Source organism: Arachis hypogaea, chromosome 5 (genome assembly GCF_003086295.3).
Source record: "Arachis hypogaea cultivar Tifrunner chromosome 5, arahy.Tifrunner.gnm2.J5K5, whole genome shotgun sequence".
NCBI classification, from domain to species: Eukaryota; Viridiplantae; Streptophyta; class Magnoliopsida; order Fabales; family Fabaceae; genus Arachis; species Arachis hypogaea.
In genome coordinates, this window is record NC_092040.1 from 108,103,603 (window position 1) to 108,247,781 (window position 144,179).

Consider the following 144,179-nt stretch of genomic DNA (forward strand, 5'->3'; position numbering starts at 1 on the left):
TCTTAGCAGTCTTGATTCCAAAATGTGTAAAAAGATTACAAACAAATAAAATTTTTGGATTTGATTTGATATCTCTAGATCTTGTTACAGGGCTGGCGAGTTATTAAGCTCTGTAATTTGTCTATTTTTTTTTTGAAAATTGATGTAATTTAGTTTATATGACAAGTTAAATATGCTTTAGGTTTTGCTAACATTGAAGAAAACATTAGGGTATTTTGTTTTATCTAGGGTTGGCAACGGGTAGGGTAGAGTAGGATTTAGATTCTACTTTAATCCTACTCACGGGTTGAAAGCTTTCTTAAAATTTTACTCTACCTTACTCGTGGGTTGAGAATCTCTCAACTCTAACCATACCCGCACCCTAAAGTTCTAAATCCTATCCTACCTACAGAAATAAAAAAAATTCAAATAAATGTAAAATTTAACCATTCCAAATTTCATATTGTTAGTCGAAATAATTACTTTCAAAAGATTAAACTTATTCGAAATGCTGGTGAAGGTTCAGGAAGGAAGTAGAGGCCGAAAAGACCCACGTGCAAACGTTAAGTGGAAATTATTTGACACGGACTCGATTTCAATACCTTGACAAATCGAGCAATTACTCGAATGAAGATTCGAATAGTTTTTCGAATGGAGAATCGAGCAGTTACACAAATAAGGAAGTCGAAGACTTTTTCTGAGTTAGGAATTTGTTGGTAACGCTCATGGGTAAAAGAGCGAGAACAGTTACATAGGAATTTGCATACAAGGCAGCGTCATGCAATTAATAGTTGATTATGGAATTGAGTTATAAATATTAGTAAGTTTTAAGAAATAGGTGTTGGAACTTTGCTTCAAAAAAACACTCAAAAACACTCACATCCCAGCGAATTATTGAGTCTGCGATCGAGTTTCTTTTTTATAGGGTTCCTTCCATGTTTTTATCTTTTCAATTTACCTTTTCTGCAAAATTTACTTTTCAAGCAAATTTATCTTTCAAGCATTGTTTAATTTCCATGTCGAATTTACATTTCAGCACCTTTAATTTCCGTGTCCAAAGTCCTTTGATTCAATCAAAGGCATCTTAATCGCTTTCTTTAAAATTCAATGCAAACCATTTCGATTTCAGTCAGTTTTACTTTTTGAATCCTTTATTTTTCACTTCTTTTAGTCTTTTGCACCTTTTGAACTTATTTCCTATCTTAATGCTCGTCTAATTCGAGGGCCTTTGATGCACTTATAGAAAACTGGTACCTGCAAAAGAGGAGTAGGTTTCGCTTCCAGACCATCAGAATCGAACCACCATCGATTTGCTAAAAATCGACAAAACAAATTGGCACGCCCAGTGGGACAGGTTTAGACTGAAGTGTGTCAAAAGATTTTTTATGTCATTTGGTGTATGCAATTGAGAAGTGGAATGGTTATTCACATGGCTGATGAAGTGTTAAATGTGAATGGTGGTTCGTCCACCAATGACAGCATACCAGTAACTGTGAAATCTTCGAACGTTACTTCACGTTCGGAAGGTTTGGTTGTAAGTGAAAGTACGGTGGTTACTAGCGTACAAACTGAAAATATTGGACGTAATATTCATCCACGTGGTAACTACCACCAGTCCAACCTCCAGTAACCACTGGTTGGCCTCCTTATGGCCTTCCTCCCGGTTATACTTCACCAGTGAGTGGTTTTATTCCTCCTATTTGTTTTGAGAGTGTAAATGGAGTAAATAATTCTCAAAACCCACAACAACATTTTGACTTCTCTCTTGATTATAATGTGGGCTTTACATCGAATACTTCTAATTCCATAGCGGTATTTCGACAACATGTAGAGGAAAGTCATCATGATTTATTCAACTTATTGACTCAACAAATGACTACAATTCTAAATCCTATGATGGCTGATCACGAATTGAAATTCGAATGGCTTGCAAGGCAAGTTGAATGAATTGCTCGAATTGTTGATTATGATGAAGGTGAAAGGCATGACGTTAGGGGGAATAATGAAGGATTCGAAAATATATTTCAAAATAAAAATAATATTTTAAACAGAGAGAATCCTCAGATAATTCCCCGTGGTAAAAAATGCAGATGATGTTCTAGCCCGATTATGTGCTAATCATGGTGGTGAACGTTATCAAGTCACAAGAATTGTGGAAGAGGTACTCAATCTAGTTGGTTTGAATGTTGGTTTTATGAACCAACCCCATTTTGTGTCTGCTTTCCCTCAAGTTGTTCAGATGGCTGAAGTGTCAAGAGGTGTAAAAAATCCAAAAATAATTACAAAATTTGTAGGGGAAGTTGGAGAGTCAACTACTGAACACGTCGCTCGATATTTGGTCGAGATTGGGAACTTAGCCAAATGATGAGAATTTAAAAATGAAGTTTTTTCCTTCTTCGTTAACGAAGAATGCATTTACTTGGTTTTTGAATCTTAGACCAAATTCGATAACAACGTGGAATCAGTTAGAAACTGCTTTTCATGCTCAATTTTACCGAGGGGAGTTGAATGTAGCAGTTACTGATCTAGTTGCTTTGAAAAGAGAAGATGGTGAAACCATTGATAATTATATGATACTTTTCAAAAATGCTAGAAGTAGATGTTATGTATCATTACCTGAGAGTGAAGTGGTGAAAATAGTAGTTATGGGGTTAAGATTTTATATGCGTCGAAAACTGCTTAATGTGCATATACCTAACTTAACCCATTTGGCTGAAAGGGTTCGTCAGGTCGAACTTATGAGAAAGGAAAAGGAGAAATACAAGAATGAACAAAGGTTAAAAAGTAAACATTTTACTCAAAAGGAGAAGGTTGCTTATGTGACCATGGAGTCCTCGAAAGAGGAGTTCGATCTCGAAGCAGAGGTTGATTTGGCTGAACTTAAGAAGGGTCCTCCATATGTTTGCTCCTTACTTAAAAAGCTCCCTAGTAGTGAAAAGTCGAATGATTCAAAACTAAAGAGTGGAAAGAAGTATAGTTTTGATATCTCAAAATCTTATCAGATTTTCGATGTGTTGCTTAAAGATAAACAGTAGATTCTACCCGAGGGTAGAACTTTACTTTCGGTAAAAGATTTAAAAGGGAAACCTTATTGTAAATTTCACCAAGCAACTAGTCATTCGACTAACAGTTGTGTTCATTTTAGGGACTTGATTCAAGAGGCCATTATGGAAGGACGTTTGAAGTTTGATGATGGGAAGAAAGAGTTGAAAGTTGATGCTGATCCTTTCGATGTTGAAGCTGATTTTGTTGAACCACATTTTGGAGTAAACATGGTTGGAATGTCTTATGATTTTGATGTGGCTCTAGGTGATTTTGAGTCACAAGTCCGATCAGTATATCCTCAAGCAGGGGATGGTTTGTTAGATTTCTTGGTGCAGCAAAAGATCAAAGATTGAGACGTATCTCTGTGTCCTCGATGTAATGCTATATTTGACGTTGAGGTTGCGGCAATTTTTGAAAAAAAAAAGATGAAGAAAGAATTGGCTCATAGAGAGGAGCAGGCTCGTCAGAGGCAACCAATTTGGCGAGTAAAGGGACAAAGTTCCAAGGCTCCTTAGCAGAATGCTGTCACACTGATGAGCCGTTCTCAGGCTATAGGTGTCCAGTGGATTCGAAATTGTCAAGAATTCCAGAATCGAGATGCTCAATATCGGTGGAACCCACAGTGGGGACATCGAGGGCTTCCTCAAAACCAATATCCCTATCAATGTGGTCGGGCCAGAGGGTACCCGAGGGGTAGAGGAAGAAGAAGTTTACCTCAGAATAAGAAGCCTCAGTCTGACAAAGGCAAGGGGGCAATGCCTTCGGTGCACTCCTGAATAGTTTTTTCCTCTGATGGGGAAACATGCCCAAAGGGTATTCCTTCCCCTGCAAAGTTGGATAAAGGCAAGGCATAGCTCATACTCTAGGGGCTGACAAAGACAAGGATGTTGACTTGGATGAAGAGTATTTCGAGGAAGGAGATGATGAAATGGTTGGAACTATTTCAATTATTCTAACTGAATACTTGGGTGAGTATGAAGGCGACCCTGAAGAAGATTACGACATGGATGCTGAAGAAGCTTTTTCTTTCATCCGATATGAGGATGAACCAGGGTATTTTCTGAGGCCTTCTGAAAAACAAAAATCTCATCTTCGCCCACTTCATATCACTACTACTTTAAGTGGAATTAAAGTAAATAAAGTTTTAATTGATGGTAGGGCAGCAATAAGTCTCTTACCAGAGAGGATGCTAATGAAAGTTGGTAAGCATCCTGATGATTTGATTCCCACCAACATTGCTGTGACAGACTTTAGTGGTGCTTCTACTCCTGCGAAAGGTCTGGTTACTTTGGGGTGAAAGTGGGATCTTCTGAGCAAAATACTATTTTTGTGATGGTGCCTTCGAGGGCAAGTTATAATGCTTTACTGGGCTGAGACTGGATTCACGGAGTTGGAGCTGTCCCATCTACTGTGCATTAAAGTGTCCTCCTTTGGACAAAGGATGGAAAGCCTGAAATTGTTAAGGCTTATTCAATTTGTATGTCGAGCAGCTGCATGTCGATTTTAGGGTATATAGTCCGAAATTGAAGCCTTTAAATGTTGACAGGGTGTTAAATTCTTATAACTGTGAGGGCTGCTATTTGTCTTCAGAAGGCCTGACGGTGAAACTGCGCCATCCACATCTTACTGTTTCCCCAACTGGTTGGGATTGTTCATCTTAGAATGGATCTGAGGCGTTATTCGATGGAACATGCTCAAGATGTTTTGGATTACCTGGTAATTTTAAATAATTATATAAGTAATTTTCCTTCAGTAGAGAATAAAATTGGTTCTTCTGATTAAGTTGAATCATTTAGAAATGTAATTTCTTCTTTTAGTAGCAAGAGTTCGATGTCTTCAATCGAATTTAGTCATGGTTTAACTTTTTCTTCATTATGTAGTTCAAATGATATTATTAGTTATACTGCTGATAAAATAGCAAAAGTTCATTGTATTGAAAATGAAGCTGTTGTTAACCCAGCAAATGATCGAGTTCATTCTGTTTATAATGAATTTGATGATTTCTCTTTCGATTGCATCTATGATTTAGAACCTTTGGGTTTTGAAAAATATTCAGTAAAAGATGAGGATCATTTAACAGGGTTTGAATCTCAAGATCTTTTAGAAGAAATTAATTTGGGATCTATTGATGATGTTCGAATCACTTATATCTGTAAGAATCTTGCGGATCTTTTTCGAACTCAACTTTTCTATCTTTTACATGAATTTAATGACTGTTTTTCTTGGGATTATCATGAGATACCTGGTCTCAATTGTTCTCTTGTAGAGCATCGATTAGCATTGAAACTAAATGCTCAACCTGTGAAGCAAACTCCCCGACGTTTTGCTCCAGAAATCAATCAAAAGATTAAAGAAGAAATAGAATGGTTGATTAAAGCCAAATTTATTCAAACCGCACGTTATATTGAATGGATTTCGAATATTGTTCCCGTAATAAAGAAAAATGAAAAATTAAGGGTGTGCATTGATTTTAGAGATCTGAATAATGCTACCCGAAGGATGAGTAGTTCATGCCAATTGCAGATATGTTAATCGATTCTGCAGTGGAAAATGAAATTTTAAGTTTTATGGACGGTTATTCAGGATATAACTAAATCTTCATTGCAGAAGTTGATGTGTCCAAAACTGCTTTCTGTTGTCTCGGGGCATTAGGCACTTATGAGTGGGTGGTTATACCTTTTGGTTTGAAAAACGCTGGTGCAACTTACCAGCGAGCAATGAATGCCATATTCCATGAGTATATTGGGAGATTTATGGAAGTGTATATCGATGATATTATGGTCAAATCGATTTCAGTGGATCAACACATTGATCACTTAAGGAAAGTGGTTGTTACTATGCGAAAAAAAGGATTAAAAATGAATCTTTTGAAATGTGCCTTCGGTGTGTCGGTCGGGAACTTCCTAGGTTTCGTTGTTCATAAAAAAAGGATTGTAATCGATAAGAGCAAGGCTGTTCCAATACTAGTATTGTCTTCGCCTAAATCGAAAAAATAAGTGTAATCGTTCCTGGGAAAAGTAAATTATCTTCGAAGGTTTATTTTGAATCTTTTTGATCAAACTCGAGTGTTTGCGCCTTTAGTAAAACTAAAGAATGATTCATAGTTCGAATGGACACATGAGCATCAACAGTCATTTGAGTCGATAAAGGCATATTTATCTAAGGCTCCAATAATGGCGAGTGTTCATCCACATGAGCCTTTGAAACTGTACATTGCAGCATGTACAAACACAATTGGGTGTATGCTAGCCCAAGATGATGAGAATGGGCATGAACGGGTAATTTATTACCTTAGTCGCGTTTTGACTGATATTGAAGCCAGGTATTCCCCAATAGAAAGATTGTGTTTATCCCTATACTATGCATGCATGAAATTAAAGTGTTACATGGTAGCTAAATCAGTAAAAGTTGTAGCACAAACTGATCTTTTCAAATATATGTTGAGTTTTCTAATGTTATGAGGTCGTTTAGGAAAATAGATGCTAGCTTTGACAGAATTTGATTTGCAATATGTCCCAACAAAAGCTGTGAAACGTCAGGTCATTGCAGAGTTTTGAATTGATAATTCGAATAATCTGAAATACCAGGGGGCAAATGTACTCGACATTAAAGTCGATTATTGGAAGTTATATTATGATAGGTCGAAGCACAAGGATGGTGCAGGGGTAGAAATTCTCATTATCTCGCCAGAAGGGATTCCATCAGAATTCCTGTTCGATCTAAAATATCCTTGCTCGAATAATATGACAGAGTATGAAGCTTTAATTTTGGGCCTTGAAACCTTGATCGGAAAAGGGGCTTTGGAAGTCCAAATCCTAGGGGATTCTCAGTTAGTCCTGAAACAGTTATCGAAGGAGTTCAAATGTAATAATGAGAAGTTACAAAATTATTTGGCAACGGCTTAGGAGTTGTTAACTTCTTTTTCCCTGGTTCATATCCCAAGGATCAAGAATGAGATCGACAATGAGTTAGCCCAAATTGCTTCAAGATATAGAATCGGCCCAAAAATATTAAGAAAATTGGCCAGTATCCATCAAATTTTGGTGCCTGCGGATGAAAGGGAAGCTTTGTGTGTAGGCAAATGGGAAGATGATGATTGGAGGAAGCCCATTACTGAGTATTTAAAAAATCCTAGCATTCCAGTCGATAGAAAGATAAAATTGTGAGCAATGAATTTTGTCTTGATGGTTGATGAGTTGTATAAGAAAGGAATCGACTAGAGTCTTTCGAGATGTCTAAGTCAAGATGATAAAGACATTGCTCTAGGAGAAGTCCATAAAGGCATATGTGGTGCTCATCAGGCTGGGATGAAAATGAAATGGGTACTATATCGAAATCATGTCTATTGGCCCTCCATGATCAAAGATTGTATCGAATACGCAAAGGCGTGTCAACAATGTCAAAGGCATGGGTCGATTCAACAGATCCCAGTGTCTGAGTTGCATTCGATTATTAAGCGATGGCCATTTAGAGGTTGGGCTCTGGATCTTATTGGATTGATTCACCCCTTCATCGAAATAGCATAAATTTATTTTGGTAGTAATAGATTATTTTACAAATGGGTCGAAGCAGTTCCTTTGGTGGAGGCTGGGCAAAATGAGATAATAGATTTTATTGAAGAACATATTATTCATCAATTTGGGATTCCTCAAACACTGAGTACTGGACAAGGAACTATGTTTACTGGTCAGCGAATAAAAGGTTTTGCTGCTTCAAGAAACATTAATATGGTTACTTTGACCCCTTATTATGCACAGGCCAATGGGCAAGTTGAGGCAGCGAATAAAATTTTGATAGGATTGGTCAAAAAACAAATCAGAAGTAGACCTCGAACTTGGCTTGAAACGTTAAGTCAAGTACTGTGGGCTTATCGAAATTCACCAAGAGGGTCGACAGGTTCGTCACCTTATAAATTAGTATATGGCCATGATACAGTGCTACCATTGGAAATCAATTTTAATACTTTGAGGGTGTCAAAGAAAGATGATTTGCCAGTCGATGATTATTGGATTGCAATGTTTGATGAGTTGAATGAATTAGACTCAAAGCGAATATTGGCATTTGAAAACATAATTCGGCAAAAAGAAAGTGTTGCTCGAAATTACAATCATCAAATAAAAGAAAAATACTTCAGTATAGGTGAGTTGGTTTTGAAAGTTATTTTGCCAATTGAAAAGAAATTGAGAGTTTTTGGCAAATGGTCCCATACTTGGGAAAGCCCTTTCCAAGTGATTGTATTATATTTTGGAAATGCATATCAAATCTAGAAATATAATCAATTCAATAAATGGAAAGTATTTGAAGCAATATAATTGTTTGCTAAATTAGGATTGAAATGCATAAGTCTAAAGGTAAAAAGAGAAAGTCATTACAAGTACTGAATCATCACAAATATTGAATTTTAAGGTGAAGAAATGTAAGGTGCCATAAGCTCTGCTAAGTTTGCGTGTAATTTAACCCTTTTACGGTCCAGAGCTGAAAGTGTTTCGACTTGCTTATATTCTTCATGTTGGGCCTTATCAATTTGCTTCTCAGATTCTTCTTGTTTGGCCTCAATAGAACAGATTTCTTGCACAAGTTTTTCTTGTTCATGCTAGACAGCGGCTAGAGGTATAGCTATATCAGCTTTCCTCTTTCAGATTTTGGCAAGTCTCTCATTAACTTTGGCCAATTCTACTTCAAGTTCTCTTTCTTCTTTATCATAATGAGCTTGAGCGGAAAAGGCCTGAGAGATTCCTAAGTCTAATTCCTCACGGGAAGCTTTAATTGGCTGGAGAGCTACAGTATAGCTTTCTGATTCATATCTGATCTTAGCTACTTTGTCTTTGATCTCTTGTAGCTTTCCTTGGGTAGTTGCACTTCTGTTGGCAACTTTTATGAAGTGGTTGACTATAGCAGAGTATTGGGATGGAACCTGAAGTTCAAAAGATGAACTTAAGACATCAGACAGAAGTGAGTTCAGGGCTACATCATTCGTCCATTCAATGGGTAGATGGTCCAGGAGCTTGAGAAGTGACAAAAGTTGTTCTCACGCATTAACATTTAGTTCGGATGGGAGGTTGGATGTAGAAGGACCTATAAGTACAGGAATAGAAATGAGCACTTTATCCTCCTAAACAGCTTGATTCAGGATGGTGACCAATGTAACTAGGTCAGCATTTGTAGATTCAGTAAACATACCCAGATCTTCAGATCCCAAACCCGGAGAAGTTTGAAGTTCAGCATGATTGGATGGAGTGGAAGTTCTCTGTGGTAAAGGAATGGTTTCTGAAATTTGAGATGGAGAATCCGAATCAGGGACAATAGTTTCAGGGACTGAGTCAGAATCAGGGGCCACCTGAAATCCAGTAGAGGTTTCAGCTTGGTTTGGTGGAAAAGCATGTCCAATATTTAAAGTTTGTGTTGGAGAATGATGGGCATGCTCCTCTGTTAAATCAACTACTTATGTCCTAGTTGAAATTGGAGGAGCTACCTAGAGAGGTTCAGCAGATACAATGGTATGAATTAATGAATGAGATGCTGCTTGTCCTAAACCTTGTTGATGTTGTTGAGGTGGTTGCTTAGGTGCAAGAGATGAAGTGATTGATTGAGCAGCAGTAAGAGGCTGAAATACAACATACATGAGTCGAGATTTATTTTGATTGAATCGAGATATATTTGAAAACAATATAATGTTATCGGAACGGGTATTTTTCTTCGAATCAGTTGAGAGCCCGAATCCAAATCAATTGTATCGTCTGAATATGAGCATGTAGCAAAGAGATTTTGGATGGATGGCTCATTGTCATCATAAGAGCTCTCACTTGATGGTTGCAACTGTAACTGATGAAAGATCGAAAATCAAGAGGATTGCAAGCTGATGTGGGTTTTGAAGAATTTCAGTTTAAATATATATGTATAAGTAAAGAGTAATTACCCTTCTGGAAGTCCTTGAAGGAGTTCGTCGACTCTTCTTTGGCGGTTGTCGTGAAGAAGCTATAGGTTCGACTTTCCTTTTCGGAGGCCTCTTGGGAGAGCCTTCAGCAGCAGGGACCACTTGGACAATAGAACACTTGATCTCTTCTAAAGTACGACTATACTTAGAATAGTAGGTGGTCCACCAATCGAAGCAAGATTTTGTAATGTATGAGCATCGATCGTAAACAAGATGATTATAACCCTCTCTTTGTTGTTGATTCTTCGAGAGGCAAATGTCAAGCTCTTTTTTCAAAGCCAAAGCAATGTGGCAAAAAGGTTTGCTGTTTCTAGGAAGTGGAGTCGGGATAGCTTGTGAGAAGCTTAGTTGTCTGGCTGCGTAGTGAGGGGCATTCAGAGTGGCTTTAAAGCGTTCATTTTTGTGTTGGGGTAGCTCTGTGGGAATCACTTGCACAGCTAGTAGATTTGCCCAACTCCTATTGGCAAGTTCACTCCCTTCGGTGTCATTGGGGAAGAGGAGACGTTCGAGCCAGGCAGGGCCACAATTTCTGTACAAAAAAAGGTGAAATTGAGGTCCTCATTGTGAAAATTTTTACAGGAATGAAAAAGGGAAAAAACAGCCCAAAATCGGTCTTCATCCGATTGAGCTTCTGGAAAATTTGGCTTGAAATTAGCCAATCGAAAGCCTTCAATGTGCTGTTTGTTCGAACCGCCACTTCCAGGCTTTGTCATGTACTTCTCAAAAATGGCATTGAGCCAAAGCTGGAGAAGCCAGAGAGGGCCCCCCGTACTGATCAAATAATTGTTTCGAAGACAATTAACGAACTGGCCAAGTTCTTCGAAATATGCCCTAGAAGTAGCTTGGCCAAGTTGAGGTTGTTTCCTTCATGAAGTAGGGCGGCAAGAGGAAGGAAAAGCTTTTGCATTTGAACACTTCGAGAGCAGAAGATAATTGTGTTTATCCAATAGAACAGAAAGGCCACATGTTCATCATCTGTAACAGGGCTACCCTCTGCGCCATATGATGAGCAATGAAATCACTGTAGGAAGTCGTGGGGGCAATGTTGTATTATTGCTTAGGTTGCATATCGAAGGTGAAATCTGGAGGACTAAACCATAATATTGCAGATCCAGAGAGTGTAAAAAGAAATGCTTTTCCCCATATTGCATCCTCCACCCCTTCTAGATTCATCTGGACTTCAAAGGCTGTCAAATGTTCTTGCGGCTTAGTGATCCTCTCAAACTTAATATCAGTGAACTTGTCAAAATTCTTTGGTAATTAAACATGTAAAACCCTCGTTGCAAAAGGAGTCTTCCCAACAACCACGGGATCATGATTACCTCGTTGTCTCTTCGGCCCCTACTACTAAAGGATTCCGATCTCTCCCTCCTATGTAGAGAAGAACTGAAGATTGTTTTTGGTCATCTAGTAGCTTCTCGAACTCGTGCTCCATCCTCCCTAAGAGGTGTTTGGCCCCTTTTATCAGTAGCATGCTTAAAAGCCAGGTTCTCACGCATCCTTGACTCTACATCTTGAATTCTTGCTCTTTGGGTTCGTTGAGCACGAGACCTCTGAGCATCCTGTACTTGTCTTTCTAAATTTTGAATCTTCGAAGCCATTTCTTGCATTATTTTGGCATTTATCTTAGTCTGGGTTTCAGATGGTCTCCTTCCAATGTTTACCCCTCCTGGGTTGACTAGAGGTGAATTCCCATCATTTATGACATTCCGACTATTGTAGTTTCTAGGGGGATGTCGGCCCTAACCTCTAAAATCATGATTCTATCTAGAATCATTATACTCAGGATCAGCTTGTGCTACTATATGCAAAATTGGAGTCTGTGGAGGCACTTGTAGGTGGTCTGCATTCCCCACATGTTCCTTGTTTGCATCTGCAACAACCCGTGATACTGAAGCACTGAGGTCCCCACAGACGGCGCCAAATATTCGTACGTTTAGTGAACTTACCAACGGAGTAACTCGGGACCTAGATTTCTCCAAATGATCAAGCTGGGGTTAGTACCTGCAAAGACACTCCGATGTTTCAATGAGTAAGTGCTATTTATTAATAGGGTAAACTACCAAAAATGCACTAGAATAATTTTGTCGTTGATAAAAATGCACCCAAATGTTGTTATCGACAAAAATGCCTGCAAACAATTAAAAATGCTACCAAAAAGCCAAAAAGAATTTTTTTTTGGTAAGTGGCAAACGACTTTTGTATTTGATAAATCACTTATGCATTTATCCAACATTTTATAAGAATATTAGATAATTATTTAAAAAATACATTAAGAAAACCGAATAAAAGTAAATTTTAAAAGTATTATTGGTTGTTGACAAAAAATATATACTTAGCAAAAAATCACTAAATTTTAAAGATAAAAATATCTCAATTTTCTAATCGTGCTTGCAAAAAATTGTATCAAAATTCAATCTCTAAAATATTTTTTTAGAATACATCTTTAATATTGGGCTTTTTTTTCAAGTTTTTAAATTATTTGAGGGTATTTTTTGTCGATAATAAAATTCAGATGTATTTTTGTCAGCGACAAAATTATTCGAATGCATTTTTGGTGGTTTACCCTTCATAATAATAATGAGTAAAAAAGTTGTGTATACCCCCTTCTCTTTATTGGTGAACATACATGTATAGGTTAATGAGATAGTTGTTAAGATAGTAGATTAAAGAAAATCAAGATTGTTGTTCAAGAATTAGTTGTGTAATCTTGTACTGTAAAGGCTTCTCTTGTTGACTAAGTCTTCAAGTCTTCTATAGTATAAAAGAGAGTTCAGAATCAGTCTCAGAGAGAGAGAGACCAATACACAAGTTTGGTAATAATTCAATTTCTTACCATTTTATATTTTTCTAATACATCAAGATATCTCTCTTTTTTTCTCTTATGATTCATCCTCTGTAGAATTCACAATTCTACACTACTTTCTACATAGTATCTAGAGCTACAAGGTTATGATCCATGGTATTAATGGTATCTTCTTCCTCAAACAGCAATAAATCTCTTTTCAATCCTATTCCAGACAAGCTTGATGAAACAAGTTTTGTTACATGGCAACAATTGGCACTTTTCACTATCAATGGACAGAAGTTTGAAGATTATATCATTGAAGGCAAAGAATCTCCTCAGTATGCCTCAGATGCAGAGCATACTACTGGTACTATTTCATCTAAATATGAAAAATGGATCTAACAAGATTGTAATCTCAATTCTTGGTTTCTTGCTTTTATTAATTAGTCTTACAAAAATAGAATGCTTCACTGTACTTCTACTCTTCAAATTTGGAAGAAATTGCATCAACTTTTCACTGAGTCAATAAAATTAAAGGTTAAGCAACTTCAAATCCAATTAAAGAATTGTAAGAAACAATCTCTTTCCATTACTTAATATCTTTCACACATCAAGAAGATAATCAACTTTCTGAATGCTCTTGGTTATGAAGTTAGCCATGAATCTCATATTGAAGCAATTTGTGATGGCCTTTCGAAAGATTTCTCTAGCTGCATTTCATTGGTTCAAGTAAAATTAGAATTATTCACAATAGGAGAAGTAGAAACACTACTTGTATCACATGAAGAAACACTAGAAAAATTCAAACAATTATCTCTTGGTCTTGCTTAAGCACAAGTTGCTCAATCTGCTTTCTCTAACCCAAGATTTCCTAGAAGAAACTTCAATGGAAGAAGAGGTGGCCGTGATTGTCATTTTGGTCGAGGTGGTAGGTTTTCTTAGCAAGCAACGAATCGTTTGACCTGCCAAGTTTGTGACAGGCCTGGTCACTCAGCTCGCCACTATTTCTATAGATATGATCATGCTTATTCTGGCAATTCCACCTCTTTTTAATCTGTTTATTCTAGTCAACCACTACCTCCACCTCCTCCTTCCTTCCATCAACTTCAATCATACCTCACCTCTACATCTTCTACTGATGACACGGCTTGGTACCCTGATACAGGGGCAAGTCATCACCTCACACATAATTACAACAACCTAATCAATGATGCAGACTACACTAGCCCTGATCACCTTTACTTGGCAAATGATTCTGGTATTCCTATACATCATTATAGACATATACTGCTTTAAAATCTTTAAATATGAATAGAGTTTTTGTGTATAAAAATATTTTACATTTACCTAAAGTTGCTAGGAACTTGATTAATGTTCTAAAATTTTGTTTGGATAACAATGTATTTTTTGAATTTCACCTCTTTCATTGTTTTGTTAAATCTTAGGTCAACAAGCAAAATCTACTTCAGGGAATACTTACACATGGTTTATATGCATTTGACAACTTATTAGTTTCTTTATCTTTGGTTGACAAATCTATCGCTCATGCTTTTATTGCAAAATGTAAAATGAATCCTATCTTATGGCATAGAAAACTAGGACACCCTTCTTCTTCCATAATTTAAACTATTCTTAAACATTGTAATGTTCCCTTTGATAATAATACAAGTTCTAATACTGATTATAACTCCTTTATTTGTGATCACTGCTGCATGGCAAAAATGCATGCTCTTCCATTTCCCTTATCTCAAACTAAATATGATTCTCCATTACAACTTATTTTTATTGACATATAACGTCCTACCCCCACGGTGTCAAGGTAAAGTTTCAAATTTATTTGAGTTTGGTTGATGTTCATACTACATATACCTATTTATATCTAATGCAATCTAAATTACAAATTTTTTCTATTTTTCAGCAATACAAAAATCTTATGGAGAAACAACTGAGGATTTCTATTAAAGACAGTCCAAACTGATAATGGGAAGGAATTCCTTTCTTTGAATTTTAAGAATTACTTATAAGAACATGGAGTTGTTCATCATTTGTCTTACCCTTACACTCATCAACAACAAGGCATTGTTGAGCGTAAGCATAGACATTTAACTGAGTTGGGCTTATCCTTACTTGACACTACGAAATTGCCTGAGTTATTGGGAGGATACTTTTCTAACTTCTGCTTTTTTGATAAATAGGCTACTCACAAAGGCTTTGAATTTTAAATCCCCATATGATATTCTTTATCACATCAAACCAAATTACGACTTGTTAAGAGTTTTTGGATTTGCTTGTTACCCTTATACTCATCCTTATAATACTCACAAATTTGATTACAAATCTCAGAAGTGTGTTTTTCTTGGATATGCCCCACAATTCAAGGGCTTGAAATGCCTTACTACTCAAGACAAAGTATTAATTGTAAGAAATGATGTTATTGATGAACAACTTTTTTTCTACTCTACTTTTTTCATATTGGAGATATGAGCAACATTTAGTAAAACTGTTAGTTAGCTATAACTGATTTAGTTAGAGGTTGTTAGCTTTCTAGAGATAAGGTCCTCAAACAAACTCTGCTGTATAAATAGAAGGTTATGATTCTGTTGTAAAGAACTGAAAAATAGCATAATAGTTATTCTATTTCAATTTTCAATTCAAATCTCTTGTCAATCTCTCTCTTCTTTGTATTCTTCCATTTCAATCATGGTATCATGAGCTCAGGTCTAAGATCCATGGCAGCAATTATCCCACACTCTTCTTCTTCTCCTTCTTCTACAAATTCAACTACTTTTTCTGCGCCTATGATAGATAAGCTCAATGAAAACTCTTTCAAGACCTGGCAGCACTTGGCTATTCATGTCATCAATGCTAATGAATTTGTGGATCGTCTTAATCCAGAGAAAATTCCAATCAGATTTGATAACCAAGCAGCTCGCATTGCAGGAACAGAATCAGAATCCTACAAGAAATGGAAGACTAAAGATCATTACCTCACGACCTGGCTTCTTTCATCAATTGACGATAGTTTCAAGAACAGATCGAGCATTCTACATCGTCATGTGGTGGCAAACTTTTCGTTGAGTTTCAAGGGTCAAGATGCAAAAAAGCTACTTGTGAATGCTTCATATGCGAAGACTGAGGTGGAGTTTGGTTACTGGTTTGATATTATACCGACTGAGAATCTGGTTATGTGTGATTGGGTCAACCGAATGAAATATGATAAGTGGACCCAACATCAGGATAGTGGGAGATGCTTTTGCCACATGACCACCAACACTATGAATGCATTAATTTTGTCTTAAAGGATACAAGAAACCTCCCAGTCACATCGTTGGTGAAGTCTATGTACGGAAGGCTTGCAGAGTTGTTTATTATGTGAGGACAAACAACATAGGCGCAATTGAGGACTAGACAGGCTTTGGTGAAAGTAATAGACCGCAACTTGAGAGATTCGAGATGCTTCACCATCACTTTGTTCGACAGGCATCATTTTGGGTATACTATGGCTGAGACGACTCCTACTGGTAACTTCTTGCTTGGCATATATCGAGTTTCACTTAGAGATCATACATGTGATTGTGGGTATTTTCAGGCTTTGCATTACGCATATTGTCATGTCATCGCATGCTGCACTCACTCGCAGTTGAACTAGGCGACATATGTTCATGATGTATACAGTATGAGTAGTGTTCAATGTATATAAGATGGGGTTCACATTGCCCATTCCAGAAGGGCTTTGGCTGCAATATGATGGTCCCACTGTCATTCCATATCCTAATATGAGATGTACAAGAGAAGGGCAACCAAGATCTACCAACTTGTCTTTGCCGCTCAACACGCCTGTTATTAGGCATGTCCAGAACTTGCACCCTGGCACGTGTCGCAGTTGTCCCTCAGCGATGAGCTTCTGCCGAGATTTCAATCGGCCTAGGATCATCAAATGTGGCATCTGGGAAAAGAACCCTATGCGCCACCCAATACCACCAGTTAAGGTACTCTGCGGATGGACCTGGATCAACAACTCTCTAAATTCTAAGAATGGAATCAACCCTATTATTCCAATGTAGAAGCCACGTCTGATAATAAATGGAAAACCATCGATCTCCACCTTTACCATCCTTCGCATGGAGCCAGTCTATGTTCAGAGCTGGCTAAGGTATATGATGTATGTCACCAAGCTGCAATGCCACTCTATCAACTAGATGCCACTCAATCATGGCAAAATAGATCAAGCTCGTGACCACCCGCCGTAACATACAGTGCTCCTTGGCAAGTATCTTTGGATGAACCACAGCTACTACCTCAGCAGTAGAATAAGGCTCCCACAAAAATTGTTAAGGACAATATAAGATTAGAAAACACCATAAAAAGAACCTTGTAAACTGTGTATGCTACAAATGTCAAACCTAAATAACTTACGTGTCGATCACGCAATCTGTCCAAAGCAAGACGCATTTGAATAATTCTTTGCTCCTTGGCATCAGAGGTTGGTAGATACGTTGCCCACCTACAATTCACTCGTTATTAGCAGTGCATAAAGAAGGATACTACATTGAAATAAACATGTATGACGTGCAAAACATTAAAATTACCTGGATGCCAGTGGAAAACTAAATATGTCAAATCCGTTCGGCCTCAACATGGGGAACTGCCAGAAAATCCAATACTGCAGTAGATGAAGTGGTCTGGCTAAATTAGTAACATTTCTATTGGCGACCCGACACATGGATCTATACAACCAGGCCAGTGTAGTTGAGCCCCAGCCATGATTGCCCAACTCATCAAGCCTCACTACAAACGACAACCACCAAAGGTGAACCCGATGACATGACAATATGAGTAATGCAAAGCCTGAAAATACCCACAATCACATGTATGATCTCTAAGTGAAACTCGATATATGCCAAGCAAGAAGTTACCAGTAGGAGTCGTCTCAGCCATAGTATACCCAAAATGATGCTTGTCGAACAAAGTGATGGTGAAGTATCTCGAATCTCTCAAGTTGCGGTCTATTGCTTTCACCAAAGCCTGTCCAATCCTCAATTGCGCCTCTGTTGTGTCCTCACATAATAAACAATTCTGCAAGCCTTCCGTACATAGACTTCACCAACGATGTGACTGGGAGGTTCCTTGTATCCTTTAAGACAAAATTAATGCATTCAAAGATGTTGGTGGTCATGTGGCAAAAACATCTCCCACTATCCTGATGCTAGGTCCACTTATCATATTTCATTCACTTGACCCAATCACACATAACCAGATTCTCAGTCGGTATAATATCAAACCAGTAACCAAACTCCACCTCAGTCTTTGCATATGAAGCATTCACAAGTAGCTTTTTTGCATCTTGACCCTTGAAACTCAACGAAAAGTTTGCCACCACATGACGATGTAGAATGCTCGATAAGCACGTGGAGCTAGCCAACCTCTATCAGGGGCCTCCAGCTAGCCTTGATGCCATTATGCCTGTCGGAGATAACTAGAATACCCTCTTGTAGCGTCACATGCTGTCGTAGGTTGGACAAGAAAAAAGACTACGACTCCGCATTTTCTTCCTTCACAAGTGCAAATACAACCAGTAAGATGTTCGAGTTTCCATCTTGCGTTATAGCCAGAAGCAAGGTACCCCATATTTGCCATACAAGTGAGTACTATCGATACTCCCTAGTGACTTGCAATGTCGAAAGGCTTCAATGCAAGGAGGAAATGTCCAGAAAATACGTTGAAAATACACTGTAGATTCATCAACCTGATCTTCAACTCTAATTGGAGAAGTCTTCAACATAGCAATTGTGTCGACCATAGTGGATTGGACTCCAAGCATCCAACGTGGCAACTCATCGTAGAACTCTTCCCAATCACTATAAATCTGTGCTATTACCTTCTACTTTTCCAGCCGAACCTTCCTGCAAGTAGGCTTGAACCCATAAGTTGCTTTTGTTGCTTCACCTTTATCGTAACCACAGCATCCACTCTAACTAATGGAAAGGTCCTCACACAAATGACGTCGTAATCAAGCTGTCAGTGATTGCTTGAATCGATGTAGCTAAGCAAGTGTGCGGTCCATTATACCTTCCAACCTCCCAGGTACCTTTTCGTGCATGAAGTGAGATGTGAATCAACTACGTGCAACCTTTGCCAAATTCCTTGCATTTTTCATGGTACTTAAGATGATCAGACTCTAACATCTTGTATTCAACCCCACGACAGATGCTCTAATCCTTCACAATAGGGGTGTTCAAATCCAAATCGATCCAAATTAAACCGCTCATCCAATTCGATCCAATCCGAAAACCGATTAAAACCGCACTAATTCGGATTTGATTGGATTCTATTTTTTGCAAACCGCTGGATTAGATCGGATTTCGGATCTACTTTTCATAACCGATCCAATCCAATCCAAACCGTACAATGTGCTATAATATTATTATTTTATTATTATATTTACAATTATACTTATAACATGTTCAATTTGTTATACATTTTTCTATTATTCATGTATTATTATTATTTAATAAATATTTTATGTTCAAAATGTTATTTATTTATTTATTTTAACTAACCTATAATTTTATTTCTATTGTTATGTTATCGTTAGCTTTTTAAGATATTGTTAAGACTTGTTATGTCATTGTTGATTATTTAAAATTTGATATTGAGACTTGTTATATGTATTTAATTTTTTTTATTTAAAAAACCGCAAATCCAAACCGATCCAAACCGCTTGTAATCGGATCAGATCAGATCGAATTTCCAAAAAAAATTTCATCCAATCCAAACCGCACTGCACATAAATTAAGCATTCGGATCGAATGACTTTTTCCCTTAAAATCGAACCAAACCGCACCGCGAACACCCCTACTTCACAATCAACAGAACTTCTTTTCTCAATTTGAACTTCTGTAGGAGCGGTTCTATGATACAATCCTTGACCCCCAAAGACAGCATCTACGTCTGGCTTTTACCCCATAACCTCCAAGTTTAGGGTTGAAAAGTGCGGAGGATATTGTTGTGCCGGAACTTGATAGGCCCTACTGTGTACGTGGATTGCTCATTGTATCCTCATCACTGCCCCCAACTATATCGACAGGCTCTTCATCTGAATTATCCTCTCACATTGTATTCTCAACTCTATTAGGTTCACTATCGCCTACACAATCAGAAATCATGACAGAGAATTAGTCATCTCAATTGCCAGCCGGCGGAACGAACGGTTCTCCAATACTCCACAACCATCTTCATCCGCGTGGTTCAAATCAATCGCAAAGGATGGAAATGCAACAAACAAACAAGATGGTGCAACCACAGGAATCGAACTAGAAGCACCCCCAAGGTAGTCGACTAAGGATTCAGAGCTGATACCCCCTAAGTGTCGACACCATCCTCTAACTTTGCATACAACTCGTGTGTTCTGACCTCTGAAAGACTTCTCTGACAATGAAACAGAACCTACAGATCTTCATCAGACCCTATCACAAATGTATCATACTTTAAACCGGTTGAGACAACTGCAATAGGGATCTTATAAAATAACTTCTTTGCTCACTTAGTCCCAAACACCCTAAACTTCTGCAATATACTGGTTTTTAGATCTAACAAGGTATTCGATGAACGGATAAATACACTCAAGGGATCCTTGTCGGTGAACTTCACACCCTCTCTTTGAGTTTTATGGATTTTTCCAGAGCAATAAACTAATGCTAAGAAACTATCCCCACTAGACATTGTGGAAATGACACTCTCCTTAACAATTACCTTCAGTTGGTATATATAGATGCTTGAACTATTCATAATCTGCTACTGGTCCCAATGGATTGTCACTCCACATAAACCGCTACAAGGTTGTCGCGGTTTATGGCCAATTTTTAGTCTTCATAAACCGTTACAGAGATGGCGCAGTTTATGCACAAATTGTAAAAACATGGTAGCCACTAGCGATTTATATAGAGTAGAACTAAGACATGGATGTAATAAGTTCTAGATTGTTATATTTGTGTAAATATGAATCCCAATTATTTTATTCATGTCATTTGTCCTTAATTTTTGTGGATTTTTTTAAATAAATAAAATAAATATTTTTATTAATCAAAATAAATAATTTGTAGCATTTTTACCAAAATACATCGTATCTCTTATCTCATTTAGAGTGCACGTAGGCACGAAACAACATGGCTGTATATATATATATATATATTGTCTACAATGCCTGTTGAGTCCTTATTACATCCGTTTCTTCAACTTTTCTTCCACTTCTACCCTTTTATAATCAAATTTTTGAATTACTACGAGACTATGGTGCGCGCCAATACACATAATGCGGACATCAACTGAGTAAACGCGACATGACACCTTGTTGGGGCAGCCAACTTTGAGGTTGGTGTTATTTTTTATTTTATGTTTATGTTAAAGCATCCACGTGTGGCCATACTTAGAGTATTTTTATAGAAATAGTATGTAGTATATGTTAGGCGAATGAATATATTGTTAGTTATGGTTTAAATGATAGGTTATGATTTTAGGCATACTTTAAAACGGATTTGTTATTTAAATATTTATTTAGGTTTGTTATTCTTTAAACTAAGTTATTAAGCATATGTTTATTAATTTAGCTATTGATTATTTAACTAAATATTTCTTAGTTAACTTAATTAAGTAACAAGATGTTTACATTTCTAGTTATTAAATATTTAAGTAAATGGTTTTATTTAAATTTGTTATTAAATTAAGTTATTAAGTTGATGGTTTACTTGTTGTAAGTTATTTAAGTAAATATTTTTAGTTAATGTAAGTTGTGAGGGAGATGTTTTATTAATGTTGTTATTAATTATTTAATTAAATATTTTTATTTAAATTAAATGATATGGATGTTTATTAATTTAGTTATTAATTATTTAAGTAAATAGTTTTATTTAAATTAATTTGTAAGGTAAATATTTGTAGTTATTTGTTAAACTAGTTGACTTATAATTTAAATTCATTTGTTGTGTAAACATTTTTTGGGAGAATTTTTTATTGTGAAATTTTTATAGCTTTATAGGGTTACACATTTTTTATTCGGATTTTTTTTTGTTTACTAGAGGCCTCACCTACTTCTTCCCAAGAAAGAGAGTCACACACGTCTACCACCGGCCGCCATTGTCCCCTACTTGAGGTAAGCTGGCTTTGGCGACGCAGTGCTACTTAGGAATTTTGCATTTGACAATGCCCTGATTATGACATTAGTGGAGTGTTGGCGGCCTGAGACCCACACCTTTCACCTGTCGTGGGGTGAGTGCACCATCACCCTACAGAACGTTGCATACCACCTCTGGCTACGCGCGCATGAAGAGCCAGTGGGTGGGTGCTTCCATGATTTCCACACATGGTACCGGACCGAGGCTTGGGAGTTGGTGGAGCAGCTACTTGGTGCCAAGCCTCTTGCAGTCCGGCAGCAGGGTGCGCAGGTAAAGGAGTCTTTCTCCCTCAAGCTGGCATGGCTTCGGGAGCAACTCCGACAGATGTCTGATATTGATGATCCAGCCACCCTTCGATAGTACGTGAGGTGTTACATACTGTTAATGATTAGGGGTTACTTGATGACTGATAAGTCAAATAATTAAGTCCATCTCCGGTGGCTCCCACTACTAGATGGCTTTCAGAGGTGCCGTTCTCTGTCTTACAGTGCTAGCATGGACGTACTGTTTTCTATGCTCTGCAGCACACCGCTCCATCACAGACATCGTACGATGCACTCCTCTATTAGAATCTTGACTATATCAGAGATTTCTCCAGTGGTGTCCACCTGAGCGACATGTTTACATGTAACCATGGTGCGAGGTAATTGTTCACTACGATTTTATTATTCTTCATTTATATAATTCAATATAATGTGCAATTAATTGAATCGTGGTTATTCTCGAAAATATCCACAAGTTGATAGGTATGACACAGTAGAGCAGGGACCAACACGAACTGAGAGTCCTACGATGGCGTCGGACGTTAGATCAGTTACAGTTGGATGAGGTAAGTGAGTTACCCTTTTATTCGGTTACATATGCATAAATTACTTATACTTTTTTAGTATATGTCACTGATTATTATTTTACAACGTACATTGTAGTTCCTGCGGACTCCCTACGATGACCCTGCACTGCAGGACATCTGCCCACTATGGCTGAAGGAAGAGGCAAAGTGAAGGACATGAATGTCTGTTATTCCACTCGTCTACTTCAACATAGTTGAATTATACCATGTCGACCAGGTGAAGTGCTAGTTTGATGGTGAGTATCCAGTACTAGGGGACGCAGTCAACGTTGATAGGTTTTTAACTACCATAGGACGAGGCAAGGACGTTTGGTGGCCTACTAAGCTTCAGGAGTGGTACGATCGGTGCAGGGCTCGATTTGGGGGAGGGATACTGGATATCCATTTAACTGTGCACAGACTATCGACTAATGCGGGAATATGTGGATTGGTATCATCAAGCTTGCCATGTTAGACACTTGTCAGGGCAAAATGTGCATGATGACCCTAGGCCGTTGGACTTACCGAGAGACGTGTAGCCTTTTGCCAGCTAGTCGAGGGACGTCCTACACCTTCCTCGGAACATGCCTGACCGTCGTTGACTGGCCAAGGAGGTTCAGCTGGACACCTAGAGGCCTACCAAGAAAGAGAGCGCAGAGGAGTTGCAGGACCTCGGAGGGACAGGGTTAGGCTTTGCAGGAAGCACTTGGACGTTGAGTCCGAGTAGGAGGCTGAGTATCATCGATAGGAGAAGCACAGGGATATGCCAGGCAAGTTCGATGACTCACCCCCACCACCACCACCTTCTCCACCATCACCACCACCACATTAGCCACCTGGTTCACATTCACAGGGATCTTGGGACGATTGGGATACTGGCCCACCGGGATGCCATGACGTCGGGGCGTCCAGCAGTCATCACGAGGCATTGAACGTAGATGAGATCCAGTTCGAGGAGGCATTCCATATTCACACCACCGACCAGGACACGATGCAGCGCATCACGGAGCAGTTCTGCACGGGTAGAGAGCAGAGCATGGGGCATGTCCATCAACAGTCATCTACTCCTATGTCTACCTCAGTCTGGGCACCGTACATTTCACCGGGACCTAGCTCCTCCTATGGTACACATGGTTGAATAGTGCACAGTATGCGACACTGCCATCGTTGGACTATGGGCTTCTCATGACAACATCCTAACCGAGGTCGACACCACTTTGTCCTTCACCTGGTCAACAGTAGTATCAGCCCCATCCAAATGTACAGGTGCCTTACCTAAACAATTACTATGGCCCTACTCATCCACTTCCATTACAGCGACCACCTTAGTCACAGATCCATCTGTAGGTCACCCACAGCTTCCTCCAGACCCACGCACTAGCAAACCTCACTGATAGGCACGGCCTCCGCCCTATGGCACCGGGCACCACCTGCATTACCATGGTGATCAGCACCGGACAACCTCTCAGGATATGCCCAATTTGTTTGCATAAACCACACCTTTTCTCTCGATGCTCACCCTCGTCCATCTTATTACGAAACCTGGTAAAAACATGTCTGCTAGTAGCCTTCCTACTCATGGCTGGATTAGGACGCAACCGTGTCCCGAACCACTTCGGCCAAAACTTATCGTTTTAGTATCAGTGAAAACTCCGTCTCATACACCTTGAACACAATGGATTGCAAGTACACCAGATTCACGTATGGACCCTATCCGACACTAGCAGCGGCACAAGCGGCAAGCGCATGATAACATGGAAAATGAAGTGATTGAAAAATGTCACAGTCACACGTACCTGCCGTCAAGAAAACATAGAACGAGCCTTGTGACCAACCTTCAAAAGGTTCTAACTTCTCAACCATAAACACTGAAGCCCGTCCGTCATAGTGAGTAATGCACATCTTTGAGATTCCTTCTCTGTTTTTTTAGTAGCAACTATCAGCCATTGAAAAAATTGATTCCCTGCCACCATTTGTGTCTGTGCTTTCCTGCTCTTCCTGACGAACAACTATTGTAGTCTATTGTAAGTGCATCAAACGATGGCCGAAATGGGCAAATAACGGGTACCCATAAGTGCCGCATTCATGCACTTGGACAGGTTCATTGTCATGTGCCCAAACTGGCGACCACCATCGTAGTGTTGTAGCCAGATCTCTTTGTTGAACCTACCAGCCCAGTCTGCCATCTCTCGCGACAAACCCCTCAAGGCATCCATTACCAATCATACCCAGCTTTGCTTGGACTATAAGCAGCGTTTATTAAATATCGTTTGTCCTTAGCAGACTTGAAACGAGACATAAAGGTTGCGACCATGTGCCAGACACAATAAGTATGAAATGCTCTAGGAGGCTGCCAGCCACTGTTGTCGGCTGTCAATGCAGCATTGATCGCCTGGATCTGTCGAAAATAATCAACAGGCCATCTGATGGGGTGACATGTCGTCTCAAATTTGTAAGGAAGAAAGACCAGAACTCGATGCTCTCAGACTCAACAACTACAAAAGCAACAGGAAGAATGTTGTTGTTGCCATCTTGTATCACTGTAATAAGCAAAACACTACCATATTTGCCATACAGGTGCGTGCCATTGACAGAGACGAATAGCTTGCAATGCTTGAATGCCTCCACACAGGCAGGGAAGGCCTAGAATATCTTAACAAACATGCTACAGTCGTGCACCATAAGGTGTCCATCATAGTACGGTACGACCTTGAACTCACATATTGTTCCAGGACAACAACTCTGCAGTGCTTGCAGCAACCTAGGCACCTTATTGTATGACTCCTCCCAATCACCATATATCTGTGCAATTGCCTTTTGCTTCGCCATCCAGACCTTTCTATACAAGGGTTTAAAGTGATAGTTTTGCCTAACTGCACCTTGTGGTACAGGGATGTTGACACCGATAGGTTGGACTGTATCAATGGCAGGATGACACGACAGATGAGACTGCTGTCCAACTGTCTGAGACATGGTTGGTGCTAAACATGCGTCCACTATTACGATCACACATTCACCACCACTAGACATTTTGGCTTATTTTTCTGAAGAAAAACAGAAGAGAGGAAGAAGTGAGATGTTTGTGAAGAATACAAAAGGTTGTACATCCTTTTATAGCTGCTGAAAATTTGTTATAATGTATCTCGTTTACACTGTAAATGTCATAATTATTCACATATCCCGTTTACAGTATAAACCAAATAAAAGTGCACATATTTCGTTTACACTGTAAATAAAATAAACGCGTCTAGTGTTTCATGCCTTATCCATAGTTGTAAAAACTGGACCGAACCGGCCGGTTCGACCAAAAAACCGGTGAACCAGTCATCTGGCCGGTCCGGTTGATCATTCTGATCGGATAAGGAAAAAACCGAAGAAAACCGGTTTGAACCGTCCGGTTTTGACAAAAACTGGTGAACCGGCGGTTTTGTGTAACCGGCCGGTTCGGAAAATTTTTCCCCTTTTCCAAACGCGACGTCGTTTTGGATTTAAAAAAAAAAAAAAAGAAAACACTCGAACTAACCCCCTTCCCCTTAACCTTAATCCCCTAAATGGGCAAATGGCAGTAACCCTCCTTCAAGTCTTTCTCACCTCATCTGCTCATCACACCGTAGTTGAAGAAAACCTCACCTCACATCAACTCACCGCTGGCCTGTCGTCTTATTCATCTCGCCGGAGATGGTGCGCCTCCAATGACATCTCAACCTCACCTCACCGTCGCGTTTTGGGTCACAAGTCGTCCCCTTCGTCGCGGCTCCTTGTTCCGCGGCTCCACGTCGTCGTTGTCGCCGTCATCGTGTCCTCTCCATCCTCTGCGTCCTCTCTCGGACTATCGGACAGGTTGGTGGTCTCCTCATTGCTCATTCTTCACTTCTCTGCGTTCTGCATTATCTCTGATTTTTTAATTATTCTGTTTATGATATATTTGTTAATTCTTGATCATGAAATTCTGTTTATTGGTGTTATATTTATGTTATATTTTTAGTTACTTTATTGTCTTGTTTCCCTGATATTTGTTTATGGTAATATTTTAAGTATTTCTGAATCTTCTGCCATTGCAGTTTGTGCTTGTTTCGTTGGCTGGGTGGGGCGCATTCATCTATGGGAATTACAAGTTCTTCACTAGAGGCAAGGGCAACAAAGAAGTGGTACATAATTTTACCTTCATTGGAAGTCCGAATTCAATTTTGTGGCTACTTCTTACACTCTGAATTTGCGTGGCAATTTATCTTCTTCTCATGATTTTACTTGATAAAGTTTCTATGGTTGCTTGTTACATTTAATTCTACAAAAACTTAATGAGAAATTATTTATCCTTCTAATTTATAAACAAAGAAACTAACGAGTGCTTTTTATGTTCTCATTATTTAGAAATCAGGAGAATATTTAGGAAGATGTTCAGGAAGATATATCATTACTGAATTGTAATTGGCATCGTTTCTAAGTTTGGGTTCTCTTTCTTCAATTCATGAAATTACCAACCTAGTTTATGAGGTTTCGAATTTCAGTTAGATATGCTAAATGTGACTGGCATGATTAGGCTAAATGCATATTCTAGCATTCATATATCATTCACAAATTTTATTTTCGGATTTTCTGTGCATCATATCAACTTGCTTAGGACTCATCTTGTCATGTCTTGCTGCAGAAAGTTGAAGAAGCACCAAACAAGGCTTGAGGTTGTTACTCCATAGAAGCGATATACCAGTTGCTTAATAAGTTGCCCTACTTAGATTTAGTTATAGATATTGTGTTATTTACCGTTATGGTATTTCTATTACCATGCAAATTGTCATCAAAGCTTTTAGCATTTTGTAGATTAGAAGCTTGGCTGCTGGGTTTGAATTTTAACTTTAATTAAACTCTTTCATAACATGATATTCGTCAATCATATTGTATACCCTTTGGTACATACTGGTACATATGAGACGAATTCTTGTAAGTTGAAATTGATCTACCTTTGATATTATTTGTGATACACAACTAAACATATGCATTAACACTAGAATATGTTTAAATAAACATTTTATTATAATGAAAAAAGGGAAGTTATTTTTATATTTTTTTATTTATATAGAATCGATTTTATCGGTTCAACCAGTGATTTATCAGTTTAACCGATAAACCAATAAACCAATAACATGACTGATTTGATTACCGGTTCGGTTCTTATAACTATGCATCACGGCCTACAATTCCTTGATTGCTAGTCAATGATGAACTCCAACATTTAATAATGAATGTAACGGCATCCAAAATAATGAAATATCCAGCAGCAGCATCACCAAAAATGTGATCATACTACAAACACAATATACTATCCACCCTCTTACTCATCGAATGACTTTGGCATTCTCATCAACAACTTTGATGAGAATAACACCAAAGTCACCATTATCAAATCATCTTACAACTGAGTATCAAGTATCAACAAAACATACGCCAACAATCTTCCTTGGGATTTAGCACCATTGATTAATGCCAGAGTTCCTATTTTCACTCCATCATTGATTAGTCAAACTGCACGCATTAATATATAGCAATATACAAGTGCATAAGGTAATAGTTGACAATGAATGCAGACTGGGAACAGAACTAATGGCAGTGAAATGAATACTAACCGCTAAAGTAAATAATTAATGTTCCATTTTTTGGGTTTACATGACACAATGATGAATGAATAAAACAATAGAGTCTACGTGAGGGGAAAAAATGGCAGTGAACTTTAAGTTTCAGTGTTTCACTGCTTTTTAAAAATAAATAAATAAATAACTAAATTAAATTAATTTAAATAATTCCTCCAATAAAAATACAGACTAGTGAAGTGAAGTCAAGTCAAGTCAATGAGTGCGCATTATCCACGCAACTAGGAATAGCGGAAGAAGCGCACGATAGCCTCCACGGAACTCCGGTGCGCCGTTCACGATCCTCGGTGGCTCGTTGCCAAGCCTCACCGGTTTCGGATACACCTTCACACCCCCATTGTTAATTTCCACATTTGCCCCTCCCCACATACCGTGTCGCTTCGTGTACCAAAACAAGATCTTGTACTTCACCGCGGTCGCAAAATCCACCCGGAAATACACCTTCCCGTCCATCCCCGCCGCCGGCGTAAGGTTTCCGACGAAGGAGGCAGAGCTAGGCTTATGCGCCTTCTTCTGGCGGCCCTGGTAGAAAGGAGCGACGGCGGTGGAGTTGGAGAGTAGGCGCGTGGTATTTTGGGAGAGGAAGACGGAGATGTTGACCCGAACGGCGTCGTATTTGATCCCTTTGTCTTTGTTAGGGTTCGTGAACTTTATTTTGAATAAAACGGTGTCGTTTTTTGTTGTTGACGGAAGGGATCTGTTGAGGGCAGGAACGTAAATTGACTCGAGATAGAATTTTGGTTGGTCAACACGGAGGGAGAGCCAGAAGAAGAGGGCGGTGAGGCCCATGGTTATTATGAAGCTGAAGCAGCATGAGCAGCAGCTGTGTTGCTCCACCATCTGCCGTGGTGGGGGTGGTGGTGATACCGCCGGGAGTCGAGAGAGAGAAAGAGAGGGAAGGAAAAAATGTAGAGATAGAGTTTTGACTGTTGAGTGTTGAGTGCGTCCCGGTTTCTTTATTTGCTGCAGCTTTTTATTTTTATTTTTGTTAAGGGCTTCCTTAAAGAGAATATATACGGACCGAGAATCAAATTTAAAAGAAATTGCGAAATTTTATTTTATTTTTAATTTTTTATTCAAAGTTTATAATTTCTGACCAACTTTGTTTGCTTTCTTTTTGTTCATTGTGTTTAAATATTCTATGTCTTATTTAACACTCCCTACTTAACTAATATTTACGAAAATAAATTGTAGTTTAAATGGCTCCTAGATTCCCCCTTTTTCCCCTTATGTAACCGGGAAAAAGCTATATTACTTACCATACTAAAATTAATAACATCTTATTAATATGAAAAATAATTGAGGTGATAAACATAAAGTGGCCTTTTTTTACATATATATAAATATGCATCTCAATATCTCATCCATTCTCTAGTTTTAATATGCTTATATGTGTAATCTGTATTGATTTGCTTTTATTTCTTTCATTTTGCTTATTTTACAGTTGTCATTTAGTTATATGATTAGAATACATAGTTCCGATAAGTTTTATTGAAAAATAAAAAGAATGGTTCATAAAAAGCAATTATACTTTTAGCTATACTCTCAAGGTTGTGGATGTTATGTTGCTTTTATTGGCATTACCATCTAATAATTCATACATGTTTTTCTTTTTTCTTTCTCAGAAACTAGAATGGGAATCTTTGTCTATTGATCTTTTGCCTCATCCTGACATGTTCGCGGATGCTGCATTAGGCTTCTCTGAAGAGGGATCAAACCTGAGAGATGATGATGGTGCAAAGCGAGTATTCTTTGGAGGAGAGCGTTTTATTGAAGGAATATCAGGAGAAGCATATGTAAATATAGTTCCTACAACTAATCTTATAAACATCTGTTTTATGTTTGAATGTTTGAGTCATGAAATATAGCTGGAATTTATAACTGCCAGATAACAGTTCAGAGAACTGACTTGAACAGTCCACTTGGGCTTGAGGTTCAGTTGCACATCAATGAAGCTGTTTGCCCTGCACTAAGTGAACCTGGTAAGTAAAAGGGCACATGTAATGTTTCTTGTATCCACATTGAATTGATACACATGGCATCATTGTGACATCACTGACATGAGTTACTACAACATGTATGAGCAGGGCTACGCGCACTTCTCCGCATTATGACAGGATTATATGTCTGTCTAAACAGGGGTGATGTTGATTTAAAGACTCAGCAGGTTTCACACTGTTTTTTAACTTTTCAGTTTTTCAGAATACCCATCCTCAGTAGTTTCCTTTGAATAAAAATATTGTTTCATTTTGACATCCTTCGAGTGTTTCTGTAATTGAATCATAGCAGCGATCAACTGAAGCTGCTGGGCGTTCTCTGGTCTCGATTGTTGTAGATCATATATTTCTTTGCATTAAAGATACTGGTTTGTTGCTAGCCACATAGCTTTCTTTTTAGATAAATTTAAACCTCTTTCAATTATATAGTCAAATTCATAGAGTTAATAAATGATCCAACCAATGACAATAACTTGCAGAATTCCGGCTTGAGCTTTTGCTGCAGTCCCTCTTTTTCTCTCGGGTAATGCTTTATTTTCATATTCATTTTATTTTTCTTTACATAATCTTACTATTCTTTCCCCCATTATTCTTTCTTTGGTACTTGTCCCATATTACTTATGAGTGTTGGTGATAAACTGACAACTCCTTAGCCTTGTCTAGAGGGAAGGATAGAATTGGTTATATCAAAAGCAAATATAAAAACATAGGACATAATATTTCCCTTCGATATTATTTTTTAATTTATATCTGTGCTTTTTTTTCCTTTTTTTTTGTGTGTTTTTTTTTTTTTTTTTGGTGGGGAAGGGGGTCTTTGGAGGCTCCATTAGTAACAAGATATGCACTATGCAGAAACAAACAAGTAAACAAAAGGAATACAAAATTGTAGCTGCTATATTTGTTTTGCCAATGTGATTTTAGTGTGATAAGTTTATTTCTTATAACTAAGCTAATCAATCTTGGAGAAAGGTAAGAAAAGAAAGCTCCTTATATTATCTGGATGATTCATGCTATGGTTGAATGTATGGTGCAAAGGTTAAGATGTCACATGCTTTTAGCAAATGTGCTTTTAAGATGTCATATTGCCATGTTATTCCCCCTTATTGTGCAATGTTATCAGGCTATCAGTGAGTTATACTGTTTCATGTACTTTTGCAGGCCAGTCTTTCTGAAGGAGAGAATGACAATAACTTGACCAAGATTACAATTGGTGGAATAATTTTAAGGTTTGTGCCTTTGTGCTCTGTCCATAAAACCACTTTCATGGTTAGATCCTGCATTAAATCCTGAGCAGTTAATGCAAATTGACAAGAGGAGAGAAAAAAAAAGGGTTTCTCATATGCTCTAGTTGATCAATCATTTTGGTGGCTTTTGATAGTTTTAATGGCACAATAATCTGTTTTCCTTCCTAAGTTGACTGTACTAATCACTATATCGTAACAACGTAACTAGGTTGCTTGTTATCATTGGAATGCAGGGACATCTATTCATCTCCGCAGTGTACACTAGTGCAACCATCGATGCAAGCTGTCACAAAAGATGCTTTCCATGTGCCTGAATTTGGTATTAAGTTATGAACACGTTTCTTGAAAATAATATATCACTTTACCAATGCTTAACAACTGGTTTTTAAATCCTTTCTTTTGGCAGCTAGAAGCTTTTGCCCTCCAATATACCCTCTAGGAGAACAGCAGTGGCAAGTGATTGAGGGAATCCCTCTAATATGCCTCCATGCACTTCAAGTCATGCCTTCACCACTTCCGCCATCCTTTGCTTCTCAGACAGTTATTGATTGTCAGCCTCTTATGGTATGTGCATCATCTTTCAATAAATATCTTGTTACAGACGTATAGTGCATCTTTTTTGTCTTTTTTTTTTTTTTTGTCAATTATATGTTTGATGATCTTTGTATATTTGTGCAGGTTCATCTTCAGGAGGAAACATGCCTGAGGATATCCTCATTCTTAGCTGATGGTATTGTTCTCAGTCCTGGTGACATTCTACCGGACTTCTCAATAAAATCTTTTATTTTCAGTCTCAAGGGGCTTGACCTTACAGTTCCACTAGACAACATTGAAACTGATATTTCTAAAATCTATATGGATAATAATACAGTTCAGACCTCCTTCACTGGAGCAACACTCCAAATTGAAAACCTTTTCTTTTCTGATTCACCCTCATTGAAACTAAGAATGCTGAACCTGGAAAAGGATCCTGCTTGTTTTAGTCTTTGGGAAGGTCAACCGATCGATGCTAGCCAGAAGAAGTGGACTGCCAGAGCATCGCAGCTTACTTTGTCCCTGGAGGCATGTAATGACAAAATCAAACTTCAAAATTACCTTGGACAAACTGGAGGACTGTTGAGATGTGTTGATCTCAAAGATTCTTGCATTGAAGTAGCTATGGCAACTGCTGATGGCAGTCCACTGTTACATATTCCTCCTTCAGGGGGTATTGTCAGGGTTGGAGTTGCTTGTGGACAGTATCTATCCAACACTTCTGTTGAACAATTATTTTTTGTCCTGGACGTCTATGGTTATTTTGGGCGAGTTAGTGAGAAAATAGCTATGGTCGGGAAAAGGAAACAACTAGAGGACATTAGAGATAAGTCTTTTAGTGGAAAGCTGATGGACAAGGTTCCCAGTGATACTGCTGTGAGTTTAACAGTAAAGGACCTCCAACTTAGATTTCTAGAGTCTTCAGTGAATGTTGAGGGAATGCCTTTAGTACAGTTTATCGGAGATGATCTATTCATTAATGCCGCCCATAAAACCCTTGGAGGGGCTATTGTTGTTTCATCTACTTTACGGTGGGAGAGTGTCCAGATAGATTGTGTGGATGCTGAGGGGCACTTACCATGTGAAAATGGATCATTCTTGAGTCCTAGCGAAAATGTTCCCTCACCAAGTGATAATGGATATCCTCATCTTAGAGCTGTTTTTTGGGTAGATAAGAATAAGAAACATCCAATGAATGGAAATGCTCATTCAATCCCTTTTCTAGACATCAGTATGGTTCATGTCATTCCACTAAACGAGCAAGATATGGAGTCTCATAGTTTAAATGTGTCAGCTTCTGTTTCTGGTGTTCGACTTGGTGGAGGAATGAACTATGCTGAAGCCCTCCTGCATAGATTTGGAATACTTGGACCTGATGGAGGCCCTGGAACAGGCCTTTCAAAAGGGTTGGAAAACTTACAAAAAGGACCCTTATCAAAACTTTTTAAGACAACACCTCTCATGGTTGATAATTCAGAAGATGGTATGAAGCAATTTCACCTGATTTTTTCTAGTTGCTATATTTGCTTATTACATAAAATAGATTTGTTTTGTGTTGCATAGACTTATTTTGCTAAGTATACGTTTCTTACTTGCTGAACTTTTTGCTAGCTGAAAGTATGAGACAAGGGGAGGAAACCAGTTTTCCACACCTGAAGAAGCCAGATGACGTGGATGTAACTATAGAATTGAGAGACTGGTTATTTGCTCTTGAAGGTGCAGATCAGATGGCTGAACAGTGGTGGTTCTCCAGTCTTGAGGTTGTAGACAGAGAAGAGAGGTGTTGGCACACAACTTTCCGTGGGTTACGAGTAAATGCAAAAAGTAGCCCAAAGAAGGTTCTGGATGGCAAAGCACAATTGCATCGGATAAAACAAAATCCAATAGAGCTTGTTACGGTAGAAAAAGCTTCCTTCTGAGTTTCAAAGATTTAATGCAATCTGTTTGTGTAAATTTTTCTCCAAATTACTGCAGAATTAAGAATTTTCTTTCTCCTTTGAGAATGATAAAATTCAATATCCTTACTGATTGGTTTTCTAGGTGTATCTCTTTTCTGTTTCTTGTCTATCATCCAGATATGTCTTACCCCTTTCATACACCTTACCTTATTGAGCTTGCACTTACAGGTAGGAATTGAAGGGCTACGAATATTAAAGCCTCATATCCAAAAGGGCAATCCTCCATCGATGTTAATTGCAAACGGGGATAAAGAAAATAGTAACACAACTGAGGGAGTTGGTCTTGAAGTTCGCTTGATATTATGTGAGGACAACACTGATGACATAGTGAATTGGGAAGTGGAAGACATAAAGTTCACTGTTAAACAACCGGCAATGGGAATTTCATAGTTAGATATAGGTCATTGTCTCATGAATGTTGCGTTTGATGATGATTGTACCTTGCAGATTGAAGCAGCAGTAACCAATGATGAGCTTCAGCACCTCACTTTGCTGTGCAAATCTGAAATTGATTCAATTGGCCGAATCACTGCTGGAGTTTTGCGGCTGCTTAAGCTGGAAGGTTCTGTTGGTCTGGCTGTAATAGATCAACTTGGTAACCTAGGTATGCTTTCCAGTTTCTAATGTTTCTGAATTAATTTTCATCGGACATATCTTGTTCTTTTAATTTCTATTTATTATTGTTATGTTATAGCCTTCAGTAAACTAAATATATAGGTAATGGATAGTGATTTGAAGCAAGGTTTAATGAATCCAAGTGGTTGGTTCATTGATGACAACTAGTGATCATGTCATGTATGATACTTAGAATGCTCGGCAAATCAATGGAAAACTATGATGCAACGCTATCACTCTCTAGGCCTTCTAGCTTTGGTTGATTGTATAGCTTATTGATCCTTTGGCTATACATTTGTGCTTACTTTTCCTACTCCCTTTGTTTCTAACTAAATAACTGTATACTTGGACAAATTATAACCAATAATGTTATGATGATTTGCAGGTAGTTTCTACTGTTTCTAGTAATGGTACCAACAATGGTATAGTTATTTGTAGTAGTTTTCTAATATTCTAAACATGGTACGGTGACTTGCAGTAAGCGAGGGCATTGACAAGATTTTCTCTTCTGAAAAGGTTACCAGAGATGGTAGTGTTGTTGGTAATCGAGGACATTCTCCCTTACCAAGCGGGGTTAATGAAGGACCACACAAAACCATGGAAGAGACATTAACTCAGCTTGAGGAACTAATCACTCATGTTGGTACTTCGGACTCTTCTTCCACTCAGCACCGTACCATTGTCAAACTAAGTCAAAAGATTGAGACCATGCAGGGCCTATTGATGCAGTTGAGGAATCAACTTTAAAGGCCCTATACCTTTTGTTGATGTACAATTTTAAGTTACGAGATTTAATTTACATAGGATATGATTCTTGTGTATATAGTATACAAAATTGCAAACTCTTGTTGGAAGTTGTATCAGTGAGGCAGAAATTAAGCTTCGTCTCGTTGGTATAACAAAGTTTTGTCTCATTGGTATAAAAATTTTGTCCCCCTTGAAAATGTAGCAAAAAATTCAACGTAAAAAAGGTAGTTCTCAAAGGCCTTGGCAGTTTAATGAGGCAGGAGAAAATTCCAGATTTGAACGTTATATACACAATTTTTTAACGATGTTCAATGCTAATAGATACCACAGTTACAAACTTACAACAACCAGGTGTGTAGTGCACAGCAAAGAAGAATAATAAGAGGAGTTATTAAAGGACAATTCATAATAAAATACTTAATATCATTTGATTCATATGGTCAACCTAATATTTGAAACATTTCTTGCATTTTTTGAAACAGCATTCAATACTTACCAAACTATTTCAATAATAAAATAAATAGAATACAAATAATAACAATGTTCCTAAAATAATTATTTTCCAACGACTGGCCAAACCAGTCATGGAGGCTAAGCTAAGCTGGTGGCACGTTTGTAACATCGTCCCAGCGCCATATCGTGCCGTCCTCACAGCAACTCAAAATAATACTGCAGCATAACAGAAGGAACTGCTTGAGAAAAGAAACATAGGGAAGAAGATAATACCTTCCATCAAAAGAGCAACATAAGAATATGGCATTTACCTTCCATCAAAAGACACGGCAGTTTGCCGGATTGGAGATTTCGATTGAGGATGCGACAACCTGGAAAAGGTGATGAATTGAGCATAAAAAAAACTTTCTAAGATAAAAACATGTCTCATCATTATAACATGATAAACAAACCTTGCGATAAGAACCGGCGGACTTGACTGCAATTCCCAAACAAAAATCTTCCCTTCCCTGTTACCTGGCAAAGCCAAAAGGAAATGAAAATTGTAAATAAAATGTAGCAGATGTTGTATCAAAAGACGAAGTGGCAGCAAACCACAATGAACAAATTGTGTAATACACAGTTACAAGAAGAAAACAAAATACGACTTAAGAAGAAATTGCAGTTAGTTATTACCTATTGCAGCTTGATTGTAATGGAAATCACAAGAAAACTTGATGAACCAGATATCACACTCAGGAACAGGGTATTTCTGCAGAATGTCAACTACACCCTAAACAACAAACACAAATGCTTTCAACTTAAAAAATTGAAACTGTATCTGCAAATAATTACTGAAATTAAAAAAAGAAAAGTCTAAATTAAAATGAAATAAAACAAGATAATAATTCTAACAAACCTCTCCTGGAGTTTGGTCCTTCACTTTAGGCTCCCACAAGACAATTTCATTGTCAACACTCTGGAAATGCAATATAATCCATTAATTTCAGAATCGGCAGATAAATTTATGTAATATAAAGGGAATAATATTAGTTAATATGAAATGTAGTTGAGTTCGAAGAATATTATAAGACTCTTGAGCAGTGTGGTTCAGTTGAACAAGTTTTCTAGGATTTGGTAAGGAGTTTCAGAAATACCGTTGAACATTTTCTTTTACTAGTATTTGGTTTCACAAAGATCATTTTATAACATGTGAAGGAAGCCAAAATGCAACCATTGGTTGCCACAGGGAAGTAGAATAACTCTGGAAAGTGTGTCACCTTTGAAAGGATAAAATCACCCAGCCACCTATTACAGTCGACATAATTTGAATGAACTGAAGCGTTGAATACCTGAAAAGAATTACTATTAGAAAAGATCTCATATATGTATGTACTTCTACAAATAAAATTTTACTTACAGGAAACTGCACATATTTTGTGGGAAACTTAGATGGAAGATCTGTCCATGTGAATGACTTTTCCACGTAGGTCCAGAACTCTGCACCAGAATAAAAGCCGGGATCACTTAAATGAGAAAGACAATAATATTTAATTACAATTGGTACACACCATTCTGTTTTGCTGACAAGAATAGATGAGAGATTGTTTTACACAGATCGTATATATCCAGGTTTAATAAAATAATGGCATGAAAATATATTCTTACCCTTCATCGACCATATCTTTACAGTATTATCCATGCCACAGCTAGCAATTTTGTATATATCTGATGGATGAAAGTCCTATAAAAAGCAAAAAGATAAAGAACTACAATAAAGAATTAAGATAGAGAACTACTAATTAAGCAAGAAAGTATAGAGAAATACATTGCATAGATATGAATGCACTTACAACACTCAAAACTTCATTACGATGCCCTCCAGCCCCGGCAAATATCAGAATGCATATTCCAGTATGAACATTCCATAACCGGACAGATTCATCCTAATCAAATTTAGATGTTAATGGTTGAAAGGAAACCATTACTCTTACCATCAAAATTTCATACAAAAGAAAGCTACTCACTTTGCTTGCAGAGATCACAAGCGATGACTTCAATGCTTGGGTCCTGATTTCGTTTATGGAGTCTCCATGCCCAACAAAGCTCTAATGAAAAAACAGCACTGCGTCAAGAATCATATGAATAAAAGAAATCATTTTCAAGACATTCAGCATCCCGATGCTTCCTACATAACTGTGAACTAACAACTAACACTAAATATAAAATCAAACAACCATCATTATTTTGGTCTATTGTATGTAAAAAAGAATAAACCAACCCCTGAAAGGTGTGGTATACCTTGTATATCCTCTCAGAACCAGTATCTATGACTCGGATTACGCCATTGATTCCTCCAGCCACCAGAAATGGGGCACCATCAACATTGCTTGCCCAGCTCACTGTGTAAAAGGATTCATCCTTCTGGTCAACATAACAGATGAAATTTGAAGCATTTTTCCAATAACAATTTCAAACTTCCTTAAAATTTAATTTTTAAAAAACAAACCTCAAAGCTGAAACACAATTAAATTCTTCAAAACAAATAATAAAATGTCAGGAAAAAAAAACCAGTGTTGGACTTACATCCTCATCAACATAAGATTGCAAAACAGCAATAACTCCTCCTTCAAGACACTGATAAACCGTAATCTGCACAAAATAAATAAATAAATGAATAAACAAAATGAAGATTAAGATAATAAGCTCAAGCTATGGTTTCAACCATAATTAGTATAACAAAGTGAAAAGTTACAAAATTTTACAGAATCTAACAGCAATGACAAGAATACAAGTTAAAAGACCTAGTCTTAATCTTGAACCGCTGATTCAAATTTTTTCTTTTAGAAAATAACAATTAAACGAAAAAAAAAAGAGTAGAAGATAGAGAGTGAGAGAAGAAAACCCTATTGCCGCCAACAGTGGCAAAAACGTTGAGGTAGCGGGAATCGATGAAGTTGAAAACGACGGCGTATAGAGGGCGTTTACCCTCTTGGAGGCGGTTGGTGACTCTGTAATCTCTCTTCTTCGATGGAGTTAGTGAACCCACCACTGGCTCACTCCCCAAACCAAAAACCTTCGCCATTTTTTCTTCTTCTCTTCAAACACCAAAATTCGCTTCTTTTGTTTCTTTTCCACTCTCTCCGTCACTGTAAAAATTAACAGCTTTTACTTTTGTTTTATAATTTCTTTCCTTTGTTCTAATTTCTTTATATTTATAATAAAAATTTAATAATTTTAATATATATTTAATTAAATAATATTAAATTAATAAAATAATTATTTTTTTATTAATTATATGACTGATTATCTTAAAAAATAGATATAATACATTAATAAAATATTTTATATTATTAGTATATAAAAATTAAATTTAAAATAATATGTTTTTTATTAGTTTTAACTTTTAACATTTTTTTGCATAAGACTTTTTTTTTTCAGTTTTGCCACTTAGTACAATCTTATCATATCTTAGAGATATTATATTTTCTTTAGTATTTAGAAACTATTTTATAAATTTGTTTTATATACCTTGTAAGTTATTTTTTAAGAGATTTTTAGGTGATTAATATTTTTTTATTTTTGCTTTACTTAAATCAATAAACTCTTCTCTTTTTTACACTAAAAGTGTATTAGTTCATGCATTTTCCAACTATATTTACTATACAAATATCTAATTTAGTAACGTTAATGCATGAAATAGTAGATTTGGACTTTAATTTAGTAACGCTATATGCATAAAATAGTAGATTTAGATGACATTATTTATTATATCATAAATTATATAAATATAAATATATTAAATGATTATATATGTGGTAGAAATATATAAAAGTCAGATAAAAAGAATGTAAAAAGTAAAAAACATAAGAATAATTTTTAGAATTAGTCTCTGAAAAATTTTTAGGCAAATATTTTAATTTTTATTTTATTAGACAAATTAATATTCACATCAAATTATTATAAAAAGAATGATATAAAATTTTAAAAATTTTTAGAGACTATTATATTTTTATTAAAATGATAATGATTCATTTGTCGATATTTTTCCAAAATTTAATGCAAAGATTAATTTATCTAACAAAATAAAATATTAGAGACTAATTTAATAATTAAAATTTGTTATCCTTTAAATTGATTTGGATATTACTCAAAATATAAAAAGAAATTAGAAACAAAAAAGCAACTAATGGAAAATTTATTAATCTTTATGTAAATCATGTCTATTGTTATCAGTTATCACTGCAATGAATCTGAACTTAAAGTGAAATGTTCCTTCCTCATGGGATATTTTAGCATAGTACTCTATGCTTATTGGACTACAAAATTTAACTGTATTATCTGACACAAATGAAAAGCTACAACAAAATCATCATAGAAACCAAACCAACCAGATATAAAAGCCAAAAGAGCCTTATCTTTAATCTTTATTTCACTTTGCTGCATTAAGAAACTAGTAGCAATGGCTTCCACAATCCTCCAGTTTCTCTCATCATATCCTACTTCTCATTCTCATCATCCAAACCAAAACCAAAACCATCTCTATTCACATAGACCATTTATAGAGATTTCCAATATTCAAATCCACCCAAGAAAACACTTCTCCATCAACTGCATCACTAATAATAATAACAATAATGCCTTAAGCACCAATTATGCAGCTAGTGATTATTCCAATGATGATTCTAATGAAGAATTTCCAACCCAAGATCCTAATTCTAGCACAGTCAACAGTCCAGAGACATTTCCCATAGAGAAGAGAAGAAGATCAGAAATAGTGAGGCAAAGAAGGCCTAAAACTGAAATATCACAGGCCGAGCCACCGAATTTTGAGGTTGGTTGGAAGAGGACAAAAGAGATTAATTTAGAGCTGCCAATAGGTTATGTCATAGCTGACTTCTTGGAGAAGCTAGAGGAGCTAATGGGGAAGGAATTCGGGTCGACAGAGTTGCTAGCAAAGGCCGGGGAGATTGTGGCCGAGAGGGCGAGGGAGGAGGCAGAGATACTGATGGATGAAGGGAAAGTGGAAGAGAGAATGGTGACTGAGTTGTTCAGAGTGTTGAAGCTGATGGAAATGGATTTGGCAATGGTGAAGGCTTCTGTGAAGGAAGAGACATTGGATGAGAGGCTCATACAGGCTAAGGCTAGGTGCAGGCAAGCCATTCTTGTTGCTTACTCATTTTGAATCAGGTTCAGATTCTTTCATGATGGGAATGTAACTTTGTTGGTGTAATTATTAAGGTTTACATGAAATTGATGTAGATAAATTCTTGACTGACTTTTTTTTTTTGAAGTACTCATTTGATATTCTTATCTTAGAAATTTGAAATGCTTTAGAAATGTAAAGTGACAAAATTAAAACTTTTTAAACTCTGGACCAAATTAAATTTTAGATGATCATTGAAAACATCTAATATAATTTTCTGATATATATTGGTGCGAGTCCTATAGATTACTGGATATTAGCACTTAAAAGAAGCAAAATACTGCTGAAGATCCTAATATAAACTTGTGCATAACTGTATTACGATTTTATCGTTCTTTAGGTATACACATAGTTTTCACACTCTTAAAATGTTTTTCTTTTTCTTTGTTTAGCATATATTTAGTTATCTGATTCAAGTGATACAAACTTAATTCCCCTTGAGCAAAAGTCTCGATTTTGAATAATATGGATGGAAAAAAAATTCTGTTAACAAAACTAGCTCCTAGTAGATGTTTGACTCAAACAAAACTGCCTCATATAGAAGAAGATACATGTAGTCTCAATTGGAAAATATAACAGCATGCTTAGCTATGGATTAAAAAATTGTGAAAATTTTATAGCTGAGTGTAACAATTTTGATGGCCAAATTTGTTGTGCAAATTTTGGTTTTTATAAAAATCTACTGCACCTGAGCATTGTCGCAGTAACAAATGATCATAACAATGAACAATGATTTTCTTTTAAGATTTTAACTGCAATTCTTTTCTTCAAAATGCAGCCCACTTTCCAGTTTCCAGTTTCCACTTTATCCGACTGTTGTTATAGGTGCCCCCTATCAGCTTGCATATTCAGTGCAAGTTTCAAAATTACTCATACGTACATCATCAAAAATAAACATAGTATGATTAATATTTTTCTGATATTATATTAACAAAGAAAAGAGAGAAAAATGTTAGTACACCGCAACTTCATGCCTACTTTAGCTGCAATATCAGATGTTTGAATTCTGGAACAGCCCTTTTAGAAAAGACCTACCTATCTATCACCTCAACCCCAAATTTTGTGAGTTATTTGTACACATTTGGATATAATGCCCCTATTAATAGGAAGTCAAGTGAAGACTGAAGAGTACTTCACCTACTCACCCTTCTTAGTTTAGCTCAATGTTTTGTTCAGTTAGCATTATGTAATTCAGAGGTTTTGGCATGAGCACTTAGCAGAGAATCATGATATTCCTTTGGAGGCACAAGGCCTAGCTTATCCTTGATTTCAGAAAGCAGTTCAAGGCTCGCTTGCAAATGGCTCGACTCTGACCCATTGATGAGAGAGAACACCTATACAAATACAGACACAATTGTTGTGAAACCAATAATGACACACAATAGAGATAGATAAATGATTTACTTTACTAATAGATTCTCCTAAAAATCCTCCTAAACACTAAATAAGGGAAGCATTGGTTGTTTTTTTTGAGATTCCAAGACAAAAAAAAAATCTACTGTTTTTAATACTTTATTTTATAGTAATAGGAGTATGATTAGGAATATTTTTCGGGAAGGAAGCAAAGGCGAACCTTATCAAAGAGAACTTTCATAACCAATTCATTGCTGTGGTGCTTATCGCAGAGAACTTCTGTAACCAGTTCGTCGCTTTGGTACTTATTCTTGAGGAGCTTACACAAGTTGACAGCAGAACTGACACGAAATATAGTGAGCATAAGTAAACTATAGAATGCATTTCTGGTGAAAAAAAGTTTCAATAAAGTGGGAATAGAAAGATGGAACCTTATATCCTTGTTCCAAATACAATACAAGATGATTCTGCAGCAAGCTCCATTCCAATAATCTGTATCATTTAATTCCTCAAGTAGAAGAAGCAACCTGTCCAGCTCTACATCGGACCGAGTCTTCTCCTATGGATGTTGAATTCATTGATTATGAATCATATTAAGTTAAAAATTTTATAAAAGCCGATAATATGTTCAAAACCTTACAATGAGATTCATAACATCTTTTGGCTCCAAATTATGTCCAGCTTTCTTGATTTCCTCGTAATAATGAATAGCTTCAGACAGTTGCCCATGTGCTGCAAGAACTGAAACAAGCACATACTTGATTTGGTTCAAGTTCTTCTGTGGTATCAATGGATCTAACACTACCTACAATGGAGGATTAGTTAGTCACAATAAAGGTTACTTGTCTTTCAAGCAAATGATAGATAGCTCAAGCAGCAGCATATGCTGCTTGCACCCGTACCTGTTTTGCTTTCTCCAACTGTCCACAAGCAGCATAAGCATTTATAAGGGCCATGAAAATTTGCTTTGTAGGTTTGATTCCAGATTCCTTCAGTTCTTTATAATACTACAAGCATAAAGTTGAACATACATTTGTAAGCATTCATCCATAGACAGCTTATCAAAATGGCATACCTAAGTTAAAACTAATTTTATGTAGCTCCGTTGATGTAGGCATATCCAAACAGATTATTTTCTAACATAGAAATCAAACTAAATCCCGTTAAAAATATAAAAAACACTCGTGCCTCAACACAAGAGCTTAAGCTGTTGGTGGAGATGGTTGAAGACAGTATCAGGGATGGATCCGCGTCCCCCGGGCGCGGGGGGAGAGCATAGGCCTTGGCCCCCCCAACTTTTTTGAACAAAGTTAACAACTTTAAGTATATAAAGTTATTATATATTATATAATTTTATTCGAAAAATAGAGTAAGTAATTATCTTAGATAAATAATTAAATTATTAAACTCAAAAACAAGTAACAATCCTTAAATTGAGAAAAATATTATTGCTAATCACTTTTCGATTAAATAAATTTCCAAATCTTTAAACATTTAAACTTTTTTTCTCTTTTTAAATATTTTTTCTCTTAATTTTCACACCTATTATCATATAAAAATACTTTAATATTTATAATAACTAAACAAATCTTTATAGTACATACATGAAAGTAAATTATTTTAAAATTTATTTATTTTTCTCATGATATTATATTAATAACATATTAAGTAAATTCATTAAAACAATTATATTTTATATATTTTATTCATGAATATGTTTTAAATGCATATAACAAAGTTATTAGAATAACTTATTTATATTATTTTATAGTATATTTTTTTATGATATGAAGCATAAAAATATAACATACTGTCACAATAATACTTAACAAAGTAAGCTAATAAAAAATAGATAATTTTTATATTTTATCGAATCCAAAATAAAAAATAATTTTTTTATATAACAAGCACTTATTAGTATTTTTTTAATCAAAAAAATATTAATTATAATTATATATATTAATGAATATATAATATTATATTTGATTATATAATATTTTAATTTTCGTCCCCTCCTCTATCAAATTTCTGGATCCGTGACATAATGAGAGCTTCAAATGACCAAAACCGTCTAGAGTTAAATCATTGTCCCCCCCCAAAAAAAAAAAAAAAAATCATGCAGACAAAAGTTATACATGCAAAATGCAAGATAAGCCTATGCAATATTCACACATCAAACCCAAAAGAGATGCATGCATTAGAAAACATATTTCATATAAAGAGCATTCATGTGTCTATCGAAAAATTTAAGAGTTGGTTCATGATAATGCAATGGAAATACTAAGATAGTAAATTTCTTAGATAAAAATGTTGAAGCAATCAATCTTATAGTCTGAGTTAATATTAGAAGAAAGAACATAAGAAATATTAGAAACTTCTGAACACACACAGAATTGAAGATCAAAAAATGACTGAAATGGGTTTATTATGATGTTATAAATCCCAACTTACCATAACTATATCCTCTTCAGTTTCAGAGTTGCTAATCAGGTAGCTAAAAGTCTCTGAATCAGGCATTACATCAGCATTCTGCATGTGCTCAAGGACCCTGACCCCATCACTCGTGTTTTTCTGAAAAATTTCAGCAAAATGGTGAGAAAAGGAATGCATTAATGCTGAAGTAGGATAGATGTGATTCAAATACATTTTGGAAGGACTTCTCAGCATTTCAAAACTTGTCAAAACTATATCCATTATCAGCAGCCATATTTCAACTCATGAGAAATCACTTGTATGCAAAGGATTGCCCAGATAACCGTACTATTTTACAGATACAAGGAGTTATCCCTTAATGCAACTATTGATTTCTAGAGTGTAGTTTGGTAAAATTTCTCTTTGCCCAAAGCCCAAGAGTCGGAATGACTCTGCTCAAAGATTTGTGTCATATACTCATGTCCATAACCTATAACTATTTAAAAAGACGAAACGAAAAAATAACAACAAAGGTTCAATGGAACCATTTTTTTTAGGTTCAACGAAAGCATTCCAATCTCATTGCAAAACCACAAAAAGCATATTAAGTATAGAACAGAGGCATTAAAGAAACATCACCTCTCTAAAACATTCTGCCATTATGGTATTGTACATGCTAGCTGATGGTTTCAAATTCAGTTCCCCCATTTCATCGAGCATTCTATATGCACCTTCAAGCTGTATTATGAAATAAAATAACATCAACGGCGTTCTAAATTTCACTGCAACTCACTAAAATACAGCTACAGTGGATACTTAGCAAGATGAAGCTAAAATCAGTAAAAGACTGGTGAACAATAAGCACAAGAATGAAAATGAATGGGTACAACTTACGTCTTTCATCTTCAAGAACAAGTCTATCATACATCTGAATGTCTTATCATTTGTCTCCAGATTGTACTGGCGTATTGTAGAGAAGATCCGATGAACCTTTATTTGAGAATACACCAAAGAATAAAACAAACTACATGTGAGAACAGTAAACTATCCAAGATGTTATAGAATAATTGATTCCAGCTCTACATATATTGCTTACTGACAGGAACTGAGATCTAGCAGAAAATAGGGGATTTTATTGATGAACTAGGCATTGTAAATCACAACCCCTTACTGAAATACACTGTTGGGTCTAACCAACTCTGGAGAGAATTTTCTTCTCCTGAACTAACAAACTGAACAGAATTTTCTAATTGACTAAAAATTAACTAATCCCTAGTATTTCATAGGCAGCAGCTAGGCCTAGCACTACTGCTCCTAAACCTGCTAAACTAGTTTAAAAGGGACAAACAAACCTGTTTCTATCACTTACCTTTCATTTTTATTAAAAAAGAGAAAAATTAATGAGAAGAGATGAATGCAAAAAGAATGGAGGTGCAAAATAATTTCAAATTGAAGCATCCTTACTTAATGGCAAGAGAGCAAAAGAAAAATTACGTCACTGTTTTTTTCCAAAAGGTAAAGGCGGGTAGAGCAAGCTATGTCATCCAAAAGATGAGCTGGTCAATTCTAAGCAACCCCTCTGCACTAGACAATTGCAAGAAAGACAAAATTTGTGATATAGAGCATAGAGACAAAAGTATTCTTGGATCTTCACCTAATATACTAAGCTTTTAAGTCTACTGATTCCTTGACATGATATTAGAACTTCATGGCCAAGAGGAAAAGAATCCAATTAATGCCAATATAAATTTTAAGATAAAATGGTGAAGACTGAAGAGGCTATATTTCACCTTTCCTTCAAGCTTGAATAAGAACATATACTGCAGGACCGGAAGAAGATAGAGTAATTACTTATTATTATGATCTTTACTGGATCTTCACTTTACAGTAACATCAAAACTTTCTAAGTCAAAGATATAGACATAACACAACAAAACAATAAGCTTAAAGGTCAAAAGTTTACATCCATCGGAGAAAATTGATGGAACATTAAAAACACAAATTATGAGAGAATGAAGAAAGAAGAGAGTGATTACATGGATGATGGGTCATACCAAATTATATTCAGATGTTTCCTCACAAGTTTGTAATATGGACTGTAACATCTCATTTGATAAAGTCAAGCCCCCTTCACACATTTCATCAACAATATCAAGAGCTACACGCACCTGCATTAGAAACAAAAATCACTAATCTCCAAAATTCACTCGAGAGAAATTGACACATCATGGACTTTTATTGTGAATTTGCATATTGGATAAGATAATGAAAAGAGGAATTATGCCAATCACAGAAGAGGAAAGTACCAGCAATGTCATTGTGATCACTATAATAGAAAAAAGTGCTTAAGAATTTACTTGTTTCTGTGAATATATGTTTCTTTCCATTAAATAAAAATATATATTTTAAGATAAGTAACATGGCCACACTATGTTTGTCAACCTCTAAATGGTAAAGATATGGGATGGGTGCACTTTCAATGGCTTGTGTTTTTGGAGATGACATATCGACACTTTTCTTATTTTTTATTTCATTCTGGACTTTCTAATTTCCTCTTACAGAAAGTGCAAAAATCATATGGTCATACCTCGCGCAACGTACAGCTATGTAAAATTAGCCTCTCATATGATGAGGATGAAGGTGACACTTCAAGTGTTTGGTGCAAATCCTTGAATTTTGTAATGACATTCTCAACCTTCACAATACCAACAATAAATATGAGAATGCACACAAACACACATAAAAGTCCATAACAATAACTACAACGTACAATTATTATGCCAAATGTTCACAAAAAAGCACTAGTACCACCTTATCATTGTGTTCAAAAATGCACATGCAATTATGGAGTGTTTAATATACAAACACAATGAAGTAAAATCTCACAACAGTTACGAAGGAATTGCTAAATAGAACAGGGGGGAATTATTAAATAAAATGCAGTCTCGAATGTCTCCAAAATAAATCTACAGTAAAAGCCACTTTGAAGAAGTTTATTCCATACACCAAATTTGCATAAAATCAACCTAGAATGAAATAAAAAAATTAACAAGAATGAAAGGAAAAAGATAAAGAACCATGTCCAGCAAAGTAAATGAAGAGCTACAATTACTGATTTATTGTAAATACCATATTGGCTTCTAACCATAGCTGAGGTGTGAGTATCAACTCTCAATCATAATCTTTGTTAGTTCAAAAACATACAAATTCTACTTATAGCAGTGTATAATAGGCTAAAAGCCTGTAAATGCCTCTGTGTGGAGTTCCATTTTTATTGACAATTAAAAATAAGTTGACAAAAAAAAATCATAACATAGGTATGCTAAAAGAAATTTAAATGGGTTTCATAAAAGTTCTATCATCACTGCAATCTGAAGTATCATGAAAATGTAAAACTGGCGATATATTTTTAGAGAAAGAAAAATGGATGAAGGAAAGCGCTTGATGGTATCATGGACTTGAGGAAATTATCAATGACATATGCAAGAATTTTCTTACCGATAAATTTGGGATGCTAACAGCATAACTTGCAATGAAGTTTGTAATATTATTTGTTTCATAATCTGCAATGCATAAGAATCTCAGTACAAGCTATACACCAATTAAGATTTATAGAGGAATTCAATCCTCAATTCTTCAGCAGAATCACAATATGACTTAGATAATTGGTGTTATATTAAAAAAACCCGAATTAAGTACATTAATAATTGACAAAGAAAAAAGAAACCTGCAATCTTAATATATGTCCATTTATACATATAATGCTTGGGATTTTGTTCCTCTAGAGTACTTTGTGTAATATAAAGGGTAAAATGCAGAATGTATGAAAGACTTAAGAGGCTATAGTTCTGCAGTTTTGACCCCCTATACTTTAGAGGAGCCAAATTCGAAAGACTTAAGTAACATAATTCAAGAGATACAACAGCTATATCATGCAATTTGTTTTCCTTTTTTGCAAGCAGAAACATTGTTTGATGTCTAGCGAAATCCAAATAGGTGATGAGAAGATAAATATTGTAATCATACCACTTGTTTTGAAGTCCAAAAGGAAGTTCTCCACAACAGGTTCCAATTGATGCCTTCCTAATGCCTGAAATATCTTTTCTACAGATTCTACAGATGAAAGCTTTTTTATGTTTATGATTTCCAATAGCTCCAATATCTCCTTCTTCCGCTCACACTCACAAAGAGCCAATAAATAATTTTCTGCAACATAAGTTGAATAAAGTAAGTTTCCATTTTAAGGTACTACACAAAACATAATTTTCTATCATTATTGAACAACGATGTGCAGAACCAGCAGCGACAACTTGTCACTTAACATTCATTTCTGCAGTAATTGACCACTGACCATGTCACTTAAAATTCACAGTCTCATTAAATGAAACTGCATATGTCAACATCTGCTACGGATAATCCAAAGCTAGATGTTTGAACACAACTTCTATGAAACAAATTATGACAAACCAATGCTATGAGGGAGAAAAGCATATGCACCCACCTCGTAAATCAGAAATTTCTTCACCATCATTCTCTGCAATGAGATTACAGATTTCTTGAATCTTTTCTTCATTATTAACTCTTAACCACAACATCATTTCGTAGTAACCGAGTCTGGTAATTAAACTGGCATTCTGGTCTTTGATAGCATCATAGAAAAAATGAAACTCTTCAACCATACACATGTCAATAGTATACAAAAGAAGTGGACGATATGATTGCTCTTCTAGCCGAAATCCTCGTTCACCCATCAATTTAAAAAGATGGAAAACCTTCCCCAACTCTTCTATCACTATGTCTTCGTCACTACTTTCCCTAGCCTTTTCTATGCACATTTCTATCAGTTCGTTGTACCCTTTGATCCCTGGATCTCGTCCAACTTTACCAAACAATGCAATGGTAGCCTCCGGCCCAAGTACCTTTGCACAAATTCTAACCAACTTATTAAAACGGTTCTCTTGGGAAAATTCAAACAAGTGTCTCTGTTTCTTTTTGCGAGAATGTCCTTTCCGTTGTAACAATAAATTATTGTTATATATGTTTGAGAGCCATGATATACCTGGCTGACTTTGGGACTCTTTTGCATTATCATTTCTCTTAGACATGGGTTTCTTCACCGAGATACTATCACCTGACAGTACGAAACAATACAACAAATAACCTTTTAGGAAAGGGAAAAAGAGAAGACAAGCTCAGCACTTGAACAATACACCAATTAACCGATAACATACATTCTCAGTTTCTTCCAGGAATTTCATCAAACACTTACCGTAGTAAATAGAAGAAATCTTCTTAAACGCCACATTAGAAGAATCATCTGCACCAAAATATTCACAAACACAAAAAACAAATTTGAGACTGAAAAAACACTACCCATAAACGAAATCCGCAACAAAACTCTAAATTTAGCTCATTCAGCTTCAGAAAACACAACACCCCGAAAAACAAAAGAGTGCAGAATTACCTGAAGCAGGGGATTGTTTAAGCTTGAGGCTTGCGAGTGTAGAATCTCCATCGAATTCCGAAAAGAAGGAAGAGTATGCAGCAGAACGTGAACGTGAACAGAATCGGGTTAGATTTCTAACGTAGGAGAAATATGAATGGCGCATTTTTTTCACAGCACTTTTGAACGAACACGGACAAATGGAAATTGTGCTTCTTGCCGCAGTGAAGAGAACGCGACTATTTTGAAGCACACCACTGATATGAAAACAAAATCAAGCAGTAATAGAATTTTTGGTAATTTCTATCAAATTCTCTAATTTATTATTTATCAATAGTAATCAAGGTTCAGAAAACCGGATCGGTCATCAAACCACTCTAGTCATTGGTTTACTGGTTCACTGGTCCAACCGGTCCAACCGATGGTTCAACCGAAAAAACCATTTTAGAATATAATAATAAATAAATTATAAATAAACATCCTAAAATATAACTCAACCTATTTTTTGTCTCATAAGAACTATGTCATTCAGCCAAGAATATATCTTTCATCTCTTTCCTAATGTAAAGAATTAAAAAAGATCAAACAAATTGAACAAACCTTGTAATACTAATGGTGAATCCATCTCCTTAATATAGGAATTAATCACATAAATACATTAATATTACAAAATATACTAATATACTTGCCAAATAGGTAAGACATGATATAACAGTACCTTTCGATCGATTTTAGAATACGTCAAGCAACATGTAGAGATGAATTAATAGCATAAAATAGATAAGAAGACAACACTGAAGGTTCAAATAATCATTGAATACAATGCAAAGCTGCTTATTCATTGAGATCTCACATTATACAAACAACTTTCATGACTTAAGTTTGCACATTTTCAATAAACAATTGTAACTAATGTTATTTTTTATTTTACCATGATATGTACAAATCACTTATAGCACAAAAGAATTAGTAAAGAATTAAAAAAATAAATAAATTCACTATTTATATTGAATTAGCTAGAGGCAGATGCATGTTTACCAAGTGATGCAGGATTGTTTATCATTCCACTGGTAATTGAATATGTGCCTCCGAAGGAGAACTTAAATTCAGGGAACTTTGATGAGTTCAAATCTAGCAGCATATAATACAATCCATAGTTGAAGAGTTTAGCAATGAAAATGTACAAAATTTCAATAAACATTATCACAAATTTCAGATTCAAAACACAAATCAATAATCAAGTAATCAGAGATATTCAAAATCACAAATCACTACTTCAGACTTCAGAGACATTCAAATTCAATAATCCAAGTACTTCAGAGACATTCAAATTCTGCCTACAGCATTCAACAATATACAAATTTCCACCATTAGCAACAAAGTTTTTAACCCAATTTTAACAAGCTCAGCACAATGATTAACAACAAAAAAAAGCCCTAAATGAGGTAATGAGCACAAAATCAAGAAACTTTAACAAAATTTAACAACAGATAAAAAAGCCAAGAACAAGCCAGTAACTGTTTATCAGTGCCAATTTAGCATCAATCAATAAGCCACTGATTAACAAGCTCAGCACAATGATTAACAATAAAAAAAGGCACTGAATGAGGTAATGAGCACAAAATCAAGAAACTTAACAATAGACAAAAAAGCCAAGAACAAGCCAGTAACTTTTTACCAGTACCAATTTGGCATCAATCAATAAGCCACTAACAGAGTTAATCAATCAAGAATAGGCTAGAACAAGCCAGAGTAGTGAGCAAAGCCAATCAACCAAGAACAAGCACTAAGCACTGACAGAGCATCCAATTAACTCAAGCACAAAGTAAAAAAACAAAACAGCAACACATCACTTAATCAATAATCATCAACAAATGAAAAACAAAACACCAATAGTGAGTATTAAAAAACGACGATCACTAACCATCAAAGAACAAGCATGAAGAGGGTTTGGTTTCTGAACAGACAATAAAAAAAAAACACGAGGAACAAGCACTAGCAGTGAACATTGACCTTCGACGGACGACGGAGAGCGGTTGAGCGCGACGGACGACGGAGAGCGGTTGACTGATGAGAGCGAACAGGGGATGGAGAGCGAACAGGTGACTGATGAGAGCGAACAGGGGATGGTGAGAGAGAAGTAACGAACGCCGATAGCATGAAGACGAAAGTTCTTGAGTGTGACGGAGGCGGCAGCAGCAGTCTCTCACTCCGCCAGACGGCGACAAGATTGGTTGAGGCTAGGGTTTGCTTTCTTTGGTGGAGGCTAGGGCATTTTGCTGATGACTAAGGAAGGAGTTGGACTGTTGGAGAAGGGAGCCAAACGCGTGAAATCCCTTTTTTCCTTTCAACAAATGAAAACGGCGCCGTTTCCTGTAAACCGGCCGGGTCTCGGTCCGATTTGACCGACCGGTTCTCGGCCGGTTCAGCGGTTTGTGTCCAGTTTCTAAAATAGCGGTTTCTACTAGTAAATCGAATCGCCTAAACTACCGATTCGCAGTTAACCGATTCAACCGGCCGGTCCGATTCGGTTTTCAGAACCTTGATAAATATATATTTTAATTTTAATTAAAGTTCTATTTTTTCCTTGATTACCTTGTATATATACTCAAAGATACAAAAATTAAACCTAAGATAAAAAATCGAAATGGTCAGATGAAATAAAAAATAAAAAAAAAATTACCTTTTCAAGAGATGTATGTATAAATTGGAGGTAAATAATAGATATTCTAACAACAAAACATATGGAAAAAGGAAGAGAAAACGGGCAAAAACGAGAGAAATACATTGGGTGAATGTAGATGAGAAAAAAACATATATAAACGAGTAGGAAAGATTCAAACTTTTGTCTCAAAACAAAAAATACCGTTTTTGGTGTGAAAACATTTTTAAAAGTTAAAACTAAAAAGACTTAAAACATGAAAATAGCATTTTTAATTTTGTTCTATTTTTTTGAAAATATTTTCGTGAAAAAGATTTTTAAAATGTTTAATCAATTATATTTTTATGTCTTATTTTCATTTTTTTGAAAATAAAAATGAAAATGCTTAAACTAATTAGTCCCTTAAAATAGTCTCTCATAATAAAAAAAAAAAAGTATGACTAGGTATCTTTTAAATGTGATCCATTATTCAACTTTTTATTATAATAATTTAAAAAAATTAAAACAAGCACATTTAAATAAATTCAGTGTCTTTTTAAAATTAAATACACATTTAAAATACAAATTAAATAAAACTAAAATTTAAAATTTAAAATTTCTGTTTCAGTTTTAGCATTTTTAATTATTAACAAATTATCATTTAAATACACATTCAAAAATTAAATTCAGTAAAATTAAAGATTTTAATTTTAAAATCCAAAAAGTAAATCTTTAAGGGTTTTAATTATTAACCCACACTACAAGAGATCATATTTTAAACTAATATGTTAGATATACTTTTATTGAATAAGATCTAAAAAACTTAGCTTAATTATTCATTTTAATAATTTTAAAAACGTTAATAAAAAATAAAAAATATTAGATACGTTTTTATTGAATAAGATATAAAAAAATTAATTTTATTTTTAACGTTTAAATTTAAATTTTAGATTTATGATTTTGGATGTGTTTCAAACATATTTTGTAGATAAGTTAATAATTTTATATGTGTAATAACTGAAAAAAATAACCAATTTTTACAAATATATATTTTAATAATTTTAAAAGCGTTAATGTTCAAATAAGTAAAGATAAAATCCAACTAATAATAAAAAGAAGAAATATTAGATGAGTTTTTATCGAATAAGATATAAAAAAAATTAATTTTATATTTAACGTTTAAATTTAAATTTTTTATTTATAATTTTAGATGTATTTTAAAAATATTTTGTGTTTCACTTAATAATTTTAAATGTGTTATAATTGAAAACAAAAACGAATTTTTACGTACATTTTAATAATTTTTAAAGCATTAATATTCAAATAAGTAAGAAAAAATTCTAACTATTAAAAAAAATATTAGATGAACTTTAATCAAATAAGATATAAAAAATTAATTTTATTTTTAATGTTTAAATTTAAATTTAAATTTTAGGTTTATGATTTTGGATATATTTTAAAAATATTTTTTGGATAACTTAATAATTTTATATATGTAATTGTTCCTTTATTTATCTTTAATTCGGTCTAATAATTTTATGTGGGTGGTCTTCTCTAATCATTCTAGAGATAAAAATTAAAAAATTAAAAGAAAGAAAGAAAAAAGAAAAAGAAGAAAATAATATTCATGCATTTGACTGATAATTCATTTATTGTTTAATTCAAATGTTGATATAATCTTATTAAAATTTCATTCGACAATGATCATGAATAAGTTTTGAGTTAGTATGCATAGTCATTTAAGTCAAATAGGAACAAAATAACACAACTCATCTAATAATAATAAAATATTAAGTATGAAATAGTAAATTTATTTATAGAAGAGTAGTATTTTTCTATGAAAATTTTTTTGAAAAACGTGAGAGAGAGAAAAGACGAAAAGAGCGTACAAGAGAAAGAAGAATGTACAGAGAGAATAAAAAAATGTTAGAATAACTACTTTATAAAATGTGTAAGTCCTCAGAGAAATTCTAGTATTTAAAATTTAAATTTATTTTAATTACTAACCTATCTAACTACAAATTAAGAATATATTTTAATTAAAATTTAATTAAATAATATTATTTTAAATTAAAAAGTTAATTAAAAACTGAATTTTAAAGGACATATAGTATTTTTCATAAAAAAAAAATACTTAAAAAAGTGCCCATGACAAAATAAAGCTTCCAACTCGTGCTACACATGACGTTTACGTGTGTGTATATATATATAAATAATATTTTTAGAGTACTTATAAGCAAAATTTTAATTTGCAAATGATAGGTTCATTATGCTAAATTTATGATACCCAGACAATGGCCGATGATATTTGGTAACATGAACGACGCAGATTTTACCTCAGCTAATCAAATGACATGCAACTTACAAATTGCATGCACCATCCATAGATATATCTTCCCTTTACATAATATTCGAAGCTTCAAAAGGTTTATTCCATTTTATCACAATTATGCAGTGGTACCGAACCACATGTCTTTAAATCTCTTTTTCCCCAAGACCCCAACTTTCATGATCCTCACCATATTGGAAAGTTGGTAAAGTATTTGATGGAACTCTCATGGAGAGCTCCATTCAATGGAATTGCCAAAATTATTTATAAATTTACCCCAATTCATTATTTTGTATTCACTTATTTTCAACAAAAGTTTTTATATTTTTAAAACGAGCTCAAATTCAAAAACACTCGAAATAAATGTTAGAAAGTCATTCTAATTTTATTAATAATTTTTTTATGCTCTTCTTTATTTAAAAAAAAAAATCATCTTCTCTATCTATAATTGTTCCTATAATTCTAGATAATTATACTAACATTTTTTTGTTCTTTTCTTCTTTAAAAAAAATCATTTTGTAATATAATTGATTTGGTTTAACACGATATTGCTTCTTTTATTATTTGAGGTTTTATATATTTTTATTTTTGAAGTTTTTGAAAACATATATTTTTATTTGCAACTGAAATAAGATAAAATGGTAAATAATTAATGTCTTTTACTTGTGATAAAGACTCGGATGCAATTGGTTTTATGTAAAATTAATAGTTAAAAATCCGTTAGATAATAATTTAGTTAAATATATCAAATTATCTAATTCTCCCCTAAAAGCTTTACATGATAACAACCGGATGTAAATTTTCACCAATACTTATATTTTTCATTTTACATTTGAGCTCTAATCAACTTTTTTTTCCACTAGCATTTCACATATTTTAAAGTCATCGGTTGAGTTACGTAACAAAAATAGAGTGAAATTTTAGCGAAAAAATACAAAAAATACAAAACACCCTAAAAATTTCACAAATACAAGACTACAATGGTCTAAAGAAAATAAATTAAGTACGGCTATGTAAATAAAAGAAGGTAGAACTTCCACATTTCAAAGAAGGACGTATTCCTTCCTTTCACTAGAATTTTATTGTGGGTACCAAAAATACGAAACCCAACGAACGGCACAACTTCTAAGGCAAAAGGCCCATATATTTTGAAGTAAATAAATAATATTACTTTCAAGTAGTTAATTTTCCCGTCCAAAAAAAAATAGTTAATTTTGAAACACTACTATTACAATTTACAAGATAGTGACGACGAGCGGAATCCTAAAAATGTTGGCTACTCTGCTCATTTTCTTAATAGGCAGCACAAAGTGAACATAAGTTAAAAACTACACTTACAATTGCCCTGAATATGGGGAAAATACCCCAAAACACTGCACAATGCTCCCCCGTTTTCTTCACTATAAAGAACACCAACATAGACTTCCTAATCCTGCCACGCCAAAACATTGCAAAATTGACATGTTTTTCGCCACAAGAATTTCATTACAAAGACTCTGGACTAGTGGATGGTCTGATTCTTGCGGGCATTCTTGCGTTTTGCTGTTGAAAATGTAACAGAAACTTGTTCTTGGGCGTGATAGACATTCTATTCAAGTCGGGGTCGAAATCCAAACCTGCTTGTACACTCACTGTCATGTCATCTTCAATCATATCATTCTCATTCATGTCGACAAATTCGTCATCGGATGCATCACTGCCACTTTCACTGAGGTCGCCATCGTTGGCACCATCACATTTGATCTTTGACCAGCGAGCAAAATGTGGCCGTATATAACTGTAAACAGCAACGGAATTTAGAGTGGAAGGCAGAAGAAGCAGCATCAACAACTAAACTAGGAAAAAAGTTTGGACAAATCTGTCGATTTTTTTCCTTCATAGAACTAGCTTACAAACCTTTCACTTTTCTTCAGTAAACAAGGATCAAAAGGAAAGAACGCGTCGAGCCTATCTATCCCACCAAATGCCCTCGAAAGATCAGATTCGAGCATATCATCAAAGGCAAATGATTCTGATGTCATGAAGAGCTTAGCAGCCTTTGCTTGTCTTAGGAATTCCACTACTACAGTAGGTAGACAAACCTGTTGGAAAAATGTCAGCTTAATTATACATTTTAGATAGAATAATCAAGGTCGGAGCAAAATAACAATAATTAACCAAAATCATTCCAGTCTTCAGCGACTATATCACTATCCATAAAATCTTAGCATGTTATACTCTATAAACCATGATAGCTTTTGAGAAGTTCATTACCTTCAAAGGATTCAATTTATGTTGCAAGATTGGCTCCATGGGCATATTTAGAAGTTGCATTTTGAGCCTTGGAGCATCCATCAGAGATCTCATTCGAAAACACAGCATGTACATGAGAGCCTGCTCACAAAAACAAGCTTATGAACACCAAAATCCAAATTATCTACCAAAAGAAATTAAGCATAAAAATAAAAAAACATGATAGCAACAACATGAATGATTGTTCACAGAAATACTTAGGTTTTCTAACCAGGTTAAAATAATTTGTAAGGTAGCCAAACCAAACCAATTGCTTACAATAAACAGCAGAGGATTGAGGGCTCAAAAGCACATATCAAAGGATACACTAACAGGAAGCTTTCAAACCATGGCAAATGATTTATCTTCCTAACAATTTCGGCCATGCATCCCCTTAATTCCTAAATTAAGAATTCTTTTAAATATTTCTAGAAATTAATTATACCTAGTTTTAAAGAGAATTTTTAGAATGTTATAACATAATTCCTGCTGCATTACTTGCCCAATTAATGTCAAGACATCAGATTTATAGCCCTTCCATCACCACGTGCAAGAATAGAAGGTCAAATGCTAATCGGCATACCTGACAACCAGAATAAAAAACTTGATGTGCTCGCAGGTTCATAACGGAATCATGTGACTGGCAATAGTTAAGACACCAATCAACCAATCTGAAACCTCATTGAAAGATGATCACATCAAGTTAGCTCTATTTCCTATGTTATATGATAAGACAGGAAAAATTTGGCAATGCAAGGAAACAAGAAGATCCCAAACCTTTGTAAGATGCTAGCAACCAATGCAGCTGAAACAAACTTTGCACGGGACAAATAACTAGCAAGATAAGCAACAGCACTCATCCTGCGATAAATGAAAAAAACTAGCAATGTCATATACTCATATGTGAAGTCTATACAATGCTCATCTTTCACAAAATGATGTTAAAACAACAAATAATTCAATAAAAAGGAGAACAGTCAATCTTTTAAGTTCAATTAAATAATTAAATTATATAATAAGCTGCTAAGGGGCCCCATTTGATAAGCATTAGATCATTTACAGTTAAAAAATGATCAATCAAAAATAAAAAATACAAATGACGACACTATCATCAATTACGACACTTCACAATAAAGGGGCGCAAAAAATTTAAGAGTTCATCAATTGGTGCTGACAGGCACTTGAACTTTAATTTCAAGTTTCGGCCACAATGTAAAATCAATTTTACCTAGTATTGGGGGGATTAACATTGCTAAGAAACATATCTGTAAGAACCATGGCAAACTTCACACCACAATCTTCAGGATCCAGTGCACATGCATAGAACACCACAAACTGCAACAAAATAAAGGCATTGATAATGTATTTCACAAAGCATTACCAACTTTAAACAGCAGAGAGAGAGAGAGAGAGAGAGAGAGAGAGAGAGAGAAGCGTACCTGGGTGAACTTTGACTTGTAGGCATTCAAAATAGTCCTTTGAAATGATCTCAGTAGAACATCAAATACCTAATTAATAATTTAATGAACATATAGATGATTAGATGTTAAGTATATAATACAAAGTAATTAAAGCAACTATATGTAATGTCCAGAAAACACCTCAGACAAACGGCCACTGCTTTGACAGGACTCGAGATGCAAAAAAGTAAGCTCAATCAAGCTATCTAATTTCTCAGCAATTGTGTTCCCCTCCAAAGTTTTCCTATTTAAATATTCTGCAGCAGGCTGTAAATAAAATAAAAAACAACCACAAGGCAGCACATAAGATATATGATATTGTGAAACACACACAAGTGAAGACAAAATCTTGGACACATATTTCCATTAATAAAATGATATATAGACTGGCAACTAACATATGTTGTAAATTTGAGGAAGTACATAATGAATAAAAGTTGGAAATATATTGCTCATAGATGAGCCAATAGCCTAATAGAACCTAACTACATTCATCTTTCAAAACCTTGCAATTCACACAGAAGTTGGCTGAAAAATTAACAGTGAGCTGACTGCAGAACAAAGATTCAAATCTAATGCATGAGCATGGCATTGCCATGACAGGAAGGAGTTTCATCCATGATCTTAGGTTAATGAACTTTAAAGCTGAGGGAGTACTATAAAGGGAGAGCTCAAATGATCACTGCTAAAGGAAAAATGATGAACTGGCAAAACTCTAATTAGTATCATATCGTAACTTTTCTAAATTGTATACGGAAATGTGATTCCAAATTGTATACTACGTATTTAGCACTAACACCTGTCCACTACAAGTTTACTGCACAAAGACTTCCCTTCTTGGGAATTGTAGTTTATGGCAGAAGAGATAACTCTATGGCCGAGCTGCTTTCTTGGTCTCTTTCCTATATAAACAATCATTCTAATCACTTTCTGAATACAACTGCCAATATTTACGAGGCTCTATTTTTCTTTAAACAATATCAACACCTTTCTTAAGCAAGCAGACAGTATTGGTGCCTCTTGCCTAAAGATAGTAGTAATATAACCCTTTGTGCTTTAAAGATATGGTTGGATGAAAGGAAAATAAGAAGGAAAGAAATGTTATAAAAAGACAATTTTATCCTTGTATTATAAAATATATTGAAAAAAGAGAAAGGGTAATATTGAAAGTAGAGAAACATAATATGTTTTCCATCACTTTTCCATCCAATATTGGAGAGAAAAAATTTGGCAGGTCCCATCAACTTTTTTATCCTATTCAACTTTTCCCTTCCAATTTTTCTCTTCAACCAAACAATAGAAAATAATCATTTTCCTTCCAATTTCCTTTCCTCCCTTTTCTTTCCTTCCATTTTCTTCTCAAACAAACAAAGCCTAAGAGTTGTGTTAGACTTTGAACATTGGGTGCAGTAGAAGTTCAGAAGTTTGAATCCATTCAAAGTGACAATGCATGAAGTTACGAAGTATTTATCTCCCCGCTCCCAAATACGGGAGAAAAAACAGTGGTATATAGATTCACAAAAAATCGAAAGCAGAACATCTTTACACGTATCTCAAATCTAGAAAATATCACAATGACCAGAACAAATTTCAGTCTTCCATATTGACAGCTCAAAACATTGCAATTGAGACATGTATAGGACATATCTAGTATGGTTAAAAAATTACTCATCATGGACAACTCGATTCCAACTTGGTATATGATATACAGAGAGTTAGAGTACCTGAGTTCACCATATGAAGTTTTGCCACTTCACAAAGCCACTTAACTACACCCACAGCCTGATCAAGCCAAGCCTGAATACAATCAGCTTGACATGTTAGCCTGAAACAGGCAAACACCAGAATAAGGCTTTTCATAGTTTGATAGGGCTAATGGCTGCTTCCACAGCCTTATAAACATACATACAGGGATGCTCTGACAAAATCACAATCGAAACACCAACCTATGTCAGATTGACCACAACTTGCATTTCAGAATGATAAACTTCAATCTTCCTGTTTCCCATCACCATCCATCTTAAATCTCTTGCTAAGAAATTGCTAACAGATGTATTGAAGAGGACAAAATTTGGTGGGTAATTGTGTTTCAGGTCATCCAATAGTGAAATGATTGAATTAATCAGAAGAATATATGGCTAATTAAATTTACAGGCAGATCATTGTCCATGTTCCATGACACAACATATAAAACCAATAAAAAGAGGCAGGAGATGAAATATCAAACTTCAGACAGAGAATTTGCAAAAAGAAGTGTCTTTCACACCTCCATATTACTCTAGCAAGCACCATTTCAGCAGCATGAACTAGCATCAATGGATGACTATGGAACCATGAGGCAATAATAACAACCTCATCCAATCTTTTCATTTCACAAAGCATAAGAGGTGGAATGCAAATTATCAAAACTCTACTAGATAACGCACAAACGCACACTCTATATCATAGACAATGAAGGTTAAACAGAGTAAGAGATTCCCCCTGCCGAAATCTTAATTTCATTTTTTTTTATCTAACCAATTAAGAGGAGCATCTTCTTAATTTTCAAAATACTACAACAACAACAACAAAGCCTTGTCCCACTAAGTGGGGTCGGCTACATGAATCAAACGACGCCATTGTGCTCTGTCATGTATCATGTCTACAGAGAGACCGTTTACATGTAGATCTCGTTTGACCACCTCATGGATGGTCTTCTTAGGTCTTCCTCTGCCTTTCGCCCTTTGTCCATCTTCCATCTCATCCACCCTCCTGACTGGATGTTCTATCGGTCTTCTTCTCACATGTCCAAACCACCTGAGACGCGATTCAACCATCTTTTCCACAATGGGTGCTACTCCAACTCTCTCCCTTATATCTTCATTCCTTATTTTATCCAATCGCGTGTGACCACTCATCCATCTCAACATCTTCATCTCTGCCACACTCAGCTTATGTTCGTGCTCTCCTTTAGCCGCCCAACACTCCGTACCATACAGCATAGCCGGTCTTATAGCGGTACGATAGAATTTACCTTTAAGTTTTAAAGGCACTTTTTTGTCGCATATAAAACCAGATGCACTCCGCCATTTTGACCAACCTGCTTGGATCCTATGATTTACATCATGTTCAATCTCTCCATTATCCTGTATGATGCACCCAAGATACTTAAAACTTTTAACTTTTCGTAAGGTGTTCTCTCCAATTTTCACCTCTATATTGGAGTTTTCCCTTCTCAGACTGAACTTACATTCCATATATTCCGTCTTGCTACGGCTTATGCACAGACCATACACTTCTAGAGCTTCTCTCCATAACTCCAACTTCTTATTTAGGTCTTCCCTTGACTCTCCCATAAGGACGATATCATCGGCAAAAAGCATGCACCATGGCACAGGCTCTTGGATGTGCTCTGTGAGTACTTCCAAGACTAATGTGAAAAGGTATGGACTTAAGGATGATCCCTGGTGTAATCCTATACCAATAGGGAATTCCTCTGTCACACCACCTTGAGTCTTCACACTAGTTGTGACCCCATCATACATGTCTTTAATTGCCCGAATATATGCGATCCTTACTCTCCTCTTTTCTAAAACCTTCCATAAGACCTCCCTTGGTACCCTATCATACGCTTTTTCCAAATCAATAAACACCATGTATAGATCCCTTTTATTACTACGATACCTCTCCATCATCCTTCTTAATAGGTATATCGCTTCAGTGGTAGATCTGCCTGGCATAAATCCAAATTGGTTATCTGTTACTTGTGTCTCTTTTCTCAACTTCCGTTCTATCACCCTTTCCCATAACTTCATAGTATGACTCATAAGCTTAATCCCTCTATAATTTCCGCAACTTTGTATATCCCCCTTATTCTTGTAGATAGGTACCAAGGTGCTCTTTCTCCACTCATCAGGCATCTTCTTTGACCTTAAAATCTCATTAAAAAGCTTGGTTAACCAGTTGATGCCTTTTCCTCCAAGACCCTTCCAAACCTCAATCGGGATATTATCAGGTCCTACTGCCCTGCCATTTTTCATCTGCTTTAGAGCCTCTTTTACCTCAAAGTCTCGAATCCTTCGATAGTAGTCAAAGTTTTGATCTTCTTCCCTTGTGCATAATCGACCAAGGCTCGGAAGAGTCTTCTGTCCCTCATTAAATAACTCGTAGAAGTAGCTCTTCCACCTTTCATTAATCTTCTCCTCTTGAGCCAACACCTCTCCATCCTTATCCTTTATGCACTTAACCTGATCCAAATCTCTCGTTCTTCTTTCCCGGCTCTTTGCAATTCTATATATACCTTTTTCTCCTTCTTTCGTATCCAAAGACTGGTAGAGACCCTCATATGCTCTTGTTCTTGCTTCACTTACAGCCACTTTTGTCTCTTTCTTAGCTGCCTTATATTTTTCCCAGTTATCTGCATTGCGGCATAAAGACCACTCTTTAAAGCATTCTCTTTTTATCTTTATCTTTTCTTGTATACTCGCATTCCACCACCAGGACTCCTTGTCTCTTGGTCCTATTCCTTTAGATTCACCAAAACTTTCTTTTGCTGTTCTTCTAATAACTTCTGCCATCTCCCTCCACATCTCTTCCGCGCTTCCATTCCCATCCCACCTTGCCTCTTCTCCTACCCGTCTTAGGAAGCTTCTTTGTTCCTCACCTTTCATCCGCCACCACCTCGTCCTTGGATTCTTCGTATGATGTCTTTTCCTCAACTTTTGCTCAACGCGAAAATCCATGACGAGCACCCTATGTTGTGTTGTCAAACTCTCTCCCGGGATAATTTTACAGTTAATGCAAAATTTCCGGTCGACTCTCCTCAACAAGAAGAAGTCGATTTGAGAGCTTGTCATGCCACTCTTATAGGTTATAAGATGTTCGTCTCTCTTTTTAAAACATGTATTTGCGATGAGAAGATCAAAAGTTGAGGAAAAGTCCAAAATAGTTTTACCCTCGGCATTGATCACCCCGAAACCATGGCCTCCGTGAATACTCCCATATCCAGTCACTTCTCTCCCAACATGGCCATTTAAATCTCCTCCTAAGAAAATCTTATCTCCCAAAGATATGCCTTGAACTAAACTCTCTAGATCCTCCCAAAACCTTATCTTGTGTTGTTCGTCCGAACCCACTTGCGGTGCACAGGCGCTAATCACATGAAAAGCACCTCCCTCCACCACAAGTTTGATAGAGATGATCCGATCTCCCACCCTCTTGACATCAACTACGTCCTTCTTCCACTGCTTATCCACAATTATTCCAACTCCATTCCTATTCTTCACCTTTCCTGTATACCAAAGTTTGAAACCAGAAGAATCCAACTCCCTAGCCTTAATTTTCAAAATACTATTTTACAAAAAAAGAGACATCAAGATGAACCCAAAATTAAAAATTTTGGACCATACCATATTATCATCCCCATCCCCATCCCCATCCGCAAATTCGGCATCCTCTAATTCCATTTCAAATATGCCTTTGGCATCTTCCTGCAAGAGGCCATCCCATCCAATTTCAACCTGAAAATAGATCAAATGAGATTAATTTAATGGTCAACTGCCCTCACTTTTCTTTTAACGAAAACTTAAAGGGTGACTTAACCAACATACATCAAGTTCTATCAACCTATCTACAATAGCAGGCAGCATCGTAACGCCAACAATTTCTCCAATTGCACCACTTTCCAGCTTTAACATGTTCTCCACGTACATGAGAATCTCCTACAAGTATCATAAGATGCAAGTTAAACTTCGACAAAATACTGCAATTATTGAATTAGTTCTTCTTACATATGTTGAAAAGCTAAATAAAAGAAATCCGATAATTAGAAATGCTCCTCAAATTAATATATTGGTTTCCTTATATTGTTTTGGCATCAAAATGCATACAACAAAAGCATGTAAATGATTACTGGAGCAACCCGACATATTTCAGAGTGCAAGAGTAAATAATGCCTCCACATTGTAAAACAAAAATGAAGCTTAGATGGATGCTAATTGCCATCAACCAAGTTGACAGTCCATCACATACAACACAAGAAATTCACAAAATGGAGCAGCAACTAGCATAAAGCAGTTGCTTAAACACTTCCGATGGCAGTGGATGGAAGTGGAATTTGAACTCACCGGTCCCTTACTGTAGATTAAGGGCATCCTCTGGACAACTATTGGAGACAGTCGCAAAGGCGCAAGAGGCACCAAAACAGCTATGGCTTCAAAAGCAGCATGCACACGAGACAGAACTTTATTCTTCTTTTCAATTCCACTCTCCTGCTTCAAACTATCCATGAGGTGATAAGGGGGAGTGAAGTTATTCACAAGCAACTCCAAAGACCAATCAATATATTTCCCATTCGAAGCAGCCTTCAAATAGGGTAAAAAAGAAAAGAAAAGTCAAACAAGCTTTATAGAACATTAAAACTCTGCAAATGGCTCCTAATAACACAGATAAAAGGGGAAAAAACAAAAAGGAAACACGTACCAAGGATACAATCAGCTCAATCAGTGCATCCATAATAGAAGTTCCATAATTCCACAGGCTCATTCTATAAACCTGGCAAAAACAATTTCAGTGAGAACAACTATATCTTTATAAATTGTCCATTTCCTTCCAACATTAACAAGTTCCACACTTCAAGCACAAGATAAACATAAACACAAGCAACAAGTCCAATGTGAAAAAGAACTTACTGCAGAAAGAAGAGATTCGTGATGAACAGAATCTATGCATGAGACTGTTCCAGAGAGTGCCTTCAAAGTTGTCTGTAACCATCATCAAATCAAATATTATCACAACATCATTGTCAGCACTATCTATTAGCACAAATAAAAAATGTATATATAATGTCACAATCTCCACGTGCTCTAATGTAAGAACTAACCTCAAGTAGAGCAATATCATCGGGATTAAGACTCTCTTTCCGGTGCAAATAACCAACAAGCTCGTCATAATTCTCTCTATCACCCTAAGAATGAGTAAAATCCACCATTTTAATTTTCAGAAAAATAATATAAAAAAAAGATTCTAGAATGATATTTTGCTCTACGTACCAAAGTGACTGCTGAAAGTGCATCTCTAACATGACAAATTAGCTGCAAATCAGAGAATTCAGCGTTCTCCATCTCACTGAACTCTTGCTTCTCGGCTCCACTAACCCTTCCCATTGAGCCGAGTTTAAAAAAGGGACGAAATGCAAAACGCAAAACGCGATGCAAACAAAACGGAGTTCGTTGTTGTCGTTTGCAGAGAGATGAAACGACAAAAGACGGAACAGCGTATGGTGTCCACCTCTTCGTTGGCGAGGGTAAAGAACTTTGGCAGCTACTGCAGCTGCTACCTCTTCGTTAATGAGAAGGGAATGGCGGCTAAGAAGAGGCAACAGGAAAAAGGGTTCTGAGCAAGGTTCTGAGCAAGGTTCTGAAAACCGAACTGGTCATTGAACCACTCTAATTTATTGGTCCAACCGGTTCAACCGTGGTTCAACCGAAATAACCGTTTTATAATAAAATAATAAATAAAATAACTAACAGCAAGGTTCCAGATTAACTAACAAACAATTATTCAAAATTTGTTACAATAAAGAATAAAACCATAAAAAGATATACTATCTTCTACATTCCAATCAAAGAAAATACCTAATATGTTATTTTCCAAAGGAAAAAATAGAAAATAAATTAGAGAAAGAGCGAGAGACTATTCCATGCCACTGTTTCACAGTAACTTCACAACTGTTTTATTTGCAAAACAAAGTCATTCACGAACTAATACTAGAAAGAAAATGAAAGCTTTCATGGCCAACTAGATAGAATTGCTTGCATATTTAGAAAAGAGTAATCACCCAAATTTTGGTTCAAAAGAAACAATTTAGTTTTCAAAAGTATATACATTGTTCTATTCGACATATCTATAATAGAAAAGAAAAGAATAAACTACTCTACTTAATAGTTACTACCATATGTCACAAAATTTGATACCTTCTATCTACCAATATGCAACAATACAAAGGCTATGGGATCAAAGGAATACAGATCACTACGACTTAGTGAGGAATATGAAAGAATATATCCACACATCAACAAACAAAATTTCGATATCCAATTTAAAAAAGAAAATAAAAAGTTCTATCTACCAATATGCAACAATACAAAGGCTATGGGATCAAAGGCATACAGATTACTACGACTTAGTGAGGAATATGAAAGAATATATCCACACATCAACAAACAAAATTACTATCATCAACAAACAAAATTTCGATATCCAATTTAAAAAAGAAACTAAAAAGTTAATTCCTAAAGTGGGTCACAAGATTTACATCCTTAATCATCACAGGGCCAACCTCAGAGAGAAGGTCCAAGCATGGTGCTAGAATCTCTTTGGAAGCAGGGATTTAGCCATACTAAACCAATAGAGCAGTTTTAACATAGCAGGAGCAGTTTTAACATGGCAGGTTTTCATCTTCCACTCAATGAACAATTTATTAAATCAACAACAGCAAAACACAATATAACAATCAAAAGGTAAAGAACAACACCAAAACAATAATTTATCAAATTAACAAGTTAATAAGATCAATTAAAACTGAAAATCAAAATAACAAGAACAATTAAAATTTTAAACTCCAGCAAACCAACAACAAAATAAGAACTAGAAAACATACTAATCATGAAAACAACAATTAAAACAATAACTGGAATAATTAATACAAGAAAGAACAAGAAGAAGGAAAAAAAATCACCCTAGGATGGAGCAGTTCTGAAATTCAAGCAGAACAGGGAAGGGAGGAGCTTTAAAAGGCGACGGAAATGGTTGAACGGAAGCTGAACAATGGCTGAACGGTGGCTGAAAGGCGGTGGAACAGAGGCTCGAACACGCGGCGTAGAGGACCGAACAGAGGGCTAAGCAGCTCGAACAAGGGTTGGCCAAAAAGGGGAGAACAAGGGTTGGCCAAAAAGGGGAGAACAAGGGTTGGCCAAAAAGGAGGCGGACACGCGGCGAACAAGGGCGACGTTGCGCCGAAGCTGTAGCAATGCGGATGGCGGCGGTGGCTGGACTTTGAGGAACGGCGACGAGAGAGGGCTGCTTCGGGGCTTCCTCCAAGCTGCGATCGAGTTCTCTTCTCTGCGTTCTTCGGTGTGTTCGTTCAGAGGCCAGAAAGAGGGAAGTGAGGGAGTGAGGGAGCTCGATGAGAGGAAGGAGGAGAGTGGCTGAGTGAGACTCAGAGAGAGGAGAGACCAAGAGGGTGCTGCGCATCTTGGTTAGAATTTTTGGTAATTTCTATCAAATTCTCTAATTTATTATTTATCAATAGTAATACTCCAATGCAATTTCTAAAAAATTTATTGTTGAATACTTTAGTTGCAACAAAATTTAATTATTAAATTAGTTTTTGAACTTTTAGATAAATTAATTTTATATCATATTTCGCTTTAAAAAAATAAACAAAAATTATAATTTTTTAAATAAATAAAATAAATATTTTATTTTTCAAAATATACAATTTGTAGCATTTTTATTAAAATGGACGTATCTCTTATCTCATTTACAGTATAAATAAAATAAGAGTGTACGTATCTCGTTTATACTATAAATGAGATAAGGGCGTGATGAATAAATAGAAACAAGTTTTTAATTAAAAAATAAAATTTTAATTAGTTAATATTAGTAATTTTTTATTGTAAAATTATTTCTTAAAAAATTTTGATCTTTTAAAAGAATTAGTGTCTAAGATTAGGATTACGAATTTTTAATTTTGGATATAAAATTTAGAATTTAGGATAAAAAATAATTTAAAAAATTTGTTGATATTATTGAGTAAAAGAATTAACTCTTTAATTAAATTCATTTCATTAACATGTCTCTCTTCGATAAACCTTTCATGAACAATCTACTCTTACAATGCTCATTAGTCACACTTTTTTCCCCTCAAACTATCCTTATCCTCTCTCCGAAAAATTTTTATTTGTTAAATACTTAGTTTTTAATAATTTTTATTTAACAAACTAGTTTTTAAATTTTTATTTCTCAGAAAATCGATATTTACTTAAAATTTTTTTTATACATAAATCAACTAATTTAAAAAAATAGAGAACTTTTAGGAGCTTTTATATATATTTTTAAAATAATAATAATAATTGATATGGCCGTTATAACTCGTCCTTAACGCTATAACTCGGCAGTATACATTATAAATTAGATTAGTTATGTGATATGGCCGTTATAACTCGTCTTTAATGTTATAACTCGGCAGTATACGTATAGATCAGTTATCAATAATGGACATCAAAAAAAATATTATAATGCCCTAATATGCTATTACTCTCTATTAATGCGAATGTTTGAGAGTATAACTGCCGATGCTTCATCCCAAAATATAAAAGGGAGGTAAAACGTTTATTTTACACATTGCATTCTGCAAAGCTTATCACTCACTTACTTACTTGAGTGTCGGAGTGCCTTTTACAGGTATCCACCCCCTTATTCTCTTATTGCCGACGTATACCTCATCCTGACGGAAAGCATACAAGTATTCACCGGCGAACAAGCTATACACCTGTCAACCTCTACAAGAACAATTGGCGCCGTTTATGGAGACTCGAAATAAAAACCCTTCTTTCTATAGGTCCCAAAACTCCCATACTTGCTCGTTGCTGACCTACCTCCTCCCACACCATCCGAGCTTCTTCGAATGGTAACGGAGTTACAATAGGCTACTCAGCGCATGGCAGAAGAAAATCAACGAATGTCAAATCAAATAGTCGAGCTAACCAATGTTCGGATTGAAAATAATGACAATGAGCGTCCAGAAGATGAAGAAGAACATTCTAATCCAACGCATATCTCGAAAACTCAACAACCAGAGGAAAACCAACAAAATAATGACAAGGACGAATTGGACAACGTTGTTGGTCCATTCACGGCCGATGTTATGAATTTCAAACTGCCTAAGAACTTCACCTTACCGCTCACATTGACTCCCTACGATGGCTTGGGAGACCCAAAAAAACACATCAAGAAATTCCGATCTATGATGAATTGATGATCGTAAACGGTGCTTCTGATCCTATTTTATGTCGTTGTTTTCCTACCATTTTAGACGACCCTGCACTTGATTGGTTTTCATCTTTGCCTGCAGATTCAATTTCACGCTTTCAGGAGCTCGCCAAGCAATTCGAAGATCAGTTCACTGCATCTTCCATCTATTTACATGATTCCGACTATTTAAATACCATCAAGCAACAGCAGCACGAAAGTTTAAAGGACTATATCACTCGTTTCACCAAAGTGGCAATGAGAATTCCAAATCTCTACCCCAAGGTGTACCTGCATGCTATATAGAGTGGACTCCGCCCAGGAAACTTCCAAGAAACCCTCACAGTGGCCAAACCTAAAACCTTGTCCAAGTTCTGCGAAAAGGCTAAAGGCTAAATGGAAATTGAAGAGCTACGCCAAGCTCGGAAATCCGAGAAGAATCAAAACAGTAAGGACAACAACAAAGCTCGGGCCAACAAGAAACCCTTTGAATCTATAGATGGTACAATGCTACCTAAGTCTTGGAATATTTATTCTTTAAAGCAATATTATAGCAAAAAGACAGGGACAAACTTGTACTCTTTTTCCTACTTACAAGATTTTTTTCAAAAAGAGTTTTGCTTTGAGAGATTTTAATGAGGCAAGCCTACCTGCACCTTTATAAACAAAGGTCGTATAATAAATCATTATGGCCCGAAAAAAGGCCGATCTATATCTATTATCTCTGTTTTTCGATCTATATCTATTATCTCTATTTTCCGATCTATATCTATTATCCCTGTTTTAGTTTTCTGATCTATATCTATTATCCAATTTTTCGATCTATATCTATTATCCTTGTTTTCCAATCTATATTTATTATTTCTATTTTCAAATCTATATCAATCATTACCAAATCTATTCAGATCGATATCAATTATTATCAAATCTATTCATATCTATATCCATCATTATTCGATCTATATAAATTATTATCGGATCTATATCAATTATTATCAAATTTATATCAATCATTGTCAAATCTGTATCAACTATCATCAGATTTATATCAACTATCTTCCAAAATATGACTATCAACAGTCAACAAATTCAATCAAATATCAAACAAGCACAAACACTTATCCATTCGTGATGACTGTTCAATTCAAAGTCGCATCCTTTATACATGCGCAATCAAACTCAATCATTAAGCAGATCACCAAACAAAGGTGAACTAATACGATATTCTCGCCTAACCAATTCACTTCTATCAAACCCGTCTCAGCAACGGGGACCAATACATCAATGGCAATCTAAAACAAGTCATTGTCTAACTCAGTTATTCAACAAAGACGGGATATTCTCTCTCTACTATTACATCCCTAACAAACATAAGGGACTAACATATCAACGGCAACTATTGCCTAAATCAAATATTAATCTATCAATTACTCAGATATCTGTCAAGTCGAATTCAAACAGTCCAAACCAAATCAAATCTCACCAACACTACCCTCATTAACAAATAGTGAACCCCGGATCCTCACATCCTCACTTACCTAGTTATAAGAGTCATGATCCTCAACTTTATATTTTTTTCCTTACCTACAATTCTTTCAGAAAAGTGAAAAGAAGAAGAAGAAATAGTGGTAGTAACACAAACTAACCTCTTTTATTCATGCCTTTAAGACTCCAAAATGCTTCAATAAGAAAGCAATGTTGCCTTTATGAATCTTTTTAGGATTCCAAATATAAAGCAAATGCCACATTTAATGAAACTATTTAATTCCATGAAAAACCCTAATCGTTGCATCTATTAAATCAACGGTTCAAAATTATATTGGAAAAACCAAAGGCACAATCAATGACAAGACTACTACACTTTTCAATATATGTTAACTTTAAATCACGTCTGAAATTCAAATTATTTTATTCTTTATTTTAATAAAGTAAGTTGATTTAGGAGTTCCATACCGATAACTCATACCGTCGAGTTATAACTAAAAAAGCTCAACCCGCTTTATCAAAATATAGCCAGGCTAAGTTTGGGGGCTGTGATATGACTGTTATAACTCATCCTTAATGTTATAACTCGGCAGTATATGTTATAGATCAGTTATGTGATATGACTGTTATAACTCGTCCTTAATGCTATAACTCGGCAATATAAATTATAGATCAGTTATCAATAATGGGCACCAAAAGAAATATTATAACCTTGATATGCTATTACTCTCCATTAATGCGAATTATTGAGAGTATAACTGTCGATGCTTCATCCCAAAATATAAAAGGGAGATAAAACGTTTATTTGACACATTGCATTCTGCAAAGCTTATTACTCACTTACTTACTTGAGTGTCGGAGTGTCTTTTACAGGTACCCACCCCTTATTCTCTCATTGTCAATGTATATCCCATCCTAACGGAAAGCTTACAAGTATTCACCGGCAGACGAGCTATACATCGGTCAACCTCTACAAGAACAATAATTAATTTTGGAACAAATAACACAAATAAAACAATTGAAAATTATATTTACACAAATGCAATAATCTAAAACTGGTTACATCCATGTCTTAGTTCTATTCTATACAAATTGCTATTGCCTACCACGTTTATCATTTGAACATAAACGGCGGCCCTCCTGCATCGATTTACGAAGAACACCAACTAAACATAAACTGCGGCACCCTTGTATCAGTTTATGAATAACACAAACTGGCCATAAAACGTGGAACCCCTGTAGCAGTTTATGAATAACAGCAAATGCATATATACCGCGACACCCTTTAGCGATTTAGGAAGGAGAAGAACTCTGCTTAATCTGCGAGACCCCTAGCGCGGTTTATGTATAGTGGGATTATAAAATCGTGATAGCTAATGACGGATTGCATACTTGAGTGTGTGAGTTTAGTTTGGGGTTGAGGATTTGAGAGAGAATCACGCGACAGCGACACTCTGGCGAGGTGGGGTCATAGAAGAACAAAATCGTTTGTATCGATTGAACGACGTTGCTCACATGGCTAGAAGCATTAATGAAGAGGTTAGTTGTTTATATGTTGTTCTCTCTATATGTTAATTGTTTTTATGGTATTCCGCGTTCATATCTTTTGCCACTTTGATTAGTACCAATTTAATTTTTTTTCTTATTAATTTATGTGTTAGTCTTTTATATGTGAATTATTTAATTCATATAATTTAGGTCCTAGTTTATTTTCAGTTAAAAATTAATTAGTACCAATTTAACTTTTTTTGGTTAATTTATGTGTCAATTTTTTGTCTGTTAATTAAATAATTCATACATAATTTAGGTCCTAGTCTATTTTCTGTTAAAATTTGATTAGTACTATTTTATTTTATTTTTTTTGTTAATTTATGTGTTAGTCTTTCATCTGTGAATTATTTAATTCATAAATAATTTAGGTCCTAATCTATTTTCTGTTAAAATTTGATTAGTACTAATTTAATTTTTTTGTTAATTTATGTGTTAGTCTTTTATCTGTGAATTATTTCATTTATAAATAATTTAGGTGTTAGTCTTTTTTCTGCTAAAATTTGATTAGTACTAATTTAATTTTTTTGTATGATGCAGTCGACTAAGTGTATTTATAGTGTTAGGAGACAACAAAATATGCCTCTACATGAGCGGATCATATCTTATTTGGAAATCGCTCGCTTGTATCACTTGACTAGGCTAAACACTCATTGGTTTTATGTGGATGAGCCTCTGGTGAGTGCATTTATTGAGAGGTGGTGTCTTGAGACGCACACTTTCCACATGCCGTTTGGAGAGTGCACCATCATGTTGCAGAATGTGGCATATTAGTTAGGGTTGCCCATTGATGAGGAGGCTGTTAGTGGGTGCCTCACTGACTTCGAACAGTTCATGGACAATGGGAGACCAGCGTGGGAGTGATTTCAAAAGTTATTCGGCAAGCTACCGATGCCGAATAAGGTCAAGCAGATGACGATCCATTTCACATGGTTCCATGAGAGGTTCAGAGCGCTCCTAGCCGATGCGAATGAGGAAACGATACGTATATACGCTCGTACTTACATTATGATGCTACTATCCACTCAATTTTTTTGTGACAAGAATGTGAATCGGGTTCACCTTTGGTGGTTGCCGTTTGTAGTGAGGCTTGATGAGTTGGACAATCATGGCTGGGGCTCAACTACACTGGTCTGGTTGTATAGATCCATGTGTCGGGTTGCCAATAGAAATGTTACTAATTTAGCCAGACCACTTCATCTACTGCAGTATTGGATTTTCTGGCAGTTCCCCATGTTGAGGCTGAATGGATTTGACATATTTAGTTTTCCACTAGCATCCAGGTAATTTTAATGTTTTGCACGTCATACATGTTTATTTCAATGTAGTATCCTTCTTTATGCACTACTAATAACGAGTGAATTGTAGGTAGGCAACGTATCTACCAACCTCTGATGCCAAGGAGCAAAGAATTATTCAAATGCGTCTTGCTTTGGACAGATTGCGTGATCGACACGTAAGTTATTTAGGTTTGACATTTGTAGCATACACAGTTTACAAGGTTCTTTTTATGGTGTTTTCTAATCTTATATTGTCCTTAACAATTTTTGTGGGAGCCTTATTCTACTGCTGAGGTAGTAGCTGTGGTTCATCCAAAGATACTTGCCGAGGAGCACTGTAGGTTACGGCGGGTGGTCACGAGCTTGATTTATTTTGCCATGATTGAGTGGCATCGAGTTGATAGAGTGGCATTGCAGCTTGGTGACATACATCATATACCTTAGCCAGCTCTGAACATAGACTAGCTCCATGCGAAGGATGGTAGAGGTGGAGATCGATGATTTTCCACTTATTATCAGACATGACTTCTACATTGGAATAATAGGGTTGATTCCATTCTTAGAATCTAGAGAGTTGTTGATCTAGGTCCATCCGCAGAGTACCTTGACTGGTGGCATTGGGTGGCGCATAGGGTTCTTTTCCCAGATGCCACATTTGATGATCCTAGGCCGATTGAAATCTCGGCAGAAGCTCATCGCTGAGGGACAACTACGACACGTGCCAGGGTGCAAGTTCTGGACATGCCTAATAACAGGCGTGTTGAGCGGCAAAGACAAGTTGGTAGATCTTGGTTGCCCTTCTCTTATACATCTCATATTAGGATATGGAATGACAGTGGGACCATCATATTGTTGCCAAAGCCCTTCTGGAATGGGCAATGTGAACCCCATCTTATATACATTGAACACTACTCATACTGTATACATCATGAACATATGTCGCCCAGTTCAACTGCGAGTGAGTGCAGCATGCGATGACATGACAATATGAGTAATGCAAAGCCTGAAAATACCCACAATCACATGTATGATCTCTAAGTGAAACTCGATATATGTCAAGCAAGAAGTTACCAGTAGGAGTCGTCTCAGCCATAGTATACCCAATATGATGCCTGTCGAACAAAGTGATGGTGAAGTATCTCGAATCTCTCAAGTTGTGGTCTATTGCTTTCACCAAAGCCTGTCCAATCCTCAATTGCGCCTCTGTTGTTTGTCCTCACATAATAAACAACTCTGCAAGCCTTCCGTACATAGACTTCACCAACGATATGACTAGGAGGTTCCTTGTATCCTTTAAGACAAAATTAATGCATTCAGAGATGTTGGTGGTCATGTGGCAAAAGCATCTCCCACTATCCTGATGCTAGGTCCACTTATCATATTTCATTCGGTTGACCCAATCACACATAACCAGATTCTCAGTCGGTATAATATCAAACCAATAACCAAACTCCACCTCAGTCTTCGCATATGAAGCATTCACAAGTAGCTTTTTTGCATCTTGACCCTTGAAACTCAACGAAAAGTTTGCCACCACATGACGATATAGAATGCTCGATAAGCACGTGGAGCTAGCCAACCTCTATCAGGGGCCTCCAGCTAGCCTTGATGCCATTATGCCTGTCGGAGATAACAAGAATACCCTCTTGTAGCATCACATGCTGTCGTAGGTTGGACAAGAATAAAGACTACGACTCCGCATTTTCTTCCTTCACAAGTGCAAATACAACCAGTAAGATGTTCGAGTTTCCATCTTGCATTATAGCCAGAAGCAAGGTACCCCATATTTGCCATACAAGTGAATACTATCGATACTCACTAGTGAATTGCAATGTCGAAAGGCTTCAATGCAAGGAGGAAATGTCCAGAAAATACGTTGAAAATACACTGTAGATTCATCAACCTGATCTTCAACTCTAATCGGATAAGTCTTCAACATAGCAATTGTGTCGACCATAGTGGATTGGACTCCAAGCATCCAACGTGGCAACTCATCGTAGAACTTTTCCCAATCACTATAAATCTGTGCTATTACTTTCTACTTTTCCAGCCGAACCTTCCTGTAAGTAGGCTTGAACCCATAAGTTGCTTTTGTTGCTTCATGCAACACCTTTATCGTAACCACAGCATCCACTCTAACCAATGGAAAGGTCCTCGCACAAATGACGTCGCAATCAAGCTGTTAGTGATTGCTTGAATCGATGTAGATAAGCAAGTGTGCGGTCCATTATACCTTCCAACCTCCCAGGTACCTTTTCGTGCATGAAGTGAGATGTGAATCAACTACGTGCAACCTTTGCCAAATTCCTTGCATTTTTCATGGTACTTAAGATGATCAGACTCTAACATCTTGTATTCAACCCCACGACGGATGCTCTAATCCTTCACAATAGGGGTGTTCAAATCCAAATCGATCCAAATTAAACCGCTCATCCAATTCGATCCAAACCGAAAACCGATTAAAACCGCACTAATTCAGATTTGATTGGATTCTATTTTTTGCAAACCGCTGGATTGGATCGGATTTCGGATCTACTTTTCATAACCGATCCAATCCAATCCAAACCGCACAATGTGCTATAATATTATTATTTTATTATTATATTTATAATTATACTTATAACATGTTCAATTTGTTATACATTTTTCTATTATTCATGTATTATTATTATTTAATAAATATTTTATGTTCAAAATGTTATTTATTTATTTATTTTAACTAACCTATAATTTTATTTCTATTGTTATGTTATCGTTAGCTTTTTAAGATATTGTTAAGACTTGTTATGTCATTGTTGATTATTTAAAATTTGATGTTGAGACTTGTTATATGTATTTAATTTTTTTTATTTAAAAAACCGCAAATCCAAACCGATCCAACCCGCTTGTAATCGGATCATATCGGATCGAATTTCCAAAAAAATATTCATCCAATCCAAACCCCACTGCACATAAATTAAGCATTCGGATCGGATGACTTTTTCCCTTAAAACCGAACCAAACCGCACCGCGAACACCCCTACTTCACAATCAACAAAACTTCTTTTCTCAATTTGAAATTCTGTAGGAGCGGTTCTATGATACAATCCTTGACCCCCAAAGACAGCATCTACGTCTGCCTTTTACCCCATAACCTCCAAGTTTAGGGTTGAAAAGTGCGGAGGATATTGCTGTGCCGGGACTTGATAGGCCGTACTGTGTACGTGGATTGCTCATTGTATCATCATCACTGTCCCCAACTATATCGACAGGCTCTTCATCTGAATTATCCTCTCACATTGTATTCTCAACTCTATTAGGTTCACCGTTGCCTACACAATCAGAAATCATGACAGAGAATTAGTCATCTCAATTGCCAGCCGGTGGAACGAACGGTTCTCCAATACTTCACAACCATCTTCATCCGCATGGTTCAAATCAATCACAAAGGATGGAAATGCAATAAACGAACAAGCTGGAGCAACCACAGGAATCGAACTAGAAGCACCCCCAAGGCAGTCGACTAAGGATTCAGAGCTAATACCCCCTAAGTGTCGACACCATCCTCTAACTTTGCATACAACTCGTGTGTTTTGACCTCTGGAAGACTTCTCTGACAATGAAACAGAACCTACAGATCTTCATCATACCCTATCACAAATGTATCATACTTTAAACCGGTTGAGACAACTGCAACAGGGATCTTATAAAATAACTTCTTTGCTCACTTAGTCCCAAACACCTTAAACTTCTGCAATATACTGGTTTTTAGATCTGACAAGGTATTCGATGAACGGATAAATACACTCAAGGGATCCTTGTCGGTGAACTTCACACCCTCTCTTTGACTTTTATAGATTTTTCCAGAGCAATAAACTAATGCTAAGAAACTATCCCCACTAGACATTGTGGAAATGACACTCTCCTTAACAATTACCTTCAGTTGGTATATATAGATGCTCGAACTATTTATAATCTGCTACTGGTCCCAATGGATTGTCACTGCACATAAACCGCTACAAGGTTGTCGCGGTTTATGGCCAATTTTTAGTCTTCATAAACCGTTACAGAGATGGCGCAGTTTATGCACAAATTGTAAAAACATGGTAGCCACTAGCGATTTATATAGAGTAGAACCAAGACATGGATGTAACAAGTTCTAGATTGTTATATTTGTGTAAATATGAATCCCAATTATTTTATTCATGTCATTTGTCCTTAATTTTTGTGGATTTTTTTAAATAAATAAAATAAATATTTTTATTAATCAAAATAAATAATTTGTAGCATTTTTACCAAAATACATCGTATTTCTTATCTCATTTAGAGTGCACGTAGGCACGAAACAACATGGCTGTATATATATATTTATTTTGTCTACAGTGCCTGTTGAGTCCTTATTACATCCATTTCTTCAACTTTTCTTCCACTTCTACCTTTTTCTAATCAAATTTTTTAATTACTACGAGATTATGGTGCGCGCCAATACACATAATGCGGACATCAACTGAGTGAACGCGACATGACACCTTGTTGGGGCAGCCAACTTTGAGGTTGGTGTTATTTTTTATTTTATGTTTATGTTAAAGCATCCACGTGTGGCCATACTTAGAGTACTTTTATAGAAGTAGTATGCAGTATATGTTAGACGAATGAATATAGTGTTAGTTATGATTTAAATGATAGGTTATGATTTTAGGCATACTTTAAAACGGATTTGTTATTTAAATATTTATTTAGGTTTGTTATTCTTTAAACTAAGTTATTAAGCATATGTTCATTAATTTAGCTATTGATTATTTAACTAAATATTTCTTAGTTAACTTAATTAAGTAACAAGATGTTTACATTTCTAGTTATTAAATATTTAAGTAAATGGTTTTATTTAAATTTGTTATTAAATTAAGTTATTAAGTTGATGGTTTACTTGTTGTAAGTTATTTAAATAAATATTTTTAGTTAATGTAAGTTGTGAGGGAGATGTTTTATTAATGTTGTTATTAATTATTTAATTAAATATTTTTATTTAAATTAAATGATATGGATGTTTATTAATTTAGTTATTAATTATTTAAGTAAATATTTTTATTTAAATTAATTTTTATTTAAATTAATTTATAAGGTAAATATTTGTAGTTATTTGTTAAACTAGTTGACTTATAATTTAAATTAATTTGTTGTGTAAACATTTTTTGGGAGAATTTTTTATTGTGAAATTTTTATAGCTTTATAGGGTTACACATTTTTTATTCGGATTTTTTATTGTTTACTAGAGGCCTCACCTACTTCTTCCCAAGAAAGAGAGTCACACACATCTACCACCGGCCGCCATTGTCCCCTACTTGAGGCAAGCTGGCTTCGGCGACGCAGTGCTACTTAGGAATTTTGCATTTGACAATGCCCTGATTACGACATTAGTGGAGTGTTGGCGGCTTGAGACCCACACCTTTCACCTGTCGTGGGGTGAGTCCACCATCACCCTACAGAACGTTGCATACCACCTCTGGCTACGCGCGCATGAAGAGCCAGTGGGTGGGTGCTTCCATGATTTCCACACATGGTACCGGACCGAGGCTTGGGAGTTGGTAGAGCGGCTACTTGGTGCCAAGCCTCCTGCAGTCCGGCAGCAGAGTGCGCAGGCAAAGGAGTCTTTCTCCCTCAAGTTGGCATGGCTTCGGGAGCAACTCCGAAAGATGTCCGATATTGATGATCCAGCCACCCTTCGATAGTACGCGAGGTGTTACATACTGTTGATGATTAGGGGTTACTTGATGACTGATAAGTCAAATAATTAAGTCCATCTCCGGTGGCTCCCACTACTAGATGGCTTTCAGAGGTGCCGTTCTCTGTTTTACAGTGCTAGCATGGACGTACTGTTTTCTATGCTCTGCAGCACACCACTCCATCACAGACATCGTACGATGCACTCCTCTGTTAGTATCTTGACTATATCAGAGATTTCTCCAGTGGTGTCCACCTGAGCGACATGTTTACATGTAACCATGGTGCGAGGTAATTGTTCACTACGATTTTATTATTCTTCGTTTATATAATTCAATATGATGTGCAATTAATTGAATCGTGGTTATTCTCGAAAATATCCACAAGTTGATAGGTATGACACAGTAGAGCAGGGACCAACACGAACTGAGAGTCCTGCGATGGCGTCGGACGTTAGATCAGTTACAGTTGGATGAGGTAAGTGAGTTACCCTTTTATTCAGTTACATATGCATAAATTACTTATACTTTTTTAGTACATGTCACTGATTATTATTTTACAACGTACATTGTAGTTCCTGCGGACTCCCTACGATGACCCTGCACTGCAGGACATCTGCCCACTATGGCTGAAGGAAGAGGCAAAGTGAGGGACATGGATGTCTGTTGTTCTGCTCGTCTACTTCAACATAGTTGAATTATACCATGTCGACCAGGTGAAGCGCCAGTTTGATGGTGAGTAGCCAGTACTAGGGGACGCCAGTCAACGTTGATAGGTTCTTAACTACCATAGGACGGGGCAAGGACGTTTGGTGGCCTACTAAGCTTCGGGAGTGGTACGATTGGTGGAGGGCTCGGTTTGGGGAGGGATACCAGATATCCATTTAACTATGCACAGACTATTGACTAATGCGGGAATATGTGGATTGGTATCATCAAGCTTGCCATGTTAGACACTTGTCAGGGCAAAATGTGCTTGATGACCCTAGGCTGTTGGACTTACCGAGAGACGTGTAGCCTTTTGCCAGCTAGTCGAGGGACGTCCTACAGCTTCCTCGGAACGTGCCTGACCGTCGTTGACTGGCCAAGGAGGTTCGGCCGGACACCTAGAGGCCTACCAAGAAAGAGAGCGCGGAGGAGTTGCAGGACCTCGGAAGGACAGGGTTAAGCTTCGCAGGAAGCGCTTGGACGTTGAGTTCGAGGAGGAGGCTGAGTATCATCGACAGGAGGAACACAGGGATATGCCAGGCAAGTTCGATGACTCACCCCCACCACCACCACCTCCTCCACCATCACCACCACCACATTAGCCACTTGGTTCACATTCACAGGGATCTTGGGACGATTGGGATACTGGCCCACCTGGATGGCATGACGTCGGGACGTCCAGCAGTCGTCACGAGGCATTGGACGTAGATGAGATCCAGTTCGAGGAGGCATTCCATATTCACACCATTGACCAGGACACGATGCAGCGCATCACGGAGCAGTTCTGCACGGGTAGAGAGCAGAGCATGGGGCATGTCCATCAACAGTCATCTACTCCTATGTCTACCTCAGTCTGGGCACCGTACATTTCACCGGGACCTAGCTCCTCCTATGGTACACATGGCTGAATAGTGCACAGTATGCGACACCGCCATCGTTGGACTATGGGCTTCTCATGACAACATCCCAACCGAGGTCGACACCACTTTGTCCTTCACCTGGTCAACAGCAGTATCAACCCCATCCAAATGTATAGGTGCCTTACCTAAACAATTACTATGGCCCTACTCATCCACTTCCATTACAGTGACCACCTTAGTCACAGATCCATCTGTAGGTCACCCACAGCTTCCTCCAGACCCACGCACTAGCAAACCTCACTGATAGGCACGGCCTCCGCCCTATGACACCGGACACCACCTGCATTACCATGGTGATCAGCATCGGACAACCTCTCAGGATATGCCTAATTTGTTTGCATAAACCACACCTTTTCTCTCGATGCTCACCCTCGTCTATCTTATTACAAAACCTGGTAAAAACATGTCTGCTAGTAGCCTTCCTACTCATGGCTGGATTAGGATGCAACCGTGTCCGAACCACTTCGGCCAAAACTTATCGTTTTAGTATCAGTGGAAACTCCGTCTCATACACCTTGAACACAATGGATTGCAAGTACACCAGATGCACGTATGGACCCTATCCGACACTAGCAGCGGCACAAGTGGCAAGCGCATGATAACATGGAAAATGAAGTGATTGAAAAATGTCACAGTCACACGTACCTGCCGTCAAGCAAACATAGAACGAGCCTTGTGACCAACCTTCAAAAGGCTCTAACTTCTCAACCACAAACACTGAAGCTCGTCTGTCGTAGTGAGTAATGCACATCTTTGAGATTCCTTCTCTGTTTTTTTAGTAGCAGCTATCAACCATTGAAAAAATTGATTCCCTGCCACCATTTATGTCTGTGCTTTCCTGCTCTTCCTGACGAACAACTATTGTAGTCTCTTGTAAGTGCATCACACGATGGCCAAAATGGGCAAATAACGGGTACCCGTAAGTGCCGCATTCATGCACTTGGACAGGTTCATTGTCATGTGCCCAAACTGGCGACCACCATCCTAGTGTTGTAGCCAGATCTCTATGTTGAACCTACCAGCCCAGTCTGCCATCTCTCGCGACAAACCCCTCAAGGTATCCATGTACCAATCATACCCAGCTTTGCTTCGACTATAAGCAGCGTTTATTAAATATCGTTTGTCCTTAGCAGACTTGAAATGAGACATAAAGGTTGCGACCATGTGCCAGACACAATAAGCATGAAATGCTCTAGGAGGCTGCCAGCCACTGTTGTCGGCTCTCAATGCAGCATTGATCGCCTGGATCTGTCGGAAATAATCAACAGGCCATCTGATGGGGTGACATGTTGTCTCAAATTTGTAAGGAAGAAAGACCAGAACTCGATGCTCTCAGACTTAACAACTGCAAAAGCAACAGGAAGAATGTTGCTGTTGCCGTCTTGTGTCACTGTAATAAGCAAAACACTACCATATTTGCCATACAGGTGCGTGCCATCGACAGAGACGAATAGCTTGCAATGCTTGAATGCCTCCACACAGGCAGGGAAGGCCTAGAATACCTTATCAAACATGCTACAGTCGTGCACCATAAGGTGTCCATCATAGTACGATACGACCTTGAACTCACATATTGTTCCAATACAACAACTCTGCAGTACTTGCAGCAACCTAGGCACCTTATTGTATGACTCCTCCCAATCACCATATATTTGTGCAATTGCCTTTTGCTTCGCCATCCAGACCTTTCTATACAAGGGTTTAAAGTGATAGTTTTGCCTAACTGCACCTTGTGGTACAGGGATGTTGACACCGATAGGTTGGATTGTATCAATGGCAGGATGACACGACGGATGAGACTGCTGTCGAACTGTCTGAGACATGGTTGGTGATAAACATGCGTCCACTATTACGATCACACATTCACCACCACTAGACATTTTGGCTTATTTTTCTGAAGAAAAACGGAAAAGAGGAAGAAGTGAGATGTTTGTGAAGAATACAAAAGGATGTACATCCTTTTATAGCTGCTGAAAATTTGTTATAATGTATCTCGTTTATACTGTAAATGTCATAATTATTCACATATCCCGTTTACAGTAGTATAAACCAAATAAAAGTGCACATATTTCGTTTACACTGTAAACAAAATAAACGCGTCTAGTGTTTCATGCCTTATCCATAGTTGTAAAATTCTGTTTATTGGTGTTATATTTATGTTATATTTTTAGTTACTTTATTGTCTTGTTTCCCTGATATTTGTTTATAGTAATATTTTAAGTATTTCTGAATCTTCTGCCATTGCAGTTTGTGCTTGTTTCATTGGCTGGGTGGGGCGCATTCATCTATGGGAATTACAAGTTCTTCACTAGAGGCAAGGGCAACAAAGAAGTGGTACATAGTTTTACCTTCATTGGAAGTCCGAATTCAATTTTGTGGCTACTTCTTACACTCTAAATTTGCGTGGCAATTTATCTTCTTCTCATGATTTTACTTGATAAAGGTTCTATGGTTGCTTGTTACATTTAATTCTACAAAAACTTAATGAGAAATTATTTATCCTTCTAATTTATAAACAAAGAAACTAACGAGTGCTTTTTATGTTCTCACTATTTAGAAATCAGGAGAATATTTAGGAAGATATTCAGGAAGATATATCATTACTGAATTGTAATTGGCATGGTTTCTAAGTTTGGGTTCTCTTGCTTCAATTCATGAAATCACCAACCTAGTTTATGAGGTTCCGAATTTCAGTTAGATATGCTAAATGTGACTGGCATGATTAGGCTAAATGCATATTCTAGCATTCATTTATCATTCACAAATTTTATTTTCGGATTTTCTGTGCATCGTATCAACTTGCTTAGGACTCATTTTGTCATGTCTTGCTACAGAAAGTTGAAGAAGCACCAAACAAGGCTTGAGGTTGTTACTCCATAGAAGCGATATACCAGTTGCTTAATAAGTTGCCCTACTTAGATTTAGTTATAGGTATTGTGTTATTTACCGTTATGGTATTTCTATTACCATGCAAATTATCATCAAAGTTTTTAGCATTTTGTAGATTAGAAGCTTGGCTGCTGGGTTTGAATTTTAACTTTAATTAAACTCTTTCATAACATGATATTCGTCAATCATATTGTATACCCTTTGGTACATACTGGTACATATGAGACGAATTCTTGTAAGTTGAAATTGATCTACCTTTGATATTATTTGTGATACACAACTAAACATATGCATTAACACTAGAATATGTTTAAATAAACATTTTATTATAATGAAAAAAGGGAAGTTATTTTTATATCTTTTTATTTATATAGAACCGATTTTATCGGTTCAACCAGTGATTTATCGGTTGAACCGGTAAACTAGTGAACTAGTAACATGACCGGTTCGGTTCTTACAACTATGCATCACGGCCTACAATTCCTTGATTGCTAGTCAATGATGAACTCCAACATTTAATAATGAATGTAACGGCATCCAAAATAATGAAATATCCAGCAGCAGCATCACCAAAAATGTGATCATACTACAAACACAATATACTATCCACCCTCTTACTCATCGAATGACTTTGGCATTCTCATCAACAACTTTGATGAGAATAACACCAAAGTCACCATTATCAAATCATCTTACAACTGAGTATCAAGTATCAACAAAACATACGCCAACAATCTTCCTTGGGATTTAGCACCATTGATTAATGCCAGAGTTCCTATTTTCACTCCATCATTGATTAGTCAAACTGCACGCATTAATGTATAGCAATATACAAGTGCATTAGGTAATAGTTGACAATGAATGCAGACTGGGAACAGAACTAATGGCAGTGAAATGAATACTAACCGCTAAAGTAAATAATTAATGTTCCATTTTTTGGGTTTACATGACACAATGATGAATGAATAAAACAATAGAGTCTACGTAAGGGGAAAAAATGGTAGTGAACTTTAAGTTTCAGTGTTTCACTGCTTTTTAAAAATAAATAAATAAATAACTAAATTAAATTAATTTAAATAATTCCTCCAATAAAAATACAGACTAGTGAAGTGAAGTCAAGTCAAGTCAGAGATAGGCCAACTGAGCTGGCTCAGGTCAAAAAGGACATCTTTGCCATCAATATGACATGACTTTGAAGAGAATGTAGTATATTCTTGTTGATGTTGATCCTCAGACATGGCGCAGTTTATCTAGTGCTATATGATGATGCTCATCAAGGGTATTTAATGATGGACATGTCGAACAACTTTGTCCATATTCGATGGTTTCCCTTACTAGTGAACATCACAATTGCAAGGTTGTCCTAGAAGTCGGCAGTGTTGGCGTGGACTTATAGATCCCTTAGTAGTGCGACTGATCGGGATACTACAGACATTGTCGGATGCCTCCTCTAATTGTTAATTAGATATAACATAGGTAAACAATTAGATATAACATAGGTTTCCTACTAAGGGACCTAAAGATAGAGGTGTTTCGACATTTCACTTGGTTGTTGGTGATATGTGAGCATCTTTCTTATCTTTTCCTAATAAAGTTGCATTTGAATTTGTTAAGTTTAATAGAGATTTAGATATTTTAAGCCACTATAAACGCTACTTTGAGTTGTGTGCAAGTTTGTCTATTTCAAGTAGTGTTCGAATGGATTTGACAAAGTTTAGAAGGAAGAAATGGAGCCTGAACAATCCAAGAAGGTGGTGCCAAACTTGACAATCTCTAAGTTTGGTGCCGTGATCATCACAAGGCTTTCATTCGTTGCTGGCATGGTGGTGCCAAACTTGGGAATTCCAAGTTTGGTGCCAAGATCAATACATGCACACATTCATTTGCGGATAGGGTAGCACCAAACTTGGTCCAGCCCAAGTTTGGTGCCAATTTCATATTTCAGGGTGGTCCCCACATCTCTATGAAGCCAGCAACGTGATCTTTTAAGAATTTTGATTAAAACTTTATTTTATTTACAATTAGAAAATATATTATTTAGTTTTAGAAAATATATTTTACATTAATTAGGGGGCAAATTACTATATTAAGTCAAGGAGAGCAAAATTTTACACAAATCCGCCAAACCAAAAACTGGTTCATAAATCCACCAATGCACATTTCTATATAGTTCGAACCAGGTCAATTCGAACTCAAACTACATGTAATTCGAATCAATGTGATTCGAACTATGTACACACGCATACACCCATTAATTCGAATCAACCTGATTCGAATTACACACACAGTAATTCGAATCAGGTGATTCGAATTACACCCCAGCACGCAATCTCAAGTAATTCGAATTTTACCGATTCGAATTATTCATAGTATAATTTGAATTATGCTGTTAAAAAAATAATAATTTATTAAAAAATTTTATTTAAAAATTAAAAATATATATATATTTTATTTCATACATTAAAAAAAAGCTAACAAAATATTTAATTACGAGACTTCTTTAAAATATTAATGAACTATCAATTCGAATTCCATACAATACTCTTTTGTCTATTTTTAATAGCTCATGAATATTTTTTAACAAATTTTTTAAATAAATTTATTTAAATTATACTACAAAAAATATTTTATTCTATGCAAAATAATTTAAAAAATGGCTTAAAAAATATTAAGAGTACTATAAAAATTGGTAATATTCTAGTGACTTAGGTAAATACATGCATGTACTCAAATTTAAATAAAATAATGTACATAGTCAATAATCATTTAGAAATTAAATAAAATATTTTATTCCATACAAAACAATTAAAAAATATATTTTTTTCTATACAAAATAATTTTTAAAAAATGGTTTAAAAGATGTTATGAGTACTATAAAAGTTTGTAATATTCTAGTGATTTAGGTAAATACGTGATAAAAATATATTTTCTTTAATTTCTAAATTATTATTGACTATGTAGTGTATTTCTTTAAGTCCTAAGTCATTAGGACGTTACAAATTTTTATAGTACTCCTAACATCTTTTAAGCCATTTTTTAAATTATTTTGCATATAATAAAATATTTTTTGTGGTATAATTTAAATAAATTTATTAAAAAATATTTATGAGCTATCAAGAATGGGCAGAAGAGTATTGTGTAGAATTTGAATTGCTCACCGTATATTTGAATCAGAGTGATTTGAACTTTTTCATGGTAATTTGAATCATGTAATATCTCACCATATAATTTAAATAATTTTATTAAAAAGTTATGATGAATAATTTTTAATAAATTTATTTAAATTATACCACAAAAAAATATTTTATTCTATGCAAAATAATTTATACCAATGGCTTAAAAAATAGTTAGGAGTACTATAAAAATTTGTAACGTCCTAATGACTTAGGATACTAAAGAAATACTCTACATAGTCAATAATAATTTAGAAATTAAAGAAAATATATTTTATCATGTATTTACCTAAATCACTAGAATATTACAAACTTTTATAGTATTCATAACATCTTTTAAACCATTATTTTAAATTATTTTGTATAGAATAAAATATATTTTTTAATTATTTTGTATGGAATAAAATATTTTTTTTAATTTCTAAATTATTATTGACTATGTACAGTATTTTATTTAAAATTTGAGTACATGCATGTATTTACCTAAATTACTAGAATGTTACAAATTTTTATAATACTCCTAACATTTTTTAAGCCTTTTTTTTTAAATTGTTTTGCATAGAATAAAATATTTTTGTAGTATAATTTAAATAAATTTATCAAAAAAATTTGTTAAAAAATATTCATGAGCTATTAAAAATAGACAAAAGAGTATTGTATGGAATTCTCATTAATATTTTAAAGAAGTCTCGTAATTAAATATTTTGTTAGCTTTTTTTTTAATGTATGAGATAAAATATATATTTTTTAATTTTTAATTATTAATTTTTTAATAAATTATTAATTTTTTAATAAATTTTTTTAATAAATTATTAATTTTTTAACAGCATAATTCAAATTATACCATAAATAATTTGAATCAGTCAAATTCGAATTATTGGGATTGGATTGCGTGCTGGGGTGTAATTTGAATCACCTTGATTCGAATTACTGTGTGTGTAATTCGAATCAGGTTGATTCGAATTAGTGAGTGTGTGCGTGTGTACATAGTTCGAATCACATTGATTCGAATTATATGTAGTTTGAGTTTGAATTGACCTGGTTCGAACTATATAGAAATGTGCATTGGTGGATTCATGAACCAGTTTTTGGTTTGGCGGATTTGTATAAAATTTCGCTCTTCTTGGCTTAATATAGTGAATTGCCCTTAATTAGGATTAGATATAAAAGAAGAAAAGATATTGACCTAAGGTTTATTCTTCTCTTCTTCCGCACTTTTCACAATTACACACTTTTTTTTGCTAGGGATTACTTTCTTCATGAGCAACTAAACCTCTCCTGTTAAAGTTAGGAGCTTTGTTTATTCTATAGATTAATACTATTGTTCTCTACTTCTGATTAATACAATGATTTACATTCAAGAATTGGTTTCGTTCTTCATCCTAAAGATTAGAGTATATTAAAAAATAACTCTTTTCTAACTTGAATTCTTGTTGATTCTTGTAAAAGCTACATCACTTGAATTATAAGCTTGAAACTAAATTCTCATGAACCTCTGATTATCTGAGTTTAATGTGATACGTGACATTTAATCAGATTATTTTTGGGTCTTTAGGATTTTGTGTGGCTTGAAACTAGGGTTTGAACTTAAATCCTCTAATGAGATTAAGTGACCAAGGAATTGACGGTTAATTGAGTTAGAAGAGGATTAAATTACCAAAAAAATTGGAGTCTAATCACTTAAAGTTGCTGTGAATTGAATTTTTGCAAAATCAAAATAGTTAATGAGAATTGTTAATCTAGAAGTCTAAACATCTCTAAAACCTTAACTGTTTTCTCACATATTTCTCACACCAAATTTATTGTTTGCTTTCTGAGTTCCTGAATTATTGTTTCATGTTTTTAAATCTTAAAACACTACTTTCTGCTTGTCTGACTAAGTGAATCACTCAATCATTATTGCTTGGTCCATCAATTTTCGTGGAACCGACTCTCACTCATCTGAGATATTATTTGGTACGATCCAGTGTACTTATTAGTTAATTTGAGGGTATGAAATTTCATACCAAATTTTTGATGTTGTTGCTGGAAATTGACAGTAATTAACAATTAACTGTTGTTTGATTGTTTAGATTAAGTGTTTTACTTTAATTTTATTTAATTTCTTTTTTTAAAATTTTCAAAATTTATCTGCTTTAATTTTTTTTAATTTTTGAAATTAAATTTAGTTTCTCCTAATTTTTAATTTATTTTAATTACGTGTGCACATATATAAAGTACTTATGAATATATCTCCATCAGAGTAGGCACGAAATAGTTATGAATATATTTCATTAAAGACGAAATATGTTTAGTTAGCATCTACAAATATATCTCATCTACAATCGAAAACACTGTCAATTTTTGTACGTATTTTATATCCAATAAAGACAAGATACCTTTATAACTATTTTGTCTTCTATGCGACTAAAATATGTAAGGCAAAGAAAAAATATAATTTTTTTGGTCCGTGCCTACATGCATAGTATTATATTTATTTCATGTATTTGGAGGAAAAAAAATCCATGAGCAAAACTATGTAATTTACATGTAACTAGCGAAATACACTCAAAGGTTAAATCCATCTCATACTCAAGGTAGCGAAATAGAATAATGCTTTCTTGTTTGTGAAATACGGAAACAAAAATGCTATGTGCTAGAGTGTATATTAAAATCAATTATTAAATTAGTTATTGCTTATTTGTGTATAAATATATAAAATTTAATATTTTTAATATGTATTTATATTTTAATATATATTTTATATTAATTAATAACTAATTTTAGTGTACATTTTATAGCATAATTATTAAAATCGAACTGAACCGATTAATTCGGCCAAAAAATTAGTAAATCGAACCTAATACCGGTCTAACTTGGTCCAAGTTTAGGATCGTTTAAAACAAAAAACTGACACGAACCGGTCAAACCTAAAATGAACCGATAAAAATTGGTCAAATCCGAACCGAATCGAACTGCTTGGATTGCAGTTGAGACGCGTTGACGCACCAGCATATGCTCCATGTCTTGCCAAGTGTCAAGACTTGTGAATTTTTTGAAAAATTTTTCAAAATGACCAACATGGGGTTCGAACCCCTTCATTTTAGAACCGGACCGAACCGCTCGAGTCACAGTTGGAGGGAAACCTACGACACGTCGACGCTGGGCAACATAGGATGAATTATACCACCCAACTGCAGTGCTTCTTACAAATCTATGTACAAATTATAATACATATAGCAATATTTTATTTTATTTATATTTAATTTATTTTAATTGTAAAGTCACTCATTTTTAAATCAATTATATTTTTATTTATCTATAAATTTTATTAAATATATACAAATTAAAAAGATAAATAAAAATTTTTTATTAATCACAATTTATTTTTTCTTTTCATGATTATATGATATCTATTAATATTATTTTTTAATAAATTATAGAGTAAATGCTCAAAATGGTCCCTGAATTTCAAATCTATTCAAGTTAGTCCTCGACTTTTTAAAATGACCAATTAAATCCCTGAAATTCGAAAAACTGCATCTCCGTTAGTCCCTTGCAGAAGTGCCATCTAAGCGTTGATGATGTGGCATTCCAGCTATATGCTGATGTGTACCAAACTTGAATTTGATTCAAATTGGTATCTGAAATTGCTTAATAATATCCAAATTAGTCCATTTTTAATTATAAAACCCTAATTCCTAAATTATTGTCTTCTCTTCTTCGATCTCTCTGCTGTCTTCTTCTCTTCTTCGTCCTCTCTGCTATCTTCTTCTCTTTTTTGACCTCTCCACTATCTTCCAATTCATCTTGTTTTCTCGTCTGCATGAGTGATGGTGGGTGGTGGGGAGAGAAGCCAAAGTAGCTCAAGTAGGAACAACTCTGTAGGGAGACCTTATGGCAGCAAAAGAATGTGGAACAGGGGAGGTAAGAACGCCATTTTCTGTAATTGCAGACTTCGGATGGTGATGAAGTACTCAACGACGACAGAGAATCCTAGTAAACTATTTTATGGTTGTCCAAACTATGAGGTAAGGTTATACCTCTAAAAAAATGTTAAGATAGTTTCACTTTGAGTTTATATTCACTTGCGTTTTTTACTTTATAGTATGGAATCCATTGTAATTTTTTCTGTTGGGTTGATGGAGGTGAAGACCAGTTTGTGCAACACCCATTTCACCAAAAATTTTGCATGAGTTCAATTGAAAAATGACAAATTTAGAAAGTGATGTTAATACCTTGAAGATGATGATAATGGTTACCTTCTTAAAAGTGGAAAATATATTTTAGCTTAATGGACGAACCTGCAAGAATACATATAATTTAAATCTGTGTTGAATTTAAAATTAATCCAACCGCATTAACTTGTAATTAAAATAGTTTTTAGGTAAGTGTACTGATGTTGTAGTTCAGGATGAATATGATCTGGAAGATAGCGGAGAGGACGAAGAAGAGAAGAAGACAGCAGAGAGATCGAAGAAGAGAAGACAATAATTTGGGAATTAGGGTTTTATAATTGAAAATGGACTCATTTGGATATTATTAAGCAATTTCAGGTACCAATTTGAATCAAATTCAATTTTGGTACACATTAGCATACTGCTGGAATGCCACATCATCAACGTTTAGACGGCACTTCTACAAGGGACTAACAGAGATGCATTTTTTCGAATTTCAAAGATTTAATTGGTCATTTTAAAAAGTCGAGGACTAAATTGAATAGCGATTTGAAATTCAATGACCATCTTGGGCATTTACTCATAAATTATATAATAATAGGTAAAGACTTACATGCAATTGTTTTAATATGAAGTTCATAGTTGAAAATCGTCTAACGGTTCTTAAATATCAACTTCACATAAAAATAATTGTATGTGAATTTTTATCTATAATAACATAATAATAAAATAAATATAAATTAATTAATAAAATATTAAAATTTAAAAATGATAATTACTTTTTATAAAAACAAAATAAAAATACTTATAATAAAAAATAATTAAATTTTATATAATTATTTATTTATATCGGATTAACCGGTTCGATTAATAACCCACCAATTAAATCAGTAACTCAGTGACTCAGTAATCTGACCAGTTCGATTACCGGTTCGGTTCTGATAACTATGGTTTACAGTTATATCAAAATATAACACAAAAATGTAAATTTTTAGACCTTTGTGTAATTTGAAAAATATTTTTTCTTTCATTACAATAAAAAGGTGTACACAAGATTGCTCGAAAATTCGAAAACAGGGGACTCTCGCCCGATAAATTCCCTGTCGCACAAGCGTCATCCCAGCAGCAACTCAACACTTCCAAACTGGTACGCTCATCTTCTCCTCCCCTTGTTCGCTTCGCCCCATGTTCCCCCCCCCCCCCCTCTCTTCTTTTCTTCTCTGTAGTTAATTAATGATCACTTCTCTCTCTTGCATATACTTCTCACTCACACTCACGCTCTCTGTCACGCTTGTGCTCTGATCAGGTGACATAGCCATGGTTGTCTTCAAAGTTTCTCGCGTTCAGACCTCTCCCTTCGATGGCCAGAAGCCCGGAACCTCTGGTCTCCGCAAGAAGGTCTCATTTCATATCCATAGATTTCTCTTTTTTATTCTAATTTTTCATTATCTGGCCATTGAATTACTGGATCGTACTTGAACTTATATCTTCTATGTCGGATCTGTTTGCGATCAAGCTTCTACACTCGCGATTCTGTTTCTGATGGGTTTCGCTTCGTATTTTTGTGAATCGTGATGGATCAGAGATGTATGCATCGTTTTGCATGTTTTCATCAAAGTTCAGTGTCGTCTAGAGAAATTAGCGATCGCATTGCATTGCATTTGTGTTGTGTGGTGAGATCTGTTATGTTTCGCTTGGCTTGGATTGTTGTACCTTCTGATAATGGATTTTTGGTTGGATCATCATTTCAGGTGAAGGTGTTCGTGCAACCTAATTACTTGCATAACTTCGTTCAGGCCACCTTCAATGCACTCACTGCTGAAAAAGTTAGGGGTAAGTGTCCTTTCTGATAAACCGTTGAATTTTGTCTAACTGTTTTCCTTTCATCTGTTTATTATCAATCTTTCAATTATACTGAATATGTTGGATTAATGAGAGTGGTTCCTTTCATATTTCTAGGTGCTACACTGGTTGTATCCGGTGATGGTCGTTATTTTTCAAAGGATGCTATTCAGGTATATTTTCACGCAACAACTTTCTTTTTGCTATTTTATTTTATTTTTTCGCATTCCTTTTGCTTTTCAATGTATAGTTCTTGGTGGCTAAAAAAACTTATATTTCAGTTAGTATTGATCCCTGGATAGTGGTCTTAGATGTAATCTATTTGAAATGAGCTGTTTACCTTTGGTATTTATTAGTTAGCATGGTTACAACTGTTCAGTATTGATTAGTTAGTGCTGTCTTGTCCAGTCAGCTATTTCGTTTCTTTAGCTTACTGTACCTATTGGCTCCGCATTTATTTACCGATGAACTTTTCAAGGCGGTACACATTTCTTGCTACACGCCACAGTGACATACCTATCTTATTAGTCTCATTAGCATATTGTACATTACTGAAAATTTTAATGAATCTGCAGATAATTACTAAAATGGCAGCTGCAAATGGAGTAAGACGAGTTTGGGTTGGTCAGAATGGACTGCTTTCAACTCCTGCTGTATCTTGCGTTATACGTGAACGAGTTGGCCCTGATGTAAGTCATAGTTACTATAATCTGCGTCTCTTTATTCTTGCCTCTTTCTTTTCATAGAAAGTATTTTATTTTATTGAAGAAGTCCATTATTTTTATGAGTACGTTGCAAATGTAGGCAACCAATCTTCTTCCCTGCTTTATAAAGCAAACACTAGGTAAAAGTTGTGTTATTTGTACAGGGTTCCAAGGCAACAGGTGCATTCATACTGACTGCAAGTCACAATCCTGGTGGCCCTCATGAGGTGAGTGCTGCATGTTTGCTATTATTACTCTTATAATGACATCTTGTATGTTGATTTGATTTATAGATTTGTTACATCTATTTCTCATATCTAAACTGTGTAGGTTGACGTTTAGCCTGTAGCTTGGTTACAAATAATTTTTAGGTTGATGTCCTTTGATTTTATGTAGTTTATATATGCCAGGAAGAACACGGTAAAACTTTCAAAAAGGGAAAAGTTTATTAGTAAGCCTCAGATGATACTGTTTAGAAGGATCTGTTTCTGATATTAAAATCCAAATAATAAGAAAACTGGAAAAAAACATTTGCAACCTTGATGTAGGTGAACACCAAAATACTTTATTCATGTGGTCATGGCAGCACTCCTGAGCATCTCCCCTCCTTTCCACAAAATTAAAAGGCAAAAAACTAGGTGAATTGCCTTGTTTTCAATAGACGATGGTGGACATAGAAAATTGCCGTTTTTCTCATATATCAGTATGACAAAAATTAATATGAAGAGTATTTTTAAAGTTGCAAGTATTCAGTTGATGGATATTTGACTTGGCTTCTAACCAAGTAGTTGACTAATTCAACTTTAACTTTATTGTAAGATATTATGGTGAACCCTTGTGTATGAAGTTAATTGTGATTGATTCTTATTGCCCTTTGGTTTTATGCAGGATTTTGGTATTAAGTATAACATGGAAAATGGTGGGCCTGCACCCGAGGGAATTACTGATAAGATATATAAAAATACAACTACAATTACAGAGTACTTGATTGCTGAAGATCTGCCAGATGTATTACTTGCAACCTGTTAAAAAATATTTTTTTTTTCGCAATTCTTGTTAATTAAGGTTACTAGGTGCTTTATGTACCTAAACATTGTTCTTAACTCTCCATTTGTTTTCTCAGGTGGATATCTCCGCATTAGGTGTTACAAACTTTACAGGCCCTGAAGGACCATTTGATGTTGAGGTGTTTGACTCAGCAACCGATTATGTAAAATTGATGAAGTACGCTATAATTTTGACTAGATTAATGTTATATCGTATAGAAAGGACATTTATGAAAGTATATTTACTTGTTCTTTTTTTATGACCTGCAAACTAGTTAATTAAAAGGAAAAAAAAATGCTTGCAAATTGGTCATGCTTCAAGATATTCTTGTAAAAAAATTTCTTGCTCTTTACATTTTTGAGTATCCAGCTGCATTGGAATTACTTATGATCTAGTTCTTGCAATTAATAATCTTGATGTTCATAACATACTAAAAATATGAATACCTTCATTGTGCCTCTGCTGATTCAGTCCTTCAATGAAATTGTGCAGGTCAATTTTTGATTTTGAATCTATCAGGAAACTGTTGACATCTCCTAAATTCTCATTCTGGTATATTTTGTGGATGTTGTTCTGATAAGCTGTGATATGAAATATTCTTGGCTCTTTTCTTCATCCCAAAATTTGCTAACGTTCTGTGATATTGTTGAAGTTATGATGCACTACATGGAGTTGCTGGAGCATATGCAAAGCGTATTTTTGTGGATGAACTTGGGGCACAAGAAAACTCTTTACTTAACTGTGTACCAAAGGTCCTATTTTGTTGTTGGTTGATTCCAGGTTCAGCTTTGAGTTATTCTGAATGATATGGTTATGATATACTTCTAATTTGTAAATTACTTTTATTGGATACAGGAAGACTTTGGAGGAGGACATCCAGATCCCAATTTGACTTATGCAAAAGAATTGGTTGCTCGGATGGGATTGGGCAATTCAGAAACACAAGGTGAGCCACCAGAGTTTGGTGCTGCTGCCGATGGTGATGCAGATCGCAACATGATACTTGGTAAAAGGTATTGACACCTAAATTAATGACAACTTAATGATAAATTTGAATATAATCTAACTGTTAATTTGTAATTTGTCCGTATACCTTGTTTCTTTTAGGTTTTTTGTCACTCCTTCAGATTCTGTGGCCATTATTGCTGCAAATGCTGTTGAAGCTATACCATACTTTTCTGCTGGCTTAAAGGGAGTTGCCAGGTTTCATCCCCTCTGCATGAAAAACCCAAATTTCTTGATCGACCATTGGCTGTCAAGTTATTCCCTTGTCATGCTACCAATATATAATCCAGTTTGATTTGTAAATATTTTTGTAGGAGCATGCCAACCTCTGCTGCCCTGGATGTTGTGGCCAAGCATCTGAATCTGAAATTTTTTGAGGTATATTGTTTCTCGAATTATGAAGTTTGAGAAAAGGCATATAAAAATATTTAATTTAATTTCTCATTCGAATCCAGGTTCCGACAGGTTGGAAGTTCTTTGGTAATTTAATGGATGCTGGTTTATGTTCAATCTGTGGTGAAGAAAGTTTTGGAACTGGTATGTGTTGGCTATTTTGTGTTGAAAAAGCAAACTGCAAATGTTATGATAATGATAATCAACCGTCTAAGCTTTTATGTCTTGTGATTATTTCTTGTGTACTTGGATAGGTTCGGACCATATTCGTGAGAAAGATGGAATCTGGGCAGTTTTGGCCTGGCTTTCCATACTTGCATATAAAAATAAAGATAAACTCCAGGACAAGCTTGTAACAGTTGAAGACATAGTTCGCAACCATTGGGCTACTTATGGGCGTCACTATTATACTCGATATGACTATGAAGTATGTTCATTTTCTGTACTACGTTGATATATTTTACTTCACAAATCAGTTAACCTGTTCAATTTTGTTTCTTAAAGAATGTAGATGCAGGTGCAGCAAAGGAGCTGATGGCATATTTGGTCAAACTGCAGTCCTCCCTCCCAGAAGTCAATAAGTATGTTACTTTTACTACCCCAGCATTATTTTCATGGAAACTGCTTAAAATATATTTCCCGTGCTAACATTGTGGTTTCAGACTTATCAGCATAATCTAATAAATTGTATTTGCGTTTTGTTAGGATTGTTAAGGGAGTAAGATCGGATGTTTCGAACGTTGTCAATGCTGATGAATTTGAATATAAAGATCCTGTGGATGGTTCCATTTCGTCACATCAGGGAATCCGGTATTTGTTTGAGGATGGATCAAGATTGGTAAGTTTACTTGGATTTCTTTTTCCTCCCGTATTTTTTTTTTTTTGGGTCTGGGTGCAACTTGGTAGACACTCTTACTAGCTATATGAAAAATGTAAAGTGTTAGGAAAATAACTAAATAAGGACATTTAGATCGAAAGTTCTTTTTTAGTTCGTCTATCGCCAGTGCTGGAAATCCAAGATCAACGTGGTTTTCTTTCCCGTAGGATAATTTTAACGTTGACAATTTGACACTTCCCGTCAATTTGTTTTGATATCTAAAGCTTTCTTTTTAAAGGTAGACTACTAGAATGATATTGGAAAATTCATGTTGCTGATATCTAAAAAAGATACGAACAACAAATAAGATTCCTCAAAATTTTAGAATTTGACAAAACTAACTAGGTATTATTCAAAAGGGGTTTTGATGCCGACTTCTTAAAAATATGATTAGAAAAAGAAATTTTTATTTTTAAAATTTGGTGAATTTAAGTAAGTGAATTTATTTAAAAAGTCTTGGGAGCCAGCCGATTTTAGCAATTTTGGCCAGCACAAACACCAAATTGTCTTCAACAAATAAATTTTACTGATTTATGAGAACAAATTCTGGTAAATATTGGTACAAGCTGTGTTGACTAATGTGCAAATTCTAGTAAATATAGGTGGTGCAAACTATGTGCTTTATGTGGGCAAACTCCTGGAAATATGAGTACAAATTATTGCTGGTCCAAAATGATAATATTTGCTTGTTATGTCGTATTGCCGGAATTTATTGTGATCTTTTTTAATGGCCAAAATTTAAATAAAAATAAAAGAAGAGGTGAATTTTGTTTCAGTTTTTTGTCCGAACTTCTGATTACTATTTTAGTAGTTTATCTATTTTTTTAAAAAATTTATATTTATGTTGATACTGCTGTCCTAGATTTTCCGTCTCTCTGGAACTGGATCAGAAGGTGCAACTATTCGACTATACATTGAGCAGTACGAGAAGGATCCATCAAAAACTGGGAGACTTTCCCATGAAGCCCTTGCTCCTCTTGTAAGATCCTTTACATAATAATCAACTGCGTATATGCATTTCATTGCTAAACCTGAAATCGTATGGCTGGCGGACTGAAATTAATCGTCAATTATTATTGTTATAACAGGTGGACGTTGCATTGAAACTTTCGAAGATGCAGGAATACACCGGTCGATCTGCTCCAACAGTCATTACATAAGTGAATATCGGTTTTAATCCAAGGCTTGCGCAAGTCGTTTCTTGTCTATCTTCATTTTAATCTTCGGAGTGCCCAACCTTTGCTGTTTGGGTGTTTGCCGTCCCCGGCGCTTGAGTGGAACATAAATTACTGCAACTAAGTTTTGATGTGCTCAATAATTTAAAACTGCCGTGTATGTGTTGATTATACACGTTTTGCGATTTCTTTTTACAATAATGCTCTGCATTCAAGTAACTTCTCTAATCAAGTCCAACCATGTTATTATAATATTATCTCTCGCGCCGCGCCACCTTTTCTTTCATGATTTTTCATAAACCTTTTCTTTCATGCTTTCATAACAGATTTTTAACGTAAAGTTTCATTCTTCGTTCTTTTTCAACGTAAAGCTTCTTTGTTCTTTTTTGATTTCGCTGATTTTTCTTCAGATTTTCGTTCATTTTCATTGTGTTTTTTCTTTGATTTTTTATCTTTTTTTTTTCAGATTTCGATCTACATTTGAATAGTATATTATTCTTCTGAATTGAATAGTATATTATCAAAACAATGAATGATTCAAGTTCAAATTTGTTGAATGAGAGCGATTTGGATTATTCTTCTAAATCGAACCAAGTGAATCAGGTTTACACCGGTCTTTATTTTATCTAGTTTCATTCTTCAACAATTTTGAATTGAATGGAATGGAATGGAATTGAATAAAATAATAAAACTAGTGTTTAATTTTCGGTTCATTTGGTATTATACAAGGTTTTATTTTGATAATATTTTTAGTTCATTCTAAAATGCAGGAGTTTTTGAATTTGAATTTATATAATGGACATTTTTCGATTCATTTGTTATTACACAATTATCATGTTATGATATTATTTCGGTTCATTCTTTAACAATTTTGAATTGAATAGAATGGAATGTAATTGAATAAAGTGATAATGAATAATTTTGTTTTTCTTTGCTAAAATCAGTGTTGTTTATGAATTTGAATTTAGATAGAATACAGGAGTTTCTGAATTTATAAAATGCATATATTTCGGTTCATTGGTTATTACACAATAGTCTTGTTATGACAATATTTTAGTTTATTTTACGGTCTAGGTGTGTTGTCGATGAACAATTTGTTTTAAAGGTTGGGATGACTTTCAAGACACTCGAAGAAGTTAGAAAGTTCTACAAATATTATTCCAAACTTGCTAGTTTTTCTACCAAAATAAGGAACACCACTCGGAAGGAAGATGAAATTAAGAATCAACTAATTATATGTAGTAGAGAAGGGAAATGGAATTCAAGATATCTCCAACTCTGAAGACAAATCTCTCAGCCGGAATCAACTGTTCAGCTAGAATTTATGTACATATATTGACGGACGTTGGTCTTTGGATTATTTCTAAAGTTGTTCTGAATCATTCACATCCTTGTTGTCCTGATCGTGTAGATATGTTAAACAACACAGGGAGCTAAGCATGTTTGTGCGTCGTACCATTGAAAATAACGAGGAAGCCGGAATCAGACTCAGTAAAACATATAAGTCATTTGTAGCAGCAGGGGGTAGTCATCGTGAACTAAATTTTATTGAAAAAGATGTGAGGAATTACATTACAAGGGAAGTGCGGAATATTTTTGAACAAGATGATACCAAAGAATTTGGGAAGCACTTATTAAGAATGAAAGAGAAAAATCAAATTTTTTTTTAGCTTAACCTTGAAATTGATCACTCTATCAAAAATGTATTTTGGGCTGATGCAAGAAGTAGGGCTGCGTATGAGTATTTTGGAGATATTTCATTTGGTACGACTTACAACACACACAGGTATTCGGTTCATTGTGATATAATATTCGGTTCATAGGCATAACCAGTTTCGGTTCATAACTGTTGGTGTCCATTTGCAGGTACAATATGGTTTTTGATTCTTTTGTGGATGTGAATCACCACGGTCAGTCGACACTTTTCGGATGTACTTTGATGAAAAATGAGGATATTCATCCATTCAAATAGTTATTCGAATATTGGCTTCGTTGCATGAGAGGAAAGGCACCAAAAGGAATTGTTACCGATCAATGCGCATCGATGCAAAGGAATATTAAGAGTTGTATGCTAACAACAATTCATCGGTGGTGCATTTGGCATATCATGAAGAAAATCTCAAGTATATTAAATGAAGCGACATGAAGAAATCAAACAAGAGATGAGTCATTGTTTGGAACTTGTTTACAAAAGATGCATTTGATAGAAATTGGAGTAATCTTCTCAAGAAGTATGGTGTTGGAGGCAATAAGTGGCTTTCAGGTAACTGAGGTTTCATTCGAATTAATTAATGTTATTTTTCGGTGAAAACGGGTATAAGTTTTGGTTTATTTTGTGTTTGATTTCGGTTCATTTGCAGAGCTATTTGAAGACCGTCATTTATGAATTTCAGTTCATCTTGATCACCACACTTTTGGGTTGGGATGAGAAGCACACAAAGGAGTAAGAGCAAGTTTATTACATGTAATAGCTCCTTGATTCAATTTGTAAAGCAATATGATAATTGCCTAGGAAGCAGAGAGCAAAGAGAGAGAGAATTTGATGCTGTAGATTTTCATACTGTCATACCATGTGCAACAAAATCATCAATAGAGGCTCAATTTCAGTATGTGTATACTCATGAGAAGTTCAGGAAAGTTCAAACACAATTTAGAGGAAATGTGAATTGCATCACAAGATCAACGCAGTCAGTTCTAGGTTATACGGTATATGAAGTTGTAGAACAGGTTTCTAACTTAACATTTAATAGGTTTGTTGTTACATATGATGCGATATCATACGAAGTAAAATGTCAGTGCTTATTGTTTGAGTCAAAGGATATATTGTGCCATCATTCTTTGAGTGTCTTAAGCTTTGAGCAAGTAGATAAAGTGGCACTGAGATATATATTGGAACGCTGGAGTAAGAACGTAAAAAGGAGACACACATATCAAGAGCAACCAAGAAAAGCCTTTATTAGAGCCAAAAAATAAGAGATTTGATGATTTAGTGTTTCACTTGCACAATATTTGTGAATTTGCATCAGAATTCGAGGAGTTGATTGAAATTTTGCACCAGACTTTTGATAATGTCATGGCTGAGATGCAAGAATATCAAGTGAAAAGTAAAAGCAAATGTTCGTTATCTCACGAAGATGCTACATTGAATGATATTAACGACCTTCAAAGTTCTCCATGTGTTAGAACAAGAGAACGTCCCAAGAATAGACTGGGATAAAATATGGAAAAAAAGATCGCAAATGCAACAAAGAAAAAAAAAGCTAGCTCTAAGCGAGTTTACATTGATTTGCTTTTGATTAGGGAAAAATGCGTTTGTGCATTTTGCTAATCTATAATTTATTTATTTTTGCAGTTGAACTTTTTAGATGGTGGATCAATGATTCAATCAAGTTCCAACCTTTATCATGCACAGGATATGAATTATCTCAGAGAAGATTATAGAAATGGTATTTATTAAAATAAATTGTGCTAATATAATGTTTTTACCTTTGATGGAAATGAGGGTTAATTTCTTGTGTTATTTTTTATTGAATAGCTACATTTTGGTTTTTCAAACTAGTTGCTGTAATTGTGTTATGGTAAATAGTTTTAGGTATTTAATAGAATACATTTCGATTCATGTATGACTAAATTTCGGTTCATTTGAGTTTTAGTCATATAATGAGGGTTAATTTTTTATTTATGTTATGTTTTATTGAATAGTCACTTTTTGGTTTTTCAAATTAGCTTCTGCAATTGTATTTGCAGCAAATAGTGTAGGTGTTTCTGCAATTGAATAGTCATATAATGAGGTTCATTTTTTGGTTCATTTTGTGTATAAATTTTGATTCATTTGTATTTTTTCCGCTCTTGAGGTTTAATAAATACATTCAACACTAACTTTTAGTACCTCATGATCATACTAAAAGTTTGAGCACTATTCACCTCTACACCTTTTTATTATATACTATCTTTATTTAATATTGAGCCTTCGCGAATACGAACCGAAACTTTAGTTAATAAAACGAAAGGAGACTTTATCTGAAATCACTTAATCACAAAAGTATATATATTCACATAACTTTATATACATAGACTTATTCAAAAAATCTCAATTACAAGTCCTACCCCTCTAGAAAAATAAAATAATAAACGAGAGAAAAATAAATTCTAATAACTCAACTCGTGAAAATAATCTTCTATACTCCTGTATCTCCACACTAAACTTTCGTACCTGTAACTGAAAGAAGTGAAAATAAGGAGTAAGAACAGGGAAGTTACATCACCATCAATTTTTAGCAAACAAAAGTGACACCAACACGTAAAGGAGGAAGATACGAATACTTTTATCAGATTATATTTTTTGTTAGAGTTACGAATTGCAAAAAATTGAAGCCAAAATTTCAATAGGAATTACGACTTTCTTCCAAGCAAGCTTCGGACTCTCTCTTCCTTATTTCCTTTCTTCTTTTTCGGTGGTGATAAAAAAGAAATGAAGAATGATGATAGATGATTAATGGAATAAAAAATATATATATATAAAAGCCACGTTTGGCTTTTCCTTGATTTTTGTTTCTTTATGGCTTCAGCCATTATTAATAATAATAATAATAATAATAATAATAATAATAATAATAATAATAATAATAATTTTTTATCTTTTTTAAAATATTGTATTATAATAAAAGTTATTTAAAATTTTAATAGATTTTAAATTTAAAGTATCATAAAATTTAATTTAATTATTTTTAGAAAAATAATTTTTTTAAATTATTAATAAATCATGAATAATTCATTATTTAATTTTCAAAAATTCGGGTTGTTACACAACTCAGACATTTCCAACAAATAAATCAAACGGAATTTAAAAAAAAATATTTTTAAAAATATATATTAACATTTACAACGAGTGAAAGAAGTGTCTACTTCTTTACAATTTCTTATAAATTAGTGTTAATTACAGATTGAACCTATTTACTTTCTATATTCCCATATGAGAATTTACAAAAAGGACTTGAGAGGGTAGCGGATGGGTTTGGAATTCTTATGGCTCCAAATGCCTCAATGACTTTGTCTCTCAATTTATTTACCTTGTCTAAGAGAATGGTTAGACCATATTCTTGTCTAAAAGCATCTATTTCTTACAATTCAATTGAAAGAAATTACTTAATTTGAATCCAAATAAAATAAAAAATGAATTAAAATTTATTAATTTAGAAATTACTTACCTGTTTTCAAGTTTTTATATTTGTATTTTTCATTTTTGATCTTTTCGAGATCAATTATTTCCAGCAATTTCATGACATATATTCCACAATCATAACTAAGAAAGAAATAAGAAAGTAAAATATAATTAATAGGAGAGACACAAAAAAGCACAGTAAAACATAGTAATAACAGTACTATAGCAAAGAAATATTTATATGATGTTCATTGACCATTGATCGTAATATATGGTGCTTCAACGTCCTCTTCATTGTCCAACAAAGATTTTTTCCTAACATAGACCCTCATCTGGGATACTATTAAGCCCTGAAAAGGATACAAAAAGTGCACTTCAATTCAGTAATAATTGAATGAAATCAACCCCACAAACAATGCTCAATCACGCAGAAGAGTGATTGATAATGGTTAGAAATAAGAGATAACTTACAACAAAAATATGTATTACGTAAATAACTTACAACAAATTTATTCAAAGCTATTCTTTCTTCAGGTATATCTTTTTTCTTGATGGGGTCAAGCACATGGAAGACCTTCTTCTTAACATCACCAATCCACAACCACCAATGGTCTTCATGGCAAACTGGTGCAAACAGCTGAAGTTTAGAAAAAAAGATAGAATATTTCAGTCTAAATAATAGCAAACGATAGAATTATTAAAAAGGTTTTAGAAATCACAACTTACAAGTGGATGCAATGCCAGTTTTTTTTTTTTCAAGAAAAAGCAGGTAGTCCTTAAATTCACTGATCCTGTAGGCCGTCTTAGTGTTTGGATCAATGTATTCATGGTTGTACTTCCCCAACATTAAATTCTGTAAAATGAACCGAAATAAACTAATAAATGAACCAAATTACTTAAAGAATAACAAATTTGGTCAGTATTTATCAGCAGCATCAAGTCAACCTCAATTTAATGACAAATGAACCGAAATTAGTTCAAATTTGAACAAGAAATCATTAAGATTCAATCATCAATAAAAACACATCAAATTCATTTTTGGATTCAAATGAACCTGAATTAAACAAAAAATGAACTGAAATTAGTTCAGATTTGAACAAGCAATCATAAAGACTCCATCATCAACAAAAATACATCAAATTCATTTCTGAATTCAAATAAACCTCAATAAATTAAGAAATCAACCAAAATTACTTAAGAAATAAAAAATTTGGCTTACCACAATCTGTCGATACGTAGTATATTTCTTCATCAAATCTGCGACATTTTCTGTTGTTGAGAACCATACACATTGCAGAGGCCACCTATAGGACGAAATTTTTTTTAGATATATTGGAATTAAACTGTTTAGAAAAATCATTAATGTTAATATAATACCTGAAGATTTTACCGTATTTTCTACGTTTTGTTTGGATTTTAGAGACAAAAAGTGGCATCTATCCCCTCTAAATGAGCTTTATGGTCCAATATGAATACAATTTCAAACTCATTGGTTGCCCCTTCTTTGTTAACCTTTATTTGCGTCATCCACTGATAACATTTCTCTCTCAGCTCTTCTGTTATTTCTTTTTCTTTCACCGGAGTCTTGTACCCTTCAGGGGTGCTCAAACTCGGCTTTGCACTGGTTTTCTCAGCATATTGCAATGCTGCTATCACCCCAATATCCATCACTGCCTCTACCAAGGTTGTGTTACTATGAGAGGTCGGTGGACTTATGTCAAAGCTGAATGAAGGTACATCATCTTTTCAATGCTGAGGACGGGGAGAACTGCAAAATGACAGAGAAAAGTTTTTGAAATAATCAAAAAACATTATGATATAGTATTAAAATGAATAAAAAAGATTTTAAGTAAAACTTACACATTAAGAGGAGCTTCTTGCTTCAATTGCCTTGCCGAAGTTTCTTCGGGGCTTGCTGTTGGAGTTTTGGAGGGCAACTGAATTGCACAGAAAATTGTTTAATAATGAACCGAAATTATTATTATATAGCATCAAAACTAATAAAAAAGATTTTAAGTAAAACTTACACATTAAGATGAACTTCTTGCTCTGATTCCCTTTCCAAAATTTCTATCGGAGCTTGCTGTTGAGTTTGGGACTGATAGCTGGATTACATACTAATGTGTTTAATAATGAACCAAAAATATTATTATATAGCATCAAAACTAATAAAAAGTATTTTAATTAGAACTTACTCATTAACAGAAGCTTCTTCTGTTTGAGTTTTCGAAGGAACAAAAGTAAAGGTTTTTTGTTGTTTTAGCTCTTCCACAAGAGAACTTAAAATAGCAATTGCAATAGAAACTCTAATGAAGGTAAACAAGAAAGGAGTTAATGTTAAATGATTAGAATTGAAAAGTAAATTGGAAATCTGCACTAAATAAATCTTCACATTGATTAGAATAGAAAAGTAAATTGCAAAACTCACATATCTAGAGGTTGAGACTGACTTTCTTCTCAAACCAAAGGATTTGTTCTTGAGGGTCAGGTGTTGGGCTACTGATAAATAAACAAAAATTCTGTATCAATAATTAAACAAAAATTATTGCCTAAATTTAAAAGACTAACCTAAGTATTTCAACTTACATAGTTAGAGGTTGTAAACTCTGTTTTTTCTTTTTTTCATGCCATTTTTTTCTTCTAAAAAATGTAACTGGAAATTCAGGGGTATTTTTTCTAATAAAAAAGATACGAAATTAAAATCGTCAACCAAGATATTCTAATTAAAATAAGAAGAAATGAATGTTAAGAGAAATTACTTGGTATTGCTTGGTGCGTTTACAGACCGTGCCAAGCTCGTCTGTGTTTGAAACACAGGTTCATTTTTGCTGCTCAAATTTACCGTTGGCAGTCTAAGAAAAAAAATTATTATTCAGTAAAACCAAAGAAATTATATAAGGTTTTAGGAAAATTTAGCAGAAAGAAAAAGAAATTTATATAAGAAACTTAATCTTACGTCCACGATAAATCATATCACGCGTCCGTCGAGACACGGTTATCCGGAGCAACATTTGTTTTTGTAGCACCGTCTTTTTTTCTCTTAATTCTTTTTGTTTTCTGTTTTTACTACTCGTCTCCTCTACTTCTTCACTTCTGACATACAAAAAGTTTTTTTTTAAATCAGGATGAACCTTAATTCAAAAATAAATGAACCAAAATTTTTAAATGATTTGAACATACAATCCATGTTCGAAAATAAGCAAAGAAACAAGCAGCCAAATTAGTTAATTCCCAAATGAACCAAAATTATTTCTAATTTGAACAAGCAGCCAAATAGACTCAATCATAAAGAAAAACGCATCGAATGTATACAGCTGACAAATATCAGAGCTATAACTAACTTAAAAAGTGCACATGAATAAATTCATCAAATCCAAGTGAAACTAAACCAAATGAACCTCAATTAAACTTAGAAATGAACCGAAATTATCAATACTTATCAACATCATCAAGTGAACCTCAATTAATTCACAAATAAACTGAAATTATTTCAAATTTGAACAAACAGTCAAAAAGACTCAGTCAATAAAAACAGAACATATATTTATAACAACAAAATAATCATTTTTGAATCTTACTCATCTTCGGATTCAGTTTTGCTTTCCGAATCTGTCTGAACAATCTTTCTTTTTTTGCTTTGTTTTTTTGCCACTCTTGGTGGTTGTTTTCTTTTCTTTGGTTGTGTTTTCTCCATTTCTTCCTCTCTGCAATAAATACAAAAAATTTTGTTAAAATAACAATATAAAACTTTAAATAAATAGATAGTTTTCGATAAGTGATGGTGAGAAATATACTCAAATTCAAAAAAAAATTCTTCTTCCGAAGACGAATGCAGGATGACAAGTTTCTTTTTTCTTTCTTCTTCTTTTCCTTCGTTTTTTCCTTCTTTTCTTTTATCTCTCTCCTCCTCAATTCTATTCATTTCAGAATTTCCTAAAACAGAAACTTCTTTAGTTAGCACAATAATTTAAAAGCACCTGAACCAAAATTTTAAGGGAAATAATTTTTTTATTTACCATTTTATTATTTGTCTCAAAGGCAATTCGGTCAACCAGTCTCCTCCATGTCCAGTACTCCACCCAAGGTGGCCGAGAGCATCATTTGCTTCTGGATCAGGAAACTTCGTTTCATGGAAATATATTATCATTAAGAGAAGGACGCAGCCATCAACTGAAAGTTTGTATCCTATTCTCTGGACTTTGTTCCCCTTTATCCGGAAGCTCACCACATGAGACGCCCAATTCCATTGTCGGACCATCTTTATAAGAAGGAGAGGTGGCTTATGGACCGGGGAATGTGTGCTTATTGTTGTCGGCAACAAGAAGCATTTCTGAACAAAGAAGATGAAGTAATGAAGTTCGTCTTGAATTTCAGCAACTTCCCCTCCCCTTCAACACATATCCATCACAGATTTTATCAAAGATGCCAAAGTAGCACCTTTGAAGCTGTCGATAATCTCCTTCTGCTGCTCATTCAATTTGCTATACACAACTTTTTCAGAAAAATTATCCCCTACAATATTTTAATATAAACAAATCAATTCCGATTTGAACATGTAGTCAAAAATCATCAACAAGAACACATTGATTTTATTTTCTGTATCCAAATGAACCTCAAATATACTAAGGAATGGACCGAAATTACTTAAGAAATAAAAATTTTTGTCAATATTAAATGAATTAACCAAAATATTTTAATATAAACAAATTAGTATAAAAATAACAAAAAGATAAAAAAAATACAAATGTAAAAGATGAAAAGTATAATACCGCCTGAATTTAAGCCCAGTGCATCTCCTATCTTGGCAAAGGTTATGTAGATTTTGCTATAGCGAGTATCCAAGAATCCATGATAGAGATCAAAGTAAAGAATCAATTCACTCAAGAGCTTGTGCGAGACATTCAATTATGGGATGTCTCGGTGCACTGAATCCTATTTCTTCTACGATAACTTTCTTTTGTTCACTCAATTCGGCGAACATCCTAGCTATCAATTTCATTGAGTATCTCAAATCGTGATTGTTTTGCAAGGATTTGAAACATTATGTTATGATATATTTATAATACAAAAATAGAGTTGATTTAATATGTATATGCTTACATTGTAATGCGGCATCTCTTTTTTTGAGATGGTCATCTTTTTCATTTTTGCTCTAAGAAATAAAAAATTTTGTCAATACTTAACAGCAGCCTAAACCTCAGTTAATTCACAAATGAACCGAATTTGGTTCAGATTTGAACAAAAACTAACTAAACAACCCCACATGAACAAGTTCAGCAAATTCAAGCGAAACCAAACTAAATGAACGTAAATTAAACTAAGAAATGAACATAAATTTCTTAAAGAATAACAAATTTGGTTAATACTTAACAGTAGCATCAAATGAACCTCATTCAATTCATAAATAAACCGAAATCGCTTCAAATTTGAACAAAAACTAACTAAATAACCCCACATGAACAAGTTCAACAAATTCAAGTGAAACCAAACCAAATGAACGTAAATTAAACTAAAAAATGAACCTAAATTTCTTAAGGAATAACAAATTTGGTCAATACTTAACAATAGCATCAAGTGAATCTCATTCAATTCACAAATGAACCGAAATTGCTTCAGATTTGAACAAAAAATCATAAACATTCAATCAGCAAGAAAAACACATTCAATTCATTTCTGCATGCAAATGAACTCAATTAAAGTAAAAAATGAACCAAATTATTTATCAAAACTAATAAACTAACACAATTTCATTTGATGCCCTAGTTATGGAGAAAAACAAAAAAAAATGGAATCAGAGAGAAAAACAAAAAAATGGAATCAGAAAAACTCGATCTACTAAATGAACAAACTCGATCCACTAAACCTTAAATCAAACTAGTAGAAATACAAGATTTGTAAGATATTAACTAAACATAATAACAATAGTTTTCTCAGTACTTTGCGAAATCTTTGTTCTTATTTTTGTGTATTTTTTGTTGCTAAATTCAAACGCACCACCAGATTCTGCAGTAGTTTCCGCAGAAAAGTACAAAGAGAAATGGTAACGTTTGAGATTTTTGGCGCGTGTAACCACTTCTTTAATAAGAGTGAGTTTTTTTTGTGTTGGACCTACTTGGTTGAACTTAGATACAATAAGGTTTGGATGTATAACCCAACTGTTCTTTTTAACTCTGATATGCGATGCGAATTAAGAATCTTATTAAATAACCAAATTAGAAGAGAAATTTTTAGAGGGTAAATTAAGAATATGCCAACGAGCGTGTAGTTCATCGACAAATATTATCCTATTAAATACTCGCTTTGATTCATAATATTTATCGTTTTAATTTATGTTCACAAACAGTTAGGTATAAAGAGTATTACAGTTGTTGGACAAAAAATAGTCAGTCCATGTCAAACATAGTGCTGAACCTAACCATTTGTCCTAATTATTGATAACTGTGATAAATATAGACAAGGACAAGTGCTACATAACTCCATTTATTCCACATGAAAACCAAAAGTCCATAATATACGTACACAGATGTAAAAATGGTGTTGTGGAGAGGTATAAAGAGGGTGCAACATCTAATCCAAAAATAGGAATATGGATACATCAATGTTGGTGTGAAGTTGCAATAGAGAGATCTTGGAGCTGCTGGGGATCGACCTCAGATGGTGACCTTGTGAGGGCACACTGTGCAGTTGTTGTCTTTGGGAATGCAATCACATCCCTTATGGAGTTAGCCCCGGCCAACAACATTACCATTCTGTCCAACCCATAAGCTATCCCCCCTACACACATACACATGCATATATAAGTCAGTACCCATAAAATAACAATCACACATCAAATTGCACCAACATTAAATTACCAAACAAAAATCCTATCATTATCTAAAATGGTGACATCCTAGTGGAATAAAGCTTTATTGTTGTTGTTCTTGTTTAAAATGGTAACATACATATTCCTTAGTCCTCACAAGTTTCTCCATGAACCACTTTAGGCATGCTTTAACAAACGCAACAAAAATATGCTAAATAGAGTTTCTATCTTTAATTGCTTGTAACTCTGTACATGTTTCTAGGATGCACAAAGCTGCGTACCATGTGGTGGAGCCCCCATGTCAAGCGCTTCAAGAAGATAACCAAACTTCGATTCAGCCTGAAAGAAAGTATAATGTGTAATTCAGGTCAGTTTAAGTCTCAAAATATCTTCAAAGGTAAACAGCATTTAGGTCCAATTGCAGACCTGAAAAATTGTTATTATCAAGTCTGTCAGATAAGGATCATCCAAATAAAAACAAAAATAAAAAAAAGGCTTAAATACGTTTTTGGTCTCTATCAAAAATAGTATTTGCAAATCATGTGTACAGCTCTATTCTTGGCAACAATGCAAGTCCATGTAGAAGGTTTCGAACTGAATTTGAGCACATCAAAACATGAACCAACCTTATGATTTACGAATTCCCCTTGTTTCTGTCAATAACATAATAGCCCCAAAAATTGGCATGCATGTCATGTCAGTGTGTTCCAATTGCATTCTAGAGAGAGAAAAAGATCTTTTAAGAAAAAAATAAAAAAAATCTGCCCATTCCCCATTTCCACTGAAAATATGGGAGTGCATGTGACTTGCACTTGAGCTTGCTGTAGCCAATTCCCCCTGCCCGTGTCAATGAGGATTACCACCTTCCTCGCTTCCTGCATTAACAAAACCCACCACCTTGAAAGACTTGTGGTCGTGAGAGTGAGCATGCTCTTATGGGACAGCAGCAAGGAACACATCACTAGCATCAAGGGACCCTCGTGTGGCCCTCCTTGCTCTTCATCAATTCCCTCTTCATCAGGCCCTTCAACCAGCAACAAGTTGTAGTGGCTCAAACATCTCCCACTCTGATGGCAATTGTAAGGGACCACAGAGAAATATAGGAAAAAATGTGTGTATTATTAACATCTATAGCTGGATCTAAGCTACAAGTGGAGAAAACTCAGAATTAGGCGACAGAGGGAAGACTGACTTCTATCTCCCAGGCCAATTTCCCAAAAAATGACCTATTTATAATCCCAATCCTTATTTTATTTATACCTTTTCCTATTGACATTCACTCGCATACTTCGTACTCTCTCTGTGCCATATCTCCTCCTCTACTCCCACGCTCTGCTAAACTGGCCCCACCTACCTCTACTTGTACTACGCCTGAATTAATGCCTAAACTGTCCCTGTAATTCTTACGCTTGAATACTCACAGCCCATGGGAAAATTTCTCTCCAACTCTTGCACTCCTACTCTAAATTCACTCTCAACTCTCTTTTTCATTCTTCTGCTGTAAATAAAGGGCAGAGGTTCTACTTTACCACCCTCAGTCTTCTCTTCATTTGGGTACTTAACAATAACCCTAACCAATCTAACCATTTGCTTCAAGGAAGTGGTGCCAAACCTGGTGGTCTAACAATAATATGGTAGATGGTGAAACCAGGAAAAATGGCCATACAATTGGAGGGGAAAAAGACAATAGGAAAACTGTACATAATTCCACTCCATGTTTGAAAATATTTCAGTGAATAAACAAGATTGGAAGTAAAAGTAAGATTTAATAAGCATAAGAATGAAATCCTAATTAAACTTCAGACAAATGGTCAACTAACCTGCTCAATTGAGATTCCAACAATCTCCAAAACCTTTTGTTGTATATCACGCTTATAAATTCTTAGACTTCCACCGCCAATCTGGCAGAAAATAGGATCAAATTAATCATCGTTCATGCTAGCAGCATAAAAGGTATAGAAAGTAGCCAAGAAATAAATCTTAATTACCTCCACCCCATTGTAAACCATGTCATAAGCCAATGCACGAGCAGATGCAAGGTCATTCATGTCTTCAGGATTTGGTGCAGTGAAAGGATGATGCAAAGCCTGTACTTGAATATAATTTAGAGAATAATATTAGAATGACCATAGATATATATCCAATAACCAAATTCAAAAATCTCAATCTAAGAGATGAATTGAGTACATTATGCTATAAATCGACGGAAATAAAAGATTTTTTTTATTTTTCTAGTGCTTTTATTTTTACTGCTAGAAATTTGCCAAACGCTAAAAATAAAAAAAAAAAATCTTTTTTCAATGGAAAAAGATCTTTTTCTATCGACTTAATGGCGCTCAAACAAGCACTTACTGCAACAATAAAGAATAATCATAAAAGTCCATAACTAAACATGCTGTTATGTTGAGAAATAAATTGACGAATGTTACTAAAATTTGAACAGACCTCAAGCCGCTGCTCTGTATCATTCCACTCAAACATTGGAAAATCAGTAATCCACAAAATTGAATGCCTGCCCTAAAACCCAGATAATGAAAGAAAATCAAAGAGAAAATAGTAAGGAAGAAAGATAAAGTACATTTTCTTTTTCTCTTAAGAGTCGGATCAGTAACTTACATGGTCAATCAACCCAAGGTCATTGGCAACATAAAGTCTAAGACGGTCTAAAGTTCTATTAACAGACGCATGATGACCCACTGCAAATAAGATCAGATCACCGGGTGCAGCAGAGCATTGTTTTAACAAATTCTCTCTAGTTGTAGCATCCATACTCGATATCAAAGCAGCGATTCCGTCAATCTCCCCTAAAATCAAAGGTCAACAGAATAAATCATAGAATAAAATATGCCTTTTGATGTCATAAAATAAATATAGAATGTCCATCGTTTACCATTATCCAAAACCTTAAGGAAAGGTAAACCCTTAGCACCAGCTCTCATCGCTTCATTAAAAATATCACCTTTCTTGAGAGCTGAATTTGAGTATCTTTTTGCACCAGAAGGTATACACAACACTTTAATAATTCCCCCACTTTCCAAAGAATCAGAGAAAACTCTGAAGGATGACCCTAAGAAAAGGTCAGATAACTGCAGCCCAATTAAAAATCAAACTTCAGCAAGATGAAGTGAGAAGCAAGTACATGTAAATTACCACAGAACAAAAAAAAATTATTTTCAAAAAGGAACAGAAGCAAGCTATACCAAACCAAATAGTTTATGAACAGAATAGTGGATCATCTTTAAATGTGAGATGCTAGAAAACATGATACTACTGAGGAAGAAAAAGCAAGATCATTACATCCTTTAACTCGAGATCAAATCTGGTATCCGGCCTGTCTGAGCCATATCTGCTCATTGCTTCAGCATATGTAAGCCTGGGAAAAGGGTTTGGTAATTCCACCCCTTTAATATCAAGGAAAACCTGCAACAATAACTTCGTGTTTATCCCACGCAATGAACATGTATTGTTATCCAGGAGGAGAGCAATTTCAAAATAGACATAAATAATTGCCACTCAACAATCTGCAATACTGCCAACACTGGAGGTACTAAATCACCCACCAATCAGATAAATTATTCAACTTTAAGTAATGGAATTTTGCATCTGCATTTTCTGATTAATCCATTAAAAAATACATGTTTTCATTCTACCAAATGTAAGATAATTGACAAATGTGGTCATAACCCATAATAGACTAGATTACAGATGGCATAAGCTAACCTTTCTGATCAATTCTTCATTTAGAGATAACATATCCTCTAAAGGAGTAAAAGCCATTTCCATATCTAGCTGGGTGAACTCAGGTTGTCTATCTGCTCTTAAATCTTCATCACGAAAACACCTGGCAAAATGGCAAAATGGTTATTTGAGTTGTTTCCGTGTGATCTCAAGGTCACGGGTTCAAGCCGCAGAAACAGTCGTCGATGTAATAATCAGGTTAGGCTGCGTAAATTACACCCTTTGAGTGCGGCCCTTCTCTGGACCCTGCATTAACGCGGGATGCTTGTGCACCGGGCTGCCCTTTTTTTTTATTTTAAAAAGACAGATATCCTATCTTCTTAGTCAATGACTAATCAGATCATAAACATTCTTTCATAGAAATGCAGAACATTTATTACAAATAAGAAGGGGAAAATAATACCAGGAGGTTATGATATCTTCACAGAAGAGATCAAACTAATCAAAACTCATAGGAACACATTTAAAATGAAGAATGCAGCAAGGCCAGCAAACACTTCGCATATCTTGAACACACAAATATGAATAGAGATTCAAACATTAAAAGAGAAGCTAACCTTGCTAACTGATAATATTTATCAAAACCTGCTACCATTAGCATTTGTTTAAATAACTGTGGACTTTGTGGCAAGGCGTAGAATGTTCCTGGCTTCATAGAATAAATCAACACTACTTTAATAAAAGAAGTTTCTTAGGCAAAATACAGAAAAAATATTTATAATGATTTTCCTCATTTAGGATGTACCAAAGTGATGCTTTAAAAGTGTTCACATCAGATAAAAGATCAACAGTGTTGCTACCGAATCATATCCACAAGGCAAAAGTTCTATGTCAATTCCTTTGAGGTACACACAACCACTTCTCAATTTCTAGTAATAGATACCATAAGTAGGCAATTCAACATTTTTTCTTCTAACTGAACAACTAAAGGAACAATGAATGAATATAGTTCTTCAAAAGCTAAAGCTAAACCTACCACATGTACTATCCATGAACAATATCTTTAAGGTCTCTTGATGTCTTTACTTTATTTATAATTGGAACACATTAAAAAGAGGGGAAAAATAATAATCCAATATTTTAGAGAAATCTAGTGCAAGGTTGTCCTAACTTACAGGGAGGATCCCAATAGTATGATGTATAAATAAATGATAAGAGAAATATCTGAGAAATTCAAATTATAACCATATTCTCATGTTACTATCTTGACTGAAAAAGATTCTGAAAGAACAGTTGTAACACTGTCATGACATAAACATATTTAACTACCTGGGTTCTTGAAGGAACTAAATAATCCCGGGCACCTTCTGGCGTGGATTTAGACAGTATTGGAGTTTCAATCTACCTTATGACCAGAAAAGGGTAAAGATCAACACTGGGATACCAACCACCAAGTATCAACAACCAAAGTAAAGTAGCAATGGAAGGTGGAAACATTATAAATCGTTAAAGAGATAAAATAGCCGAAATGATGAACTAACAATCAGAGAACAGTACCTCAACAAAACCATGGATGTCTTCTAGATATCTCCGAATGAGTTTAACAACTTTATGTCGCAGCAATATGTTGAAACTCATTTGTTGCCGCCGTAGATCAAGGCATCGATACCTTCCAACAAGTAATCATAAACAATAGATCTCCCACAAAAGAATACATTATACAAGAAAACTAACTTCTGAACATGATAAACAAAGACCCAAAAAGAAAAGGAAGAAAAACTAGTACAGAGGGCTGTGTGTGACTTGCCCAAGGAGCAGAATATAGTCCATGTCCGCACCAGATTGACAAATAAACTGGCGAGAGCTTTTGACATTTGTACAAGAAACCAACTAAAAACATATATAAGCCACTGGGAGCAATAATAAATGGGTACTACCTCAAACGGATTTCCTCTTTAAGAGAATCTTTTGCATCATCTGCTGTAGTAACTAAGAATGGCAACTTTGAATTTACAGCATTTAACACTAGAACACTAGTAGCAGCAACCTGCCACACACATAAACAACTAATTCACATTCAAACAAAACCGTAAATAAATAAAATATTCAAAAAAGAAACGATGGTCTGATCCTAGGCACTAATTGGTTCCTAAAATGCATACTTCTTTGCAGACTAACCAGCAAGAAACAATATGAAAAAATGACAATATCCACAACCCGATTATTATCAATCCAATAGAAAAACACAAACTATATACCTCAATGGAGCCTGTTTTCATATTCTTATTGATTGACTCGTTTGGCCTAGACCTGACAACACCGTCAATTGCAACCACATACTCGAGTCTCAAGTTATTGATAGCAGAATGCGCATCTGGAAATTCTTCTGGAAGGGTCGTAACCTAATTTTCAGTTTCAATAAGTAAAAACAAAGCAGAGACATAAAATGTTTTCATATTCTTCCCCAATAAAATAAGATCACAATTCACAACCATCAAGTTAGTTGCAAGAGTAGAGTATAGTAAGTACCTGAACAATACCAGTATGGTCCCTAAGATTGAGAAATGTGAGGCCACCATGGACCCTGTGAAGTGCAACCCAGCCACAAAGCTGAACCTTTTTTCCCACATCGATTGAGGACAATTCACCGCAGAAAGCAGTTCTAGAAACCCAAGAAAGTGACTGAGACCAAGTCTTAGCGTTGGACGAGAGTGCTTGTGCTTCAGAAGAAGGAGGAGGTGGTTGTGTCAAATGAGACGTTGAAGTTGAAGCAGACGCAGAAGCAGAAGCAGAAACGCAAGACAGAGTTCTTGTTCTGGAAAGAACCCTTGGAGTGGTGGTGGAAACGCTGCAGAGGAAGAAGAACGATGACGGCCTTTGGCGGAGGGCCACCAAAGGCAACGCTTTCAGCAACACAGACATCTTGCTTCCACTAAAAGAGAAAAACAAGTGTGTCAAGAATTCATTTTTGAACAACGAGTGGAATTTTCTGTTGAAGAAGAGTTAACGAAGAACAGTACAAGTAGAAAACAAGCTCAAGTGAAGATGGTGGTGGCGTCTCAACAAGATAACAGATACGAGTAATTTCGTGGGCTGAAAAAAGCCCATCGGCCACAATTCTTTTTCTTTTCCCCTTATTTTAAAATGTTATTTTTATTTTTAATATATTCATATAAAAAAAACCATAAACAAGAGTAAATAATTGGAATTACTTTTTAAAATTTTAGTGGTTAAAAAAATATTTTCAAAAAATAAAAAAAAATATTCTTTTAAAACAATACAAATAAATAGAAATATTCTATGTGAAATAAATATAAAGATGGATTTATGTTATAATAGAGTACGTAATTTACTTAAAGAAATTAAAGAAAGCGAAAATTATCAGATTGTCTTAAATGAGAAAATACAGTATTTTTGTCTTCCCATTTTTTATGTAAATCATTGTCTTTATACTAAATTTTTTATTAAAAAAATCTAAAATATAGATAAAGACAAAGAGTTATGGTTAAATTCTATAGTATATAAATTGTGGTAAAAAAAGGAGAATGTGGATTTAGATTCTCTAAATTTTAAATTTATTTTAGAAGATAAAGTATAATTTATCATCATTTATTTTATAAGTAGGACCAAGAGAAAATATGAAAGAGAAAATTTCAATAATGAAAATTTTTATTTTATCCTCTAAAATAAAAATTTAAAATTTAAAAAATCTAAATTCAAAATCTTATCGGATGAACATAAATTGTGGATAAAAAAAATAGTTTTAAGGATAAAAGAATAAAACATATGAAGATTTTATGATTTATAAGAGGCAAAGCTTAATTTTGACAATAAAAGCTTAATTTTGATAATGGAAGACCGTGGCCCCTAAAATTATTATAAAAGAGCTAGTAATACTATTAAAAAAAAAGAACAAATGTAGTTTAATTAGTTTAACTCTTATATTTATGCATTAAATTTGTAGAATCAATGTCTACTTTTTATATTTATTCAATTATTTTTAATTTTAAACATTAACATTTTGAAATTGAATTTCAATGAGTTTTCAATGTCTACTTTTTGTATTTATTCAATTATTTTTAATTTTAAACATTAACATTTTGAAATTGAATTTCAATGAATTTTTATAAATTAAAGATTTTGTCGGTTTATTCATACAAATTAAATCTCATTCTCAATCATCATTTATTATTCTTATTATCAACAAAATTTTACAATTTTAATATTAGAATTAGTTGTGGTAAAATAATTTGCTTTCTCTATATAATTATTTATTTTATAATAATATCTTAGACTTGAGTTTCAATGTTTTTATAAATTAAAAGTTTTATTGGTTTATTTATACAAATTAAAATTTCATTCTCATTATTATTTATTATTTTCGTTATCAGTTAGATTTTATAATTTTAATGTTAAAATTAATTATAATAAAATTAATTTCTTTTATTTATATAGTTATTTATTTTATAATTTTAATTTTAAAATTTCTAAAGTATTTTATAATATTAGTCTATATAATTATTTATTTATTTTCATATTATTAATAAATTTAAAAATAATTTTATTTATAAATTTTATTTTAATATAAATATTATTATATAATTTTTATGTTAAAAAAATTTTTCCCCTTAAAAGATCTCTTTATGCTCTGTCACTTAGTTCTAAGTCAAAACTCACGAGAATTCCATAATTTATATAGTTCTAGGCCAAAATCTATTTAAAATAATGATTTATGCAATATTTTTAATTAATATAACTTTTTTTTATCTCAATTATCAAATACAGATTAGATATCAAACTACTAAATATAGTTTAACTATTATTTTCTACCTCTAAATTGTATTCGGCATTTATACTTTAAAGAAGAATTGCAAATATTTTAGTATTTAATCATATTAAGTATTTACTAAACTAAGTTATTAAAATTAATTATTAGTATAAAATATATATTAAAATATAAAATATATTAAAAATAAATTAAATAATATATATTTATATATAAATACAAAACTAATTTTAATATATAAATAATATTTTTATTTAATATTTTAAATGTTATAATCATTTTAAATTTTTAATCATTAATCTCATTTATATATATATATATATATATATATATATATATATATATATATATATATATGGATATATGTGTGTGTGTGTGGATAATTGAGATCAATAATTAAAATAATTGAAACAACTAACACCGAATCACTTTAAAGTTTAAATGTTTACTATATTTTACAATTAATTTTTTAGTGTATAAAAGGTAGCAGTAGTAGGCTAGTAGCTCCAAGTAGCACCAAAACATATGGGTTAATTTTTGTTTTTTTTTTTATTAAGTGTTTAAGGCATTGTGTTGTGTCTTGTGTGTCAACGCATGAAGTGAATTTGAGCAACATGTGTAAAAAGAACGACGGTGTCCGAATAAAAATAGATGTCAAAGAATATTAGTCTATTAGATGTACTAGAACTTTGGCCTAAAACTACATAATAATGGAATTTTTATAGATTTTTGGCTTAAAATTATGTAAATCATAAAATCTTCGTATATTTTACTAACTTCAACAAAATGATTAAAAAAATAATAGAATTAAATTATTAATTTATATAAAAAAATTTATATTTAAAATTATTTTTTACCCACAATTTATGTTCATTCTACCAATAAATTATTTTTTTCACCACGATTTATGTACGGCAGAATTTAACCATGAATTGTTATCTCTATCCAAATTTCACGTTTTTTTTTAAACTAGTATAGAGATAATGATTTACAATAAAATTAAGGGGACAAAAATATTATCCTTTCTCATTTAGGATAATCTAATAATTTTTACTTCCATTTGGTATCTTTAAATATATTACTCATTAGAATACTTATGTCATGTTTTTAAAATTTTTAAGTATATTTTTATCATTTAAATATTTTAAATATACTTTTTGTCAATAAATACGAGTGTACTTAATTTGTGTATTTATTTTTAGTTTTTTTTCAGAATTTTATAAAAAAAATCAAAAATAAAAATAAAAATAAAAATAAAATTTTATTATTTTCATATTTTTTATATAATTTTAAAAATAAAAAATATTAAAAATAAAAATACAAACTAAATACACTATAAATTTTTAAGAAATATTGGATAATATACTTTAAAAAAATGGTGTTTTCTTTTATAATCCTTCTGAATCCTTATTTATAAGACAAAACACCCCTGTTAATGTGTCTTTATTATTAGATATTAGACAAAAAATACAGTAAAATATATAAATAAAAAATAAAAAATTTATATAAAATAACTTTTTTTAAGAATTATAACTTTTTTCCATCACAAAAAAATTATAATAACACTCTCTTTTAATAAATAGAGAATACACTTCTCACTAAATATAGGAGAAAACCTCTCAAAAAAATTTTCTATGTTATGTAACTCAAAATTACTATTTTTTTTTGGATAAATTGAATTAAACTGAATTAAGAAGACTCAATTTATAGATGTATTTTTTTAATATAAATCATCCTTTAATTAGAGGTAAATATTTTTTCTCTGTTTTCTATCATTAAAATTATATCGTTATAAGTTAGGAATGTTTATATCCTTTCATTTTATTTAGTTTTTTACTAAAATAATTTTACTAATTTTATAATCTCCTACTTAAAGTTAATTTTGGTATTAAAAGTCTCACAATGGGCCAAATTCTGAGTCGGATGACAGGCGGAGAATCACCCATCCCATGCTCTGTCGCTAGATCTGTAGAGGGCGTAGTAGACGAAGGCATGTAGTTCAGATTTGGGACCATGATGAACTGTTGGTCCGCTGGACCCGCCTGTGACGTCACAAAGGTCAACGGGGTAGTCGGAGAGTAGAGGACTAAGATTGAACAGTCACAGGAGATTCGGTGAAAACTCTCCCTCTACCACGACCATGAAATCTACTAGGTCTACTTGTGCTACATGTTGTCATGTCTGTAAAAAGAATGTATTATTAACACTAATCAGTATATGTATAAACTGCACGAATCATTCAACATTTATATTATTTAAAAAAAATTGACATAATCTTCCTTAAAATTGGACATATATTTCTTTTAACGGTTCTCACGAATCCAACCAACCTCAATCCATAACATTAATTAAAACACAATTAAATAAAAATTTACAGCATCACTAGAAATCCTAAAGGCTAAAACCACTAATAATAGTACTATTTATGTCAAGAGGATATAATATAGACTAATCAAATTAAAAATAATTATTTCATAAGTAAATGGCATATCATTGCTCTTAAATTGTCACATTCACTTTATGTGATTGAAATTCTACTTTATTAGTTTTAGTTATTCACATAAAAATTAGTTTAATCCATGTTATTATGATGCTTATATTACTCTTCAAAACTTCCTTCTAATAATCCTACCTACTAAATGTATATTATATATTAAATATAGTGATACATTTTGTTCGTTTGTTCGGACGTTTGGTAGGTCAAGCTGAATTGGAACGGGAGCAGAGACTCGAAGTGGTTAGGACCTGAGCGTGAGATGGGATGTTGGAAGAGGATGCTCGTTTGGATCAGCGGAGTGACGATGTGGTAGGATCACCTGCAAAAACTCCGACGCTCAAGTCAATATTCGTACAAGAGGTGGCGATTTAGGGTTAGAGTAGGTGATGTACTTGTGGGGAAGGGTAGGTCCCTCCTCCTTTATTCCGTACTCGGGTGGGCTCCTGTGACTAGACTCACCTGTCTGAAAACTTCTACTAGCTGTCCAGGTTCCACGTGGATGAGGAGGTGACGTGCGGGTCACCTCTTGGCTCGAGTCGATACCTGTCGGGTCGGTTACTCGCGTCTGGACTCAGGTCGCTAGTGGGTTGGGTCGGAACAGTTTTCCCAATGTGCTAGCTGCAAGCATAGGAGCTCGTAGTTGGCGCGTTTGATCTAATTGTTTCTGCCTCGATCGAGTTCTCCTAGGGTCGGGAGTCCATGATGGAATCCGTGCCCCCAACGCGCGAGTTACCCTCGTCCGTTACTAGAAGCGTTGCCTCGATTTCTTTGTCGAGCATTTAATGTTCATTATGGCTGATTTGAAATTTGTGGGGGAAAGCCCATTTTGTCTCTGACTTTTCGCGCTTTTCAATGACAGTTACTATTCTGCAGTTTTCCCTTTTGCTCCTTATTCCTTCATACCTCTCCTAATCCTTTGTCTTTAATAGCGCCTCTGCTTGCTTTGGACTCTCTAATATATCTTCTTTATTCTTGCACCTACATTCTTTTCTTCAAGAATTGCAGCAGTCATATCATTAAAGGAAAGATAGTCTGTCAAAATATTATTGGTTAAGTTAATGATGTGTTTATCATATGAATCCAATAGATTTTGAAGTAGAAGCTCTACACATTCATTTTCTGCTATGTTGTAATCCAACGATGAGAGTTGAAAAAATAGTGTATTCAGATTGTTGATGTGATCTGTTGTCGATGTAGATTCACTTATTCAAAGAGTATAAAGTCTTCTCCTTAAGAATACCTTGTTATGAAGTGATTTGACTTCATATGATGTGGTAAGAGCATTCTAAATTTCTTTTGCTGTCCTTTTCTCTATTACACTTTACAAGACTAAATCACTTAGTGCTAAGTGTAAGTTTGTAAAAATATTGTCATCCATTTTCTTTCATTTTTCATATGCAATCTCAGTGGGTCTACCTTCAATTGCTGCCACGTAATTATCTTTTCTCTAAATTTCTTATATTTTTTTTATTTTCATAAGAAAAAATTATTCTGATTGAATTTTAGAATTTCATACATTACTGCCACTTTTTTTATATGCGGTAACTCACAGCAAAAGAAAAAATTATTAATCAGCAACCTTTAACTCTAATACCACTTTAGGTATCAAACAAATGAGTAGTAAAATATAAAGATGAAAAATTAAAAATTTGTATAAAATATTTTTTTTTTATGAATTATAACTTCTCTCTATTACAAAAAAATTATATTGACACTCTTCTTTGACAAAAGGAGAATATACCTCTTTCTAAATACAGGAGAAAATCTCTCAAAAAAAAAATTTCTATGTAACTCAATATTATTCTTGTTAGATGAATTAAATTAAATTAAATTAAAAAGGCTAAATTTATAGATGCATTTTTTTTAATGTGAATCATCTATTAATTAAAGGTAAATAATTCTTCTATTTTTTTACCATTAAAATTCTATAGTTATAAAGTAGGAATGTTTATATCCTTTCATTTTATTTAACTTTTAACAAAAATAACTTTACTAATTTTATATTTATAATGTGCCAACACAGTACAAGTCTCATAAATATCCTATTTTCATTTTGCAACAAAAAATCACATTATTGCCAATTAACCAACCTATCACTCGATAAGTAAGTTAAAGTTTCTAAAAAAATTGATGCTGAGGTTCCTACTTCATAACTTCCTGGAGCACAAGCTGCTTAAGTGCTTGCTGTGAAAGTGGAAATTGTTGCACAATCTAAAAAGCTAATAATGTGCAATAAGTGCATAGGGATGGCAATACCATTTGAATTCGCGGGTACCCACCCGCCCTTATCTGTTCGGGGCGGGTAATTATCCGTCCCGTACTGGAGCGGATTTTTAGCGGGGCGGGTTCCTGGGAGGGACGGGGCGGAGTCGAGTTTAGGTAATACCCGCCCCTACCCGTCCCGCTATATATATAAAATATATTATTTTAATATATAATTTGTATAATATATGTAAAATAATTAGTAAATGATTAATAATATTGTATCATATTTAAATTTTTACTTTAATTTATGTTATGTATGTGATGATGGTTATATAAATTTTAAAATTTAATTTTATTTATTGGATTTTAATAATTATAGGAGCGGGTACCCACAAGGGCGAGTTAGGATTCAGCGTTTTACTACCCGCGGATGAAGTGGGACGGATTCTATGCGGGTTGGTGTACGAAGGGACGGGGTTAGATATAGCAAAAACCCGCCCCTACCCGCCCCGTTGCCACCCCTGTAAGTGCATGTTGAAATACAAGATGATATAGCTCATGCTAAGTAGTTAGAAGGAGTTGAAAGGGAAGGATAAAGTAGAGAATATGTTTAGAATGTTGTATCTGAAATTGTTGTAGTAAAAAATAAATTCTCAATTTTATCTCAGAACTAAGAACTACCAAAATAAAGTAAAAAAAAAAACTAAAGAAATCAAAGAAGGGTCTTGATTTTGAGAAATTGGCAAAACTTGGAGAATAAGAAGATTAATTGCTTCGGATGGTTTGAGTACAGAGAAAGTCACAAGAGAGTAGAAGAAGCTATGAGTGTTAATAAGGATGACAAAACAAGTAGTTCTACCAAGACCTATCTAAAATAGGGGCCGTCACCCCGTCCCACTAAATTAAAATAGATTTAAAATACTAGCCCACTTCATTTTGTAGCAGATTGAGAGCCGATATCCTTTTTTGTCTAATACTTTTTTTTAAATTAATTAAATTAAATAAAATTAATAAAATTATTTATAATAATATTTTATTCTTAAATTACTGTAAAAAAATAACCATTTTAACTTAATTTTTAAATTATCAATTTTGAACAATAACATTATCTAAAAATAGAATACAATACAAAAAAATAAAAGAATTTTGTAAACAATGTGGATTTAGCAATTTTTTTTATTTAACAGGTTCCAAACCCTACTCCAAATTTATTAAGAATTACAGAGCAATAATATATCTATACATTGCTAATATGTTAATTATCGAAATAAATTTATCTAGGATTGGTGAAATAAAAAAACAGTTAACTTCTAGTAAAATTGATATAATAGTAGACATAACGATATATAAGAATAAAATTGACTTTAAATCAATTTGATTATATTTAAAATTAAAGATATTAAAAAAGTTAATTCATCTCACAATTAAAAGAAATAATACACCCTACAATTTTAATTTCAAATTAGAAAAAAAAAACATACGAAGACTTGAAGTACAATTTTAACAATTTTAATATACTAGTGCTATAGAAAGTCTATCACAAAATTTCAAACAAAATTGCAATGTCCAATAATAGATTAAAGATAATAATGATCACATGGACAAAATTGGTTCACAAAAGCATAATTAGCTGGACATAGTTTATATCCAAATTCATTAAGCGTTAAATTTATCTCCAATTTGGCCAACAACACACTATTATACAAAGTAATAGCCTAAATATACAGAAATTATAGCTCACCATTGATTAAAAATTAACAATCTCCTCTCTCTCTCTCTATTTCTAGATTTATTAAAAAGTTGATGTATCTGAATACATTTATATCAAAATATAATAATTTTCAATGAATAAAAAAGAGAGAGATTTAATTTGAGGAGTACGAACTACGAAGTATATATGGAATGGACATAATATATGTACAGCTCCCTGATTCTCTTCACACCATTACAGGATGTTCTGAATTCTTCTATGTGCAACCTGACCATAGAAGTTTCTTGTCCGGAAAAACAAACCAAGAGCTGCCAGAGAACCCAAAACAGTGGCAGATGCCATTATAAGGAAAGACAACATGAAACAATGAGTTCCAATGCAAATGTTTCCCTCTGATGCTTCTTTGTCATATATATACCCAACAACTCTCACTGAAAATATGTAAGATCCCACAGGACTTGCTATTGTAATGGTGTTATATATGCTACCCATATTTCCCACACCAAATATCTCAGAAGCGATTGTGGGCATTATTGACCACTGAGAGCCATAACAGATACCCACCAAAACTGAACCAACATATAGAGCACCCTGCAATCCAGAAGCAATAATCAAATGGCCAATGCTCATGACCATTAAGGTGATGACCATAAACAAAGGTCTTGCCCATCCTCTTGTGTGTAAGAAGTGATCCGAGATATAACCACCTCCGAAACGCCCAGCGAAGTTCCAAATGCTCCACAATGAAACCAAGGAATCTATGTTGCACAAATACATGTGTTCGATACGTTATGATACGATACACAAACATTATTTCTTTTAGAAAAAAAAAAAAAAGAAACTAGTATAGCAATATATGTTAAATAACATGTCATAATTATTAATAAAATAAAGTATTTATATAAAGTGATAGTATAATTGGAGGAAAATAATGGATATAGACATAATGTAGTATTTGATTTAAAATCTTCAAATTACAAGATTTCTGGCACATTTAAAATTAACTAAAGGCTAAATTATTAAAGATATATGAAAATACATGAATGAATGTAGATACATAATGAGAGTATTGATACGAGATACGAGTAGTAATACAAGTATGTCACTAATCTTAAAGTATCTGCGCATCATAGAAACAAACCTGTCTCGCGCACGGTGTAACCGAGGGATTCCCCTATTTGGCTGATATTATTAATAGTTGCAAGTCCTGATCCCATGGCACATGCCACAGACAAAAACAAAATCCAAAAGTTTAGAGTTTGTGCTGCTTGCAAAAGGTTCAAGTTTCCTCCCAGTTGCAGAGTCCTCTGTTTGTTAGTATCTGATTCTGAGGACACTTGCTCCACAATTAGTTGGGATCTCTCATCATGAAAATTTTCAGAGATATTGGCAAGGGTCGCCTCATGTGCTTGAATTGCAATACAAAGAAGTGAGGCTAGCAACACAATGAGCAAAATCAACATGAGCACGTGGATAATTAATGGCACTCTAAGGATGTTCTCCAGGATTATAACAGTCATTAGATATGCAGCGACAACCACAGCCATGGAAGAAAACATGTTTAGATATTTCCTTTCGTCGCCCTCTCGGGTGTTGTGGATTCTTACAAACCACATAAGCAGCAAAGTATTTATCGGCGGCAAGAGAGCTAGCATCAGAAGATATGCTTTAGGCTTGTTGTTGAATATTGTCCTATACACTTGAATTAGTATTGCTCCACTGAGACCAAGAAATCCCTATCAACAAAAAGCAAATTCCAAAAGGCAGAACTTGAAAAACGACACAACACATCAGGAACCAAAAGGCTAGAATCCGATCAAGTAGAATTGGCACAATATCAGAAACACATACACTTCAAAATCAAAAACGCAAATAAAAAACAATAAATGAAGATATAACTTTGTACAACTTCAATGTAAAAAAACGCTTTTGTATTATAAAATATTTTAAATAAAAACACATCAAATTTAATATTTAGTTTGTATATAGTTTAATTAATTTCTAAATAATATAATACTTTTTAAAATATACTATATACTATCATTAATTTATCATCCTATGCTTCGCATAGGTCTCATTCTAGTAATAAATTAATAAGTATAAACCAAAACAATTAAATATGATAGGGTGGTGTTGTCATTTTCATCAAAGTGGTACCTAAAGTATGAATTGAATCAAATTAATCAAATATTGGATTTTGGGATGCTCCAAAGTATTGGGGACAACAAAAGTAAGCTAGTTAGTTTAACTCAAGAATTTGTATCTAACTCACCTAGCTTGAAGAATTCATAACATAAACCAACATAATCCTGTCTATACTATCTGAACAGAAGAGAGAGAGAGAGAGTGAAATGGAGTTGCTTAGTTTAGAAAGTTCCATTTGAGGGATAGTTATGTCAGTTAGCACGTAACAATTTAATTAGCTCATTGAAAGTTTGGCACTGGTGATATTCTACTCCATGTAGATCACAAATTTCACTCATTTTTCACTAAACTTCTCTCGGATTCTACTTTCTATACTTTGATAAAAAAGACTTCTAAAACAAAAAAAGATGGCAATTGAGAAAATTCCTAAATTGGTAGCCAAACGTTTTTGTGTTGGACAATTTTTTCTTCTCCATTTTTAGAAAGTTGGAAGTCTCTAACCATGCAAATGTACTTCAAAATTTGAGAATGACAAATTTTCATTCCTCATCATTTTTCTTCAGGACAAGTTCTCCACTACTAATCTAGCACATCTTCTCCATTGACAAGGGATAAATTTGCTATTTCAAATATTGAGAATTTTTTTGTGGGAAAATTAATGACCACTAAAACAGAGCTAATTATTAAGAAATACTAATCACATCAAAATTGTAAAAGATAATTTTTAGCTGCCGTAGCTATATAATTAGATGTTGCTTTCAAAATTAAATTCGCCTAAGAGAAAGTTTTAGAAACCGTCACTTTTATTAAAATTTAGCTAGTATTTAACCATTAAAAAAAGAGTGTGTAATTTTACACTATTAGATATATTCTCATACCATTAAAAATATTAATAATAGTTAATTGATGACTACAAATCATAAAATATGATGACTCGTAACACTACTGTTCATATAAAATTATTAAGATAATACAGACTACAGTTAAAAATTATTAGATAATTTAGACTAAATTATTATTTAATAATTATCAATTATCCACCTCATAATATGAGTTGTCACTGCTTGTTTACCTCGAAACTCATTTACAGTTGGGCATACCTGAAATTGATAGTTAACAACCGCATAATTTGATAGTTTACCTTCATGATGCCCACAATGGTTCCCCTATAGTCAGGGAAGTTGTGGACGCCGGTGACAACATTGGAAGTGTTGAAGTAGCCCTGAGCCTGGGCTGTCACGTACATGAATAGGCACATGACAGGCACGGGCACCGGCGCGATAACGCCCGCAACCGCTGCCCACATGAGGAAATAGCCCAAGAAGCATTGGGCCGAGCCCAATAAGTGGATCAGCCAGGGCCCGTTAGCTGTTCGGCGCGCAGCGAAGTCGTAGAGAAGGCCGCAAAGGACACCGGCGTTGATCCCTACGTCCTTCCAGACGGACACAGTGGTGAGAGTTGACTGATCGTAGTGCAGCGTTGACTTTAGGGTTTGGGAATAGATTGAGAAAGTGTAGAGTGATCCGCTGCTGCATTGAATCCATGTGCTCGCCACCGTGGATATCCACTTCGATTTCGCGTATGAGCTCAACTTCCTCCAATCCATCATCACTTTGGTGGATTGATTTTGAAGTTCTTAGGTTTTTGACATTTTTCAGTGTGTCGGTTGTTATTCTGAAGTTTTAGGGTTCAATCCGGTAATGACGCCTGTAAAGTCGGACGCTGTTCGTTTTGCCACTTGTTAGTTGTTTACTATTGTAGTATTTGAAATGGGCTTAGCAACTTTATTATTTTTCAGTGTGTTGGGTTCTTTCCTGGTCTCCTTATTCCTCTTCTCTGTATGTTCTACTTCTGTTGCGTTAGTGAGTGCTGTTCTGTCTGTTATGTTACGCTGTTGTTACTTGTTACAATGATGAGAAGGTGATACTATTCTGTTATTGCTGTTCTGTTCTGTCACAATAACAGAAGAGGTGATACTGTGAACTGTCAGCAATGATATTGTAAATAGTTAAATAATTTAATCAAATATATTTAGTATGTTAAATCATTTAATAATTCACAATATCATACGTTTTCGTGAAAGTTGCAACCTTACAAGAATTAAAACTTGAAACTGCAATACGAGAATTACCGTTACTGTGATTTGGAAAAGAGAGAAAATAAGAACTGTATGCAGCTTGTAAGAATTGAAGAGAGCGAGCTCTTATGCCCTAATCGCTGAATTGAATTTTACAATAAAAGGAATTTGCTAATTAAGGAGTATGCCTGATCAAAACCTTCAATTTTGCTTTGATTTAGATTTTAAGACAGGATTTGGTTCTGACTTAAAACATGTTATTATTCTGTCTTTCATTTTTGGCTTTATGTATTCATTTTGGACTTACACATGTGGTTCATTATCATTGATTAATAAATTGATAAAGAGGATAAGTAATAAAAACTACTAAACAAAGAACAGTATCAACCAAATGAGAACTGGGAAGCCAGACCTCGAAGGTTCTCCCCTAGAGAGTTTCCTCTTTTTTGGAACAATTCGAATTTTCGTATGTTGACAATTTTTAGTACGTATACTGTATAGTTTCCCTTGCATTTGTTGCACATGAAGATTACCAAGACAATTCAAATAAAGCATCTAGATGAATGTAAGAATATAAAAATAAAATTGAAAACAAGTCATTTCCAAAATACATAGAAAAACAAGAAAATATTACTTGAGAGAATTACAATTTAAAATTAGTTGTATTCATCATATATAGCAAATGTATAAATTCATTCAGATGTCATTTTCAGAATTAAAAAATATCTCATTAATGGAAAAAGGAAAAAAGAAATTCAAATGCATCTCATTACTTGAACATAGAACTGCTTCAAGAAATTTATAACTTTCATTCAAACATGTCAATATTCGCAGCAAACTAAATCTCACTTGATTTTTTCTTGCCTAATACTCTGCATTTTCCATGTAAAAAATAGAACTTAATCATAAACTGCATTTTTCACATAAAAAAGAACTAGTGAGAACAACGTCCTTACTACTACCAGCTGGCCTTATATAATATGTGCATGGTGCAATTTTGCTCATCAATATGAACAATAGCAACAAAAATCTTTCCCCACTCTGTTATGTTGGCTCAAACCGCTCAATAGATTGGACAACATTTTCTTTTATCATATTTAAAACATTAACATATAAATCTCTTTTAATAGTTTCACCAGTAGTTTCTCTACTTCAAGCCATTGGAATACCTTCTATATTATCCATTCTCGTTATTGGATACGAAGACACCACTGCTGTTCTCATTGTCAATCTCTTCAGCCACTCCCAAAGTAACATGGTCATAATTGAATGAAGTGAACAGAAAAAGCTCAAATCACAACACATAATACCTCTCGGGAGTGGAATGCACCTCTAGTCTATGATTGAAGGGGCGCCTTCATAACATTGTTACTGATATTTATTATTGTTGTATTTTTTGTAGTATCAATATGGTGAAATATCATGATATCATATTATTTTTCTCAGAAAATTGTGTTATAGGAGCAGGAAAATATAATTATCCTTGCAAAATTTACAAAGCAAGTAGCACTACGATGCACGCAGAAGTTCAAATTTGGTCCAGCCATCCTATATTCTCGCATACTCATATTAGATCCCTAAAGCCCCACCAGAAATGTATTGCATCAAGAAAGCCTAGTGTAGAAGATGTCCACCTATGGATCTTGAAGAGCTCAATTAAGAAAACTAGTGTTCATTTTCAACTCTTGAATTCTCGGAAACCGAAGACAATGGCCTTCTAGTATCATCGACAAGAGTGCCATACTATTTCTTATCAACACTAATAGAAGTGAAATGATCAAATGCTTAACAACCTAACAGAAGAAAAATTGAAAAATAACATAAACAAGAAGCTAATTCCAGCACAATTCAGAACACTAGGCTGCATTTGGAAGGGAGACTTAGACTAAATTAAGTCTCGGTATTATGTTTGGTGTAAAGTGTACAACACTGAGTTATGTCTTAGTATCCTATTTGGTTTAAGATAAATATGGAGATGAAATAAGAATATTTATTAAAATACCCTTAACTATGTAAAGTGTACAACACTGAGTTATGTTTCATTTACATTGAGAGGCAACAATGCCAACCGAAGAACAGAACTCTCCCACCTCACTCGCTACAAGTTTCAAAATATCAGCCAACAAAAACTTACTGAATCAAAATTCACAGCACCAAGCAAACGGGCACTTTTTCATGATTATTAAGAAGATGCTTCTTTAGCTGCAGTTCATTGACGACAACTAATAAGGAGCATGAACTATGAGATTTTTATTTGACGATGTTTACTACTTAAAACTTGGGAAACTATTTATAGAAACTTTACTTCACATTCACTAAGATAATACATATGGCAAAGAAATGTACCTTGATAGCAACAGAGGTGACTCCCTTATCAACACAAAAATATGTTCCTGACCTACGGGCATTAAGCTCTGAGAACTTCCTCATAATTTCAACAGATTTATCTCATGGTTCCACTGGAAAAGCAATCAAATTATTTAAATGAAAGTCACCAAATTGAACTCAAAACTATCACAAAATCAGAACATAGTGGGGAGGTGGTAAAATTGATTTCGGTAATTTTGAAGCCTAACTCTCAAGTCTCGAAAGCAATTCTTGCCTCCAAAACTGATTTTAATAATTAACTGAACTGAAAATTCTTCACTTACTGCCACAATCATTTTTAGAGGAACCACCGAACATAAGTTTGTCAAAATCAACTCTAACTTAATCAATTTTGTCAGAATTAATTTTACCTAAAATAAATTTTACAACTAATACAAGTAATTTGAAAAAAAAAAGTAATTTCTTATTCTTATACACATCTCCACAAACGTAAAAGGATGTGCAGCAGACAAAATTTAACTTCCCTAAGTTCTGCCAGATTCAAAAGGCAAAAAGCATTGAAATTTGACAAAAGAAAAAAAAAATAGAGATAAAAACAAGAGTTGACTTGAAAAATCAAAATCCATTTCACGCCTCACAAAATGAGTGCTAATAATTATCTTAAAATAATAATTAGTAAATAAAAGAATTTCAAAATTATGTTAGAACTTAACAGAGAGCATTTTCGCAAATAGGATCAGGATGCAACTAAACACAACAAATAACTACAACACTTTACACCACAAGTCCAGAACCAAAGCTAGAACTGGGATTGTCAAGGGGAGAGAAAGAAAAAGGGTTTGTACTGTAAAGTTCAAAATTTAAACACCACAAGCCTTCCCTTCCAGTCAAAACCTTAACTTGCAAACAAACACTAAGGAGTTAGGAACCATTAGAGAAAGAAAATAACCAGTTCGCAGATAGTGGGCGATTTGTGTCATGCATCAGTCGAAATATGAGAGGCAAGCAATATATAGACAACACACTGATGGATATTATTGCGTATTGACCGAGACTGGGAGTGGCTTAGGGAACAAGACACTCACTCAGTGAAGGCCAGAGGGAGTAGATACATGAAATCTACATAGGAAGAGAGGTTATTTCCAATATGTGTGATTTTTGGGTCACAGTAGCAAAAATACCACTATTGAATGAATAAGACGCATGCTTCATCACCAAACAGAAAATCCAGTTGGTTAACAATTCATTTTCTTTTGGATTAAAGGCATTGCCACATGAGCTGGTTTTGTTACAAGAAGGGCAATTGAACTTGGTATCTAATTTGATCAGCAAGCACAATGCTGCATAAGCTGTTGGCAATCAAGACCTTATAAGTAAGTAATCCAGAACATTTGAGAAGTAATTAGACTTAAAAGACAAGAGATGTAAACTCTAATTCCAGCTTAATAAACCCACTCACTTGCTTCATGACCAAATACATATACACCAATAATTAACAATGGTAAAGAGCCAAGCAACACAGAAATAAAATTTAGTATTTGATTTTGTGTAATTTCTCTATTTTAAGCATGCTCCTCTTTCGAGTTCATCTTGAGTTTAATATATCACAAGACTGAAGTACTCGAGTCATCTTGATTTTCCTTTCCTACATTACTTCTTTTCTTCATCTTTCCATAATTTTCATATCTTTCAGTTTGCTCTGTAAACTTCTGGTTGTAAAATCTTAAGAATCATTTTAAGCTGATGGCCAACTTTTCCCAATTGAGGAAGAAAGGAACAAAAATAAATTTCTTCAAAGAATTGAGATGCTCATACTAAAAGATGAATTGATACAGAATATAACTCAAAGAACAGCAAACTACATCATTTTTCTTATTCCTTCCGACACAAAACAGTAAACTACATAACACAATCCAGCCATACAAAGAACTTCTGGAAAATTGCAAATCCAATATTTCTGCAAAACAAATCAGAGAATACGAGAACGGTTTCCTCAGACATTACCTTGTGATGAAATGATACCACCTGAATTCCTTGTCATCACACAGAATGTTTTAATCTTCTGAGCACAACTAGCTTATAGAAATTTCGTGTCCGGAAGTATAATGCAAGACCAGCCAAAAATGCGATAAAAGATACAGCTGCCAGGATAAAAAACGATGACATGAAGCAATGTATTCCAAAGCATGAGTTATCTTCTTTATCGGCTTCCTTGTCGTAAATATATCCGACAACTTTGACAGAAAGTAAATAAGATCCAAGCGGACTTGCAGCAGCAATAGTGTTGAAAATGGTACCCATATGCCTTACACCGAAAATCTCAGAAGTGATAGTAGGCATCAAGGACCAATGTGCACCATAGCAGATTCCCACCAAGACAGGACCCAAATACAGGTTTCCAGGGAAACCAACAGCTATAATGACATGGCCGAAAATCATCGTCCCCAGAGTTGCTACCATCAACAAGGGCCTCGGCCAACCTTTTCGATGCATGATATAATCAGATACATAACCACCTCCAAAACGGCCAAGAAAGTTCCACATACTCCACAAGGACACCATATTATTAATCTCAATTGTACTATAGCCAAGAGATTCGCCTATTTGGCTCATGTTATTTATCATTGCAAGCCCTGAGCCTAACCCTGATATCATGGTTAAAAACAACATCCAAAAATCAATCGTGCACATAGCTTGCAAGAGGTTCATTTCTTGTTCATGGGTCAACATGTCATCCGAATTCAATTGTAGCTGCCCTGCATCACTAGGCAGCTCTTGGTATTCCGATTGATCCCCTGATGGAGAATAACTAGGCGACATGATTAGCTTTTGGCTGTCCGTTGAAGGGGGCCTCTCAAACGAGAAGGTTTGCGCGAAGCTTCGTGACTCCTCCCATTGAGCTTTGATGGCAATGCCGTAGGGGAGTGCTAGTAGAACCATTAGGATTACAAATGTTAACATGCGCGCCCAAGTTGATAAGCTGGTGAAGTTTTGTAAAATAATTATGAACATGAGATAGGCAACAATAATCACAGTGACAACTGAGAAACCGTTCAAATGCTTCTTGTAATTGCTGTCGCGCACTTCATAGATCCTCACCAAAAACATTAGCAGTGTACATATGAATGCAGGCAAGCAAGCAAGCATCAGAAGGTATGTGGCCGGGTCGCCATCACAAAATGTGTGATACAGCTGAATTAGGATTGCTCCACTGAGTCCAAGGAAGCCCTGATCAATAATGAAATGCATACCACATTATTAAACAGCAAAAATTAAGGATGTTCTGGAATCATCAAAACTCCATTTTGATTTGTAAAAGGTTTTTGAAAAACAATGTGGGTCAAAATATTTATGATAATCATTCACCGGATTATCATGTTAAAGCATTTATTGATCTGAAGGTTTATGGATTCTTACTTCCTCACATCATAGATAAATTCACTAAAGAGAAGTATTATCCAATAAGAAATGAGTTAATGTAATAACCATATAAGTAAGCAAACCTACTTATTAGTAAGAGACTCACTATTTTAACTACTTTTGCCGCTTGATTCATTTCTGTTATTTTCAGTTAACATTCTTCAAATTAAAGATGATTTGAATTTTGGTAGCACATAAAATGTACCTTCATGATGCCCACAATGGTACCACTATATTCAGGGAAATTACGCAAGCCAGTGACAACATTAGTGGTATTCAAGAACGTCTGGCCGTTAGCTCCAAGCCACGCAAAGAAGCACATAACCCAAACCGGCGGCGTCCCAATGAGCCCAACAACAGCGGCCCACATGAACATGAACCCCACGAACACCTGGACCGCCCCGGCCGCCAGCACCACCCAGGGACCACCCAATGAGGCCCACTTCGACTTTGCCGACAAGCACTCCACGCCGCTGCTCCGGTAGGGAGTGACGGCGGTGTAGAGGAGGCCGGAGAGGATGCCGAAGTTGGCGCCGATGTCCTTGAACACCGAAACGGTATCAAGCGTGGATTGGTCGTAGCCTTGCGATGACTTGAGCACTGGGGAGTAGATGCTGAAGGTGTACGATGCACCGCAGCTCCACTGGATCATTATAGCTGCGGCTGCGCCGGTCCACCGATTTAACAACCACTCCGCCATCGGATTTGTCGTTCCTTTGGTACGGTTTTTTGTGGTTCCTTAGTTTCCACGACGATGGTGGTGGTGGTTCTTTCCAGTTTGCGGTTGCGTGTTCATATTATATAGAGATCCTTCTCGCATTTGAAAAATATGGAGTTAATGACGAAAAGAAAGTGTTTGTTATTATCCGCATGGGGATAATGGATTATTAGTTTATTATTAGTTTATTATTACTGTTATTTCTATTATTAGTTGTGGACTTAAAAAGTTGCAGCAGAAATGATTGTTAATTTATAATTAATTATTAGTGTTGTGGGATTTCGGTACGGGTCACTCTAAGAATCTCGAACACTATAACATGCGGACACACAGGACATAATACTATACAAGATAGACGGACACACAAATTTTAAAAGAAAAAATAGAGGAAGTTAATGAAATATTTGTACAATGATATAGAATATAACTATTAGAGATATAGAAATATAATTATTAGTGTTACTTTTTTTTATTAGCGTAAGTTTTTGGGATGAGTGGTATCATGATATGGTATCAAAATTCTAGATCCAAAAGGTCTCCAAAATTAACTTATCCTTAATATCTGGATAGTTATTCTAAATATTATGGATAATGTTCATTTTAAAATTATAAAATACGGGAACATAATATATGTATATATAATATAAAATATTTTTAAAAAATTTATAATAAAATTTTAATATTTTATTGATATTAAAATATAAAATAATATTTTAACTATTTTTAATGTTTATTTTTAGTTATATAAAAATATTTAAAATATTTTCTTTAAATATATAATAATATATATTATTTTTAAACTCATTTTAAGAATACATGTTAAAAATAATGTTGGACACGCTGACACGTGATGGCATTTAGGTGTGTCCAAGTGTATCAAAAAAAAATTATTTTTTATTAAGACACGGTTGGATACAGTAAACACGTGTATCAAACGAATGTCGATGAGTGTCATGTCCGAGATATGTCCGATACGCTGATATGGCAACTCAATAAAGTGTCCGTACTTTATAGTTCACATGATGTTATGTACTTGGTAGAAACTTAGGTGCTCTCAACTTTATGTGAAGTTGATAGTTAAGAGCCATTAGATAAAAATTTAGTCAAATCAGTCAAATCATTTAATAACTCTCAACTATCAACTTCCAATGAAATTGACTGCACCTGAATTTTGTGGTTCCAATTTTTTTGACATGGAAATTGGAAATTCGAAAGACTTTCTTTTTTGTTTTTCTTTTTCTTTTGTTTTATCTTAGGGATGGTAATTCTCCCGACGGAATGGGTATTTGCAGGAATTTATTCGTTGGAGAGTAAATTTGGAGAGCATTTTCTCTCCACGGGAGACGGGAACGGGTATCCTTCCCGTACGTACTCATTTAATATCTATAAATATAAAATGATAAAAATAACCTTATATATTAGTTAAAATCTAAACCTAATTCACAATTTCACACCGTCACTTGTCTCATTTCACTCTCTCTCTCGTCACCACCTCCTTCAGTCATTCTTCCTTCTCACTGCATTGCCGACATTCTTCCTCCTAGCCCCTCACGTCGTCGTCCTTTACTTTCCTTTGTCACTGCCGTCGCTCACTTTCTTCCTCTCATTTGTGTTGCTCGCTGCTCACAGCTTCGTCGTCGCCTCTGCCTTTGCTCCGCGCGATGCCTCACGACATCAATTACAATTCTACTCCAACAACTCCTCTTCAGCAGAACGCTTCAGCTCCACGATGCCTCTGCTCCATGACGAAGCCTCAGATCTGCGACGTCGACGATAACTGTTCTCCAACGTTGCCTCTACTCAACGGAGACGATGACGATTCTGCTCCATAGTTGGTTTCTGTTGATTCATGAAATTGGTTTTAATATATATTTTGATTTTTCATTGATGAAATTGGGTTTAGGATTTGATTTATGGGTTTAGGATTATGGTTTTGATTCTGTTAGTTGATAAATTTGAGTTTAGAGTTAGATTCTATTGCTATAAAATTTGATTTAGGATTTGGATTTGTAAAATTGGGACATATACTGAATTTATTTTGAACTGTTTTCGAAATTTTTATTGATTCTGTTTTTCTTTCCCTTCAAACCCGTGGATATTCGCGGATATCCGAAAATCCGGTGGGTTACCAAGTCCCCGTTACTCGACAAAGTATTCGTGCTTTATAGATGTTTGTGAGTTCGGAAGGTCGGCCGGTGACAGAGTGCTTATGGGAACCTGAACGTGAACTTCCGACGAAAAGAACTATGTGTGCGATTTGTCGGTTGATCGGTGGGTGGGGCCACCTGTAATGACACTCTGATACTAAAGTAAGTGTCCGTAAAATAAGGCGGCTAAATTAGGATTATAGTAACGTCCCTGAGGAGAGGGACATGTCCCTCTCCTTTATTCCCATTCATCGGGTGAGTCCTCTCACTTGGACCTAGCTCTTTAGAAACTTCTGTCAGCGGTCTAGATCCAATTCCAAGAGGTTGTGTCACGTGATGAGTGTTTCGTCGTATGACCGGGTCATGGATCTGTTTGATAGACCTCCGATACTTATTGCGCTGGACCAAAACAATAAATAAGCACATATTTTAAATATACTACATCTAATATATGAAAATAATTTAAATACATTAATTTTGTTTCGAAAAAATACCTGAAATTAATACAGTTTGTACTAAAATGTAAGACACTCATTTAAGTAAAATTTTGATTTATTTATGAGAAGAGTGAAATTATCTGGTGTCTTCAAAAAAATGATAGTGTAAATACTGTAAAAGACTATAATATTTTATTGAGTCTCTATACCCAAACTATTTGGACAAAATAAGAATAAATCTCAAATAGACATTGTTAGATAGATTCATCTCAGACATGATTAGGTAGACAATAATTTTTGTAAATAATGTAAATAATAAATTTTAAAATAGTTTAATAAAATAAAAATACACTGTATCCTTAAATTATCCATCTAAATTTTAATATTAAAATAATCATCCATACATCTAATAAATTAAATATTTGATATATCCATTATTCACATTATTTAATATTTTTATTGTCTACCTATACTTTTCTATCTCAATTACACTCGAAATTAAATTTATGTCAAATTAAGCCCATTTTGATTACTCTGCATCGAAATGTGTTTGTGTGGGTCTTACAAATTGACAAGGGAGTGGGGTATGTCGGTATGTGTCTATGTGTGTGTGTCAAATGATTATTAATGAGTGGGGTTTGGCCATCACACCACTTGACCGCTTAGACTACTTTTTTTTAATTGAATTTATTTTTTTGTAATTTTTTATTAAAATAATACTCAAGAGTTATTAAAATTTATTATTTCTATTAATTAATTATTAATATTTAAAAATGTAAATTAAATTATATTATTAAATTATTAAACTAAAAAAATTAAATTAATAATTAAAAATAATAACTAAAATTAATACATTTTTAATAATTTTTTACTATTTCTTTTTTCATTAATCTATCATGCATGATTAAAAAAATTTACATGTACTTTTTATGTATTTTTATATTATATATTAAATTGATGCATTATTTTAGTATTATTGAATATAGTACAAAATTTATTTTACATTAATTTTACATTTTATCTATAATTTTTTATATATATTATTGAATAGATTTAAAATTAAATTTTAAAATTTTTTTATTGTTTACAAGTTTGTAAAAATGAAGTATTTTCAAAAACTAATTTAAAATCTATTTTCGAATAATAAAAAAATTTCCAAACCTAATTACATTTAGTATCATATTGTCTCATATTTAGTATTTTTTATCTTGATATAAATTTTGATCTAGTTGATTTAGAACAAATACATAAGTAAAATAGTTTTAATTTGATATAAAAAAATGAGTATACATTATTTGGTTATCTAAAGGAGTATTTTATTGTAGAAAGAGAATAAGTACATTAAAAGAAATATTTGTATTTTCTTTTGATTTCTTTTATATATTTAGATAAATTCGATTTACTATATATATCTTATACAAGTAAATCGAATTAAGCAATTTAACTCAAATTTTAAAAATAATGCAATGTTTTTTCTATTCTAATAAGTCGAATAATAAATTGAATTGGTTTTAATTTGATTTATTTAAATATATGATAAATTAAATTTGATTAATTTGATTTACATGTAAATATTTAAATTGAGTTTATTTGATTCGATATATATAATAAAATATTTGAGCTTTAAATTTAGCGAAATATAATTTTTGTATATTGCATACTAAAATATAATTTTTTAGTAAACTATGTAAATTGAGAAAGGAGTCTTATGGATTCCAAATACACATAAACTGCTACACTCTTTTCGTAATTTACGTTGACATACAAATTCGCTAGAAATCGTGGAAAGAATCTTGCGGTTTTTGTGTTGTTGGCAAATGTGCATAAACCGCGGTTTGAATATAAATACGCGAAAGGAGTGTCGCAAATTATTCAATTTCAGCCATTTTTACCATTTTAGAGAGAAAAAATAGACGTTCTATAGAGAGGGAGAGAGGAAAGTGTGATGAGAACCAGATATTTCTTAAAAGAGTTGGCCATTCTGACTTTGCTGGGGTCGAAACCATGACGGACGAATGCAGTCTTTACCAACTCAACGACGTTGCGCACGTCGGCAACATCAACAAAGAGGTAAATTTGTTTTCTTTTAGTGATTGAATTTTATACAACATAAAAATGTAGTATTCGAGTGTAATAGTTAAGACACATATTTTAGGATTGGTCAGTTTAGAATTTCAAAGTTAATATGTAAAATTTAAAGGTAGGATCAAATGTTTAAGTAGAATGGTGATCGTCTTGTATTTGAGATATATGATTCAAATTGTAAAGTTTGTGGGATTGTTATTTAAGTCAACTAAGATTTAAAATTTTAGCTTTTAAATATATAAGTTTAAATTCTAATATTATAATTTTAGTTGTAGAGGATTTAAAATTCAAAGATTAAATTTTGTAAATAGAACCTAATAGTTGTATTTACATTTTTAAATTTTAAAATTATAAATTTTATAGTTTAGGTTTTTAAATTTAAAATTTAAATTTTAAAATTATAATTTTAGTATTTGATTATTTTAAATTAAAAATTTGAGTCTTATATTTAAATTTTATTAATTTAAATTCAATATTATAAGTTTAGTATTTGTTTTCAGTTATAATTTATGGGTTAAAATTGTTAGTAATGAAATTTCATTTAGTTTAGTTATTTCTCTCACGTGCTACTGTCAAGTAGGTATATTTATAGGCCAATGCTACGGTGCTGAACAAAAAAATTTTCAGCAAGTGCGGAAGATGCGTGGCCTCTTAAAACGCTTGACGCCTGGCAGTGTGGTGTTAACACGCGCAGACAGGGACTCAGAAGGGACAGAAATTGTTGGGGAGTGAGTTAATTAGAGAGGTTAGATTATAAGTTAATAAAGGTGAGTAATATGTTGGGCTTTTTGGTAATGCTGGAGGTTGCATTTTTGGTAGCCAAAGGTTATATGTAGTACTATTGATGAATATGAAAAAAGTTACGAGAAGTTTTAATTTGTTGGTTAAAATAGCTCTTATATGCAGGAATTGACAAAAAAAAATGTTTATAATTCCATACTAAAACAAGTATGTATTTTAAGAATATAAAATTATATGATAAGAATTTATTATCTATTATATTCTATTATGTTATATATTTTTAATTTTACAATCAAAATGTGTCATATGTTATTTTTTTATTATAATTAGAATTAAATCTTTCTCTCCAAAATTAAAGAATTATCCTCTCTTTCTTATTAATTTTACAACCAAAATATGCCACATGTCATTCCCTTACTGTAATTGAAATTAAATCTTTCCTTCAAAATTAAAGAATGCGTCCCTCCTCTCTATACTAATTTTATAACTAAAATGTGCCATATGTCACTCTCTCATTGCAATTAAAACCAAATCTTTTCTTCTAAAATTAAAGCATTTTTCCCTCCTCCCTCTTCTTTTTTCCAGCTCTCTCATTCCTTCAACCACTCTATCTATTTTATATATCATTATTAATATTATTAATATTAATATCAATGACTAATTACTAATTTGACAATCAGAATATGCAACATGACATTCTTTAATTGCAATAAAATTAAAATTGAGAAATTGAAATTGAAATATACCTATATTATGTATCATATATTACTATCTAATTTAATAATCAAATGAGTCACATGACATTCTCTTATTAAAATTGAGAAAAAATATCTTTTTCTAAAATTAATAAACTCCATTTCTAAACTCTCTCCTCTACCTCTCTCTATTTTTCTATTTCTCTCTACCATTTCTATTCTATATATAATTTATATTTTATATTAGTAATTTGACAAATCAAAATATGTTATTCGATATTTTTTTATTATAATTAAAATAAAATTTTTTCTTTCAAAATTAACAAACTCTCACTCTTCATCTTTATCTTTCTCTCTCTTTTCTCTCCTTCTCTATTTTTTTTTACCTTTCTGTTCTACAAAAAATAAAATTAACAAAATAATATAATTCAAATAAAAAATATTATTATTATATACATATTATTTTAATTTTTTATTTAGTTTTAAATTTTTACTATATTTTTATTTCTGTTCTTTCAAATATTTATTACATATAATTTGGAGAGAATACTAATGTTATAATTAAAAGTTAGAATCAAGATTCAATTGTTTTAAAAAAATTAATTTTGAGTTAATTTTATAACTATCAGTATAATTTTTTATGCTAATATCTAATTATACTTTTATAGACATAAAGAGAAAAAATATTAACACCTAATTATTTTTATTTGTGCAACAGACTTACCACCTAATTAAATGTAAACGTATACACGTTAAATTGTTTCAAATTTTAGATAACGAATGTTAAAATTAATTATTAATAAAAATTAAACTTTTTCATATAAAAATAATAACTAAAAATCTTATTATTTGATTTTTTATCTATAGATACCTTGGTCTTTTTAGCTAGAGATTTTTGTCAACCTACGACTTTTTATTTGTAAAAGTAGTTTAATTTTATAAATCTTTTGTGCCATATCTATACTGTCAGAACAAAATAAACCGTAATTTTAAAAAATGTATATTCCCGTAATGGATAAAAATACTAATATAAACTAAAAGATAAATCTAATAGTATTATTAGTGTGAAATTATAAAACTTAAAATAAATAAAGGTAATAGAATGAATTTCAGAATTTGAAATTATTAAAAATTTGAAAAAAAATTAAAATTTTTGGAATTTTTTAAATTTAAAATTATTGGTAATTAACGTTATAGAATAAATTTTTCAATAAGTAATTTTAATGAAAAAATTTAAACAAAAGTACTACTATGGAGTTTTTTTTTTATTTTTGTACGATTTGAATTCTATTGGTATATTTTTATTTTTTTAATTAATTTAATTTTATTCAAATAATTTAAATTAATTATATAAATATAATAATTCGAATATTTTTTTATTAAAATTAAATTAAATTATTAAATTAAATTTTAAAATTTATTTTATAACGTTAATTACCAATAGTGCCAATTTTCAAAAATTTTAAATTTTTTTTCAAATTTTTAATAATTTCAAATTTTGAAATTTATTCTACTATTTTTGTTTATTTCAAATTTTATAATTTCAAACTAATAATACTATTAAATTTATCTTTTAATTTATATTCTTATCATATAATT

The 144,179-nt window shown here is 34.2% G+C and overlaps 10 protein-coding genes and 2 long non-coding RNA genes across 27 annotated transcripts; 5 read left to right on the forward strand and 7 right to left on the reverse strand.

Annotated features, from left to right (window-relative positions):
• The first annotated feature begins 26,260 nt into the window (after positions 1 to 26,260).
• Positions 26,261 to 27,803, forward strand: LOC112802600 (uncharacterized). The gene is made up of 3 exons (XR_011882393.1): positions 26,261 to 26,585; positions 26,807 to 26,893; positions 27,394 to 27,803. It is a non-coding gene; the product is annotated as an uncharacterized lncRNA (long non-coding RNA).
• Positions 27,804 to 28,344: 541 nt separating this feature from the next.
• LOC112802602 (protein NDR1) lies at positions 28,345 to 29,230 on the reverse strand. Its single transcript, XM_025845869.3, has one exon. It carries the CDS (start codon positions 29,228 to 29,230, stop codon positions 28,586 to 28,588), a length of 645 nt encoding a protein of 214 aa, XP_025701654.1. The 3' UTR covers positions 28,345 to 28,585.
• LOC112802603 (uncharacterized) lies at positions 29,202 to 35,790 on the forward strand. 5 transcript variants are annotated; one of them, XM_029298551.2, is made up of 14 exons: positions 29,202 to 29,330; positions 30,016 to 30,186; positions 30,279 to 30,372; positions 30,478 to 30,557; positions 30,677 to 30,755; positions 30,867 to 30,910; positions 31,546 to 31,613; positions 31,865 to 31,950; positions 32,038 to 32,195; positions 32,310 to 33,648; positions 33,777 to 34,063; positions 34,292 to 34,427; positions 34,571 to 34,727; positions 35,217 to 35,790. In XM_029298551.2, exons 2-13 carry the CDS (start codon positions 30,064 to 30,066, stop codon positions 34,573 to 34,575), a joined length of 2,499 nt encoding a protein of 832 aa, XP_029154384.2. In that variant the 5' UTR covers positions 29,202 to 29,330; positions 30,016 to 30,063; the 3' UTR covers positions 34,576 to 34,727; positions 35,217 to 35,790. The 5 variants fall into 5 exon arrangements, with proteins under 5 accessions (XP_029154384.2, XP_029154383.2, XP_072093866.1 ...); XM_072237766.1 differs by having other exon boundaries at positions 29,203 to 29,330; positions 32,310 to 32,361; positions 32,503 to 33,648; positions 34,292 to 34,727; XM_029298550.2 differs by having other exon boundaries at positions 34,292 to 34,727.
• An 83-nt stretch (positions 35,791 to 35,873) lies between these two features.
• On the reverse strand, positions 35,874 to 39,106 carry LOC112802601 (polycomb group protein FIE1). Its single transcript, XM_025845868.3, has 13 exons — positions 38,823 to 39,106; positions 38,504 to 38,569; positions 38,219 to 38,341; positions 37,945 to 38,025; positions 37,771 to 37,863; positions 37,586 to 37,661; positions 37,338 to 37,417; positions 37,198 to 37,269; positions 36,837 to 36,896; positions 36,614 to 36,710; positions 36,391 to 36,454; positions 36,250 to 36,309; positions 35,874 to 36,154 (listed from the first exon to the last, which is right to left on the reverse strand). The coding sequence occupies exons 1-13, from the start codon at positions 39,000 to 39,002 to the stop codon at positions 36,082 to 36,084; spliced, it is 1,125 nt and encodes a 374-aa protein (XP_025701653.1). The 5' UTR covers positions 39,003 to 39,106; the 3' UTR covers positions 35,874 to 36,081.
• Positions 39,107 to 39,494: 388 nt separating this feature from the next.
• LOC112802606 (protein CHLORORESPIRATORY REDUCTION 41, chloroplastic) lies at positions 39,495 to 41,239 on the forward strand. Its single transcript, XM_025845881.3, has one exon. It carries the CDS (start codon positions 40,380 to 40,382, stop codon positions 41,100 to 41,102), a length of 723 nt encoding a protein of 240 aa, XP_025701666.1. The 5' UTR covers positions 39,495 to 40,379; the 3' UTR covers positions 41,103 to 41,239.
• Positions 41,240 to 42,025: 786 nt separating this feature from the next.
• On the reverse strand, positions 42,026 to 52,660 carry LOC112802604 (pentatricopeptide repeat-containing protein At4g04790, mitochondrial). Of its 9 annotated transcripts, none has more exons than XM_072237770.1 (18): positions 52,345 to 52,647; positions 51,370 to 51,462; positions 50,353 to 50,397; positions 50,158 to 50,205; positions 49,948 to 50,019; positions 49,390 to 49,807; positions 48,915 to 49,094; positions 48,387 to 48,451; positions 47,476 to 47,583; positions 46,943 to 47,056; positions 45,783 to 45,878; positions 45,528 to 45,626; positions 44,928 to 45,047; positions 43,379 to 43,483; positions 43,117 to 43,281; positions 42,908 to 43,035; positions 42,697 to 42,817; positions 42,026 to 42,457 (listed from the first exon to the last, which is right to left on the reverse strand). In XM_072237770.1, exons 5-18 carry the CDS (start codon positions 49,978 to 49,980, stop codon positions 42,296 to 42,298), a joined length of 1,914 nt encoding a protein of 637 aa, XP_072093871.1. In that variant the 5' UTR covers positions 49,981 to 50,019; positions 50,158 to 50,205; positions 50,353 to 50,397; positions 51,370 to 51,462; positions 52,345 to 52,647; the 3' UTR covers positions 42,026 to 42,295. The 9 variants fall into 9 exon arrangements, with proteins under 9 accessions (XP_072093871.1, XP_072093872.1, XP_072093870.1 ...); XM_072237771.1 differs by having other exon boundaries at positions 52,256 to 52,643; XM_072237769.1 differs by lacking the exon at positions 51,370 to 51,462 and having other exon boundaries at positions 50,353 to 50,588; positions 52,345 to 52,660.
• Positions 52,661 to 56,447: 3,787 nt separating this feature from the next.
• LOC112802607 (uncharacterized) lies at positions 56,448 to 68,293 on the reverse strand. Of its 2 annotated transcripts, none has more exons than XM_025845882.2 (16): positions 67,749 to 68,293; positions 66,061 to 66,427; positions 65,892 to 65,975; positions 65,701 to 65,772; positions 65,492 to 65,563; positions 65,137 to 65,373; positions 64,621 to 64,731; positions 64,420 to 64,530; positions 59,174 to 59,299; positions 59,012 to 59,080; positions 58,801 to 58,907; positions 58,350 to 58,433; positions 58,156 to 58,243; positions 57,555 to 57,674; positions 57,198 to 57,382; positions 56,448 to 57,078 (listed from the first exon to the last, which is right to left on the reverse strand). In XM_025845882.2, exons 2-16 carry the CDS (start codon positions 66,172 to 66,174, stop codon positions 56,787 to 56,789), a joined length of 1,872 nt encoding a protein of 623 aa, XP_025701667.1. In that variant the 5' UTR covers positions 66,175 to 66,427; positions 67,749 to 68,293; the 3' UTR covers positions 56,448 to 56,786. The 2 variants fall into 2 exon arrangements, with proteins under 2 accessions (XP_025701667.1, XP_025701668.1); XM_025845883.2 differs by having other exon boundaries at positions 66,061 to 66,375; positions 67,749 to 68,292.
• A 15,633-nt stretch (positions 68,294 to 83,926) lies between these two features.
• LOC112799839 (uncharacterized) lies at positions 83,927 to 84,911 on the forward strand. The gene is made up of 2 exons (XR_003201234.3): positions 83,927 to 84,016; positions 84,517 to 84,911. It is a non-coding gene; the product is annotated as an uncharacterized lncRNA (long non-coding RNA).
• Positions 84,912 to 92,910: 7,999 nt separating this feature from the next.
• On the forward strand, positions 92,911 to 99,196 carry LOC112802608 (phosphoglucomutase, cytoplasmic). Its single transcript, XM_025845884.3, has 19 exons — positions 92,911 to 93,048; positions 93,208 to 93,299; positions 93,653 to 93,734; positions 93,861 to 93,916; positions 94,319 to 94,432; positions 94,612 to 94,674; positions 95,336 to 95,455; positions 95,571 to 95,671; positions 95,987 to 96,046; positions 96,147 to 96,246; positions 96,350 to 96,507; positions 96,602 to 96,697; positions 96,814 to 96,877; positions 96,955 to 97,036; positions 97,147 to 97,319; positions 97,397 to 97,473; positions 97,598 to 97,730; positions 98,632 to 98,748; positions 98,858 to 99,196. The coding sequence occupies exons 2-19, from the start codon at positions 93,219 to 93,221 to the stop codon at positions 98,927 to 98,929; spliced, it is 1,749 nt and encodes a 582-aa protein (XP_025701669.1). The 5' UTR covers positions 92,911 to 93,048; positions 93,208 to 93,218; the 3' UTR covers positions 98,930 to 99,196.
• An 11,208-nt stretch (positions 99,197 to 110,404) lies between these two features.
• LOC112802609 (aspartate--tRNA ligase, chloroplastic/mitochondrial) lies at positions 110,405 to 117,708 on the reverse strand. 3 transcript variants are annotated; one of them, XR_011882394.1, is made up of 17 exons: positions 117,609 to 117,708; positions 117,118 to 117,520; positions 116,847 to 116,990; positions 116,526 to 116,635; positions 116,146 to 116,257; positions 115,918 to 115,989; positions 115,206 to 115,297; positions 114,631 to 114,751; positions 114,208 to 114,330; positions 113,801 to 113,996; positions 113,527 to 113,714; positions 113,356 to 113,427; positions 112,899 to 112,997; positions 112,731 to 112,811; positions 111,537 to 111,977; positions 111,192 to 111,249; positions 110,405 to 110,879 (listed from the first exon to the last, which is right to left on the reverse strand). XR_011882394.1 is itself a non-coding variant. In XM_025845885.3 (16 exons), exons 2-16 carry the CDS (start codon positions 117,508 to 117,510, stop codon positions 110,701 to 110,703), a joined length of 2,040 nt encoding a protein of 679 aa, XP_025701670.1. In that variant the 5' UTR covers positions 117,511 to 117,520; positions 117,609 to 117,708; the 3' UTR covers positions 110,405 to 110,700. The 3 variants fall into 3 exon arrangements, 1 of the variants encoding a protein (XP_025701670.1); XR_011882395.1 differs by having other exon boundaries at positions 111,537 to 111,628; positions 117,118 to 117,640; XM_025845885.3 differs by lacking the exon at positions 111,537 to 111,977.
• A 7,975-nt stretch (positions 117,709 to 125,683) lies between these two features.
• On the reverse strand, positions 125,684 to 134,482 carry LOC112802610 (protein NUCLEAR FUSION DEFECTIVE 4). Its single transcript, XM_025845887.3, has 5 exons — positions 134,342 to 134,482; positions 132,356 to 132,468; positions 129,074 to 129,915; positions 126,929 to 127,523; positions 125,684 to 126,545 (listed from the first exon to the last, which is right to left on the reverse strand). The coding sequence occupies exons 3-5, from the start codon at positions 129,539 to 129,541 to the stop codon at positions 126,022 to 126,024; spliced, it is 1,587 nt and encodes a 528-aa protein (XP_025701672.1). The 5' UTR covers positions 129,542 to 129,915; positions 132,356 to 132,468; positions 134,342 to 134,482; the 3' UTR covers positions 125,684 to 126,021.
• Positions 134,125 to 136,693, reverse strand: LOC112802611 (protein NUCLEAR FUSION DEFECTIVE 4). Its single transcript, XM_025845888.3, has 2 exons — positions 135,963 to 136,693; positions 134,125 to 135,565 (listed from the first exon to the last, which is right to left on the reverse strand). Exons 1-2 carry the CDS (start codon positions 136,455 to 136,457, stop codon positions 134,378 to 134,380), a joined length of 1,683 nt encoding a protein of 560 aa, XP_025701673.1. The 5' UTR covers positions 136,458 to 136,693; the 3' UTR covers positions 134,125 to 134,377.
• Between the last annotated feature and the right edge of the window lie 7,486 nt (positions 136,694 to 144,179).

What these genes read in the sequence shown, in the direction of transcription:
- LOC112802611 (XM_025845888.3), bottom strand. Translation starts at nt 136,457, where the DNA reads ATGGCGGAGTGGTTGTTAAATCGGTGGACCGGCGCAGCCGCAGCTATA. An exon ending in CCATTGTGGGCATCATGAAG is followed by an intron (nt 135,566 to 135,962) that starts GTACATTTTATG and finishes ATTATTGATCAG; the next exon opens with GGCTTCCTTGGACTCAGTGG.
- LOC112802608 (XM_025845884.3), top strand. Translation starts at nt 93,219, where the DNA reads ATGGTTGTCTTCAAAGTTTCTCGCGTTCAGACCTCTCCCTTCGATGGC. An exon ending in TTGCTGAAGATCTGCCAGAT is followed by an intron (nt 95,456 to 95,570) that starts GTATTACTTGCA and finishes TTGTTTTCTCAG; the next exon opens with GTGGATATCTCCGCATTAGG. An exon ending in TACTTAACTGTGTACCAAAG is followed by an intron (nt 96,247 to 96,349) that starts GTCCTATTTTGT and finishes TATTGGATACAG; the next exon opens with GAAGACTTTGGAGGAGGACA.
- LOC112802609 (XM_025845885.3), bottom strand. Translation starts at nt 117,510, where the DNA reads ATGTCTGTGTTGCTGAAAGCGTTGCCTTTGGTGGCCCTCCGCCAAAGG. An exon ending in CCTTAAGGTTTTGGATAATG is followed by an intron (nt 113,715 to 113,800) that starts GTAAACGATGGA and finishes CTTTGATTTTAG; the next exon opens with GGGAGATTGACGGAATCGCT. An exon ending in TGGTTTACAATGGGGTGGAG is followed by an intron (nt 112,812 to 112,898) that starts GTAATTAAGATT and finishes ATTTTCTGCCAG; the next exon opens with ATTGGCGGTGGAAGTCTAAG.
- LOC112802603 (XM_029298550.2), top strand. Translation starts at nt 30,064, where the DNA reads ATGTTCGCGGATGCTGCATTAGGCTTCTCTGAAGAGGGATCAAACCTG. An exon ending in TTGATTGTCAGCCTCTTATG is followed by an intron (nt 32,196 to 32,309) that starts GTATGTGCATCA and finishes ATATTTGTGCAG; the next exon opens with GTTCATCTTCAGGAGGAAAC. An exon ending in ATCCAATAGAGCTTGTTACG is followed by an intron (nt 34,064 to 34,291) that starts GTAGAAAAAGCT and finishes TTGCACTTACAG; the next exon opens with GTAGGAATTGAAGGGCTACG.
- LOC112802604 (XM_025845872.3), bottom strand. Translation starts at nt 52,340, where the DNA reads ATGTTCACTGCTAGTGCTTGTTCCTCGTGTTTTTTTTTTATTGTCTGT. An exon ending in TTAGCATCCCAAATTTATCG is followed by an intron (nt 47,584 to 48,386) that starts GTAAGAAAATTC and finishes GGTATTGTGAAG; the next exon opens with GTTGAGAATGTCATTACAAA. An exon ending in ATTTGGAACAAGGATATAAG is followed by an intron (nt 42,818 to 42,907) that starts GTTCCATCTTTC and finishes ATTTCGTGTCAG; the next exon opens with TTCTGCTGTCAACTTGTGTA.
- LOC112802602 (XM_025845869.3), bottom strand. Translation starts at nt 29,230, where the DNA reads ATGGTGGAGCAACACAGCTGCTGCTCATGCTGCTTCAGCTTCATAATA.
- LOC112802606 (XM_025845881.3), top strand. Translation starts at nt 40,380, where the DNA reads ATGGCTTCCACAATCCTCCAGTTTCTCTCATCATATCCTACTTCTCAT.
- LOC112802601 (XM_025845868.3), bottom strand. Translation starts at nt 39,002, where the DNA reads ATGGCGAAGGTTTTTGGTTTGGGGAGTGAGCCAGTGGTGGGTTCACTA. An exon ending in TTGTGATCTCTGCAAGCAAA is followed by an intron (nt 37,864 to 37,944) that starts GTGAGTAGCTTT and finishes AAATTTGATTAG; the next exon opens with GATGAATCTGTCCGGTTATG. An exon ending in CAAAATATGTGCAGTTTCCT is followed by an intron (nt 37,270 to 37,337) that starts GTAAGTAAAATT and finishes AATTCTTTTCAG; the next exon opens with GTATTCAACGCTTCAGTTCA.
- LOC112802610 (XM_025845887.3), bottom strand. Translation starts at nt 129,541, where the DNA reads ATGATGGATTGGAGGAAGTTGAGCTCATACGCGAAATCGAAGTGGATA. An exon ending in CCATTGTGGGCATCATGAAG is followed by an intron (nt 127,524 to 129,073) that starts GTAAACTATCAA and finishes TTTTGTTGATAG; the next exon opens with GGATTTCTTGGTCTCAGTGG. An exon ending in TTACACCGTGCGCGAGACAG is followed by an intron (nt 126,546 to 126,928) that starts GTTTGTTTCTAT and finishes TGTGCAACATAG; the next exon opens with ATTCCTTGGTTTCATTGTGG.
- LOC112802607 (XM_025845882.2), bottom strand. Translation starts at nt 66,174, where the DNA reads ATGGGAAGGGTTAGTGGAGCCGAGAAGCAAGAGTTCAGTGAGATGGAG. An exon ending in CACTTTCAGCAGTCACTTTG is followed by an intron (nt 65,976 to 66,060) that starts GTACGTAGAGCA and finishes ACTCATTCTTAG; the next exon opens with GGTGATAGAGAGAATTATGA. An exon ending in ATAGGTTGATAGAACTTGAT is followed by an intron (nt 64,531 to 64,620) that starts GTATGTTGGTTA and finishes ATCTATTTTCAG; the next exon opens with GTTGAAATTGGATGGGATGG.